Below are 121,665 nucleotides of genomic sequence, written 5' to 3' on the forward strand. Positions count from 1 at the left end.
TGGAACGCTCTGTCACAAGAGACTAGGGCCCTGCAAGACTTGACATCTTTCCGCAGGGCCTGTAAGACAGAGCTGTTCCACCAGGCCTTTGGTCAGGGTGCAGCCTGACACCCTCCTTTGGCAATCTTTACAAAACTTTAGTTATGGTTGCCATCAATTTTCAATTTGATCTTAATTAATTTTTTATAATGTTTTATAATGTTGCACTATTTTAGTGTTGTTAGCCGCCCTGAGCCCGGCTTCGGCTGGGGAGGGCGGGATATAAATAAAAATTATTATTATTATTATTAAGATGGTCTTACCTGATATCATTCTTATGATATCAGTTAGCAGACTAACAGGTGCTAATGCTGGATTCAATAACTGCTCATGGCAATACAGTGTGTTTCTATATTTCTGGGACCAGGAGCATGGCCACAGAACTAATAGGATTATGAGAGAAAAACTGAGACTAAATTATTGAGTAAATATATTTTCTAAGCTGTTTAACACTGGAAAACATAATTTTCTTGTTATGGATATGCTTCTTTATATGAACAGCTACAATGGAGTAGTTTTCAATTTTTGTCCAGCATCACAAAAATTATGTGCAGTTTGTCCAGACAGTCATTCAAAACTGCATGGCAACATTTGTCCGTAGACTGGAGATCTGTTTACTGAGGAGTTATAGGGTCTCATGGAAACTCTGCTATGGTGGTGGAACAGAAGATCTACCATTACAACACATATACCTAAGATATGCTGGTAGAACACTCTGTAGACAGATCTGTACTACAGCTGGAGATAGGGTAGCAGAATGGCTAAAACAGTCATGGGTGGTACACAGCACAAGGAAGGAGCAGACTTAAGCCATATCCTAAGCTGTATTGTGGTCGTGTGCAGTGCTTTAAAAAAAAGAAGGGGAAAAGGTGCTGGTACTCACCATGAAGCTGTTACAGTAAGTGTCACACTTTTACCATGGGGGGGGGGGTAAGGTGCCAATACTGTATACCCTTGAGCACCCCTACAAAAAAGTACTGGTTGTATTCCTGTATAAACTCCAACTGAGAAGAATTTCCCTCTCATTGGCTTCAGGGGGAAGGGAGAATATATTTTAAAAGGTGCCTCTGTGAAAATGAGCACACTGCCCATCTCACCATGACAGAGCATAGGATGTGGTGTAATCAATACACAATCACAGCACACCACCATCAGTATAGAATAGGCATAGGCAAACTCAGCCCTCCAGATGTTTTGGGACTACAGCTCCCATAATCCCTGATCACTGGTCCTGTTAGCTAGGTATGATGGGAGTTGTAGTTCCAAAACATCTGGAGGGCCATGTTTGCCTATGCCTGGTATAGAAACTCCACACAGGGCAACCCCAAATAAGGTGGCAGAGATGCAAAAGGTCACACACTCCTAGGAAAAACACTCTGGAGATGATAAACTACAATGGTACTTTGCAAAAAACCCAGCCTGGCCTCAGGGCACAGATCAGGAATTAAGCATATTGGTAGTACTTCTCTTGGTTGCAGACTCAGGACTCCAGACGCAAATACCTATCAGCAAACCCCACTCCACTCCTACTCCTACATAAAGAGAGAGAGAGACTGAGAGACGGAAAGAGAACAGGAGCTATGGGTTGTAATCTTGAACCTGTTGACAGTGACACACTGACTGCTTTGTTTCTTAAGAATTTAACAGTCTATAATGCAGAGCATGAGTTAGAGAGACAGTATGAAAGTGCATACTCAAAAACATCAGACCACTTTCCTTTGCAGCATCAGCGATTTCTATGAGGAAGAAACATGCAGGGTGCTGAGACAGAGAACTTTATTTACTTATTTATAAAAGTGATGTATCACCTTTCTCTCATTTTGGCATCCATGATGATGAATGAAATATTAATGAAACATAATGATAACAGTAATTAAAAATCACAAACCTTAATATAGGCAGGTGTTATATTTTTAAAAGACAGCAAAGAAGTGTAATTTAAAATACCAATGCACAGCAAATGAACATAGCTATCTTTTTCAAGCCCGATAGAAGAAGAGACTTTGCTTGTTGCTAAAAAAATAAGAGTGAAGGTGCTGGACAGATTGCCTAGCCCAGAGTTTCATAAATGAGGTGTAGCCAGAGAAAAGGCCCTCCTTGTTTGATACCTGCCTACCTTCCACAGGTGGTGACACTGGTCATCCAAGGTACTTGGGCAGGCTCATAGTGGGGTAAGTGGTCCTTCGGTTAAACAGGGGCTAAACTATTTAGGACAGGGATACTTAACACCCTCCAAATGTTTTCAGGCAGCCTCTATAATCTGTGACCATTGACCATGCTGGCAGGTCCTAATGGCAATAGGGATCCAATACTGGGAGGGAAACATGTTAGGACTCTTAATTGTGTCTAGAAACAAATCGGAAGTCACTGAAGCTCCTTATGTATTGGTATTAAATTATTATATTCTGTCCCAAATCTGGCTGCCTGGTTTTTAAAAAGGTGGGCTATAAATAAATCAATTGTTCAGGCTGATGGTGGGGGAAAGTCATTAAAGCCTATGTGAGGGATGTTTTTATAAAGATTTCTGATTTGGATCTTAGTAGTCAGTGGCTCCACAAAAAAACTTTAATAAAGTAATATTTTTCTAGAAGGGGAGAGGTGATGAGAGACTGGGCGACTCAGACTGAAATAAGGCTACAAACACATTAGAAAAGAGCTATAACTGTAATATGTGTTAACTAAATTAAAGTCTCTTCAGCTATTGGCCTGCCCAGTGAGTAGATAACAGTTTACATTTGCTTACTCGATTGTTCCAAACATTTACAGTGGTACCTTGGGTTAAGTACTTAATTGTTCCAGAGGTCTGTTCTTAACCTGAAACTGTTCTTAACCTGAAGCAGCACTTTAGCTAATGGGGCCTCCTGCTGCCACAGCGCTGCCGGAGCCTGATTTCTGTTCTTATCCTGAAGCAAAGTTCTTAACCTGAAGCACTATTTCTGGGTTTGCGGAGTCTGTAACCTGAAGCGTATGTAACCTGAAGCATATGTAACCCGAGGTACCACTGTATTTGACAACCCAATTCTGATCTTGTCCATCCAGGTACTTATATGCCCTCTGAAGAGAGTCTCCCCTGAACTGTTCAGCACAGCAGCAGCTGGCAGTAAGGCTGCAATGCGAACCATGCCTACTCAGAAGTCCCACTGAAGTAAATGGGGTTTACTCCCAAGTAACTGCGCGAAAACAGTATTCAGGGAGAGATGGGAGACAGAATCACCCACAGGATGTGCTGAGCTTCCGTATTTCACTCCTAGGAGCAGCATGAAATATGACCACGCCATGCAGTCAAGGAACTTAAGCCAGGGAGTCCTTGGTTACTTGACGTCGGCACGGGTCCCCCGCAAGGCACCGAAAAGAGCAACCTCAGCTTCTAATCCCCAGTCCGCAAACCACCTCTGCCTGGTGCAGCCTAGGACCGGAACGGACTTGCTGCTGGGATGTCTTACACACCCATCCTTTCGTGCGGTCTGCAGGCAGCACACGGCACTCCGGCTTCAGGAGATTGTGGCTTGTTGCGACAGCAAAGGCTGCGCCAGCAACTCAAAGCTGCCGCCGCTGCAGCAGCAGCAAGCAAGCAAGCAAGCAAGCAGCTCGCGGCTGCCTGGCGTTATTACCTCAGCACTTCACGAGCACAGACCCGCCGCCACGTTCGCGCTCACAGGCGGCGGCACAAGCAGAGAAGAAGAATCTAGACAGAAGAAGCCGGGGCGGGAGGGGGGGGGAGGAAAGAGAAGGGGTGGGGAGGAGGCGCGCGCGCACGCTCTCGGATGCCAAGTAAAGTCGCCGCGCGCTAGCTTTCCGCCCCCGTCGTCCGGCGCATGCGCTCCCCGCTTCGTTCCCCTCAGTCTGTTTGAACAGGAAGGCGGACATATTTGTGAGAGTCTGCCCTCCTTGACTAGCTGCTGAGGCAGCGGCGGGGCCTCGCCGTTCTTCTCCTCGCCTCCTTCGGTCCGGCTTCCCTCACGACTTGGGAGCAGCGGCTCCTCCTCCGCCGGTCGCAGCTGCGGAACGGGGGCGGCAGCAGCAGCAGGCTCGAGCGGAGTCGGGAGTCCAGCGGCCGCACCAGCTTCTCTCCCCCCCACCCCACCCCCATCGCCCGCCCGCCCCGCGAGAGAGAGACGTGAAGCCCGGCGGAGTGTGAGGAGCGCGGCTGCCGTCGGGAAAGAAAGAGCGGGGAGGAGGCGGAGAGAGAGAAAGAGCGGCGCAGAGGCGACGAGCGGCCGCGGAGGACCCGAGGAGGGGGGGAAAGGAGGCGCGGGAAGGGAAGATGCCTTAGCCGTTACGCGGCCGTTGCTGGAGCCGCGCGTGTCCAGAGGGCAAGGCGGAGGCGGCCGCCCTTCTCTTTCTCTCTCCCCACCCCCACCGCCGTGTCGCGGCCTATTCTGCAGCTGGCAGCCTCCCCCCGCTGCTGCAGCTCGGGCAAGGGAGGCCAAGCCGTGCCCTCCTCCTCCTCCCTCAGGCCCGCGTCTCCACGGAGAGAGGTGCCCCGCCGCCGGTGACGCTCTGCTGAGAAAGTTTCCTGTTTTCATGCTAGGCCTCTCCTCTCTCTTTTTTCCTCTTTCCTCCCCTTGTTTCAAAGAAGTTGCTGCTGGGTAGCTGGCATCGGAGAGGAGGAGGAGGAGGAACCGCTACGCTGGCTGCCAGGGCGGCTGGGAAAATGTGGCTGCAGAGGCACGGGGGCCCAGGCTGGAGGCGAGAGGAGACTGGCAGGGCTGTGGCTGCAGCCTAGGCGCAGAAGAAGAAGGGGCAGCGGGGAAGGACTGCTCCGCACCCCCCCAGCCCCCCTACGGGAAGGGGTAGCGCCTTCGCTCCCGTTTTCGGCTTTAGCTCTCTTTCGCGCGAGGATGTGTGGCAGGGAGAGCATGAGGGACAACCCCAGCGCATCCCCAGACCTCCTTTGAGAAAGGAGGACTAGGAGAGCAAGCTCAGGGAGCACTCCTGTTTGGTTTTTTTCTTTTCGTTTTTTTTCTGTGGATTAATAAAGCGATCACCTCTTCAGCACCATGTCGACGGGAGAAAGCTTTGACTCTCGGTTTGAGAAAATCGGAATGATGATAAAGGATCCCAAATCTGAAGTGAACTCGGACTGCTTATTGGTGAGTTGTATGTACTACTGTTTTTGATAAATGAACATTAGCTCGAACTCCTTCTTAAAGAAGAGAGCTTCCTCCTAGAGGTTTTATATATATATATAAAAGTCTACTGACGTTTGCCTTCTGATGAAGAGGAATAAATGTATTCTGGGTGCTATGTGATTTCTATTTTTCCAAGAGGCTGCTGCTCATCTCCTTATGCCTTTCTTTAAGCTGCTGCTTTGCTTTCACTATTTGATAGGCAGCAGTAGTATTCAAAGATTTGAGAGTTAATATGCTGCAATAAAAATGTTGTTAGGTGGAGATTTGCTTTTATGCTGCAGCTGTAACCCAGGAAATCCTGCTGTGTGAAGATTTGTACTTCTAAGGGACATGTTAAGAGTGACTTGTTTTTGTTCCCACCCACCATATTCTGGAAAATGTGGCTAATTTAACACTCATCTAATGTATTACCTACTGAATAATGCACAGTTAAACTGGGTTTCTAAATCTGAAAGTAAATCAAAATATTATTTCATTCTTACATGTGAAAGTAAACAAATACCTTAATTCAACATGGTAGAAAAGTGGTAGGAGTGGTGGCATCAAAACTAATCACAGAGTTGTACACACAATTTTTATTTGGCTTGTTCAGAGTACATTTAAGAGTATTTCAGCATGGTTCTATGCATGGCTACTCAAAAGTAAGCTCCAGTGAAGAGCTTAATTCCCATGTAAGCAAAGGCTTTGCTTTTGAATGAAAGATGAAACAAGTGAGTATCTTTGATTTAGTAGGCAGTTCCTTGTAAAATTTCTTCTCTGAAGCAGACAGTTTTTAAAGCATTTTGACAAAACTTTTTAATATTCTACCGAAGAAGAAGCAGTTTGACTTCTCCTTAGTGCATATAAATTTTCTAGTGACTTTTTTTGTTAAGATTTGCTTAGTGTTTCATTCGTCATTTAAGGGCTTCATTAAGGTAGAATACAACTTTATCATAGCTTCCCAGAGCCAACTAGTGTGGGAAGCTTATATGCACAGCAGTGGTTGTTGGGTGTATTGTATAGCTATATAAAGGACTCAGGGGATTTCAATATTGTGACTGACTTGGGTCCTAAATAAAGACAGGATTCCACTAGCGAGTTCTCTTAAATGAAAAAAATTGGCAACACATGTCAATCAGAGGGTTATAATATGTAAAAATTTAAGAGATCGAATGTTTTTTTGTCCATTATATGCATGACATACATTTTATAATGTATATAATTTATTATTTATAATAAACTGGAACAGAGGTAGGCAGGTATGTCAGCTGGTATTGAAACATAGTTCTCCAAGTAGAAGTTACACTATGTGGACTAAACACATACTGAAGTTGGCCTAAGAAATTTCTGTATAGACTCTAGAATCCAGTGGTTAATTTCCTGTTAGGGCCTATTGACATGATCCTTTCAGCCTATGGAATCAGCACCTTTGTATTGGTTCAGATTGCTACTTAGCTACATGAGCTGAGCCCAATAGTATAAACATCAGTGGCTATGTTTGTACATCTCTATAAGCCATGGTTTACCATGCATAAGCAAATTGTGCCAGCTTCACTCTTCCTGCTTTTGCCAAAAGGAAAAAGCCCATGCAGACATGACAATAGTGTGATGTATTGAACTTGGGATAGATCAGTTTGGGTACTTAATCATAACTGCAGCTTTTCAACTTAGGTTGTATGAACAGTTTCTGTTATAGTTCTAGAATATGTAGGCATGGGAATCTCAAGGCATGGTGAGGTATGTAATATTAAGGTGTAGTAGAGCATTTTCAATGTTTGTTTGAGATAAAGCTAGAACTGATGGAAACAGTGTAATTCACACTGAACCTTATCTATATTTTGTAGTCATCTTCTAACATTTGTGTAGTGATTATAGACCTAAAATTTAATTATAATAGACAAAGTGGGATCCATAATCTTTGAAAAAACATTAAGGGAATTCTGTAAGAAATAGTAGGTCAAATATTTAAGTAGAGTCCCTCCCTTCAGTGGCCCCCTCTTCCTTCCTTTTTAAATAAGGGCTCTGATAGCTGTGGATTAACCTCCAGTCATGGTGAGACCTCTTGTAAATGGGTGGGAGAGATTTGGAATCTGTTGCCTAATATTGGCCTTTGCTGTGCTACTTTTTCTGGTTAACTTTGAAGCAGCTACACAGCTGACTGTTGTTGCTAAGCAACAGTCCTACATATCTTCATATATTTTTTCTTTTCTTATAAGGCAGGGCACTTTTACATACCTCGTCCATGGTTGTTGCATGGGCAATTCATGTGGCAGTACGTGGCAACTAAATACCCATATTGCATGCTTGTGGATAAAGGCAATGAATGTTTTCATGTTTGTGATAAAAACATTTAAAACAGGCTTCCTCAACCTCGGCCCTCCATATGTTTTTGGCCTACAACTCCCATGATCCCTAGCTAGCAAGACCAGTGGTCAGCAATTATGGGAATTGTAGTCTCAAAGCATCTGGAGGGCCGAGGTTGAGGAAGCCTGATTTAAAACATTATTCTAAATCAAATAGATAGCCTTCATGGAAAAACATTTTCTAACATTAACCACAGATTGGTAATATGTAAACTAGGCCTAAGTATTTAATTTTTGGGCAATGGCAGGAAATGTGTATGGGACATAATGAATATAGGAAGTTGAGTCAAACTATTAGTCCATCTTATTTAGTATTGTCTACACTGACTTGACAGCCATTCTCTAGGGTTTCACACAGCAGCCTTCTTCAGCCGTACTGAGAGAAAACAAGGGATTGAATCTGGGAGCTTCTATATGCAAAATGTGTTCTACCCCTCCATTACGGTCCTGAGTGGGACAGGTATCTCCAAAGTCTGTGTTGGGGGTCTAATCTGGACCCTGTGGCAGTTTATTTCCTGGGGTTAGATTCTTAAAAAAACCCCTCAACAACTTCAACCTTAAAAAAAAGCTCAACAAATTCAACCCTAAAAAATGGTCAACAACTTTGGTTGGCCCTTTGATTGGCCCTCACGGCCCTTCACTTCATCAAATGTGGCCCTATTTGAAAAAAGTTTGGACACCACAGTACTCTCTTTCTTATTCGGGCCACCTTTTGTTCCCTTGTTTGCCTTCCCTTCCCGTTTTGACTCCTGCATCATCTTCCTTTTCCTGTAGGAAACCCCAGTGCATTAGTCTAATATACATAGGCAGTTCTATATTTTTCAAAAATGTTTTAATTAAGCTTCAGCTCTGCAACCTATCCTTAGTTCACAGAAAATAATTGATGTTTCTCTAGGTGTGTGTGAGTGTGTGTACTGTGATGTTAATTTCCTACTTAGCCAAATGCCAGATGTGAGGTGGCAAGGATAGTGATCTCACCCATTATTGTATCTAAGCCTGGTTAGGTAAACATCTACATTTATTCCTCGGCAAGTATGTAATGCTTCTGTGGACAGACCTGGATTTAACATTAGTCCAAGTAGGAAATCTTCAGCATCTACCTTTAGATACCATTCCCTTTGACAGTTTCCCTTTAAGATCAGGTCTGAAAGAATTTTGCTGAACAAACAATGTTCATTTGTATCTGTTCAGGAATGCAGATATATTTGTCCATGAATTTATATAATCTAGTACATTACTACAGGTCTGAGATACTAAATGAAGAAACCTATGGGCTTCATGTAGCCCTCAGCTACCTTGTGAAGTTAATGGTGTTGTCTTGAATTCCTATATTTATTTTTATCATCAAATCTTGTGGAACTTAAGATTGTAGAAAATATAATGATAAAAACCTAATTCATGGAAATTTAAAATAAACATGCCTTAATTTTATTAAAATATTTATGTTTATCCAGTGTTAGGGATGGATGTGCAAACTACTGAACTGTTAGGTACCCAAGTATATTATTTTTGCCAGTTGGAGAAAATAGAGGCAATATTTGGAAAGAAACAGTGTAATAAACAAAATTAAGGATTCAGTATTTTGGATATATGCATTGTCCATATTTCGTGTTATAGTGAAGCAGAGGTGGAGAACATGAGGCTCTCTAGGTGTTGCTGGAATACAACTCCATTTCCCCTGACCATTGGCCATGTTTGCTGGGGCAGCTGGGAATTAGCATCTAATAACATTTGGTGGGCCACATATTCCCTGCCCCTGTGGTAAACACAGTTAATGGTTTACTACGGACATAGAGATAATTTCCACTTGATCCTTACCAGTGGCTTAGCATTATATCCAAACCAGGAACAAAAAAGCCACCATCAGGAAGCCTTGGAACAAATCTTTCTTTCAAATCATGGTTTGCTAGGAGCCAAACAAGGTACTATCTTTGGTTTTGGTATAATTAAGCCAGGGATTGTGGTTTCAGTGTTCCCACAGGGAGGAGCAACGCAGAAACCATCTATGCATACATGATAAACTATAACCTGCAAACTGAGCAAATATGTAGATAATTCTTATGTAGAATTGTTATTCAGAAATGGGAGAAATTTAATTTATTACGATAAAGCTCATAAAATATCTCTAGAATGTAATAAAGTTATAGCAGTACATTTGGTGCTCAATTACTCCTGAATACTATTGGTTGAACATTTTATTCTGTACGGTGGTGTTTTATTAATTCATTTGATTTGGTTGTCACAGCAAACCATAACATGGCATGACAAGAATGAACCTCAGCCTTGCTTCCCCCCACCACATCCCAGATGCAAGGAATTCAGAAGTGTTCACCTCCCTTGTCATGCTGTCCAACCTACAAACTGCTTAATGTTACCATTAGCTATGGTTTGTTTGAAACATGCCAACTTTATGCCATGGGTACAAAGATAACTTGTTTCCTTCTGTGGTTCATGCTAACCACAATTTGCTTCTTACTTTGTCCAAAGCTTGAAGTGATGCAGAAGCAGACCTCTTCACTTCCATAACGACAGCTTATCATGTGCAGCGAAATCCAGCCAAAATTTGTGGTCCTCTGGCAGAATGCATCATCTATCTGTGTCTGTCAAAAGGCTCTAAAATAGTTGTGTGTACCTTGGCATTAGCTGACCTTGTATTTTACCCCCAGTTCTCTGCTGATTTGGGCCTAGATCCTCACACCCTCAATCAATTTGGAGTAAGCAAATGGCAACAAGAAGGTCCTGATTTGCCAGGCAGCATTCTCTCTCTCTCTCTCTCTCACACACACACACACTCACACACACACGTGTGTGTGTGTGTGTGTGTGTGTGTGATGATGATGATGATGATGATATGATGCTGTTGCTGTGGGGCTGCCTGGACAATTTGTTTTGGTGCCCACAACCCAGGTTTGAGGAGCCACATGGCTCCTAGCATTGCAATCTCAGTTTTTATCCCTGGTTCCTGCTTGTGCAATGGGGCTTTCCTCCTCTTTGCCCGACATGTACCCCTGAGATTGATTTGGGGGCTCAAGAGAACCTCCCAGAACACCATGCAGGGGGGAAGGGGGATTATATTGTCTGGCAAGCTGCTATGCTCATACAGATAGCACGTTTGTGATAGTGCAATTTAATTTCTGCACTGTGTACTTAAACTTCCAAAAATATTTAGATAAAACCACTTACCAATGATTTTTGTGTAAACATAGCAGTCATGGGATAAGAGAACAGGTCCTCTTATGCATCAGTTATTTGTTAAAGAACAGGAAGTGGAGAATAGAAATAAGTTCTTACAATGAAGAGGTGTAAGAAATGGGCACCTTCAAGGGGACCCATGCTTTAAAACTTGTTCTTGTAAATGACTTTGAGTTTGAGATGAGCAGTGAGGCTGCCAAGTTTTCTGATGACATTCAATTGTTCAGGCTAGTAAAGGCTATAAGAGTTTGCAAGGAGCTCCAAGAGGATCTCTAAACTGTAGGAACAAATGACTCTATATAAGCAAATGTGGTACAGTGTAAGTAAATGTAACATGATGCACAACAAATCCTAACCACTTACACATGGCTGAAGTGGCAGTGACTGACCAGGAAAGAAATCTTGAGGTTGTGATACACAGTAGTTAAGTGAAAATGTTGAATCAGTATGCTGCAACTCTGAATAATGGGAATTCCATGTTGGGGGTAATTAATAAAGAGACTGATAATAAAACTGTCGATATCATGACAGTTTTAAAAAACAAATGTAGTATGACCACATTTGGAATATTTTGTACAGTTCTGATCACTGCACCTCAAAACAAAACTATGGATTTCATTAACATAAGATACAGTTACAGCCACTAACTTGGGACAGCTTTAAAAGAGGTTAGACAAATTCACAGAGGAAAAGGCTATGGCTGCTAGCCATGACTGCAATATTTTATTTATTTAAACCATTTATACACGGCTTAATATTTTGAAAATCTCTAAGCAGTAATAAGAAAATAAGTGGTAGGATACCTTTGAATCCCAGTCAGTGGGGAACAATAGCAGGAGAGGGCTATTGTGTTCATATCCTACCTGTGGCCTTCCTATAGGCATCTGGTTAGTAATTGTGGGAACAGAGGTGCTAGATTAGATAGGCCCTTAGTCTGATTCAGTAGGCTTTTATGTTCTTATTTATAACAAAATTGCAGAACACCTAGGTAAACAACTAAGGAAAAAAGTATTCAGTTACTGCAGCTTTTGGTGTCTGTTTACGAACAGCTTTGTGTGCTGGAAGGAAGAATTGGATTTTACAGAAAGTTAAACTCATAATAGATTATCAGTGTTTATTGCAGTGTTGTAAACTGAATGTTCAGAATCTTAATGATGAATTGAAAAGGGAATTAGTGTTCTGTACAGCCTAATCAATGACAAGTTCCTTTTGAGAGAGAGAGAACAATGTTTAAGATTTAAAATTGAGATTGATTCAACAATAATGGATCTTTCAGGTATATGGGATTCCGCAGCACATTTATAGAAAGGAATTGGGCTGTTCAGGCAGATGCTGTCAGTGTAAAGATGATAATTCCTTTTGAGGCATAGGATGTGGGTTAGTCCTGTGGTGGTATATTTTTCATCAGAAATTGTAGTACTTTGTTTTGGAAAAAATCCTTGATATTTCCAAATGTTGTTGTGTTGTGGGGTTGAACTATAAGGACTTGCATTGTCCACAGGCAGACAGTCAATGGACCCTGCAAGTCATTAGTTTCAAACGGATATAAATGGATAAACATCTACCATCCATTGCTCAATGGGTTGAAAATCTTACATCACTTTCCAGTTTGAATTTTGGACATATGGACTTTCCCCCCGCTGGTTCAGAGAGCAAGGGTCCATCTAGGCCAGTCTCTTCCCTTTTTTTCTTTAGAAGTATTCTTTTCATGCACTGCAGGGGGTTGGACGAAATGACCCTCACAGTCCCTTCCAACTCTACAATTTTATTATTATGATTCTATATGTGTTTAAACTAGGATTGATGAATCATTCTTAATGTGGGCTGACATTTGTTTCATCATGTTTTTAAAAAGATAGCTGCAATAATTTACCATACCTGATCTTAAAACGTTCAGCTGAAAGAGTTCCCAGTCTCTAATATCAATTTTGTTCTTACATTTGATCTTTTATTAAAAATGAATACTGTTAATTTGAAGCAAACTCATTTGTGTGGATATATATTCTTGCAGACAGTGTCCTTAAGGAAAGAGTGCTCCCAACCTCTAATACTCAAAGAGAGTAAGAAACCTATTAACATGGATGCCAATTTTTAAATTTTATCTCCCTTGTAAATGTTGGAATGAAATGTTAGTTAAGATGAAAGTATGGCGACATCAGACATTGCTTTTGCAGACCATCAGAATAAAACTACTATTTTTTCTATTATGTACAATCACTTAATCCCATTTAAAATAGTGTGTCTGATCATGCATTTAAAGCCTGGGGGAAAATATTCTTCCACTTCAGTCTAATTGTGTCCACAAAAGTTTATAGTTAAAGTGTGTTTAGGGGAAAAAATAATCTGTGTTAAGTGATCTTGAGTGTACACTTTAGAGACAGCTGATGTGTGTTTGGTTTACTTCTTGGCAGGCTTCAGAAAGGGAGAGGAATACTATTTCTTTACACCCCCATAATAGTGAGGGAAGAAAATGGTATGTCAGCACAGTGAATTGATTTAGAAGAAAAGAGCAATTTAAATAATTTAAATGAAGTTTTCTAATGAAAATTGTTCATTTGTTTCCTAACATGACTACTAAACCATGTTAATTTACAACTAGATGGGGTATTACTTGAAATTTCATTCTACCAACCAGGTCTTGCATTTCTTTGTTGCACTTTGTCTTTAAAGTATTTCCATATAGGGTCTGCCTTACTACCAGCTTCTGACTGTTTATAATGTCAGCAGTGCAGCCCTATAAAACAAGGTGGGCAACTTTTCTTTTTCTTTTCAGGACTGCATTTTCTTGGGGAGTAATCTCTTGCAGGGGCAGAATGCCAGCAGTGGGTTGACCCAAAGCTGATGTTGGAGAATCAGAGAAAAATTGGGAGAATCAGAGCATTCTAGATCAGGGGTCTGCAACCTTTAAGACAAAAAGAGCCACTTGGACCCGTTTCCGAAGGAAAAAAAAAACTGGGAGCCGCAAAACCATTGCGACATTTAAAACAAATATATCTCCGGAGCCACGATCTGACAGCGGGCGGGAAGGTGACGTCGGGACGGTGCGTGACTAACGCACGCACTGCCCCCATGCGACGTCACAGCCAATACAGCGCGCGCCACAGTGGGGAGTGTCGGGGCACACAATGCACCTCCTCCCCTCGCTGGTATCCGCCCCGGAGCCACAGCAAAGGTGTAAAAGAGCCACATGCGGCTCCGGAGCCGCGGGTTGCAGACCCCTGTTCTAGATTAATTCATTAACACCACCTTGTTTCAGATTTCATCATAGCTACCTCAGATTCCCAATTCTATGCAGGTTTACTCAAAAGTAGTGCTCAAATAGGTATACAAAGAATTTTGTTTTTGTTGTTACATCAGACCAACACAGCCACTGTTCTTGAAAGAAAGTGAAAACAATTATTTTCTGATTAATTCTCTCTGCACACTCAAAACACATGTGGCAGAAACTACTAGTTTGTTGCTGCACAGCTGGTGCTATACAACTGTAGAAAAAGTTAATCATGTCAATTTTTGAAACAAAATATTGTGCTTCTATTATTTAAGACACTGTTTTTTCCTAGCTTTTTGAAGTTCGCTTTCCTTCTATGTAGTGTCATAACAAACAACAGTTAAGGAATTACAATGGGTTAGAGAAGTGGGATAGTTTCAGGAAGTATCTAGGAATGCATAAAGTGAGGCTTTGGTACCCAAGCTGTAGATTGTCCATTTATGCTGTAGTTTTATACTGAGAAATATGTCTCATTGACTCAGTGCGGCTTTCTCCCAGATAAGTTGGCATAGTATTGCAACTACATCATAAATATGGGAATATAGGAACCCATGCATTAGACATTTTTTTCTTGTCTTCTTTCTAATGTTGCAATCTTGTGCTTCGTTCTGTTCCATCCTCATAAAAAAGATAGGAAACAAAAACAAAATGCTTATGGCTGATAGCAAACAAGATCTGTTAGTTACTCAGCAGACTAGAGTTGTTTATATTTGTAAAGTGAAGATGTGAAGCCTATGTTTGGTAGGGAGAGTATAAATTGTCTTATTTGAGAAAAGATCAATTTTGTTCTTCACTTACATAGAAATATCACATTTATCTCATTGTACTGTATCTGGTAAAGGCACTGATGCAGTTTAGAGATCAATTAGTAGCAAGTTTATATATGGATTATTATTAACCCAAGAGAAAATACTTAGTTTTAAAAATCCAATTTAAATGTTAAAAAACCCAAAGCTTTAAAAGATGGATTTTTATTCACCCTGCATGTAGCCGATTGTCAGTATTATTTATTTTACTGCTAATTAACTCTCCCTCCCCCCCAAGCCCGCTAGGACCTTCTCTGGGTCTGGCTTCCCTAACTCCCTGATGTCCTTCCACTCCTCCTTGTTTGACCACCCTTTCCATGGGCCTCAAGACATGCATGTTCATGTGTACATCTGGGGAAGAGCCAACTATGCATTTTTACTCAGAAGAACCCCATTGTGTTCCTTAGAGCTTGCTCCTTAGTAAGCGTTTTTAGAGAAGCCTGTTTTGTGGTACAAATGACCCACCCAAGCAGTTCCATACATTGTGGGAAAGGGAGAAGTACCGTAAATAAATCCTCTTGCCTTCCTCTTCATCACTCAGGTTCAGGACTTGATGAGCAGTTCTCAATTTCAGTAGTGATACATAATGCCAATTGTGTAGTAGTGCTAGACTCCTGAGGTTCAGGATTAGGTGAGGGGGAAATTACTCCACTGAGCTCCAGCAGTCTTATAAATTATGGGGAGAATTTACCTGCTGTTCTCTCCCCTCTTGCCCACTGCTGTTTCCAGACCTTTAGCTTATTAGCTAAAAGAACCATTCACATTAAGAGGCAGTATGTTTCTGCATACCAAAACAGGAGAAGGCCATGCATTTAAGAACAAGAGCAGAACAAAGGCCCATCTAACCCAGCATCCTGTTCTCCTAGTTGCTGACCAGATGTCTACATTAAGAATACTAAAAAAGGCTATTGCTTTGCCTTTCTTGTCTGTTGTGTAAGCTTTCTGGAGGCATTTAGCTTTCCACTACTGAAAACAAAATGGTGTACTTGATTAACTTTTGGATTGATCTAACAGGGCTTTCCTTGTGTTATTATCACATTCCCATTTGTTCTCAGATATCTGGCTCCTTCCAATATCTGAGCTGTATATTTGCATAGTTTAGTCATGTCTTGATTTAATAGACAAAATATCTGGGACAAAGGACACTAAAACGATTAGACTTTCAAAACCAAATTTCACAAGCTGAGAAATAAAATAATTAATGAAAATTAGGCTTATGGGCAATCAAAATTATCAAGGAACTGGAGCAACTCCTCTGTGAGGAAAGAACACATTTTGGGCCTTAGTTTAAAGCAGGGGTGGGAAGTCTTTTTGGCTTCTTGGGCCAGATTCTTTATCAGGATCAGCCTTACGGATGAGTTCACCCATCTGTCAGTTGCTTGATATCACAGTGATGGCGAGTGATTTGGCACTTGAAAGTCCTGAAGTTGGGACTTCAAAGTGCATTGCAGGTAGCAAAGCGCTGCTAAAACAAAGGTGTTTTCATCCATTTACACAGTGGCGTAGCGTGGGTTGTCAGCACCCGGGGCAAGGCAAGTAATTTGCGCCCCCTAACCCGTGGATTTGCGCCTCCTAACCCTAACCCCCAGATGTTGCGCCCAGTGCGGCTGGCCCCCCCAGCACCCCCCACGCTACGCCACTGCATTTACATTTAGTCCTGCCAAGCTGGTAGGATTCAACTGCTGCTCATCAGTTGATGTATGGGGGTTAAATCCTGCTACATTATTGAGTGTTCTAGTTCCCTGCAGGATTGAACCCCACCTCTCTGCCAGAGAGTGACATCAGTTGGTTGACAGGGATGTGCCTTTTTGGGGAAATGGCTCTGTGAGCCAAAGTGGACCCACTGAGGGGGCCAAGATTTGCTGCCATCCATGGTTTAAAGAAGAGGCAAGTGAGAGGGCACATTATAAAGATTTGTGAAATTATGCATGGTGCAGAGAAATTGGATAGGGAAAAGTCTTTCTTTCCCTCTCATAACACTACAACTCACTGAATCCAATGAAGCTGAATGTTGGAAGATTCAGGGCAGATAAAACAATTTGCTCTTACAAGAGGTAGTGACAGCTACCAATCTGAAAGCCTTTAAAACAGTTGCTCCTAATTGGCTGGGGCAACCCAGCTCTTGCCCTACAAGTGCTTTTTCTCTCCTGGATTCAGAGTCAAACTCCTCTGCCCCATTTGTGACCAACTTTTTACTTTTTTATATATCTCATTTTGTAGACAATAATGTGATGAATTATTTACACTTCATGTATTCTTTAAACATTTTAAAGCCTGAGAAGTTGTATACAGTATAGCTAATACATACAAATTGTGTTCTAAAGAAAACATCACTTTTGTTCTTCAGGATGGATTAGATGCATTGGTGTACGATTTGGACTTTCCTGCCTTAAGAAAAAATAAAAACATAGACACCTTTTTAAACAAATGTAAGTATCTGTCTTTGTATATATATGTTTACAGGATTTCTGGTGTTGATAATGTTCCAATATACAGCTTTTTTATTTTAAAAAAAGGAATTTTATGTGGTTAGCAGTTTGCATGGAAATATCTTTTTCTCAACCATATATGCATTATCACAGTTGTTACTGCCATTAACATGGGCTAAAAATTAAAGCTGGGGAAAGAGAGGCAGATGTGGCAATTCATGCTGTGCATGTAATGAATAGGTCTGGGCAATGTATCAATTCATTGCCTGATAATGGTTTAAAGTTAAAATTGCAAGAGCAATTTCAGACTTTTGGAAGAGACAATGTATTGTGAATCCCCACTCACTCCCAGCTGCAGCCAGCGTTGTGCTCTTCAATCCAGAGAGCCCAGCCAGGCTGCCTGATGCTCAACCACTCCCTTCCTCCCTTCCTCCACAGCCCAGCTGCCAGCTTGCCACGAGAGTGGGGCTTGCCAGCCTGCACCTTAATTTGTTTCTCTGGCTGGGTGAGTGCCAGCAGGCTGTTTCCTCCCTCCCTTCCTTCTTGTGATGATCACTGAGCAGAATGGAGCCACCTCCCGTGACTTGTGTAGCACTCCAGAGGGTGGCTCCCAGTAGCTGTGGTTTCAGGGTGAGCCGTGGCTCGTGCCTGCGGGGAAGCTAGTGGCTTATCTGTGGCAGTTCCAAGGCTTTGGAAGGCCCTCTCTGTGGAAATCCACCTGGCTTCTTCTGTGTTGCCTATTTCTATAGAAATAGAAAATGATTTTAAACAAACTAACTTTAAATATGTTGTTATTTTTATTGCTGTTTTTCATAACTAAGTTTTTGTTCTGTGGCTATTCGTATTGTAGCAACATTGCATGTTTATTGTATGTTTATTTAGGATGTACTGCTGGATTGAATTGGCCATGTGTTGGATGTGTTGGGTTCTCAGTATAGAGGCATTGTGGAAAAATAAAATCCAGTGCACATATGCTCAGTGTGGGGATTTGTAGGACTTGAAAAATTGCATAGGGCTTTGATTTGAAATATTTCTAAAATTATTGCACTACAGAAATGCTGATATGCCTACTATCTGAATGGCTTAGAGTTTTTTTATATTAAACAGTCTATAAATTAATAAAAGAGAGATAAATAAAAACACTTTCCCACAATGCTTCTTAATGGAAATGATGACTTATTATGGCAATAAACCAGAGGACTCTTTCATATTTTCACATTTGCTTATCGTCCTAGTAAGCAACTTGGTAGTCTAATTGCTTAACTTTTTAAACATTATAATTTTGGATTTCCTCTTCATATATGCCAAAATATTTATCATTTTATGGTCTAGCCACTATCCCCACCCCCCATTTAAATGTCCTATCTGGGAGAATGATAGCATACAGTCAATTTAATGGATGATTGTAAAGATGATGTTTTTGCTGCATTAAGTTGTCTAAGTGTTACCTTATGTGTTTGAATAGTAAGAGATCAGAGGTTTCATACTTGCTAAGTTCATTCCTTTGGAACATAGGAAGTTGCCTTATACTGTACTGTGTTGGACCATTGGTCCATCTACCTCAGTATTTTCTACACTGATAGGCAACAGTTCTCCAGGGTTTCAGACAAGGTACATTCTGAGCCCCACCTGTACATGATTGTGATTGTACCTGGAACTTTTCCCATGCAAAGCAGGTGCTCTGCCACTGATCTACGACCCTTTTAGCTTCCCAGCACTAAAAATTTACAATCTGTGGCTTGGGGAGGCACACTCTATATGTATATCTTAATAAGGATTGTAATTGGTCAGTATTTTAGTATGTAAATATTGTTCCTTTGAACCTTTCATTAGAAAAGTCTGTTTCAGTTGCTGTGTTCTGCAAGCACAGAACTGAAATACTTTTTATATAATCTCATGCCAGTGTTGACCCATGTAGATTAAAATAGCATGTTACCAAATTTGGAGTTAGACTATTTGACCACTGGGAATTTAAATTATTGCAGTTTATTGGATGATGATTTTTAAAAATGCAGACTTCCTGCTTATATTTTCATGGTAAAGTTGTTTTTTAACATGAAAAAATAATAAAAAGGCCAAACACTGGAATCTTATTTTAGTATCTAATTCGTAACCTAAATAGCTGAGATGTTGTGATGAATGCAGATTTGTCTAGTCTAATTACTAGTTTCATATATTTGCGTATAAGTTGAATTAAAATTGAACTTCTCTCCTGACCTGTTCCTACAGTGAGTTGTTTTATTGTGCGTTTGGCATTTATATGTTGTCATAGGAATGAAAGTAACTTCGAAAGGAGATACTTGCAGTAAAGGAAAAAGATCTTAAAAAGAGCAAACTCTTGTCTTTAAACAATTTGTGTATTTAACAGGCAACAGATGTTGCAAGAAATTACCAGCAAATGAAATATGAATATAATGAGATGTTTACCCAGTACATTTTTCTTATATAAAGGTTTATTTTTAAGATTGTGTCTCATGGTGTAGTTTTTTTTAATTTATATTTTCATCACAGATAAAGACACAATAAATAAAATCAGAGATCTGCGTATGAAGGCTGAAGATTATGAAGTGGTGAAAGTGATTGGCAGAGGTGCATTTGGTGAAGTTCAGTTGGTAGGTTTACTTTTTGTGTATGAGTAAGGCTAGCATTTATAAAAGAGGAAGTTGCAATTGTAACAAAAAAACAACGCTTACATGTGCACAATATATTTGTGGTGATTCCCCACCTGCCCCCATGACACTTCATGCGTTTTTTAGAAGAGTTACTTGTAAGCAGTCGCAAAGCTGTTTTGATGAACAAGCTTAACAGGACCAAAACAGTAAAGAGTGGCCCTGATTTTAAAGACACCTATTAATCACTAATTGCTTTTGCGGGTGCAATGGTGCCTGCTAGTGCTGGGTTAGTGACACTACTGTGTTGTCTTCAACCAGGTGCACCAGACCAAGCACATTACAGTACCTTTCAATCATAAAATCATTCAGCATTTCCCATGCCATGACCTTGCTGCTTTTTCCAGGGTCACAGTGCTAAGGTTTTTCAGGTTTACAAATGCATTGACTATGCCCTGGAGAGCTTGAGAAGATCAGGGATGCTGTCTGTCTTTATGTGAAATGCAGAAGGACCTGTCATGCAATAATTGGGTATTGCATATTGATTGATGCAAGGCATGTGTATCATATTCATGTAGAATAGGCTTTGCCTTAAATTTTAATTTACGGTAACATTTTCTTCATCTTAAAATTTGTTTTTAAAGGTAAGACACAAGTCATCACGAAAGGTTTATGCCATGAAGCTTTTGAGCAAGTTTGAAATGATAAAAAGATCAGATTCTGCATTCTTTTGGGAAGAAAGAGATATCATGGCATTTGCGAATAGCCCTTGGGTTGTGCAGGTATATTGACTAATTTTTGATGTGTTTATACCATTAGTTTTGCTGAGTGAGGAAAAGTTCATTTTTCAATAAAAGTGCTATTTTACAGATTTTCGCAACTTTAAGTCTTAAGTATGTTTGCATTTGCTGTTCCAAGTTTTGCAGTGCATATAAATGTGATGATTACTAAAAATAGAAAACCTGGGTGAATAATTTTTAAGTATCTTGGGCAGAATCCAAAGATGCAGGAGTGGACTTGTGCTCATAATGCTTTGTTCTCATCTCCTTGCCCTGCAGCTTCCTGTGTGTCCCCAAAATCTGCTCCAGAGACTTCCCAATTCTTTACAGCAGATTTTGAGGGTGTGTGGAGGATTGCAGAGGAGAGGTAGTGAAGTCTGTTCCACTTGCCTGTGGACAGGGAAGATACAAACCCTTTTCTATCAATTCAATAGTAATGTATTTACTCACCTAGCATCTTTGTTTACCATTGGAAGTCTATCCCTACTCAGATCAAGGAAATGCAAATCTGGAGTGGTGGGAGTGAACCTGTTGGATTGGGCTTCAGTTTTGAGGTGGGGACTGAAGCCCAATTAAACAGTTTTACTAGCTCTACACAGATCTGCAGTTCAGGTAGGGACAATGTTGTTTCACACAGTAGGCTTCCAACTTTATTAGGAACTATGTGCACAAGTAGTCAATAAGAGGCTGTGCACACAATTCCTGTGTCTGAATCTGGAGGGACACTTGCCCCAGTTAGAATATGCATTACTTTGTCTTTGATATCACTTGTTCAGATGGATTGAACATACCTGCCTCTGAACCATTAGCTAGTAGTGTTGAGCTGGCAGCAGCAAATATTTGATTGAATGTACATAGGCAAGTACAGCAGTGTCCTGGTTAGCCCACTCTTGCACATTGTGAATATTTTATTTGTGGCTGATTTTTTCACTTGTCTTGCTGAAGCTCATATTTGTCTAAACACTATGTGTCATTGGTTTAGCAAGTTTTGTTGCTTTGGACATCTGAGCATTTTAAACTCAAACAATTGTGTGTATAATTGATGCAATGAAATAATTGAAGTCACTATTAACTTGAATGCAAGAACGTAATGACTAATGACTAGTTTTCCCCAATATAACAATTAAGTAATCTTTATAAAGAAGATTTCCTTATCTATAGTTTTTTCTTGAATGCTAATCATGCCTTTATGTTTTGAACACTGTTACTAAAAAGAGCAACATTTGACTATGTATGGCCTGGTTCTGTAGACCATTGCTTGGCTTACTGAACCAAGAAATGTAGTTTGAAATCCAATTTGAAAATGGGTTAATATCCTGTCCTGTTTATACTGAGGTTGGTAACCATCATTTCCTTGTTCAGATGAAACAAGGACGCTATGGTTAAGTAAATCCTCCCTGGTTTAATTGCAGCTTGCTGCAAGTGTATTTTCAGATAAATAAGGCATTGTACTGGTAAACTGGTTCTTCCTTTTGGTTGATACACATACTGAACAGCAATGAATTGCTAATACTTTAAATGTTAACAAATAATTCTAATTGAGTGAGAGGAAGGCAATAATGATGAACTGAACACACAGTAATCTTAGTTTTATTTCCTTTTACAGTTATTTTATGCATTCCAAGATGACCGCTACCTTTACATGGTGATGGAATACATGCCTGGTGGGGACCTAGTGAATTTAATGAGCAACTATGATGTTCCTGAGAAATGGGCAAGATTTTATACTGCAGAAGTTGTTCTTGCATTAGATGCAATTCACTCAATGGGCTTTATTCACAGGTGTATATGCTATTTTTCTTAATATCTGAATACCTCAGTATTCTATCTGGAGTGCATTACAGTATAATCAGTTGCATGTTTAAAATATTTTTTGAATATTTATTCTAAATAGCCAGAATTTGGCCACTTCCTTACATGTTTGGGCTGGTGAATCACAGCCATTTTGGGCAGAAACCATGAAAGGAAGGAGGAACGAAGGCAGGGAGAGAAATTGAACAAATCAAGAAGCAGGGATGATTGGACAGGCAGAAGCTTTTTCCTTTGTTTGTCTTTTTCTGGTTGGCTGCAGAAGTTTGTGGTGGAAACCAGGGAGGGAGAGATTTATGCCAGTATAGATGAGAAATTCCAAATTCTGCCAAATCCAAACTCTCCCCCCCCCCCCAGTGGATCTTGGATTTGGATTACACAAGTAGGCTTCTGATTATGTTGCCACTACTGTAAATAAGGCGAGGCTCTACCATATGCTGGGAGGGAGGGAGAGAGAGAGAGAAGTGGGGAAATTAAAATGTGTAGTTCTGCGATGTGCTTTGTGTTAAGAGATACAGAGGCAGCTTCATCACATTGAACGAAAGTCAAGTTTAAGAAATACTAAGGTGGCACTGGAAATTTAGCCTCTTCCTAAAGAAAATTTCTGTCCTCTGTCTCATTTTTAATGGTGATATGCTAATAGTAAATTATGCTGCCAGTGGACTTTTAAAGGGGTCAGGCAGCTGGTGATTGGAAAGACCTCTGCCTGAGACCCAGGAGAGCCACTCCCAGTTGTGTAAAGCAGTTTCATTTGTTCATGTGTTTAAATCACAGTTAGAGGAGGAATTTGCTCAAGGAAGAGGATAAACTATGACAACAGTAATGGCCAAAGGTTGGCTCTAAGTTTGTTAGGTGTTAGTTGTTAACCATCTTATGTGGCAAGACGGGTATGTGGCATAGATGGTTTTTTAAAACATAAATAAAACCTAATTGATTTGCTTTCTTTTCAGAGATGTAAAGCCTGATAATATGCTGCTAGATAAATCTGGTCATTTAAAACTAGCAGATTTTGGTACCTGTATGAAGATGAATAAGGTTGGTATGCTTTTTTTTTAAAAAAAAATCTGAATTAACTTCCATGCTTTGGGAAGTAATATTTTTATGGAAGAATGTTACTTGAATATCGATTTTGCCTAAATTTTAGCTACTTGGAATACTGATGTGGGGTTTTTTTTTAGTTTATTGCTTGTTTAATTTTTTTTGGCATGTTTTAAAGTGTTGCTTTAATTGTTTTTACCAGTAATTGTAGTGTTTTATTATTTTTGTAAACTAAATAAATTTTATGAAATAAAATTCTTAAGATTTAAATGAAGTTTAGCTTACACCTTTGACACATTTCCCCAAGGAAATCTAGGAAAATGTTTTGCTTCAAGATACTTTTCAGATCCTAGGTGAATTCTGCAGAGTGCCTGTTTTAAATAGCCCCTCTCTTTTCTTTATAGGAAGGCATGGTACGATGTGATACAGCTGTTGGAACACCAGACTATATATCCCCAGAAGTATTAAAATCTCAAGGTGGTGATGGTTACTATGGACGAGAATGTGACTGGTGGTCAGTTGGTGTCTTTTTGTATGAAATGCTTGTGGGTGAGCATCAAAATAATCAATGTTCTGCAAATGGCATTAACTGCATTTACTGTTGAATAGAAATGCCTTATATTTTAACTATTGCTTAAGGTTTACATGGAAGCAAGCCCCATGGAGTTCAGTGGCTGCCTTTTACAAAGGTTATAAGATTGTAGTCTTCTATACTTCAATGCTACATCCTTCCAGATCTTATGCTGTTGCTAAACATCAAGTCAGGGAGCAGAAAGACTTCAGCTATTCAGGGTTTGATCTCAGATGATCAGGCTGACCCTTGTGTTCAGTAGAGACCTAGCTAGACAATGGGAAAGCTTAATCTTATCCAACTCTTACTGAGGGATTGCATGTTGCCTTTCGATGTAGAGTTTAGGATTTCAGCCTCCTTTATTTAAGGCTCCCACCTGGTGCTCTCTTTATTGTCTCTGGATGTCACTTTCTTTATTTTATGAATTGACAATATTATACCATTAATTGTTACACCTGTCAAAACAGTTGCATATGTAAAAACTATCTTATCTATAACAAAAAACGTTTTAAAACAACACATACATAAAAACTATTCAAATCCAAGACACACACCAATGGAAAGGATAGATGCTGCTACACTAAATGTCTGATTTTGATGATGTTGATGGTTATGATGATGATAAAAATAATAATAGTAATAATAATTTATGTCTACCCCACCCATCTGCCATTCAGAACACTGCTGATTGGTTTTGTATGTAGAACACATTGTAGAGGTTTTTGGCACATAGATGACAATGGTCAGGCTATCCGAATCCAAAAATGGCCATAGTTGTCTTACCAGCTAAAACTAGTACAAGGCACTCCTAGCCACTAAACTTAGAATCATGTGATGTGAAAATGCTTCTACCACATACTTGTCAGAACATGAGCTTCTTAGATCTTTGGTACAACTGGAGTATTGCTTTCTAATTTGATTTTTATATTAAGTGACAAGGTGAATCCTGACTACTTAAAATCATGGCATGAGAAGTAGCAATCTTTTGCTTTCTACATCCAGTATTTAGCCTAGTTCTGACACAATGTTTCCTTGGAATTTTATTGTCTTCAGCTATTGTGTGACAGTTTTTCACTTTCGTTCTTTTTAATTTTAGGGGATACACCTTTTTATGCAGATTCTTTGGTTGGAACATACAGTAAAATTATGAACCATAAGAATTCTCTTAGCTTTCCTGACGATAATGATATTTCAAAAGATGCAAAACATCTTATTTGTGGCTTCTTAACTGACAGGTAAGATTTTACATCAAAATGAAAGTTTTTGGTTTAGAGGTTTTTCTGTAGTAAACTTCATCACCTGGTGATAAACCAGTGTTTATCAATTTTACATACATTTAAATAAACTCTTTAATCCTATTAGGTCTTGTCCTGATAATAAAATATAGTGTTGCTGCTGTAAAACCACTCTGTATACGAGAGCTTTTAAGTCAGTCTGACAATTCAAAAGCTTGAAATCAGTTTCCTAGTATTTTTATTTATTGAATAATAATCTTATGTTAAAGGGACCCGGGTGGTGCTGTGGGTTAAACCACAGAGCCTAGGACTTGCCAATCAGAAGGTCGGCGGTTCGAATCCCCGTGATGGGGTGAGCTCCCGTTGCTCGGTCCCTGCTCCTGCCAACCTAGCAGTTCGAAAGCACGTCAAAGTGCAAGTAGATAAATAGGTACCGCTCCAGCGGGAAGGTAAATGGCGTTTCCGTGCGCTGCTCTGGTTTGCCAGAAGCGGCTTAGTCATGCTGGCCACATGACCCGGAAGCTGTACGCCAGCTCCCTCGGCCAATAAAGCGAGATGAGCGCCGGAACCCCAGAGTCGGTCACGACTGGACTTAATGATCAGGGGTCCCTTTACCTTTACCTAATCTTATGTTAATAATTGGTTTAAAAATGTCTTTCTAAATGTTTAAGTACTTTAAGTTTATATACATTTTAAGCAGTGGCATTAATAGTATATGCAATCATACCCTGCAAAATATTTAAAGAAATTAGAATTAAACTGGCTTCAAGTTTGACTATCTTAACATTTGTACGAATTTTGAAATCTTTTACCTCATTCCTGTGTGTTCTTTTCTTGATGCAAGCAATCATTTCTTGGACAGTCAATATCCAAACAGTTATTAGCTGTACAGTGTGTTTCTTTTTCACTTTAGTGTGCATGAGTATACCTGTTTATTATTCTTAGGTTTCATAATTTAATGGAATTAAAAAAAATACCTTGCAATTTAAAATATTGGTAGGATTATAAATGCGGTTTCTTGAATACCCTAAACAGACTATAGATACACTTCTTCTTCAAAATAACATGTGTGAGATTGTGCTGCTGATATTTTCATAGACTTGGATCCAAAAGTATCCTTTCTGCAAGCAGAAAAACTCTTCTGCTCATAGAAGGGGTTTTTATGACTTACCAAAGAGCAGATGAGAAACTAACCTATAATGCGAACAATGTTCTTGAGTTTGTAAAAGCTCTTATAAAATCGTATGCGCAAGATTATTCAGTATTTTTTGCTCAGGAAAAAATACTTCAAACTGTTTATAGTGTTAATCCCTAATGTGGAATAATTTTGTGCATTAATGATTGGAGTGCACACTTGCAGTTCTCCAGAAATGCAAAGCAAGACCTATGTTTTGGACTTGCATTGCAACAGGGACTTGCGTGTGAATGGGCATGAATGTGCCTGATCATTTTGTGTACTTTGACATAACTCTAGATACATTGTTGTGCGAAAACTTTCCCTAGCACTTATACAGCAGCTTACAGAAACAGTGACAATTCAGTTCATAGCTTGTAGCAGTCCAGGAACATATATCAAAAGGGGGGGGGATGCTGCAGTGTGTTTTGTTGAGGAAAAACCCCACTTTGGGTGGGGGTAAAGTGGATGGGAGGAGTAGTTAATATTTTTTATACACATTATTTCAATCTACCCCATAGTTTCAAGACAATGTTATGAGGTAGCATGAGTTTGAACCACAGGAGGTGTGAAACTGCTCCCTCACCTCAGATTCGGAGTGGATAAGCAGTTGGTGATTTTCTTCTGAGCTCTTCTCAGCTCCTAATCACCCCTTTCTAATTTTCCATTTAAAAAGTGACTTATTGGGCTACTGTTGCATATGTTTGCATGCTTTATGTATTTTGATCTTCAGAGCTTGCATATTTACTTGTTTCAAAATATCCCTTCAACAGGGAAGTCAGATTAGGCCGAAATGGTGTGGAAGAAATCAAGCGACACCCTTTCTTCAAAAATGACCAGTGGTCTTGGGAAAACCTTAGAGACAGTAAGTATCTCTTTTGACCATGCATGAAGCTATCTGCATTGAGGCCCACATCACATCTTTTAAAAATCAGTAGTATAAATTGGTTTGGTGTCCAGACTTGTATATACACAAAGTTGCTTATGTATATATAGATCGGGAGCCTACTCCAGGCATAGAATTCACCACTTAGAATACTGCAGAAATTAAATAGCAATCAATTTTTAGTATTTGTGAAAATATATTGCTCAAGAGATCCCTATTTTATTGCTAATGTGAGGTCTCTTGAGTGACCAATGGGTGTGAGGTTTTTAAATTGGCAGCTGTCTGGGGACCTCAGGAGCAATCTGTTCTGTTTAGTAATTGCAACTATATTTAAGTTTTGAAGCTTTGATTTTTTAATAATAATATTTTTTTATTGCATGTGCTGCTCAATGTAGAATAAAGAGTTAAATCTTGCCATGTCTCCTTGTGATTCTTTCATTCCTCTTCCAATTGTAACATTTTAAATATATTAGTTTCAATAAACATTTTAGTAATCCTTTTTTTGTTTATATTGATAGCTGTAGCACCTGTTGTGCCTGATTTAAGTAGTGATATTGATACTAGTAACTTTGACGATTTGGAGGAAGATAAAGGAGAAGAAGAAACATTTCCTATACCAAAAGCATTTGTTGGCAACCAGCTGCCTTTTGTAGGATTTACTTACTACAGTAACCATCAGTAAGTATACATGTGCTACTGAAAATGCAGGCATGTGAGCTTAAGTTGGGAGAACAAATCCTATAAGATTTGAGAGCAATGTCACAAAAGCAACTTAATTCTGGGTTTAAATGACACTTTAAAAAATCTGTCTTGCCATATCATCCTAAAATGTGTAACACTTTTTATAGCAGTTTTGAACTTAAGGTACAGGCAGCAATTTTGCACATCTAATTTTGGTTCCTCTTGATGTGACATCATACTATGTCCCTGATTTTTGTGTTTTTCTCAAGCAATGTCAGAAGGCCGGGATTTTAAGTAATCATTACTTCCAGTGCATGCTTACCTGGGATAAAGTCTCATTGAACTCAGTGCGGTTTATTTCTGAGTAGCCGTTCATAGAATTCCACTGTTAAGGGTCAAATTATTCTATGTAGTCTGCTCATTAATATGCCCTTGGATTTGTTTGCTTACTAGCTATGGAGAACAGCAACATTGTCTAGTGAGCAAACAAGGAGACATCATGCAAGAGGTTGATCCACTTAATTATTCGCTAATATAATTTGCAAAGAGTTCATGGATTCTTACTAGGATTGCGAAAAACGTCAGATTTCTAGAGAAATTTTAACTCTTAAAGACCATTCAAAATATGATAGTAATACATCCTACAGGTTAGAAATACATAGTCAGATACGTATTTCACAATTACACAGCTAATTTCATGATTTTTGAGGAACTGTCCAGTGTTTGGAGCAGTAAAGCTTTTTACTACTGCAGACAGAGGTTGTCCAATCTTCCTTATAAGTTACGATTTTTCATCAGCTGCAAAACTGCAGAAAAAAATGTTGTAAAGCAAAACAGTATGTCATATTTGAAGGAAAGATGTCTAAATAGGGTGTTCATGTCGTGCCTTTTCAGAAGATGTGTGCTCTCACGTTCAAATTTTAGTTAACGGCAGAGACTCAAAAATGTGAAAATACACCTTTAAAATTGTATGCACCCAGCCTACTATATAATGTGGGCATTTAAGTTTCAGGTATATGGGTTGCAGAAATGTGCAAGCAAAGTGATCAGGGGGCTGGAGTACTTTCACTATGAGGAAAAGCTAAAATGTTGGGGCGGGTTAGATTTAGAAAGGGCAACTAAGGATAGAAATGAGAGAATTTCTAGTATGTAGAAAGTGGGGAGAAAAAAGTTGTTCTCTCATCATATTACTATAACTTATTGTGTGCTTACAGGTATTTATCTAGCTGTACAGCAAACTCTAATGACAACAGAGCAAGCACCAACGTAGATAAAAGTTTGGTATGTCTTTTTTTCTTCTTTTTTAATCCCCCCCTTTGTTAGGACCTCAAATAAGTGCTATTAGCTAATTAAATATTTTGTTGATGAATCCTTTGTATTGATAACTTGATTTGAATAAATGTAAATTACCAAGACATCCATATATATATATACAGGTCCCTCTTTCTGAACACAGTATATTCCCAGGAAATTGTTTGTTAGGCAATCATTTGCATAAAGAGCTGATGATTGCTATTAGTTCCTATGGGAACATTTTTCTGGCTCTCTTTCCATGCTTTCTGCCTGAGTCTGATGCAACCAATCAACAAAAGCAAGACAAAGGAAAAGCTGATTTGTCCAATCTCCTTTCTTCCCTCCCTTCTTCCCTCCATCCCTCCCACCCTCTCTCCATGCTTTCTGCCCAAAATGGCAACACCAATCAGCAAAGCACAAGTAGGGAAGTGGGTGAGCTCCAGCTCTTCCGATATGTGAATCAGCCCTTTGTGTAGTGAGAGTTGGGTATAATTCTTTGTATTTGGATAACTGAGATTTCATGTAACAAGCTGTCAGGGAACTGCCATCAGTACTGGAGAGGGAGCGCAAAAGCCAGAGGGATTCCAGAGAGCGTCCAGGGATCGGGAGAAGCAGTCCATCTTCTGGGGAAGAGAATCAGCGTAGCACCAGTGGAGAAGGGGGGCAGGTGGGGGAAGTGGCGAGGCGGTCCCATGACTCCTTGCTGGGGACCAGTGGGGAGAGTAGAGGTCCTCCGTTGCCCACGCCCTCCCTGCGCAGAAGGCTTTCACGCAGAGAGGGTAGGCGGAGACTAGGCGTCAAAGAGCTTCTTTGCTGGAAGAAGTTTAAGAAACGCCCACTCACGGATTCTGCCAGCGATTGAGTCAGCCACGGGTGAGTGGCTGTCCGGACCGAGGAGGTTCACTTTGGCAGCCCAGCCAGGTGTTTGCACCCAGCCAGGGAGATAGGCATCTGCTTACGAGCAACCCCTTAGAACCATTACACAAGCATTCCGATAGTGGGACCTGTCGGAAGATTTGTTTTCAAGATATTGAAGGCAGTGTAACGTAAAGATTAATAACCAATATTTGCACTCATGTAAGAATGAAAATGAGTCTACAGTTCTTTTTCTTTCTCATTATTGCAGCACAGCAGAGCTAAAATGTCACCAAAAATTAAATCAATTTTTAATTTACAATGTTTATATACTACTTGATTATAATAAGACCTCAAAGTGGTTTACAAATGTGTCTGAATTTCTGGTCCCATTTATAAGAATGTGCCCATGTTTATTAATCTGTTAAAGCAGTAATCTCCTAGCTGAAACTTGCTGTTCCAATTTTTAAAAATAAGATACTGAGAACCATTCAAAGCAAATTTAGATAGATGTTGTAAAAATCACTACAATTTAGATAGTCCCATAAGATCCTGTCAAGTATGACTTTTATTTTCATTCTGTATTTTATATTTAAAGCTGGAATCTCTGCAGAAAACTATCTATCAACTTGAAGAACAGCTACATAATGAAATGGAACTGAAAGATGAAATGGAACAAAAATTCAGGTGACTCAATTCATTCTTTGTTATCAGAACTTCAGAAACACATGTTTTATGAGTTTTATATTGGGGAATTATGATGGTATTAACGTTTTATATGTGTGGACCAAGAGGTTTGTGTGCCATCTCCAAAACTGAGTATCAGGGTCTTAGGAGCCGGTTAATGGCACCAATTCTGAAAGTGATATTTTTAAGAGTTGCTGGTAGCAACAAGGATGCTTTTGCTTGTTGGCATTACTAAGAGCAAGACTAAGCACTCTTAGGTGAATGTGCATCAGTTATCTTGGGAGTGAAGAATTTGAAAGGTAGGGATATAGTCACTTTGAATCTCCCATTTACCAGCTTTTTGGTTTAGTTTCCTTCCCTCTTAGAGCTCACCCTGGTTCTTCTCAGATTATGTTCTGGCTGCTATAAAATATTTCATATTCCTTAGTGGCAGCTTCAGATATTTGGAGCTAGTTTAAGATCTAAGGTGCTAGTTCTACACAGAAATAGTTAAGTAAAATTCTTAGGTTACTAGGATATCAGTGTTAGACATAATGCGTATTCAACATAGCACTAATTTGCTGGTTTCGTCAGCACAGGCATTTTTCCTTATGGATTGTTTCCCCCTCTGGAGCAGATTGGAGATGGCATGGAGCACTCACAGTGAAGGAGAGGGAGAAAAGTCCTGTTTTCCTAGTGCTATTTAGTTGAATACTTCCCACTCTCTATGACATTGGGCTATACCCATTAACAGGTTGGTGGTAGCCTATTCTGTACACCACTGTCAGCCTTTTGGTCACTTGGATGTAGATTACACAGCCATGATGATGTGGGTTATTACAGTGTAATTGAGTTAAATTGGATTGTTTGCAGAGCAGTTGTAGAGCAAAAACAAAAAAGTGTCACTAACGTAATTATATTTTTTTCTAGAACATCAAACATTAAATTAGACAAGATAATGAAGGAATTAGATGAAGAGGTAAGTGATTTTCTGTGTGTGGTTTTAGTGGAATTAGTTTCCCCCCATTTTTTAAAATGATGGTGTTAGAATTTTACTTGCATACATGTGATTTCTTTCTTCAATCATTTATTATTACAAATAAAACAAATCTCTCTCTGAAGGATTTCTTTCCTTTTGGGAGAATGAGGAAAGTAAAGACTTGCACCGTGGATTGCTTGTACAGAGAGACTTTTGCCAAGGTCTTGATTCATTTATTTTAATCTCTACTCTTGGAATGCTGTCTCTCTAGCCCAAGCATGGCCAAACTTGGCCCTCCAGATGTTTTGGGACTACAACTCCCATCATCTCCAGCTAACAGGACCAGTGGTCAGGGATGATGGGAACTGTAGTCCCAAAACATCTGGAGGACCAGGTTTGGCCATGCCTGCTCTAGCCTGTCAAGTTGATGGGCGTGTGGCTAGTGACTGTAAAAAAGCCAATATACAGATAACTCATATCAGTTTAATACAGTATTTTTAAAAAATCTAACACAATTATGATAATTATTGCTCTATTTTATTCTAAAACATGAGAATATTTTCTTTCAAAGATGGATTATGAATTTCCTAAATAAAATAATTTGGACCAGTTTCAACTAAATCGTTGTCTGAGTGGGAGCCATTGCAGTGAGTCCTTCTAGTGCAACAGGGTTTCCCCTCCTCTCCCTATGCACCCACTTAGTTCGGCTCCCAGAACAGTGGGCAGGGAGAGAGAGATTGTTCTGTCTGGCAAGCAGAAATGCTTATGCTGATCATATTAGCACAACGTTGAATTCCACTGACAGCTTCATTGAATGATTAGAAGTTAAATTTTCTACTAAATTTAAATGGTGAAAAATTAAATGGCAGTATCTATCTTGCAGGGCAGTCAGAGAAAAAATTTGGAATCAACAGTTACTCAGGTTGAAAAGGAAAATATGCTTCTGCAACATAGAATAAATGAATATCAAAGAAAAATTGAGCAGGAGAATGAGAAACGTCGAAATGTGGAAAATGAAGGTAAGCTGTATTTCCTTTCAGGAAGCACCTTTCAGGTAAGACTGATGGTCCCTTTTGTAGGATATTTTTTGAACTGCATAAATATCTTAGTATTCTTTTCAACTGGGGCATATTTGTGTTTGAATATGCCTCAGATCAGTGGTGGCTTGTTTTTTCCCCCCTTGCTGTATAGAAATATTAGAAAAAATACCTCCAAAATACATGCATGTTTATTTACATTTAACATTTCCCCTTTGCATCTAGTGTCAACGCTAAAAGATCAGTTGGAAGACTTAAAAAAAATCAGTCAACATTCACATATTACAAATGAAAAAATAACGCAGTTGCAAAAGCAAGTAAGCAATTTTCTATGCCTATATCTGCTTTCCCTCCAAAATATATCAATTTAGGGTAAATGCAACAGAGCTGGATGTATTTGTTGTATGATACCCACTGCTACCTTTTCTTAACTCCCCCTTCCCCTCCCAACAGCTTGAAGAGGCCAATGATTTACTGAGGACAGAGTCAGATACCGCAGCAAGGTTGAGAAAGAGTCACACAGAAATGAGCAAGTCAGTAAGTCAGTTTGAAGCCCTAAACAGAGAACTGCAAGAGAGATGCAGAATCCTGGAAAGCACAAAATTACAAGTGGAAAAAGACTATTATCAACTTCAAGCTGCGCTGGAAGTGGAAAGAAGGGATAGGAGTCATGGATCAGAAATTATTGGAGAGCTACAAGGTAATAATTTAAGCCAAAGTAAATCTAATACAGTGGTACCTTGGTTTAAGAATTTAATCCGTTCTGGAAGTCCGTTCTTAAACCAAAGCAATCTTAAACCAAGGCGTGCTTTTCCATGGCAGCAGGGGACTCAGTTTACAAATGGAAGACACTCAACAGGAAGTGAAACATGTTCTTATTCCAAGGCAAAGTTCACAAACCAAAACACCTACTTCCAGGTTTGCAGCTTTCTTAATCTAAGTTGTTCATAAACTAAGCTGTTCTTAAACCAAGGTACCACTGTAGTGCCTTCATTTTTGTTTTGATCAAATATGTGTATGAATTCAGTGTGCTTTCAATACAGTGGTACCTCGGTTTACAAACTTAATCCGTTCTGGAAGTCTGTTCTTTAACCAAAGCTGTTCTTAAACCGACGTTCGCATTCCCTAATGAGGCCTCCCGCCGCCGGTGCCCTTCCACTGTTCGGCTTCCGTTCGTAGACTGAGGTGAAGGTAAAGTTCCCTAACCGGAACACTACTTCCGGTTTTGTGGAGTTCGTATACCGAATAGTTCGTAAACAGGACTGTTCTTAAACCGAGGTACCACTGTACTGAATTGTAATCCAAGTTGAGAGCGTAACACTAACATTAGAAACACTGTCTCTTTTTTTAATTAACCAACGACCTCTGATATATGTTAGGAGCTTTATGTGGGTAAATCATAGTTTCGGTTTTGTGTGCAAGTACTGTGGCAGATTATACTATTTAATTGTTTATGTAGCTCGGGTTACATCTTTACAAGAAGAAATCAAAGGTTTAAAGAACAATCTTGAAAGAGTGGAAGAAGAAAGAAAGCAGGCCCAGGACATGCTTAATCATTCTGAAAAGGTAAGATCATTAAAACAATGAGGTATAAATTTCTTGTTCCTTGGAATACAGATGCATATTTCTACAAATCTATAAAAAGCAGCATGCAAATGTGATTGATAGGATGATTTTATAAGATATAAATTAAGCCACTGTGTTTGAATTTAAGTTTAATTCAGTTGATGTGAGTGGGAATACGTTGGCTCATTTTTTACATAGTTGTGGATCAAGCTTTTAAGGGTGATAGAAATGTGGCGTTAATACCAATGCATCTATTGTTGTTTTTATTACTATGATACCATCAATGTATATATATTTTCACCAAGTATTATAGGGGAAAAGGACAGACTGTTACCCTAAGGACTTTAAGTCTGTATCTTGATAGCTAGAGGTAGGGAAAAGCGAATGTTTGATTCATTTATGGGGGAGGATTAAAGGATTAAACCAAAAGCTTTATGCAAAAAGTGCAGTTAGATAAGAGATGTTAGAGCAAGAGTTTTTGGGTCTCTAGGCATAGCAGAATTGAAGAGGCAAAGTCCTAGGAGTAAAATTACTTGGGATGCATCTTGAATCAGTGCTTGTGGTTGTCAATATATATTTTAACCAAATTCAGATGCAGTGAGCCCAATTCCTATCAGAACTTGTAATATAGGTGGTTTAACCCCTCCTCCATTGCCATCATTGCCCTGAAAAATCACCCCACCAAAGCTTCTAGGGACAAAGGAGGTTTAGTGGAGAAACGGTGCCTGGGGAAAGGGTAATACATCCTTTCATGAGCTGTGGTCCCCAGATGGGTTGTGGGAAGCCCATGGCTACATTGTGGGGGAGGATAATACAGAGAAACTGAAGCATGCCATTCAAAAATACATTTACAAATAACTTGTGACTTAACCCCAGATAAAGAGACACCAGCGCAGGGCAGAGCTGTTAATCATTTGTGAAATTCTAAGCGTCCTCAATCATAAATATTTGTGGATTGTGTGTGCTAAAAGAAGTATGTGTGTGCATCACTTTGTCGCTCGCTTGCAATGTAGCAGTTCATTATCATATTTTCAGTTAAAAAAAAAGAAAGCTGAGGCAGATGGGATTACAAAAAGCTATTGAGTGTCATGAAATCTGAATGTTTTTTTTTAGATTAAGGATGGTATGGTGTTCTTAACCTAACTTCAGCTTATAAAAATATCTTACAGGAAAAGAATAATTTAGAAATTGATCTAAACTACAAACTCAAAATATTACAGCAGCGTTTAGAGCAAGAAGTAAATGAGCATAATATAAATAAAGCTCGTTTAACTGACAAGCACCAATCAATAGAAGAGGCCAAGTCAGTTGCAATGTGTGGTAAGTTTTTATAACGTTTGTTTGTTCATATAGCATTTATATACTGTCTTCCAAGGCGTGTTTACAGTTTTAAAATACTAAAACAAATAAGTAACTAGAGTCCAACTGGAGCAGGCAATGGTGTTGACTTTACCTGCCTCCTTCACTCTTTTCCTTCTCACGGGGAAGATCATGTCCAAGGTTAAAGTACTGTTAATTGTTTGTATATTTTTCCTTTGGATAATTACAGGATAAACATGCCAGTTACGTATATAATAAAGAAATGACAGCTGCAATGTTACTTGTAAGTCAGTAGGAGAAAGGCACAAATTGGATTTGTGTGCCTTCAAATGTCTTTTTCCTATCCAATCATTAAACAAAATGCTGCCTGTGGAAGCAGTCCTAGTGAAATTCTCAATAAAACAGTGCTGAAATGGAAAGTATGTTTCTAACAGTATTAGCACACAAGTATTACTTGTTTATTCCTCACAGTCATCACTAGTTTTATCATTATACAAATTACACACACATACACACACACACACACACACACACGTGTATATATAGAGAGAGAGAGACAAACAAATTGTATTACACAAACATAATAAAATAATAAAAATAAAGTATCTACTTAAGGCTCCTTTGAATAGATAAAGAACACTATGAATGAGACATACAATGATTTTTTAAATTTTTTTTAAAAGATGTACTATCTTTCGTCCTTTAGAAATTGAAAAAAAGGTGAAAGAAGAGCGATCAGCAAGAGAGAAGGCAGAAAATCGAATAGTCCAGATTGAAAAGCAATGTTCCATGCTAGACTTTGACTTGAAGCAATCTCAACAGAAGCTGGAGCACCTTAGTGAACAGAAAGAGAGACTAGAAGATGAGGTAATAAAAAGTGCATAAGTTAGTTGCTATAAGTTTGAGGTACTTAAGAAAACTTAACTTTCTTCATATCCCTTTAAGCAGAAAACTCCTCAAACCTCCGCTTTTGCATGTGGATTCAAATCCAGTTTCTGAATTCATTTCCCCCCAATTTAGTGTTGTAATTGGAAATGTTTTCTCAGTTCATACAATTTGGATTCTACGTGCCATGTATTTTGCACTACAAAGCTTTGCTACAAAATATGCTAATGAAATTGGAAATACATAGAGAAATGATTATTATAAAATTAGTAGGCCTTTCTTTTGCTGTATTGTGGGGGAAATCATGGGGTGTTTCCCCCCCCCCAAAATTTAGAATTGAGGAAGATGGGCTGCTTTGTAAAGAAATTCTGTATGTTGCTGTACATTCTGTTGTACATGGACATAAAGGCAGCTTAGGCAACCACACAACTTATTTTGCATGCTCAAGGCAGTTTGTGTGTGTGTGTGCAGAGGCTTCTGTAGTGTTCAAGTCTTGTGTGTGTGATGGCAAACTGCTTTCAAACCTGAACACACTTTCAAAAGTAGCATTTGATACTGCATTGAATGCTGCTGTATAAAGAAAAAAAATGTTTAAATACTGGCAGTAACTTATTTATGAAATATTACTACTTTTAAAGAAACCAGAAAGCCTTTTATATTTGCTAAAATATTTTATTGTGTGGTTAGGTTAAGAATATCACACTTCAGCTGGAGCATGAGATTAATAAGAGAGTGATGACACAGAATGACCTGAAGATTCATGCTATAGAGGCAGATAACTTAAAAAGTTCTGAGAAGCAGCTAAAACAGGAGATCAACACGTTGTTGGAAGCAAAGAGATTAGCAGAATTTGAGTTGGCTCAGCTGGCAAAGTAAGTAAACTCAATTTAGAATCAGCTGCTTTACCCCATAATGTTACAACTGTTACTGAGTGCTTTTCTGTATTCAAATATGCATTCATTTCAGTACATGAATATCTTTGTTTAGTAATATCTGTTTATATGATCACAGGAGCATCATGTTCATATGCAGAGCTCTTTCTGTGTGATAGGGTCTGATTAAAGTACATTCTGTACAGGTTAATGCTATAAAAGTAGATGCCACAGGGATTGTTTGTCTTTTAGGCAGAAGTGCACTGCTTATTTTCTAGTTGTCTTACAAATGAACTAATCAAAACGAAGCACTTGTTCCAGTTTGAAGTTTCAGCTGAAATTGATTTGAGGGAACGTATAACCTTAAATTAAAACCTTGGAGTAAGACGAACCCCTTCAGAAGTTTAAGCTGTCTAAAGGCTTATTTCCTACTTCATGCACAACTTGGATGTTTAGTTACTTGATTAACCAGCACTTGATGACTGATAGTTTATTGTATAAACTCTTTCAGTTGAGAAGTATTTTATTTGAATGTGTATTAGGGATTTGAATGTAATGTCAAAAATGAGAGATTTTTTTAATTTGGTGGTGGTGAGCAGAAGTCTGCTGATTGACTAGCGAATGTGGGGATGGGATAGAGAGGGTTGTGTGGGTTAAAATTTACCAGCTAATATGTTGCCAGCAGGTCTTTGGTTAATATGTACAATGCTCTTAATTATTTTTCTCCTCTCAAAGGCAGTACAGAGGGAATGAAGGCCAGATGCGTGAACTGCAAGATCAACTAGAAGCCGAACAGTACTTTTCTGTAAGCTGTCCACTTGTACATATTATTGAGCATAATTGGTTAGACATATTATTGAGCATAATATGATAGATTTGGGTGTGATTTTTTAATTTGCAGACTCTATACAAAACTCAGGTTAAAGAACTTAAAGAAGAAATTGAGGAGAAGAATAAAGAAACTCAGAAAAAAATACAGGAATTACAAAATGAAAAGTAAGTAAATGTTAGAAGCACAATCTCTCCATTATTAAGCACCTGTTTATTTTAATTAGAAAGTGAAGCATGCACTCAGCCCCTCTAATTGTGGAGACATTTCTGCTTCATGTTTCTCATGAGAATGCATACAGTGTGTTTTTAATTTTGCCTAGAAATAAAATGTTATCTTCATAAAATAGTAGGACATTACATATGCTAGAAGTGTAGGTATACAAGGTTGTACTTGAGTAAAAACTGTACATTTTTATTTGTTTTTACTCTCAAGTTAGGACAGAGCAGAACAGCATATTCTAGAATACTGTGGACACAGTATATGTTGACACAAATTTTAGTTCTGCAAGCAAATAAAAAATACAAGTATCTAATGATTGTAACATACAGAGGGACATGAGAAAAAGACCTTGCTCTTTCCCCCTGCAATAGGACCTATGTTGTCTGGAACAGACTTTTTGTTTTATTGTGTTTTATTAAAAAGACAACATGGCTCATATTTTGTTTGGAAAAAGTATGTATAATTTATATGCTACATTTATTTCATACCTTTCCATCAAGGAGCTCAGGGTAGCAAATATAATTCCACCCCATTTTGTTTTCACAACAACTCTATGAGATAGGTTAGCCTGAGAGATAGTGACTGGTTCTCTGCAGTCTTAGTCTTTAAACACTACACATTACTACTTTGGAAAAAATATTAACTTTTTGTTGTAGAGAAACTCTTGCTGCACAGTTAGATCTGGCTGAAACAAAAGCTGAATCTGAGCAGTTGGCCCGAGCTCTCCTTGAGGAGCAGTATTTTGAATTGACTCAGGAGAGCAAGAAAGCCGCATCACGAAACAGACAAGAAATTGCCGACAAGGATAATATTGTAAGCCGGGTAAGTTACTGTGCAATAAACACATTACAACACATCTTGCTATCTTGTATCAAAAACATATTTGATTCCTCTATTTTATACTGCTTTAAAATTTTATTCCAGAGGTATGTATTGCTCTGATGTGCACTAGAAGTTCTGTTTTCCGTAGTGGAGAATGGAGAACACATAACAGGGTTAACTCCCTTCCAGCCAGCCAGTAGTGCTTTTCAAGTTTTGACCCTGCCTCAGAGAGAGTTAACCCCTTCATGTGTGATTCCATTTCCCACTGAACAGAAGGGTACTTTATGGTAAGGCTAACTTTCTGATTTCAGTAAAGGGAGCGGAGGCATACATACAAAGGGCTACATATGCAAACTGGTTCCTTCCTTGAAATTATAGGAAAAGCCATTCCATGGTTTACATATGTGTCCGAGCTGTCAGGGGTGTTCCTCAGCCAAAAAAAGTACCGTATTTTTCCATCTATAAGACACCCCCATGTATAAGACACCCCCTATTTTTTTGGGGGGGGGGGAAGGACACGATGACTCCTATTTAAGGAAATGGGAGGAGATTGCCTCTGTGTATAAGACGCCCCCATATTTTTGACATTAGGTTTCCCCCCCCTTAACAATAGTCTTACACATGGAAAAATACAGTACATGCCACACCTGTTTCGTGTCTAGGCAGCTATTCCCAGGTCTGTGCTCTGTGGAGCAGTTGCAGCAAGAGGGACCATGCCTCTTCCACCAGCTTATTTATCTTCCCCAACAGGCTATGCACACGCTACTGGATACTATACCTGTGTGTGAGCTGCCTCTGCTCTTCCTGCTTCAATTCTCTCCTGGTTCTGGGAGACATTGGTGCAGAAGAGGGTGGGAAGCACCCAGCCCTTCACTTGCCTGACCTGTCTTTTCTTCCTCTCCCTCTAGCTCTGAAGCTTCCTCTGCCTTTGACTCTTGCTTTCTGGTTGGTACAGGTCCCCACAAATAACTTTCCCCTAGTCAGACTCCATCCACTCCCCCCTCCCCCGCCCAGTGCACACTCATCAGCATCTGGTACCTCGGTTTTCGACCATCTCCGTTGACTAAAATTTCGTAACTCAAACACTGTAAACCCAGAAGTAAATGCTTCTGTTTTCCAACACACCTCGGAAGTCGAACCGGAAATGCGGCTTCTGTCTTGAGTTTTCTGTTTTGAGGCTTCCATTTTCGTATGGTCTTCCAGAACGGATTAGGTTCGAAAACCAAGGTACCACTGTATTTGAATCAGTGTTAAGTTTTCTAAAGTTTCTTTACATAGCAAAGCACTGTATGTGATCTTTTCACACATCACAAAATATGTCTAGTAGAGAAAATATCTGCAGAAACTAGTCCAGATTTTTACAAGGATAAATTATGAGATGACAAATTGTTACCAGTCAAGTGTTTGTAATGTGCTTATTGATGTCAGTGATTTAACAAAGCCTTTCCCCCGTCTTGCTTAGCTTGAAGAAACAAATAATACATTAACCAAGGATGTGGCATTTCTAACAAAAGAAAATTCTGAACTAAATGAGAAGATTAAGAAACTGGAGGAAGGTATGTGATAATTTCCATATCAATGGCCATAAAAGATTAATTTTGAAATATATCAAAGCCTTTTATACATGGAGAGCAGTTCTTTTTTCAGTGGGTTAGGTCCAAACATCTCTTTCCACAAACAGAAGGGCTCCTAGTGTCTGAAGGCAGGAAATGCACCAAGTTGAGGAAGTACTGTAAGTGACTTGAAGTCCTCAACTCAGTCTATTTCCTGCCTTTGTCCAAGGTGGTCTTTGGTGTTAGCCAGGGGTTGGCAAGGTTTACCTCACCTGGGCCAGTTCACTCCAGTGGAGATCCCTCTGTGGGCTGGATCGCGCACACACATGAGAGCGCGCCCTTGATTTTTGGCGCCTGCGTCTGTGCAGATGTGATTCCGGTGCTGCGGAAGCGAGTCCTTGCGGCTCGGTTCAGGGGCAGCTTGTGGTCCGGTTAAATGTCCCCCGTGGGCCGCTTATGGCCCATGGGCCTTAGGTTGCTGACCCCTGGTGTTAGCTGTTGCTCTTGATCTTTGTAAGATGGTTGTATTCTGTTCTTTGTGTCCCTTTTTGCTAATGGACTTCTTCTGTAGGCAAGCCTAGAACTGGCCTGGTATGTCCTCTGCAGTAAAGGGTATAGTTTAACAATCTCTGTTCTGCTAGAACATGAGCTAAAAGTTGGAAATCTAACTGTTAGAGTTTGTGGTATGGAGGAGCCATGCTCTTTATTATAAATGACGATGTTTAAGAAGAATTATTGGCAGTATCATTTAAATCAGGGGTAGCTAACCTTTTGCCCTCCAAGTATTGCTGGACTAAAACTCCCATCAGCCCCTGTCAGCATGGGTAACATTCAGGAGGTTACAGGTGACCCACCCCTGATCTAAATTGTTTCTATTAAAAAGATTATGAGTTATGAAAAAAGTGTACTTAAATTTCTCAATTACCATCCTAGATGGTAATTTTTTGAGGACTTAGTTTTTATCTAATATCTAGAATAGTTTCTTTTAATTTCATTTAGGCACCATACCAATCCGTAATTTGTGTTCTGCCTTTTTGAAATTGAAATTTGTTTTTTTGATTGATTGCTTTGTTTTTATGTGACTTGTCTTAGTGGAAAGGTGGGATATAAAGCTTCTCATAAAGTATCTGACTAAATCATCCTAAGAGTACAAATATTGAATCATTCCAGAATGAATATGCACTGGCATAACCATTTGCTTACATTAATAAAAATTAAATAATGATTGATGGGGGAGGGAACCAAGTAAGGTGCAGTTATTTGATGTCATAAAAGGCTTTGCTTAACCTTAATTCTTAATATTGCCAACAGATTATATATTGAAGAAAGAAGAAGAAATAAATACCATTAAAATGCAGTATGAAAAGAACTTGAACACTGAAAGAACCCTTAAAACACAGGTATTTGTCTTTTCTTTTGATGCTGTGTTAAACTATATTCTGAAAGATTTTATTAGCCCTTCATGTATTCTGCTGTTTTCACTACAAACAAGGATGAAAGGTTTCAGTTATGATTATACACCCACAGCATTTCCCCATTCATCTTAGCTGTGGTCCTACAAAATGTGTTATCAAGGTTAAACTTTGTCCAAAATATAAAAATCGTAAGCAATCATCACAATAAGACAATTACATAAAATATCAAATAAATGAACAATTTTAACAACCAGTATGAAAAGTAACAATCGGAAGCAGAGTTCCTCAGTCCTATATCCTTTTCTTTATATTGAAAATGTAAAATGGAGCTTAGGCAAATCTCCCTGGGCATCATAATAAACCACAAGGCTGGCTGCTTTGTGGCATTGTAAAGCATAGACTTCAGTTCTCTGTTCCTGCAGGACTGAACTGGTTAAAGGGTTTCTGGTAGCAGAGCTGAGAAGTGCTGTTGCTAGAGTAGACAGTGTTGGACTAAATGGACCAATGGGCTAGTTCAGCATAAGGCAACCGCTTATGTTTATAGGGTCATGCTATGGTAGTATTTCCCTACATAGCTCGAGGAGAATAATGGGTTAAATGGCTTAGACCCATAGAACTATATGAGATCCATATATTTATTTCACTAATTGATAATGCTTTGTAAAATGTTTAATTTGTGAGCAAGACTCAAATCTTATCATTGGTTAGAATAATTCCAAGAGGTTGGGGACCATATATGTGCTTATATTTTTTATGTCTATTCAAATTTGTGCATATTTGTTTGATACATAACAGGCTGTCAACAAACTGGCTGAAATTATGAATCGCAAAGATTTTAAGCTAGATAGAAAGAAAGTAAACATGCAAGACTACAAGAAAAAAGAGAAGGAAAATCGGAAGTTACAATTGGAACTTAACCAAGAAAAAGAGAAATTTAATCAGATGGTAATAAAATACCAGAAGGAGCTTAATGAAATTCAAGCGGTAAGACCTTTTGCCTTTTTTCATTTGGTTTTATATAGTCCTGTCAAATACATTCACTGATGGTTTTCTGCTTAAAAGCTAACATATATGAGAATAAAATGGTGTTCAGGACTCAGCTTGTCTGTCTAAACTCTACTGTGGAGTACATTGTTCAACTAAAGAGTTTTCAAATGATTACTGTCATGCAGGAGGAAGTAGCAGGACAAAGTTAATCTAACAGAGCAACCAAGCCAGTTTCTGTGCCCAAACTGGTGTTAAACCTGACCAAAAACTGGAAAATCTCTCATTTAAGAGACTGAAACTGGCCAGTGATGATATTGTATACTAGTAAATAATTTTGTTTCTGCAAGGTTGTGATGATAGCTCTGCAAATAATGAACATTTTGTTTGGCTCAGTTTGAATTTTAATACCTCATGTATTAATTAGTTCATACAAATAATATTCCCCACATTTTCTACTGAATACAGCAAATTGCGGAAGAGTCTGCACATAAGAACGAACTTCAGATGCAGTTGGATAGCAAGGAAAGTGATATAGAACAACTGCGCAGTAAAATTAATGACTTACAACTAGGCATGGACTCAACTAGTGTTGCCAGCCTTCCACCAGATGACACTGATGGGAATGTTATAGGTAAGAGGCATAGATGTTTCGCTTACTATTTATGCATCTTGTTCACCAGGCTTTTCTTCTCTATAAAGATAAGCTATCACCTTTTTTAAAAAAACAACAACAACCTTTGGCTTTATTATTTTACATTTTGTAGATAGAGGATAATATTGTTTAAAGGCAGGATGCAAAATTCTCTGCATACTTCTCTATAGAGAAAATTTAAAAGCTTGAATTCCCATTTAGATAATTCCTTAGTATGCAGCTTGCAAGTTGTCATTTTTTTATACAGTAGCTGTAGATGTGATATCTGCATTTACCATCATTGTTTAGTTAGAGTAGATTTACTGTGAATTATATTTCATTTCAAGTGGGACGCGGGTGGCGCTGTGGGTAAAACCTCAGCACCTAGGACTTGCAGATCGCATGGTCGGCGGTTCGAATCCCCGCGGCGGGGTGCGCTCCCGTCATTCGGTCCCAGCGCCTGCCAACCTAGCAGTTCGAAAGCACCTCCGGGTGCAAGTAGATAAATAGGGACCGCTTACCAGCGGGAAGGTAAACGGCGTTCCGTGTGCTGCGCTGGCTCGCCAGATGCAGCTTGTCACGCTGGCCACGTGACCCGGAAGTGTCTGCAGACAGCTCTGGCTCCCGGCCTTTAGAGTGAGATGAGCGCACAACCCTAGAGTCTGGCAAGACTGGCCCGTATGGGCAGGGGTACCTTTACCTTTACCTTTATATTTCATTGCACAAATAATTAACAAGTCCACTTCCCTACATGTACTGTTGCAGTAGAAGAAAAAGTAGCTACAGGTCTGTTAATACTATGTTTTGTGATATGGATTTTTAAAAAAAATCTGAATTATATTTATATGTATGATCTAACTACTGCAAAGAATAAAGCCCCTGACAATTGTAAAGCACCTGTTTCTTAGCTCCCCTTCTACAATTACTGTATATCAAAATAACTGAGACATCAAGATTGAATTGTTTTCTGATTCTTGATAACAAAATTAAGTGGGGTCATTTCAGTTTATATTATTTATGCTTTTAAAATTAATGTGTTGCCACCTGTATTTTACCTGATCGTTTAAATTAATTAATTAAATTAAGTCTGCATCGCAATAGCAGACTTCCACTCATTTTCATTTCTCTTCTTGCCCTGCATGTCCCCAAAATCTGCTCTGGAGGATCCCCCAACTCTCTGGAGCAGACTTTGAGGGTGTACATAGGGCTGCAGGGTGGAGAACAGAAAAGTGAAGTCACATTGCAAGTCCTTTCTGCTCACTCACAGACAAAAAAAAAAAAAGAATATTAAAAATGAAACCTCTTAATTAATAGTGGACAGAATGGCCAAGGGATTAATTGCCTAATTATTTTTTACTTGGTTGACAGTTCTATTTAAAAAGTATTACCGTAAATTCCGGCATATAAGACGACTTTTTAACCCTGGAAAATCCTCTAAAAAGTTGGGGGTCGTCTTATACGCCGGGTATGGGTTCGCTGGGCAGCGGCAGTGGGCATGCCCAGTCGCCTAATACGCCGGAATCTACGGTAGATGGGAAAACCTATATAACAGGAACCTGGAGGTAAGGAAAGATAGGAAAAACAATATATAAATTATAATTTCACATCAAAATCTGTAATTTGAACAGTTCAGGTTTTAAAATGTAACAGTTATTCTGCTCATTTACATGTGATTCACCCCATCTGGCCAGATTCTATATCTCTAGTCTCCAGTGAAGTGCATTTAGGATTGGATTCCTAGAGACTGAACACTACAGTTATCTTTTCTGACTCCTCCACCAGATTGTTTATCTTCTTTAGCCTTATTCAGAAGTTAGACATGTGAGGTGCTTTATTTGAAAAAAAGAGTTGCCAGTACACCCACCCCTCACGCCTTTGCCTGCCTCCTCCTCATCCACCACTGCTTCCCACCCACCGCCACCCCCAGAGGAATTTTGGCGTGACCTACCAAAGCAGGTCTACCACAAAATGGTGCGGCTAGAGCGGCCCACAGAGCAAGGAAGGGAGGAAAAAGAAGTGTCGTTGTTCTAGCCACACCACTGTGTAGTGGAGCACACCAGTCCTCCTCTACCACAAAGTGGCGTGCCTGGAGCGGCCCACTAGTCAAAGAATGGAGGGGTAAGAAAATCGGCCGCTCTTGCCGCGCCACTTTGTGGTAGATCCACTTTGGTCCAAAATGGCTGTGGGGAAGCGGTGGAGGAGGAGGCGGAAAAGAGGTGGCGGTACAATGTATTGCCACATACCGCCTAAAAAAAACAACCTTGACATGTGAATGGGAAGCAAGGTTGTGCTGAATATCTGAAAAGCTCATGCACCAACTTTGTGTATGCTGAGTATTCCTGCCTCCTGGTGTCTGAGCATACAGTGCAAATATATGTTGAGACAAAGCCTTTGTGTGTACAGTTGTACATGCAAAGAATTCAGCACAATCTTGAACCTCAGTTATGAGGGGTTCCAGATCACATGGAAGTCAGTTGTGTGCACAAAGGCTCCATCCGCACAGATATTTGTGCTGTATGTGTAGATGCCAGAGGGCAGGGCTAGTTGGTGCACATGATGTTGGGGGCAAGGCTACTTGGCACAGCCTTGCTCATGCGGTTTCATGTGTGAGCAGAATTTATGAACAGTGTTATGTATTGTATTCTTTAATGGACTTCATATTGAAAAGCAGCAGCTTTCATTCCTAACTGCGGCTTGCTATCTCTTCCTGTCTTCCTATCGTGATATATAAGCGTCTTTCCAGATAGTGGTTCTGCATACGAAGAATTAATTCTGATTGGAATTGGTGTTCATTTTTTGTTTATAATGTGTTGAGAGTTTCAGTGGGGAGTACAGCTGAAAGTAAAGAACCTCAGCCTGGGCTTAAAAGTCCCACCTAGACTCACTGTGTAATCAGAGGTCAGCCCAAGTACCCTGTCATTAAACTTGCATCCAGTAAAAAATGATTTTTTTACTGCTAGGAGCCAGGTGAAAACATTCTTCTTTAACCAGGCCTTTGGCTGTTAAAAAATCTATGGACTTTTAAATGTGTTTGCCTGTGTGAAGATGATGATGATGATGATGAATAGTATTTTGTGTTTTTATGTTGTTAACCACCCTATAACCTTTGGATGAAGGGCGGAATATAAATTTAATAGTAATAATATTTTTCAGTCAACACTTGGTTCTGAAACAGTCCCTGAATTTGGGATACGTGTGGCAGGGTTCTCTCTCTTTGCCCCAGGTTAGAATATCACCAGCTGGCAGTTACTTGTAATGAAATTTGGTGTTACAAACATCAGTCCTTTTTATAAGCATTTAGAGAACCTTTAGCCTTTTATATGATTATGTAGGAATCTTACCACAGACTAAAAATTGTTGTATGAAAACTAAATAAACTGCTTCTCTCTTATTCTTTATATCTAGCTGATTCTTCCTGCATTCCTTATTTATTTCTCTTCTATTCTTACCTTCTGTGAGTAATGGGACAAGTGGGTACTTTGTGTTTTGCTCTCCTGCTTTTTTTGTTGATTGTGAACTGTGGCTTTCAGTTACTATACCTTTATGCTTAGTATTTCATCTTCCCTTTCCTAGTGTTACATTATATTTATGTTACAAATTTTAATAATACTATGATTCATGCTATACCACCATTTTCAGACCAAAGTCTGGTCTGGCTGTTTCAAAACTTTGCCATTGAAACAGTATTTGATGTTACCCTTGTAAACCCTTTTGCTGCTTATCCTGCAATAGGTTTATTGCCATGGAAAATGAATTTGTGACTAAGCATGAAAAATGCTTCAATTCTGTTTTTTATTTAGCTGTGGCTTTTATTCCTGCTTCAGCAGTCTATTTGGTAATTGCTAATGGCTGCATGAAATTTATTTTCTTATAGTTCTCTGTTATTAAAGTGTTGCCTAATATGTCCCCCAATAGAGTCAAGAATGGAGGGCTGGCTTTCAATACCAAACAAAGGAAATATAAAACGTCATGGATGGAAGAAGCAGGTATACAAGAATTCTCTTTTCTTTTGAAGCATAAGCCAAATCAGATATTAAATTATACAGCTTACATCCAACACATGGGTAGAAAATGTTTGATGCTTACTAAGACACACACACATGCTGAAAAATAATTGGTTATGTAAAACCATTTATGCTGTACAAAAAACAACAACCCAGGCCATCTAGTTATCATTTCTTCTATCTGCATATTTTTGAAAACAATTTAAACTGAGTAAGAATCAGTATATATGCATCATTGGTTTTTATCCTAATTTATTAGTGATTAACTAATGTTGTCTCTGGGGTTGTTCACATGTCACCCCCAATTTCAGGCTTGTGCACTCCATGCTCCCTATCTTTCATCCTTCCCTTCCTTGTGTTATCCGAGTTTGAGTGAGATATGGCAACTTATCCTTTGCCCTAACTAGGATCAGAAGTCAAGCTATGATTTTGCATTACACTTGAACAGACTCTCTTTTTATCCAGAGAAATGACGAGGTGGATAGAATTGCCTTTTATGTATTAACAGTCTTTTTCCTTTCCCTCTTTTTCAGTATGTTGTGGTCAGCAGCAGAAAGATTTTGTTCTATAACGACGAACAGGACAGAGAACATTCTAATCCATCCATGGTATTAGATATAGAGTACGTACCTCTAATATCAGTTTGAGATAACAAAATTTTTTCTAATTTAAAAGGTTTAATTTTTATGGGTCTTTAGATACAGAGATACATTTTAGTTTTTGTCAGACTGGATAGGCTCAACTATTCAGAAGAATGGTTCACTTGAGCATGTTGAATCCTTTAGTGAATAGAGTGGCTCCATCATTTCTACAACTTTTATATGTTCACATGTCACACCAGATTTTCATGCAGTAAATATGTTTGTGTGAACGTCAGATGAACGCCCATTAACACCACTGGATACACTTCTATGATCCCTGATCCAGCTGCATCTTCCTGTTACATATACTCTGTTACATATACACACACTTCTCAATAATTCTTTATTTTGTAGGAAAGGCAGTAACGTTATGTACTTGTAGCAAAATGAATATTGATGTTAAACAGCAGGGAAATTAGTTTTGATCTAATTATCTGCTTAGTTGTGATATAATTATTAAAACAGTGCATTGTTTATTTGATTTCAGAAAATTGTTCCATGTGCGACCAGTAACACAGGGAGATGTCTATAGAGCGGAAACTGAGGAAATTCCTAAAATATTCCAGGTAACGGCAACTGCCATATATTGATTTGAACATAGTTTCTTTAAAAAACTTTGTCAACTTTGAAGAAAAATGTATGAAATACTACTATATGCCTTTCTTGTTTTGCTCAGATTCTATATGCCAATGAGGGCGAGTGCCGAAAAGATTTGGAAGCAGAACCAGTTCAGCCACCAGAGAAAACAACCTTTCTGAATCATAAAGGTCATGAATTCATCCCAACATTATACCACTTTCCAGCCAACTGTGAGGCTTGTGCCAAGCCCCTCTGGCATGTATTTAAGCCACCACCTGCAGTAGAATGTAGGCGATGCCATGTTAAGTGCCATAGAGATCACTTGGATAAAAAGGAAGAATTAATTGCACCATGTAAAGGTAAGGTGACTATATTTATATTTGAATCATAGAATCATAGAGTTGGAAGAGACCACAAGGGCCATCGAATCCAACCCCCTTGAATTCAGTGCAGTTCTATCACAGGGGCAATCCAAACTAGGTTGATTAGATTATGGGTTGTATCTGGTACTCTTCATGTGTAATTCCACTGGCTGAATGGGACTTCCATTTTTTCTCCTCTTCTTGTGCCCCCACCCTCAAATCTGTCCTGGAGGGTCCCCCAAACCCCCACAGCTGATTTTGAAGGACATCCAAGTGCTTGTGTTTATATGTAGTTTTATTAAAGGTAATTTGAAAATATATTGAAATATGCTGAGTGACTTTGTAACTGTTAAATCAGTAATCTGCTTTAAATTGATTAACCAATTAAGCAACTAAGTAAAGGTAAAGGGACCCCCGACTGTTAAGTCCAGTCGCGGATGACTCTGGGGTTGCGGTGCTTATCTCGCTTTACTGGCCGAGGGAGCAGGCATTTGTCCACAGACAGTTTTTCCGGGTCATGTGGCCAGCATGACTAAGTTGCTTCTGGCGAAGCAGAGCAGCACATGGCAAAGCAGAGCAGCACATGGAAACGCCATTTACCTTCCTGCCGGAGCGGTACCTATTTATCTACTTGCACTTTGACGGGCTTTCGAACTGCTAGATTGGCAGGAGCTGGAACCGAGCAACGGGAGCTCACCCCGTTGCAGGGATTCGAACCGCCAACCTTCTGATCGGCAAGCCCTGGGCTCTGTGGTTTAGACCACAGCGCCACCCACATCCCTAAGCAACTAAGTAGTGCAGTTTTAATTTTGAAAGATCTGAATTTCTTTGCTGTAAAGTATGTACCTAAGTGCTACCAACCATAATACATTATTTTAAAATCATATAATTGTAGAATTGGAACGAACCCGGAGGGTCATCTAGTCCAACCCCCTGCAATGCAGGAATATCAACTAAAGTATCCATGACAAATCACTACCTAATCTCTTCTTAAAAACCTCCAGGGAATGAGAGGTGTTTGTTCAATACTTTCATTAGCCAACCAGTGGTGATAATGTTTATTTTATTATATGTTGGTTTTATTTAACAGTATTCTTTTTTTCTCATTAATAGTGAGTTATGATGTAACTTCAGCAAGAGATATGTTGTTGTTAGCCCCCTGTCAAGAAGATCAAAAGAAATGGGTTTCTCATTTAGTAAAGAAGATCCCCAAGACACCACCATCCAGTTTTGTTCGTGCTTCCCCCAGAACTCTTTCCACAAGGTCCTCAGCAAATCAGTCATTCAGAAAAGTTAAGAATGCGTCTGGAAAAGCTAGGTGAGATGTGAATGGACTAAGTTTAAGTCTGTCTTTCTTTTTTAAGAAGGAGGGTCTGCATATGAAATAACTCACCTATCCAAAGATTACTGTGTTGACTAGATTCACCTCTTAGAAATCTGATTAAATCTGGTTCCTAGTTAAGGGCATTTACTAACGAGATATTGTCTTTTTAAATGCAGCTAATCTTACTTTACTTTTCATTTAACAAGCAGCAGGAATTCATATCGATGTAAAATGAATTATTAAAGTCATTTGAAAATTCTAATGCCTTTTGAGCAAATTGTTCTATGATGGGATTTAATTTTAAAAATAAACATTCAGTTTGTGAACATAACATACTTATAATTTTTATATTTGTAAATATTATGAATATAAAAAATTCAGCACACTAAACCAATTTTAAGTCTTTAAAATAGACATACCAAATCTACCTTACCCTTCCATCTATGCCTTTCTAGCTGATTGTAACTTGCTGTCACATCAACAAAGGAACTGGTGGAAGTTGGGGAGGTTCAGAGTTTTATATAAGCATTTATTTTTCAGTATAATCAACTGGAATTCTTCATGTACCTATGGTGATGTTCATTTTTACACAAACTTCTCTTAAAAAGAGGAATGCACATGTTAGTAGTACCCTTAACATGCATTGCACCAGGTTTTTGCTTTATTGTTGCCTTATATTTTGCCTTGTATTTGGTTACTTATGGAAGTTTAATCTTCAGTATTATATATCTGTGCCCCTCTTTGCTGCATTATTCCACATTCTGGTCAAAGTTCTCAGCAAAGTATCCTGATAAGTCATATCATTGATGTTGGTAAATATTCCTCCATGTAATCCTTAATACACTGTGTTTTATTTCTAGCATGCACAAGCCATTTATTTAGCCCTTTGTGAGAAAGTGCTTTCCAATCTTTAATACTTTGCTCTTTTTTATGGCAAAAAAAATATTTTATGTAAATTTTTAAAACCATAGGTACATGCTTTAAATTGACAAATGTAAAAACTCAGAAATTCAATAGTAGAAAAATCAGCCTTCTCTCAAAAGAAAGTAATCCACCCCACTGTGATTTAACTGACAAGAAATCTTTGCTTCTCCTTGGAGTATTCAAATGGAATGACTTCCCAGGAAAAATAACACAGTAGAAACTAATTACACTGTAGAAGGCAACACATTTAAATGGGGATAATATTGGGGATGTGCACTGACCAGAGGATTTGTTCAGACCCTGATTCAGCACTTCAGAAAACGTCCACCTAAGTCCAAAGTACTTTGGAGGGTGCCCAAGTTGTGTCAGTTCCAAGTCTGCGCCAGAAAAAAAGGCTTCATCATCTCTCCCATTTGCTATTGAGAACTCAGAAAAGAGCTCTAAATTGGGCAGAATTTGATCAAGGTTTTAGGTGTGCATGCCTAAAATCCTGTGGCAGAAACAATCCTGCAAAATCTTGTGAGGATAACTGCAGTGGTTTTCCTACAGGTGGAATAATTACATTTTTAAGGTGGTGTAAGAAAGCGATTACATTAGTATTCCCTACTGTGGTGGACAATCAGGGGTGTATTTATCAATCCTTTTGGGATTGATTTTGGAGTGGGGGTAGGGACTACAGGGGATTTCCTTTCCTCCCTGTGGTTTTGTTTGTGGGCACTACTTCACTGCACACAGAGCTGGAATCAAAATGTTTTGCTTGTGTGCCTGCCCAGTATGCTGGGATATTGTACTTTCCACACCCCAAGCCCTCCATTGTTGCCTCCTAAGCTGCTATTGTGTATCTTCTTCCAGCAAGAGGAACGGGAGCTGTCTGGTGTAATGCCCTTGAAACTTGCCCCCACTCAGCTTTTTTTTGCAGTACAGGCAGATGGCATAGCTGGGATCCACCGTCATCTCAAAATTATCCCAGATTATGCTCTGCTACTTTCTCCTTCTTATGGTTCTGCCAGCCTTGGAGAGGGTGGGGGAGAATTTGCATCTGCTGTGTATGTTGTCACTGCTCCTGCCTGCAAAAGTTTCAGCTTCGTGGGAGAATAATTCTTCTAGGCAGCACTGCCTCTACCTCTTCCATTGCCTCAGTGGGAATCACCATGTGGTTTTCTGCCAGCACCAAGTACGTGCCTGCTGATCAGACATGTAAGGGTGTGGCTATGTTGAATGTGTCCATTGTTCTGCTGCTTTGCTACCTGTACCCTTTAGCCCAGTAACACACAACAGTATGTATGTAGAAAAGAAGCACATAAAAATGGAAAGCACAGAGTGAATTGAATCCAACTAAATCGTTAAATCCATTGAAATAAATGGACATGAATGATGTAAATCCATTTATTTGAATGAATTGGTTGGATATGGCTTGTGGTGATACAGTGTGTGCTTCTGGAAATCACTAGTACGTATGATGAAAACAGGCTCAAAAGGACAGGAAGCAACCATAAACAAATATGGAAAAACGGGCAAAATCACTTGAGGATGGGCACATACGGGGGGAGGGGGGGAGAGAGGTACTTAAATTAAATTAATGTGACTTAAAAGGAACTGCTTTTCTCATCTTTTGAGTGACTGAAAGTGTTCAAGTGGGTTTGGCCCCCCCTACTGCTCAAAGGCAGGGAACATTGAACTTTAGAGGAAGTAGATGGTTTTCTCCTTAGGCTTCAGTTTGCTTCATGTGCAAGCTTAAACCCCCCCCACACACACACAAATTATACAGTAACACAGAAACCACTGCACGAGAAAACGCTCACTAACTGAGTACACAGCACAGCATAAGGCCAACCTTAGGACAAATACCTTTCAGGTGGGTATTTAAGGTCTTCAAGTAGGATGTTGCTGTTCATGCCCTTTGACCACAAGGTGGCACTAAACTCTCAGACCTGCCATTCAGGTAGGAACCATGAATTCTCTCTCATTCCATCTCTTTTATCTTTGTGTTACAGCAGCTTTGCTTCATGAGTGCCTTATGCAGGCAGTAAGTTGTGATTGTTGTAACTCATCTGCTCATTTTGCTGCCTAAACCTTAGAAATCATATGATCTCAGTTAAGTTTAATTACGAGTTTCAATGTTAACTTTTTCATTTAAGTTTCAAGCCTACTTTCTTCTAGGACCAAATATGTTTGCCCTACTCATTTGTCTCCCTCATTTCTGACACTTTCTTATATACATCTTCATTTGTGCTTCCCTACATTGTACTAGAGGTTTTGTATTCTTTAGCTAAGCTCCTATATGTGAATGGCATGCCTGGGAGCATGTATGATTTATATATGATTACATTAATGCTGGAAAATATAGCTTATTTCAATATAAAATATATCATATAAGTTTTCTGATTTCTGGGAGAGAAAAAACAATAAAGATGTGATTTGGAAGCAAAAATATATCAGCTAAATATACTGCTGAGTCAACCACTGGAGTATATAAACATAGATACTAAGCTGTGCCAGGATCAATGCTGGCATTCTGTATAATTTTTGCACATTCATTCTAGTTTTACATCTTTTCTTCATTATGTACCCTGAATACTGATCTTCATCTTTCTATATGTACCTGTGAGTGCATATATGTCTTATATACATCATTTAGCCAGATAAAAAGCTACGCAGCTTCACTTTGTCAATTCATATTCATAGCTGTTTCTCCCTTACCACCATTGTCTTTGGAGGAAATTCAGAATGTTGATTCATTTTAACTAGAGAACTTTGTGTTGTCCTCACCATTTCTTTATAAGTATTTCTTGTCCTATTTCACTGGGATTCACAGTCTTTCTAGTCATGGACAAGGGTCTTCAAGCCTGAAATCATCTGGCACTGACCCTAGTGATAGGATTAGCTTGCTTGTTTCATCTCTTAACTCTGATTGCTATTAAACTAGCTTTAACTGTAGTAGAAATTTTCAGAAAGGGCAGAAATATAATTGAAGTTTAGAGACCATTTTCATGTTTTCTCATTCCGTTAGGTTGTTATTTATCAACATCCATTCAGACAACTTGAAACATTCAGAAAATCACTAGTAGAAGAAATTGAACAGAAATGCTCTGATCTTGCTCCACGAGCAATTCAGTATTGCTGAAGTCAGCAAGATAGATTTAAATGCATATTTGTTTGGAACTAGGGACTAAGATACACAAATACTGGATGGAAATATGAGGCTGTATATTAATTTTAAAAGTAAGACCCCTAAAACATTTTTCTTGCTGGTTGCTCCTATTGAACATCCCAGAATATACTAGGCTGTGGATGGGGTTTATTTTATTAGCATTGTGTTATGATGCTTCTGGTTGTACAATTTTGCTATGGCTGCCTGAAGTTTAGGCTATCTTGAGCATTTTGAGAGCAGGGGAAGAAATAAATACATGTTTAGAGCTAGTTAATACATTTTAGTTTTGTAAAATTAATTTCATTCTTCCTGGAGCTATTTTAATATCTGTTTATTTCCTTGTCAGTGATTTTTATTTTCTGATGGATATTTCATTCCTTATTTCATTTATTTAGAATGATGTTATAATTTGTTTATAAATACTAAATATGTGAACAGTAAGAAAAGATACACTGTATATCATTTATCAGAAATGCATATATTTAAATAGAAGTTATGCAGTGAACAGTTGACTCAGACAGAAAATAATATCTCTTTCTTCAAAAACAACCATGATCTATAGTTTTAGAAATGCCAGTTCTTTTAAAGATTTTCTTTTATTGCAAAGTAACTTGGCTATACTTTTTGAGCCTTCATCTGTGAATTTCATTGCTTTGGTCCTGAACATTTAGAAATTAGAGTCTCTTTAATCCTTAATTGAGAGGCATAAAATTTCCATTTAAGTAGAAAAAAGGGGAATTTTCTTCTTGTTAAAGCAATTCATTTCCCCCCTCTTTCTTTCCACTGTTTTATTAGAAACTTTGGTCTAGGTCTTCCCTTTTATTTGCTATTAGCATTCAGATCACTTCTCCTAGTGCTCCATTTTTCGTATAGAGTGCACAGTGAGCCCTCAGCACATCGAAATAGTCGTGAAATGTTCATTTCTAAATTTCAATAGGTCAAAGGAGTATGGATCTGTGGGGGACATTACCCATTCAGAAAACTCAAGTTACTGGTGAGTAGCCTTTGCTTTTGAACCCACTGCTACTTGTCATGTGACAGTAGTAAGGAAGCAGAATTGCTTTCTTCTAGTAATGAAGAAGGAGCTTTCTTAGAATGAGAAAACTATATTATTTCTCAGATTGTCATTTTGGAGATGTCTGTGGCTTTCTTTCTTTGATCTTGGATATCATTTGCTCGGATTCTTTGTCAGCTCTACGCTTTCTGGTCTTGATACTGTTGGTAACAAAACAGTATGCATATCCTCATAACACAATTATGTTGTGTAGAATATGCCATGGTGGTGGAATCCATTCTTGGAATAAGTACATTTCCCTCATGTGCTCTCTAACACTTCTCTATTCTGATGGTGAAGGTGTAGACTTTATTATCCACAACAGCCTAATTTGAGAAAAGTCTGTGTTAACTTTGGACAGTGCTAAATATATTCATTTCCTAGGTAACCAAAAATCTTCAAAACAAGGGATTGGTGAAAATATTCTCATTTGATGGCAGTTTCACAAGATTTCTTTTAATTTTACTGCCCTAATATATTTCCTAGAGAGAACAAGTAAAAAGTATATTCTGCTACATCTTTCTTTATTATTTGTTAGTCAGATTTAGCCTGCTTTTCTTAAGGAAGTCCAGAGCAACTTACATGGGGTTCCTAAGCATTCTCCCATCCAAGTACTAGACTTGTGCATCCTCATGTCACTTGTTGGATCCAATATTTTATAACCATAGATGTCCTTGACATGTATTTCACATTCTTGATGTTAAGTAAGTTTGCATTATAACTACTGCTCTACAAATCAGGCCATCCCCAATTCAAATCTTATCCCAGTAGCAATAGAGGTAATTCAGTTGGTAGAGGATGAGACTCTTAATCTCGGAGCCCCACATTGGGCAAAAGATTCCTGCATTGCAGGGTTTGGATCTAAATGGCCCTTTGGTCCCTTCCAACTCTACAATTCTATGGTTCTATGGATCTTCCATGAATTCACTAGGTGGCTGAAGCAAGATACTCTTGAGTCTTATTGCAGGGCTGTTGTAAGGATTAGAAATGATAAGTAAGCAGGCACTGTAACTCTTCCAACGGTTTGGCTTCAACCCCAAAGGAGCACTCCTCCATTGTCTCCTGATAAGACAGAAATTCAACAACCAGCAAAATTATAAGTATTGTTACTTGCCTTCTGCTAGCTGGGTTATGGCTTCTGGTCAAGGCAGGAACAAAAGCTTTGGAAATAGGCTTTTGCTGCCGTGATTCTATACTCCAGTTTGTTTCCTGCCTTCCTCGAGTTCAATACGGTTTGTTGTTGCTCCCGCTTATCCTTCTCAGGCTAGTGTCTGTGTTTTCCCCCTTCTTACTGCCCTTTCCCATCAGCCTCTGTTTTCCAAGATCTTTCCCTCTCTCCCATCAGCTTTGTTTCTGGTGGCTTAACATCTATGAAGCTGCTGTGGTCATCAGGGGATTTGGAGAGAAGTGTCTCTTTTTCTGTAACATCTGAATCAGGAGTGACTGTAGAGGCTCTGGACCACTGTTTGGGTGCAGTAGGGGACTGGATGAGGGCCAATAATAATGTGTGAGAGTGGTTTCTGTGTCTGGGTTTCCTTTTCTGGATGGGATTGCACTTCTGAAGGAACAGGTATGTAGTTTGAGGGTACTCCTGGATCTTTCTGTGTTGCTTGAGGCACCAGGTGGCTTCAATGGTAAGACATATGCACCCGTTTCCAGACCTAGATAGCTTGGCAACTGTGATCTTGGCATTGGTAATCTCAGATTATTGGAATGTGCTCTGAGGTTTCTCTTGGGCTTAGTCTGGAAGCTGCAACTAGTGAATGCAGCGACTAGGTTGTTGACTGGGGCACACCACCAACCCAATAGAACATATATGCTGAGGGAGATGCACTGGCTGCCAGTATCCTACAAACTGAAGTTCCAAGGTTTTGCTTTTAGTATTTAAAGCCCTAAACAGTGTGGGACCAGATTACTTAAGGGACTGCCTTGCCCTATATATCCCTGCCTGGTAACTGGGTTCCTGAAATGGAGCACTCCTGAGAATACTGCATGCCCCAGAAATGTGCGTAGTGTGTACCAAGAACTGGGCTTTTGGTGTTGCAGCTCTAGCCCTCTGTAATGAGTTACAAACAGAAATTAGACAAGCACCTACCACCTTGATATCTATTCATATATTTTGATTTAATAAGGCTTTCCTTGAAGTGTGACCCAGTCAGTTTACGGAATATTGATTGTATAATTGTAGAAATGGTTTAAATTGCTTTTAGTTTAACAATGCCATATGTTCTATTTTATCTTACTGTACACCATTTTAGTAGCTTTTCATTTTAAAGCAGTATAGAAATGCTATTTAAAAAAACAACCCCAAACAAACTTAGATTAGGCACAGCTTTCTGAGTTGTACTAATGAATAAAGCATATATAAACATATTCAGGATTCTGTATTATTTCATTTATGTTGTGATATTAGCAGAAATACTGAATCTACGGAGTGTATAGTGAGGTTTGGGCATAGTTCTTTACATTCAGATAAGTGAATTTTCACATAGTAAGTGGGTGGATAGTGGGACCTGTGTGTGGTTTGCAATTGATAGCAAGGTTTATATTTTTGCCATCATACCGTGGGAATCTGCTGCCAGTTGCAGCTTCTAAACACAAATGCACACAGTAAAGAAAACAAAAACATAACCCCCCCCCCAAAAAAATGTTCAGTATGTACATAGGATAATCTCCACTAATGTTCCATTGTATGCAGAACATCAAATGTAACACTGCCCTAACATGCCTCTGGTACATTAACTCCTGAACAATATTTTAAATATTGTTGACCTGTTAAACTAAACCACATAATGAAAAATGAGGTAATTCTAATGGTGTCTTTTTCTTTTTTTCTTTCCAGTTAACAATATATGCCGCACTCCATGGAATCTGGCTGAGTCTGAGAAAGCTGTGCTTTTTTCCACCATACAGGGCAGTGCAGACTGGTTGTTTGTTACAATGCAATTATCACAGGCTTCAGGGCTAAGACTGCTATTACTCTCTCCTCCTTGCTTTGGCACAAAAAGCACGCTGAGGGTGTCTTATTGCGGGTTTGCCTTAAGATAGATTAGATTAATTATTACTATGTAATGCAAGTAAAAGCAAATAAAGCTTAGCTAGAAATAAGTTTAAACTGCTGCCTTTTTGGATTTCTAAAAAATAAAACCGCCAGCTAATCATGATGGAATGCAGTGAGCTTTTCTTGTATCAATGAGAATAAGAGGACTATTTACCCTGTGGGAAGGATATTTATATCAAGATAAGCACACAAATATGAGTATAGAAAGAAGGTATCTCAAACTGAGAAGGACTGAATTTTCTTTGAAGACTCGAAGTTGTGCAGAAAACAGCAAAATTTGCTTGAAAACAAATATAATCACTTGTGCCTTTTCTGCATTGTTGTTAATGCTAATAATTCATCATGACAGCTCAAGGTGTTAAATATTTTGCTTTACAAAATACTGATTCTGCATATTTGTAAAGGGGGAGAAAATGAGTAATTGCATGTAATCTATGCATTGTTGCCAAGCCATACAGAATTTTACTTCTAGAGGCATTAGAAACTAAGTTAAAACAACCAAGTTTGGAAGCATATTTTGGTACATACTTTTTTCTATAATTTGTATAACATATTGCATTAACAATTTGAAGTGCTAATTATAGCAAATACACACACCCCACAAAATGTATGCACTGTTTGAAATGTAAATTATTGTTAGAACACTTTTAATGGATGTTGCCCTTTTAGTGCCTTAATCTGTTTTACTGCCATGTCAAATAAGTGTAGAAATCTCAAATACCTATTATGTGTCAGTGGTTTTATTGATCAAAGTATTGTAGAAGCTAGTTCCATTTTCATGTGTACAATTTTAAATGAAATTGCCTGTTACCAAGAGAGATTTTAATCATAAGTACAAAAAGTAACAAATGCTTGTACCACGAATTTGAAACACCTAGAACACTTTAAAATTCCAGATAATACAGGAATTGAGTACATTTTAAGCTCTTGCTTTGTAGCAGGAATATTATTGTGGTATGAACAGTATGGCTTATTTTATTTTTTAACCAAATACCTCTTCAGTAACTTATAACAGCTTTGCAGTTGTGTATTAAATAAGAAGCACTGGAAAACTGATTCGTCTACATGACGATTTGCATGTTTAAAGTGGTATTAAAAGCCACACTAATAGATATGTAATAAGCATATCTGTTATTACTATGGTAATGACTCGTGCTCATTTAATACAAAATAAAACTAATTTATGGAAGAACTATTTTGAAAATGACTGTGGTATTTTTCTCCAGAATACACTTCTTAGGAAGTTTGGGAAATTATGATGCTTTACAAACAGATAACTGTCAACATATTTAAATCTGATACAAACTTGATAAATTTTTTTAATTACATTTTTATAATGTCATACTACATTTTAATACAGGGTAAAGTAGAAAAAAATTCATAGGACTTTGAAGAATTTATTTTGATATGTGAATTGTTAAATCCCATTTAGTAAGCACATAATGACTTTCATCAAAAGGAAATTATACCAGGTACACAGCTCTTAAAAGAGAATATTTACATATATTTTAATTTATAATTAAGTCATGATTAGTAGTAAAAACCTGTCAAGCTTATTCTGCACTCTTTGGAAGTCAGTGATCCTGTGCTATCCCTAAACAGAAGTAGCACGGACTCTTAATTAGTTGATGAGATGGGGATGGCCAGAGAAGACTGACAACAAATTAAGTGTTGGGTTGTAGCAGGGGAGACCATGAGGAAGGTCAGAATTGTTCAGGAACAGATTTTCTTAAATCGGGCCTTGAGGAAGGAGAGAAAAATGGTTTGAGGAAGGGAAAGGAAAGACGGAATGGAGGGCAGCATGGCATAAGCTGCCAAAAGCAGCAACTGGGAGGGAGAGACAAAGGAGAGAAGGCAATAGATGAGCTTGTGACAGCCACGGAGTAAGAATTGGTGTGAGAGGGAACATGCAAGAAGAGGTGGAGCAGAGAGGTTGACCACTGTAAGTTCTTAAAACTGAACAGGGAAGCAACACTGGAAATAAGTGGGGGCTGATATGGCCAAAGTGAAGAAAGGATGAACCCACCTTAAGGAGAGGAAAATGGAGAAGGCCAGCAAGTGATTTGGGCAGATAGTGATTTTGGTGCTTGCTTCCCCTGGTTCAAAAGGTGCGGGTTTTTTATTCTGTTTTCTTGATTAAAGTTGTATAATTGTACACTGTTTCCATGAAGATGGATAGAAAAGAAATGTTTATTTACAGATGGGTATAAGCATTACCTGTAAATGTGCAATTTACAGCCTTTTTGCCAGATTAAAAATTTTGGTAGAGGGGATGAGGGGTGCCTAGGAGGGAGGATAAGAGAGTACTCACAACCATATATACATATGGTAGCTTAATAGCAACAGAACTAACATAGAATTTGATAGGAGAGGGAGAAGGGTATTGATGCAGAACAATACTGATCCTTGCTGAAAGCTATGTGGTGACATTTCATGAGGGTTCACCTGTTACATTCTGGAGAATTATGCCTAAGCCCCAAATTTAGGGTGCCCAATTGGTTTCATCTCCAGGGCATATTGTTATATTCAGGAATCAATTCCTATGGTGGGTAGGTGAACCTGTTAAAATATTGATTCCTGCCCAGTTCTGAATTTGGTATCAAGCCTCTCCACCACGCAATGTCATTATATTGTGAGTTAATGTTCCCATTTAAGTTATGTATTGTATCAAGATCTGATATATTTTCTCAGTATTGTTTGTTTTCACTGTGCTGTTTTGTTCTCTGGTGTTCCTCAACCCATATGTATATATCTTCTACCTTATCAGTCCACTTCATGAATCATTTGGAGTAGCTGTTGCCTGTAAAACATTATGCTGCAATAAACCAATGAGTCTGTAAAATGTCATACAAGTTCATTATCATTTCTTTGGAATGCTATGGCTACTATTGTGAATGAAGTGTGTTCTCAATAATCAGAACAATAAACATCTGCTACGTATACGGTAATTCTTAGAATATAAATTTTGTAGGGGAAAAGAAAGTATGGAATTAAGAGAACAATTGGAAAAATCACCTATTGATAAATATTCATTGGGCCTAAGAGACAGAAGGAAGAGATGGACTAGAGGAAATTCTTATATTGAGAGAAGGCTGTTGGAAGATTTAAAGCTGGCAGTTCAGTGACTCCAAGACTTACTGTGCTACCTACTCACAGTCAGGTGCATGAGGTGGTCACAGGATTACTCAGTGCTTTTTTTCTGGGGGGTACACGGAGGTATGCATACCCCTAAACATTTTGTGAATCTTTGTACTTTTGTCCATTTACTGTATTTATTTTCCCCAATTTGAACTATAAAATGGTGATTTTCAAATGAGAGTACCCCTAAACTTTTTTTTTTTAATAGAAAAAAAGCACTGGGGTTACTGCCAATAGACTAGAATCCCTCTTCCAATATGTGGCATGCAAATAATTTGACACTGTAGAGCAGGCCAATGTGATGCCCTCTAGATGTTGGACTACAGTTCTGATCTTCACTGACCATTGGCTATGCTGGTTGGGGTCGGAAGTTGCATTCTAACAATATCTAGGAGGATACCATGTCGACTTTCCCCTGCTGTAAAGGATCTGGATTCTTCTCTGTGGGAGGCAAATCTGGGCGCTGACTGTATTGAAGTTTATAATGAGGCAGGTCTCTAGGAAGCATTTCCTTACATTCAGATCTGATGGGAATTCAAGCCCAGCCAGTTATTGGCATGGTTCAAGTCCCTAATGGCAAGGGAAGTAAAGAGAGTGATGCCTGAGTTGTCCCAAGTGTAAGTTGCTCTCTGTCAAGCCACACAAAAGCAAAAGGGGCCCAAGCCCTAGAGCAGCAATGAGGAGGAGGCTGCAGCCCAAAGCCTGCTCTAAACCGAGTAGCCACTGAAGGAGTGGTTGGGTTACATGGCCTTATGTTCTCATAGGGCTGACAAATTGGACCAGACTCTTCATTTTGAATGGCACATTTGGGTTGTGCTTTATTTGATGTGGCTCCTCAACTCTGAAAGTTTAGACAATGAGTTTCTGCTGACAAAACATTTCCATTAGGCACTGGGAGTACATTACTGATTGCTCTGGTGTAACAGTTCTCATGCTGCTCTATTAATTGGGCTTAAAAAGAATAACAGTTATGCATTGCATTCTGTGTACTGTTGGAAATTGCACTAGAATCAGATTGACCTGATGAGTAGTCTACAAATTGGAGGAATATTAAATCACAGATCAAGCACTATAGACAGAACCACCACATTGCCTCAAAGACAATGATTTTTCATCAAAGCTGTGAATATATACAGCTCTTATTTAATAAGGATGCCCTTAAATCAACCTAGAATTCAGGAGCCTTGGTAATGAGGGAGCTTAGTGTAAAAATATTTCCACTTCTGGATGCAGATTGCAGGTGGAAGTCATATAGGTATGGAAATTTGCAGATGAGCTGGGAGATGCACTTTCACACAACTCAAGTGAAGTGTGACACTTTTCAAAACAATCCTAGAATGCAGCACCTCTAAGCAATTTATCAAAGAAACCAGATATGTATCTTTAATGATCAGGGCTAATAATTTGTTGGATAAAAGACTAACACTTCATGCCACAATCATAATTTCCTTAGTAAATTGGGTACTTGACTACCTAACTGTTTGCAAGCAAAATGGGGCCAGACAAATATAAAGCAGTAATTTCTAATTACTTGGGAGATTCCTTAGGTATGCAGGTATATAAATGTATAAATTAGAAACACGTCTTTTTTAAAAAAACAAAATCGTCCAACGAAGTTGTGTTGTCAAATCTATGGCTGAGCAGTTGCGACAGAGAACATCAATTAAAGTATCCTTTGAGATACAGGAGAGGTGGGGGGAGAGAAACGAAAGGAAAGAATGCATGCAGAGTGCGATATCAAACGCAGTAAGCAGGACACACTGGGAACATGCCCCTCCCTCCACCGGCCAGGATCCTTTTGCACGAGCACTTGCCGGGCAAATCCTGAGCAACTAACATCTGAGTAACTACCGGGACATACCGGGTCCGGTCACGAGGCTAACCAGGCGGAAGCAGAGCGACTGGCGGAGAAGCTTCCTCACGCGGCTCCCTTCCGAAGCCGCCGCCGCCGCGCGCCGCGGCCACTGGGGGCAGCAGCGAGGCGGCCTTTCCGGAGTTGCGCGCGCACCCGTCCGCGCTTGCAGCGTCATCCTGAGGGGCCGGTTTGAATGAGACCCCGAGGAAAGGAAGCGCCGCGCCGCCAGAGCTCCTTCTCGCTTCCTCTGCGCGCCCTGAGCTGCCGCTGCCGCCGCTCCTTCCGCCTTCTTCCTGCAGGCTGCTCTCGCTCGCCGCCATGCCGCTGTTCACAGGTGAGCCTGCTCCGCCTCCCGCCAGCAGCGCCGCGCAGGGGCCTAGTGCGGCTTCTCCTTCGTAGGCCTTGCTGGGGTCCTCCCGCTCGCCGGGCCGGGGCTCGCTTGCACGGGACTGCGTGGGCTGCCTTCTCCGAAGGGCCTTCCTGCCCACCAGAGACAGGGGGAAGGAGGGAAGGCGGTTTTTATCAGGTGCGAAGTTGGCTTGGCATTATGGAGACACCTGGCCTGGTGAGGGAGGAAGAACTAGGGGCTCGCTTACTGTTTGCAAGGGTCCCCTTCCTGTCCAGGAAAATGGGGTTGCTACACAGTAAGCCTTCCTCTTGTCTTATGCACTGCGTAAGCCACCCGTCCTGGATGATTTCGAGTGGCAGTCTTCAACCGTGTCAGAATCTGGGCCCCTTTTGTTCACAACATGGAATACGGGACCTTATTCATTAGTTACTTTTATGCACACACACACATCTTCCTTTTCCCCAGTGGTGATATATGCTGCAAAGGAGAATATAGTGGGCTCCTGTGTGGGAGTGTGAGAATTTTGTTGAATGCTGCTAGTCATGCAGTAGTGACTGGAGCTTTCCCTCTAGAAATCACCTTTGCATACAGCTGTTAAGACTGAGTCCTTGTTCTCCTTTTCATCTAGTAGCTTTCTGTCTAGCCTTCTTTCTTGTCTTTTAACGTGAACAACAAAATGATGGTTGGTGTTGATGCCATTGGTGTGATCCATAAAGATCAGGACGTGATGCATTGGGAGGTACTGAGGACTTTGGGGTCTTCTGAAGACCAATGGTTACATGATGAATAACACTGTGGTGTCTCAGCTTGCACATGTGAAATCTTTGGTGGAAGTTCAAATAATGACCCAGTTTGCAAGTAATGCTAAGCCAACCCATGGCTAAGCAAGAACCATATAAGATTCATTATTCTGCAAAGTTCTTGACTGCGGAATCCTTTGTGCTTGAATAGTGAATCTTTCCATTAAATTTGTGCTTTACAATATTTCATTGTAAAATGAAATATAAACCTCTATAAACTTTTTCAGTGTATACAGCATGTAAGAACTGCACACCACTGTACCATAACTTGACGGTCCTATTTTTCTTTCCTCCCCCTTGCAGTTAACGTAAAGTGGGGCAAGGAGAAATTTGATGGAGTGGAGCTGAATACAGATGAACCTCCAATGGTATTCAAAGCGCAGCTTTTTGCTTTGACTGGAGTTCAGCCTGACAGACAAAAAGTGATGGTGAAAGGTGGAACTTTAAAGGTAGATTTTGAGAATAATTTTGCCATACTTTTGTCATTGTGTGTTTTATAAATTTAGTGGATTGTTGCCGTTCTTAGCAGGAGAAAACATATTGAGTTTGGCTTGTGGGATACAGGTAGAGAAGCACCAAAAAATTAAACAAAGCAGATAACCATAAAGTGGTGCTTCCCTTTAGGTACTTATGTTTTGGGTATGGTAAGCTACATGACTGAAAGGAATTCTACTTCCTGTGTGTAATGTGATAACTAAAACTAGCATATTGATGCAAACCAAAGAGTGCTGGTCTGCTTTTGTGATGTTTTAGAGAATGTGTGTGTATACCAGTTCACCAAAATGGGTGCAACCCACCAAGCATTGCTTCCAGATGTGCCCTGTTTAAATGAACTAGAGCTCAGTAGTGCTTGGTAGGTTGCAAGAGGTCTATGCATGCAAATACATAGATACACATAGACACTTGTTGCTTTCCTTTTAGTTTGAGGCAGTGAGCTGATATGGTAAAAACTATTAAATCACTGGAACTTTAAGCTTTGGCAATTTGATGCCATGAGTACTGCAGGAAAATAAAGTCCTGTGTCTAGGTCATTGAAAAACTATAATGTGTCCTAAATAGGGCAGCCATTGAGGAATGGTTGAAAAGCCTGGGTATATTCTGCTTGGAGAAGATTAAGACATGACGTGAGAGCTGATATCTGAAGTACTGTTACTTGTTGAAGATGGAGCAGACTTATTGCCTCTTGCTTCAGAGGGCAAGACTAAAAGTGATGCTTGGAATTGCAAAGAAAGAGATTTTGGCTAAAATTATGTGAATACAGTGGTACCTCTGGTTATGAACATAATTCATTCCAGAGGTCCGTTCTTAACCCAAAACCATCCTTAACATGAGGCACGCTTTCACTAATGGGGTCTCCCGCTGCCACTGCACGACTTCCACTTGCATCCTGGGGCAAAGTTCGCAACAAGGAGCATCTACTTCTGGGCTAGTGGAGCTCGTTACCCGAAGCGTTCGTAAGGAGGACGGTACGTAACCCGAGGTTCCACTGTACTTCCTAATGCGTGAACTGTTCAGCAGTTCTTGTAGGACATGCCCATGTCTTCTTTGCTAGAGGTAGTTAAACAGAAGAGGGATCTGTCAAATATTGAGAAGAATAAACTTTGAGAAAGCAACATGCACATACCTGTCTCTAATATGTAAACACTTTTCTAGCTGCCTTAGGAAGTAGTAGCTGTCGGTAAATAATTCCTTCCCGGCTAACTTAAGAACTTGCTTATTTTTGCAGGCAAATAACATGAAACCCCTGCTATTTTATGGCAACTTATGCTTGTATATAGTTGGGAATATTTTCATATATAATTGGAAAACCTATAAAACATGAAGCAGTCTTAGATATTACACTGCTTATTGTATTGTTAATGGCTTGCACAAAGAATGGCATTAACAAATACAGTGGTACCTCGGTTTACGAACTTAAGCCGTTCCGGAAGTCTGTTCTTAAACCGAAACCGTTCTTAAACCAAGGCACACTTTCCCTAATGAGGCCTCTTGCCACCAGTGCCCTTTCACAGTTTGGATTCCGTTCTTAGATCGAGGTACCACTGTATTCATAATCTTCTGAGTCTGTGGCTTGGACTCTAGCTTCCATCCTTTGAATGAAAAAGTACTCCATTTGTGGGATTAGACTTCCCACCTCTTCTTTTCCTTAGTGGCCCTCTGCCTTCACATAATTTTGAAGGTTAGGGGACCATTGGGAATTGAATGCAGCAGCAAGAAGCAATTGCTGAAAATCAGGGGGCCCACCTTGTGAGAGTGGAAGTGCTCATACAACACTTTGGGGAACAAGCCCATGTTTGCAGTTCATAGTGGCTGCAAGTGTACTTCCCATCCATTATACTGCACATTTTCAGTCTGTTCTGTGATAAAGGAATGCTCTGTGTGCACACAGGGTTTCCCTGTTTCATGTATTAAGTCTTTCTAATGGATGAGAGTGAGAGCTTTTACATAGGTGGGGCTCTATGTGTGTTCTTGAAGCTACTGCACTGCAGTTCATATTGGTGCAATCTGCATAAAGTTATTCATGTTTTTGTTCTGTTGGAATGAATAGCACTTAACTACGTCTTTCTGGGGATTGTGCCTTGGGTTTTGCAGCTACTAGATCTGCTGATTCATCTTAATATTATTGCAGGCACTTAAATTTGTTTTGTTTTGCTCAATAGGATGATGATTGGGGCAACATCAAAATAAAAAATGTAAGTATTGCTCAGTGACTATATTGGGCTGGATGTTTTGGATCCTAATTTTTCTTCAGTGAATGGGGCAGAGTTCACAGAATGAGACTTTTCTGCCTCCCCCTTCTCTCTACACTTTTGTGCCCCTGCCTTCTGTGCTTCTTTGGGGTTGGAGACCCTTGGTAATGGGGTGGGATATGGTGTGAAAGCTGCAGGTGGAGGGGGGTTGGGACGAAATCCCCCCTTTTATGTGAATTGTTAAAACCTTGTTCTGTATTTGCTACAATTATTCAGCTGTGAGTGTGGTAGTCGGGGTTTTTGTTTGCTTGTTGTTTAAAGAAGAAGCAAGCATAAAGGTAGTAACGGAGAGTCAGACTTAATGGCTGATACCATTACTTAGTAACCTTGGTAAAAAATTTCCTGAATGTTTAGTAAATAAAAGCATCACTGTAAAGAAGAGAGGCAAGGTTAATTAAGAATATGACAACGCCTACATTTTAAAAAAATGAACTGGAATATACTAATAGTGCTCAAATATTATTTTTGAAAGATATTCCCTAATGTGCACAAGTAAGCAAAGTGTTAAAGGGTCTAAACCACCATGCATTTCTTAATTGTCTAATTATAGTCATTGTTCCTTTTTTGAACAGGGCATGACCTTATTAATGATGGGTTCTGCTGAGGCGCTTCCTGAAGAACCAATTGCTCGGCCTGTCTTTGTGGAAGATATGACAGAAGAACAGTTAGCCTCAGCTGTGAGCATATTTTTTTCATCCCTTTGTAGAAATCTGAATGTACTTCCTCATATTGCCACAAATTTAACTTAATAATGTGTTGTGAACTTGCTTCGTTTTCAGAGAGAAGTTGAGATGTATAAGAGCTGCAAATCTAGTTTTGTATGACTGAGAAGGGTGTTTGAGAAAGTCTAACAGTCAACTGTTTATTGCCTATTAAGCTAGGAAAATTTCAAAAGCAGTTTGTGACATGGTGGTGGGGTAGCTGTTTAAAGGAAAAAAATTGGATTCATTGGAGTACAGCAAGCCTTTGCATGAGTCTTAAGGTTGCAATACTATACTTGCTAGACATCAGCTCCATTGAACTCAACGGAACTGTTGAGTAGACTTGTATAGAATTGCACTTTGGATCCATAGTTAAAAGTGTAAAAGCTGTTCTTTTTCTGTTTGTTTGAACAAACCACTTAATTTTGTCCACAGAAAAGTAATAGCTGTTCATGTACTAGCCTTAGCTGTGCAAAAGTGCTATAGAACTAAATGTTGAGAGTGCTTTCCTGGAAATCGCTCAGGAAAAACTGCTGTAAAATACTCAAGCACTCTTATATTTTTGTGGTAGATGGAGTTACCATGCGGCTTAACAAATCTTGGGAATACGTGTTATATGAATGCTACAGTTCAGTGTATTCGCTCTGTGCCAGAACTGAAAGAGGCCCTTAAGAGGTAGGTTTCATATTTTATTCAATGATGTTCAAAATTATTATTAAATAGAGATTGTGGCTTTGGGGGATGGGTTTCAGTATGAGCACCTTATTGTTTTTAACATTCAACTTCTCTTCTTAATGGGTACTAAATATATTGATGCTTACAATTTGGTGGTAGAATTCAGATCCAGTTAGTGATCTGCTTTTCTGCAAGTAGACTTAAACACTATTATGAATTATTTTAAAATTTGATTTCTATTCCTATCCAATTTATTCCAGAATTTTTTCTCTGTCTTGTTTGCCTAGTGTAGCATATTCAGTATAATAGCTTCTATGTTGGCTTTTAAGAATACTTCTCAGGTTGCCAAATCCTAGAGTACTGTGATTTGAGATGTGATTAAGACTGATATATTAATGCTTTCATATTAAGTAGTTGGTGCAAAATTAATTTACCGTGCCTTTAAAATAGTGTTTTCATGCTTAATGTTACTTCTGTGTGTTCTTTACTGCCACTTTGCTCCCGCTCTTTGTGAATTCATCAAGAAGCAGAATAGGCAAAGGTTAGTCTTGTTAGCACTTTGGGAGGTAGGAATCAAATGAATGACTTGTATAACTTGCATATAAAACAGAGATTAATAGAAGTCATAACATTCTGAAGCATTCCAGACGGGTTAACAGTTCAGCTAAGCAACTCTTTATGGACTTTTTGCCCTTTTAAGGCCTTTATTTGGATCTAAAGGTGTTCTTGTGCAATTGAAAGGTGGCTTTCTGTACTTTCTCCCTTTTCTGCTCCTTTGCTGCAGTCCCCTGTGCCACACTCCCATGTTCTCCTAGAGGGTTCCTTAACCCTTGGGTGTAGCTTGTCAGTGGGCATAGGAGACTGGTAGGGAGAGGAAGGGATCGGAAAGCCGTATTGTACAAGTGAAGTTCTGATTGTTTATATTTGGGCCCAAGTGCTTGGCTTTTAAACAGTAACTTCATTTTTAGTATATCCTGAGATGGTAATGATAAATATGGAAGCCATGGTAGGTGATGGTTGTGCCGTAACTCAGTGAACTCAATGTGTATAGAAATGCAGTTATTGGAAAGCAGAATCTCTGGAACCCTGCAGAATAGAGAACTGGTTTTATCTTGTGTAGTTGGGGAGATTCTGCTTTGGAGTAAATTTGTGGCCTCAGTTCATTTCTGTGTACAGTGAAAGGAGCAAGACAAGGAGCCTAACGCTGTCCCAATGTCAGTGGGAGTAGAATTTCTGGGGTGGGATGGAGGAACAAATAAAGAGTAATCCAGACTTGGGGACACAAGGATCCTGGAAGCCTTGTCCTTTCCTCTGCACACGTGTGCTCACTGTTCTGCAGACACTAGAGGACACGTTTTCATTATTATTTTAAATGGAAGCTGACTCTCAATTTCTACACTTTCATTAGATAAGTTTTGCTCCAAGTAACACAGTCCTGATAAAAGTCCACCTCAGCATTATTTTTGTGGGGGCTGCATTGATTCCAAGGCCAAATTAAATAACATGTTTTAAACATCTCTTTAGATATGCTGGTGCCTTAAGAGCTTCAGGAGAAATGGCCTCTGCTCAGTACATCACAGCAGGTTTGTATTTGATCATCAATGTAGAGCTTTCTGCTGCTTACAAAACCACCCCTCTTTGTAACAGAATTTTAAGGATTCTATTTACTAGATTATAACTGAGGGAAAACCAAAGGCAAGCGGTCTCTTAACAGGCAAAGAAACACATCTCACTGTCTTATTTTTTGTACTTTTGAAATGTCTAGGGTTGTCCCCACCCCAAATCAACTACTGTCGTTTTGTTGAAACTGATGGGTCCCTTACAAATCTCCAATTCTATAATTCTATCAACAGTTAATAATGTTTCTTGAATTTTCAAAGAATCTGAAATATAACTGATGATTTCCAAGTGTGAAGTTCTATTATTGTGTTTAAAGAGCAAAAATATCCTTATTCAGAGGTGCTCTTGAGGAGCTTCTGATAAATTTCGTAGTAACAATTGGCTTTGGGTGCTGTCAGATGGTGTGGTGGTTGCTTGTGAGTAACCAGGCAGGACTCCGACCTGTCTTTTACAGGTTTTCTTGTGCAAACTGTTTACAGTGCAGAGCCATAAAGTTCATGTCCGACTTGGTCACTTGCAGAATCCGGGAGTGGCCCCTTCCAGCTTCTCCCCCAACATAAGAACTTCGGCACCCCAAGCCTCCGCTTCCCCTCCTTGCGTTTCACCCCTCTGAGCAAGGTGGGCGACGGAAGTGGCGTGCTTCCCTCCTGGCTAGGTGAGGCGCTGGAGCTCTCCGCAGCATCCTCAAGCCCTTTCCTCGCTTGGCTGGCCCCTTCACTCTCTTCTCCACTGGAGGTGTGGCTTCCCCCACCTCTGGAAGAGGAACTGCTCCTCAGGGTTTTTGGAGGTTCTCTGCATCCCAGCGGCCCCCCTGCCTCCCTGCCTTGTTCCGATGGCAGTCCCCTGACGTGCCATTCAGGATTCTCACACACTGAATCTCCACATGCAGCAGTTTAGTCTGTTACAAGGGTGTGATGTGTTTAGTCCTGTTTTGCAGGTAGATTGTTGGGGCATATGATGTAAAAAATTAAGTAGCCCTACTCTAAAAGCAATACTACGGTATACAATAAAAAGGGAAATATTTATTTGAACTATATTGTGTTTCTTGTATCTATCCTTTAGTACTTAACAGTTTAATGTTTATTCACTTTTAAAAACAACTCTGTTTTATTTTTAAGCTCTTAGAGATTTATTTGATTCCATGGATAAAACCTCCTCTAGTATCCCTCCCATCATTCTCCTCCAGTTTTTACATATGGCCTTTCCCCAGTTTGCGGAGAAGGGGGATCAAGGCCAATATCTTCAACAGGTAAATCCTTTTATTTTACTTTCTAATATTCAGGCAGCATATGTCTCCCCAAAAACACATCTATTGTTCAACGAGTTTCGTATGTTTCAGTTGTGAGGCAATAATTAAGTACATACCTACATACAGTAGGTATGTGTAAACTTGTTTGCGTAAACAGTTTGTGTAAACTTGAATTTAATAATTGTATTTATATGATTCTGTAGCAGCTATGAAGAAAAACACTTTTGAAATAATGTTAATACTTCAGATTTATGATGTTTGTAGTAAACTCAAATTAGTATATTTATTGCAACTTCTTTTGTCAAACGCGAGCTATCACTGTGCCAAACATTTGCTTCTTTCATAGGATGCCAATGAATGCTGGGTTCAGATGATGCGAGTCCTGCAGCAGAAGTTAGAAGGAATCGAAGATGACACAGTTATGGAAGTAAGTGGTCTTAGTCTTACAGTCCTGGAGAAAATGGCATTAACTCTGTGCTCAGCCAAAAACAGCAACAACTTTTGATTTTGACACACACAAAAAACCATGTGCTGTGTGTAAGTTTTGGGGTAAACCTTAAGGACTGTGACCTTTAGTACATGATACTTTAATATGTTTATTATACTACTGCATAGCTTCATTTCCAGAGGCTTGCCAAATGTGTGTCTCTCTCTCTCCCCCCCCCCAATACTTGAACAACTGACTGTAGTGGCAACAGAAAACTGTCCATACTTTTTACTTAGAATTGAAGTCTCAAATATTAGCACTGTGTAGAAAAAACCTTGAGTAGCAACTACAGAAATAAGAAACTCAAGATGTTGAATACGCCACCATCGATAAAAAGTTGCTTTGATGGAGTATATCTGAGGTACATATACATAGAGATTTCAGAGAGCACAACTGTCCTCCTTTATCCAGTGTTAAGGAACAGCTTTAAGCTCACACAGTGGGTTTGTCCATGCAGAGCTCTCCTTCATATTGAAAAGGATGGGGGAGCATTAGAGCTCTCCTGTTCACTAAGAGCTCCTGGCCAAGCTAATGTAGATTCTGAATGTGCTGGAAGCTGTCAGTCAGTGGCTTCCACATGTGGAGTACCCACTCAACCTGGTCTCACTTCCACTCCCTGCCTTCCTCCTTCCATGTCCTGCAGCTGCTTTAAGCAATTTCACATAGGGAGAGGAAGTGTTCCACTTTTCAACAGCTGTCAAAGCTCAGGTCTGTACCCAGTCTTAATAAGCACAGTAATACGGAAGGTCAGGCATAACATTGTAAGAGTAAAGGAACTGGGAAGGTGTAATGTGGCTTAAAGAAGCTCAGAATGAGAAGTGTGTTTCAGAGCACAGTTCAAAGTTGTTGGTATTGACCTTTTAAGCCCTAAATAGCTTCGGCCCTGTATACCTGCAGGAGCGTCTCCACTTCCATTGTTCAGCTTGGACACAGATCCAGCTCCGAGGGTCTTCTGACAGTTCTCTCACTGCGAGAAGTGAAGTTATAGGGAACCAGGCAGAGGGCCTTCTCGGTAGTGGCACCCGCCCTGTGGAATGCCCTCCCATCAGATGTCAATGAAATGAACAACTATATGACTTTTAGAAGACATCTGAAGACAGCCCTGTATAGGGAAGTTTTTTATGTGTGATGTGTTACCGTGGTTTTACATTTTGCCGGAATCAAATGGGCGGCATATAAATAATAAATTGTATTATTATATTACTTCTTTTCTTTTACAGACTGACTCTGGAGCTTCAGGAGCAGCAGCAGCACCTCCTAAAAAGAAGAGCTTAATTGACCAGTTTTTCAGTATTGAGTTTGAAACTGTGTATCCTAAACGTTACTGGCAATACATGGGGGATGATGTTCATGGTAATAGCAACATGGGCAGGGTTGGGATTTTACTGACACAAGAGGAAACATTTTTTTTTTCTAGGATGGGTGATTGTTAACATAGAATAGAAATAAGGAATGGCAAGTGGATAGAGGGAAATAAAAATCTAAGTTTGGGAAATCTCCCAAAGTGGGAGCTACACAAACTTTGTGTGTTAGTTAGTGAATCTGGGGCAGGGGTGAGGAATCTGGGGCCTTCCAGATGTTGGACTTCAAGACTCCTCCACCCCAGGCAGCATGGCCAGTGGTCACAGGCGATGGGAGTTATAGTCCAGCAGTCTCTGGATGGTCACAGGTTCCTCATCCTTGATGTGATGTAGCAAGGTTGCAAATCAAATAAAAACACAGCCAGCTGTTTTTGTTAAACAGTTCCAAAGTTGCAAGGGGCGGGTGGCAGGTGAAGTCCATGCCAGGATGCGCAAATGTGTCCTGTACTGTTTGTTAGCAAAAGAATTGGTCACTGCTATCAAAACAGCTTTCCTTGAAATAAGCACCATTGTTACACAGCCAATTAAAACATACTGAAATGAAAAGTAAGTATTGACTGGCACTCATTTTAACTGTTTCATTAAGCTCAGCAGTGTTTAAATAGAGCAGCAGTTCAAGTCTTTGCATAAATATATATTTGTCCTTAACATTACGCAAAGCATGAAATGCACAGAAGCAGAAGAGGAGGATGTCACAAAAGGAAGAGAGAATCAACTCCAACTTAGTTGTTTTATCAATCAAGAAGTAAAATATCTTTTCACGGGTCTTAAACTGGTGAGCAACTTCACTTCATTGTCTCTGGAAGTTGCTTTCTTTCTGTAGCACAGTGCTTGAAAGACCTTGCTTACTTTTGGCTGGCTTGAAAACAAGCCACAAAAAGTTGGTGGGGCTAGGGAGAAAAAATTGTTGTGTGGGTTGTTTGGACACGAAATGCAGATTTGTGTCCTGAATATGCACTCCCAACTTTCAGGTGTCTTAATCTGTAAAGCGGAATTGCATTGCAAGTTATGTTTTGCATTTTGCCTTCTCTATACCATCCAATTGCTATGTATAAACCATATCTTTAGTAGCTTAATTTTTTCTATGCTAATAAAGCAAAGAATTCAAGAGGACTCTCCTCCTTCTTGGTCTCCTTCAAGACTGATGTAGGTGTTAAGGTAGAAGGCTGAACGTGAAATGTAGACAAGTATCCTACGTTTCCCTGTTTAGGGAAGTTTTTAATATTTAATGCTGTACTATTTTTAACATTTGATTGGGAGCCGCCCAGATTGGCTAGGGAAACTCAGCCAGATGGGTGGGGTATAAATAATAAATTATTATTATTATTATTTATTACTAAGTGTGACCGCAGGATTAAGAACGCAGAACAGATGGGGAGACTGTCCAGAGTAGATTGGGTTGTATGAACAGATGTCTGATTGTAGTGTGGAATGTCACCCTTTGCTTTTTAGTTCAACCTTTAAAATGCAAACTCAAAATAGGCTCCATTGTCACCAGGTGATAGGCATTTCAAAGACATCTCCATCTGTTCCATATCCCCCTATTCTTGGTGATTGCTTGAAAGTGCTCCAGAGATTACTGCATTTAAGACCCATCCATTGGTATAGGCTATATCTTATTTTGGCAGAAACCAAAATAAAAGCAGGGAGAGGGCAAGTTAAGACACCAAAGCAGGGGTTTTGGAATGATTTTGTATGATGTGATGTAGTATTATGTTTCTGTTTCAGCGTCTTCAAGAAGAAATTACCAAGCTGTCTCCAACATTGCAAAGAAATGCACTCTACATAAAATCTGTGAGTAAAATTTGTAGCTATTTGTAGACATTTTAGAGGCATGGAGAGTAATAAAGTTCAAAGACCCTACAATATGAATAGACTGGATTTTGTTGTGCTGCATAAATTGGAGAAGTACACAGTATTAAGTATTATAATTGGATACCCCATTCGAATACTGTAACAAGCAGCTTATGGGAGTAACTGTATCACCTGCACAATGTGCATGTACCTTGCTGGGAGTGGGGGCAGTGTGGGGCTGGGTAAATAGCGCAAACCAAATATGGGAACCTGATACTACTTGTTCCAAAAGGTGTGTATTTTGTTTGTGGATTTTGCACATAATCCAGTTATATGGAATTCAGTGTTCTTATTTTCAGTGAAATTTCTTCTTGTAATCCAGGCTCGTACAGGATATAAAGTTTAAAATGAATGCATACTTCATTTGCTTCCACTTGCAGCTAAGTAGTTACTGCTGTGAATATTTTGCTTGTTTTAGTCCAAGATAAGTCGCTTGCCTGCCTACCTGACTATTCAAATGGTTCGTTTCTTTTACAAAGAGAAAGAATCTGTGAATGCCAAAGTTCTCAAGGTAGGTGTTTTATACATTATTATTATAATTATTTAAATTTGCATATAGTTCTTTATCCAGAAGATCCCAGGGCGGTTCAAAACACCACTACAGTTCTGCTTTTTGATCCACCTGGTGGTCAACAAGCTGCTAAGTGAACTTGGGTGCTTCCATGTCAATTTAAACTGTTGTGATAGAAGTGAAAGCTGAACCAGCATAGCCCATTTGATTAGGAGCATGATTTTTCTGCTAGAAAATGTTTCAGACCATGGGATAGTATGAAAGCTGTAAGATGACAGAACATTCTGCAGACATTCACAGAATATATTTTTATATGTGAAGGCTAGGCTATGGAAAGGGCTATTAGCTCCAGCATATACTTTATGTGCAAAAAGTTCCAGATTCAGTAACTAGAATCTCCAGGTAGAAACTTGGGAGTTGCTGCCAGTCAGGAGTCAGTTCTGAACTAGATGGCCTGACTCTGTACAAGGCGGCTTGCTATGTTCATAAGTGTTTTTTGTTTTGTTTTTTAAGTAAATCCTGAGTTTTGAGTGAATGTGTTAACTGCATTTAAGGCTGTCCTGGGAAATGGTGTCTGTGGTGGTCAGTTAGCATCATATGATGCTTTACAGAGATGTTAAGCAAACCTCTCTTCTAACTGCTCCTAGGATGTTAAATTCCCTCTTATGTTGGATGTATTTGAGCTATGTACATCAGAACTGCAAGAAAAGATGACCCCGTATCGATCAAAATTCAAGGAACTAGAAGACAAAAAAGCGAATCAGCAGCCAAAGAACGTAGGTGACCTATTAAGATTGGTTTAGCAGTGTACCTAATTTACTTTTATACGCAAGCCTTAAATAAGAGCCAGCATTGGGCAAGTGAACCATTATGACCCAAACATCATTTAGATGCTTTATAATAATGCTGTATTTTCAAAAATTTAAGACTTGAGTATCAACATTTGATGTTGAATTTCATTAATTCCTAGACCTAGTAATTGTATTAGCGTATGCAGCTGCCATTTCCCTTTAATTTTATTAATGGGAAAATTAATGGATAATCCCACTTGTTGAAAGCAGAGTGGCTAGTTCTTCATTGGTTGTGCTTCTTACTCTGGCTGTGATACTTTTGGAATTTCTGTAATGCCTTGACACACCATGTACCGTATTTTTCGCCCTATAGGACGCACTTTTTCCCCTCCAAAAATGAAGGGGAAATCTGGGTGCGTCCTATGGGGCGAATGCAGGCTTCGCGGACCTCTCCGCAAACAGCAGGAGCGCTCCCGCTGCTGGCGGAGAGGTGCCTGCATGCCGAAGCCTGCGCGCGCTGAGCTCAGCGCGCCCAGGCTTCGCGGACCTCTCCGCTAGCAGCGGGAGCGCTCCCGCTGCTGGCGGAGAGGTGCCTGCATGCCGAAGCCTGCGCGCGCTGAGTTCAGCGCGCCCAGGCTTCGCGGACCTCTCCGCTAGCAGCGGGAGCGCTCCCGCTGCTGGCGGAGAGGTGCCTGCATGCCGAAGCCTGCGCGCGCTGAGCTCAGCGCGCCCAGGCTTCGCGGACCTCTCCGCTAGCAGCGGGAGCGCTCCCGCTGCTGGCGGAGACGTGCCTGCATGCCGAAGCCTGCGCGCGCTGAGCTCAGCGCACCCAGGCTTCGCGGACCTCTCCGCTAGCAGCGGGAGCGCTCCCGCTGCTGGCGGAGACGTGCCTGCATGCCGAAGCCTGCGCGCGCTGAGCTCAGCGCGTCCAGGCTTCGCGGACCTCTCCGCTAGCAGCGGGAGCCAGCACTGGGCTCCCACGGCTTGCAGAGAGCTGCCTGTTTGGGGGCTGGGGTCTGGGGAAGCTCGGGCTTCCCCAACCCCGCGCCTGGGGGGGAAATAATTTTTTTCCTTTATTTCCCCCCCAAAAAACTAGGTGCGCCTTATGGGACGGTGCGTCCTATAGGGCGAAAAATACGGTAATTTGCTCCAAAGACTTAACTTTTATTTAGAAATTGTTTCTCATTGATAAAGGTGATCAGTGATCATTTATTAGGATGATATAAGTTATTTTATTTTTAATGTATTTCTCTTTTGCCTTATATGAACATAACTCATGTAAACGATAAACATGTTTATTTTTTCAGTCTAGTAAAGGTGATGGGGCACAGAAGGAAGTTAAATTTGAGCCATTTTCCTTTGCTGATGGTAAGTGGAAATTGAAAGGATATTGGATACATTTAAAACTCTACTGGTTTTTTTCACCTTAGATTACCATAAGGCATTTAGGTATTGAAAATGGACAAAACACATAAGCATTTTTATTATTTCCTTGTCTGAATATCTGAAGATATATTTGACCAAGTGAGTGAAGGGTGTAAGTGGTGTCTGATAAATTGCAGAGCTTAATATTTGAATAGTACTTGATTGCAGTATCTATGGTACAAAAACTAAAGCTCACAACTGCTATAGAAATATAACAGGAAAGAGATCAGGTGAGATCATGTCTTTGTACCAGACAAGCATTTGATCTTCTACACTCTTTTTTGTTGTTAAAGTAGATAATTTTTAAATTTTATTTTGGCTTGCACTTGTTAAAATGGAACTGTGTGGTTTTTCTACGCATGTTGTTTGTAGTCTGCCACAGATAACAAGTCTGGGCAAAACTAACACACAGGTAGCAAGGCTGATTCCTTCCCAAAGCCTGTTACATGTAGTTCTGCAATTTGCTCTGTGTGTCTACAAATTTCCTTAACCCCAGACACTGCTTAATTTTGCAGGCAGTCTCTTCCTTCACATGCTTAATTTGGTGTCCTTGGGTGTGTGCTTGTGTGGAGAGAATGCATTCATGAATAAAACTTCGTTGAACCCAACTTTAATCCAAATGGTTTAAAATATATTTTGTATTAAATGGCTTAGTTGCATTTCCCCAGAGCAGGGATGGGGAATCCGTGGTCCTTCAAATGGATTAAGGATCATAGGAGTTGTAATCTAGCAGCATCTGGAGGGCTATAGGTTTCCCATCCCTACCCTAAAGCTCTAAAGCAGGGGTTGGGAGCCTTTTTGACCCAGTGGGCAAGCCAGTTATCAGTTCCAATTCTCATGGGTCAACTTTGGCAGGTAGACCTCTTGTCAAAGTCGCTTACACAGTGCTGGGTGTCAAGTATTTTTGCAGCACTGGGTGGTAAAGCTGCTTTCTGCAGGAATCCACTGTGCAATCAAGTACCCATGAGGAACTCAAGCTGCACAGCTGATTTAGCTGCTTCAGTATCTGCCCGACACTTGACACCACATGGGCAAGGTTTGGGGAAAGTAGGCTTGTGGGCCAAATTTGTGGGATGGAAGTTCCCCATGCCTGCTGTAAAGATTCCTGTGACAATCACAAAGAGACATGTGTTAAGTGTGCGGATTGTTTACTGTAGTGTTACATTATGATCTTTCTCCCCCAGATATTGGCTCCAACAACTGTGGATATTATGACCTACAGGCAGTGCTAACACATCAGGGAAGATCTAGTTCTTCTGGACATTACGTATCTTGGGTTAAAAGAAAACAAGGTACTGAGGCAATTTTAGACACTAGCAAAATAATAGTACATGAGGGTTGGCTGCTTTTATTGAATGATAAATTGGAAATCCTAGCTCTGAATAGTTCATGTAATATGTGGTATTAATTTACCTTTTCTTTTTCTTCACAGATGAGTGGATTAAATTTGATGACGACAAAGTCAGCATTGTTACACCTGAAGATATTTTGAGGCTATCAGGCGGCGGAGACTGGCATATAGCTTACGTTCTACTTTATGGGCCACGCAGAATCGAAGTAGTGGAAGCGGAAGCAGAAGCTGATCAATAGACTTCATTTTTACCATTTCTGCCTAGGTGTGAAATAAATTTCTTAACTCCAGAGCTTCACAGAGGCTGCAAAATTGGTTCCTTCAGTCTACTGTCATTTGGAGCGGTAAGGAAGCAAATCAGGTTTTGAAACTGACCTCTGCACTAAAGTCACTACTACAGTCACTCAATAGTTGTTATATTTGAAATTGATTTTAGTTTTCGGGTTGCAAAAAAGACAATTTTAAAACAACTAAATTTTAACAAAATTAAGCAGGCCTCCTGCCCTTTCCTCTAACGTTATCAGCAAGATATTTATTACACACCTATTCATGCATCATTTTGTTGTTAATTCTTGCATGGTTTCTACCAGTTCAGTAGCTGTCGATCCTTTCTATTGTGTCTTGACAGCTTTGTCAAGTGGAATATCAATTGTTGCCTCAACATGTAGCACAGTGCTGCTGCCCATAGCCTATGGAAATATGGCTACAATCACGTATTTGTCCAGCCTGATGTGCCAACCTGGTCTGTTCTGTTGCTGGCATTCCACGACTTTGAATAAATGGTGATCAGTAATGATGGTGCTTCTTACATAAATGTTTGGTATTTTGTCTTCTTGCTAGAGCTTAATCGTATACCTCTTGGTTTGTATCCAGTTGCAGGGCTAAGTAAGCATCCCATCCAGCTTCGACAGGAAACCAAAGAATACAGTTTAGCAGAACTGTGATTGAGTGGTTTAAATTGAGGTAATGGGGAGGAAGTGGTAACAGTTTTGGGAAATGGTTATTAAAAACTTATTTGAAGAGGAGCAATCTACCTTCTTATAGTGCATGTTGATGTTTTATGCTTTCAAATGGGTTTAAATACTATGATGGGTTTCTGTAAGTTGGTGCTCTGTATAGAAGTTAATGTGTAAGCGGTCACTTCTGTTCCGCCATATTCTTATTCTTTCATCCTGTTTCTCCTAGAAATCTTACAGGCTTAATAGTTGGTGAACAGTAAGGGATCTCCAGGAAGCCACCAATTTAAAGCAGGCAGTATTGGTCTGTTTGTGTGTAGCTGGCTTCCTGTTTGATCATGGTGAGGCCCAAATTTGATTAGCTACAGCAATGGCACTGTATTGGTCAGGTATATAAGCATACCTAGGGAATGATGTGAAAGCAAATATATTCCTTATAAGAAAGCAGACTTTATAATTTATCCACAGATAGGCGCTATGATACTTAGAGTAATATGAACATATTAAGTGTGGTATTTCACAACTTCAGCAGGGCAAGAGCAAGCATTTTCTGGGAAAGTGCATCGACTTTATCCATAGGAACATTTCATGCTTAAATCCCGGAAGTTCTTCCATAGCTCAGCTCATCTTTTCACATTGCATCACAAAACGCAGGACAAAATGATCTGCTAAAGCACTAATTTGGTAAGCTTAAAGGGGAATCCTAATCAGCCTCTTCATATTGTGATCCTTTCTGGGCATATTTTAATTTTTGTTGCAGTGACAAGGCCGAGTTGCTCTGAAGTCAGAATATCTACAGCTGGAAAAGAAACTAACAAAATGCCAGTTACCAGGAATTGACAAACCTTAAATGAGCCAGACGCGTAAACATATGTATTGCCCTTCACTGTAAATCTATACTGTATCCTATATCCCACAGTGACTTTGTAGGAGCTAGCACTCTAAAACAGCACTACAAAAGCCCAAGCCAAAACTGAACATCTAGTTATAACACTATCAACTGAAGAGACTTCCACTACAATGAAGTACCTTAGAATGATCAGACACTTGCTGTATATAAACGGTCATAATTTCATGCATAACTACAAGCATAGAATGATCATTCATTAATATTATTCAAAAGGTATTTCCATGCCTTTAATAAGTAACCAGAGTAATTCAGCATGCTGCTCTCCTAATGTTTTGGCTTACGCTTATCAAGCCCAGCCAACAAAGCTCTCAAGAGGTAGTGAGAATTTTAGTCTACACATCTGAAGGGCACCAGGTTTGCAAAGAATGATCTAGAGGCAGCTTTCTCTTGTGCATCATTTCCATACAGAACTAGGGGCAAGGGCAAGGTGAGAGACCAGGAAGATACCATTCTATCAGTATTCTATTGGGACCACTTTGTAACAGCAGTACAGTTCTGTTCAGTGGTTTCCCATTTGCTATAATACTAACACAAGTTTACTGAACAGGCACCTGATTTTCACTAAAGGACCTTACAACATTTTTAGCCACATGTACATTGGGGAGGAATCCCTAACCAAGAGCAATCGTTCTCCAATCTTCATAGAATTTGAGTACTTAAGGCATCTCAAATTATGTAAGAACTATTTGTGTACTATGTCCCTTCAACACCCATTTCCATGGAAAAAGTTAGTAACCTTCCTATCTGCTTTTGAACAGCTCTAACAATTCATTTATTCCTGGAATTTCTAGACAGGAGGTTACTTTAAAATGTTTTATTGCTTACCAAATTAAACTGATCTATCAAATGGTGGGTTGTTACTTAGCAACAACAGCTTCCTTTTCCTTGTTTAACGCCTATTTTAGCTATTGTTTTCGCTCTCATTTGTTAGGCTTTCTGCAAGGTCATTTAATCCAGCTTTGTTCAATGCAGTAATCAGATTTTCCATTGTAGCGTGGATCCCTTCTTGGTCTTGCCAAGTAACAAGCAGCTGCTTAGCTCTCATCTTCACATCTTCACTATCTGATTCAATTTGCCTTATATCAGAGTCTTTCATTTCCAAATATGGGGCCAGAACATTCCAGTATTCCCCAAGCTTATTAGCAAGCAACTCTATTTGTTCTCCAGTTACAAGTTTATCCCGTTGAGCATCTGGACCTAAAATGAAACATAAAAAAGACTATTTAGATAATAGCATTGTATAATGCAGCACTCAACAAACTGTTTCTGGAAACTAACAACTTGTTAGCATTGTCCACTTTCAGTAAAGAGTTATCCTTTTACATTCATGCTTCCAAGTTTTATTTAAATTCTACTATCTTAAAATCATATTACAGAAGGTGCATTTGTGACTATAGACAGATCACTTGTTAGGCTACTTTTATACTCCCTGAAAGTGCACACCTCAACCATTACGTTTAAGTCAATCCGTGATTTTAGACAGCTGTCTTCATTTGCAAAACACTGAAATTGCCCAGCTGATTTGCATTTGTTTTGCAAGTTCAAAAGGAATCCCTAACTGCTCCAAAAGAAAGCTGCCTCTTCCCCAGTGTTAAGGACTATTGTTTATTGGTCACGTTCATTTACAATATATTTCAGAAACAGTCCTCAAAGAAATGAAAACTGGATGGCCAAGGAGCAGGGAAAAGTTCACATGTAGCTGGTAAAAAACAGTCAGGAAGTGGGTATCTGAACTTTAAAAACAAGTAGGAGTGAGATACAGCAAAGGGAAAGGCAGATTTCTGCTTAAATAGAGAGGATGGGAAGTAAAATTAGTAAACAAAAGGAGAACAAAAGCTACCAAAATGAGAGAATGCAATAGAGCGGGTAAGTACATAAGCAGGAGTCCACTGAGGGAACTAAAGCAAGACTGGCTTTTCAGTACTATTGTGGAGGGTGGGGAGGCACTGATGAATAAGCATAGAAGACTTGCATGAAATTATAGCATGAATCAGAGAGCAAACTGGATATGAAGTGATCGCATGAGGAAGGAAGACATCATGCAAATGAATTTAATCAGAACACAAAAAATAAGCAGACCAAAAGGTATGGAAAGGAACGATCAAGGATATGCCAAGCTTAGGGACAGACACTGATTCACAAATTGTGAGGCGGGAGATGGAACTGGAAGGATGGTCTTTGAAAACTAGCTTTCGAAGAAGAGGACAAATTATCAAACTGACTTGCTTCAGGTGGAAATATATACCAATAGTTTTCATAGAACATAGCTGATGAGCAAGTTGAGCAACTGTTGACAAGGTGATGCTGTCTTGGAAGAACAGAGTTTGCACAAAGGAGCTATGATAGATGCGGGGGGGGGGGGGGACGGGACTCGAGGAGAGACAGTACTCTCAAGGTCTACTCATTTAACAAGCACAGACTAGCCATCAAGAAGGCCAGGGTCCAATAAAGTATAAAGGATTAGGAGGCCCTGGTTTTGGGCCTTTGTGTGGCTCCTCTTTCTGAACATGGGACTGCTATTCAGAAGCAGCAGACAGGATGAACTTGGGGAGAACCTGGGTCTGCTCACATACTCCTTTTACAACATGTTTTGAGGAAAATGGGAAAACCCCAAGAACAGAGTCTTACTTTCATTGTTTTCCTTTAACAAAGCATCATTATCTTCCTCATCTTCATCCTCTCCTGTTTTAATTTCTTCAGATGGAGGCTATAATGAAAGAACTGAATATCACCGAATGGATTTGTACGTAAAAAGAATTTGCTACATGGTGATTCCTGACCTACATGTAGCAGAACAGAGTTTAGAAAGAGACATTTGGAATTTATAAAAAAACCATACCTTGTTTTTATACAGATGTCTATTCTAAAACTACTACTAATCTTAATATTCTTTTAAGATACTGTAAATCAATGTTTCTATGAATTCCCATGCAAAACTGCTAAGAAGACAGAAATTACATTCCATTGCAATAAAATGAATTCTTAGTAACTGGTTCCAAAAAATAATCACTTGCTCAAATTGACTTCCCAGAACTAACTAAAAGCTTCATTGTCAAGACAAATTCCTATTCTCTTATTTTTTCCTGCATATTAAAAGGCCAAGAGAATGTCCAGCCCACAAGGAAGATACTGAGCCAAAATAAAAGTAAAAGGATCCTTTAAACCCAAAAATTCATGTCTCCTGATTTCTTTTCACAAATACTAAACATTACAAAGACAAAATACACAAACACTAAATCGTCTGCTTGCAGTTTAAGGACAGAGAGTTATAGGCATTTAAAGAGATAATCAAAGGTATTTTACTACTTACAGGTAGTTCTTTAGCTAATTTGATGACCATGTTTTCGAGGTATTCTGGTAAACTCTTGAATTGCTGATTGGTTGGCTGGAAGAAGTGGGGGCTTCTACGTGCCAATAGCCGTAGTGCTCTCCAGCCGTAGTTAGAATTATTCACAACCCTGCCATCAAAGTCAGAATTAGTCTGCCATTTGGCATCTAGGGAAAAGGAGCTTCTTTTCTCAGCTTTGTTGTGCAAGCCAAACTATGTTTGAAGCAGATGAACAAATCAGTGCAACATGGATGAGAAATGTAAACGGCAATGAAAAATGATCTGCAGTACATACTTAAACTCTTTATCAACCATGTTTTCGGGATCTGCCTGTTCAATAGCCTCTTCAAAGAACTCTTCCAAGGTTGGCATATATTCTCTAGAAAATAAAAGTCAGATTTAGTGTTTAACTTTCTAGACTGCCTTCATGTTTCCACGTCTTAGTTGCAATTCCTTCAATATAAGAGTGGTCAACAATGAAATGAGAAAAAAATACTATTCTTTCTACTGTCATCTGCATTTATGATGTAGGTTCTATTGTGGTTGAACAGCTCAGTGAATTAAAGACTGTTCCTTTTATATAGCATATCAGAATCTGTGTAACATGCAAAAAAGTAGTCCATCCATATCAAAGCATCAAGAAATACTACTATTTGGATTAAATCCATATTTGCAATTATAGGAACAAACATTATAGGTGAAATATCTAGCAGATGTCCTTTGTGATACCTCATGCCCTAATACCGGTAAGAAACTTACTGCAAGTCTCTTGATTATCTGCTCTCCCTCTCTACATTAATTCATTCAAATCACTTCATGGTCTTCTGGCTTTGAGCTTTTAAAAACTGTTTTGAGATTTGTTTGTTTTACAATTAAGTGGTATATAAATTATATGAAATAAAATATGAAAGAAAGAACTAATACAGCTTTCTCCAAGAAGCAGCTCCCATATGGGCAAGCCACCTTGAAAAACTGAAAGGCACAGTAAATAAAGTCAATTGACCTGACTAGGACTTGACAAAAAAATTTTTTTTTAAAGAAGCAATGCTCCTTTTACAATATATATACATTAACAGTCCCAGGTTATAATCTGAAGGCACATAAGGCCACCATCTGACTGAAGCTAAGCAGGTCTGGTTCAGGTCTGGTTAGTGCCTGGATGGATGACCTAGAAACTACCTTGGGTTCCATGGTGAACAAAACAGAATATAAATGTAATAAAATAAAGTGAGCAAACAAACATTATTATAAAAACTGCCATATTACTTCAGGATGTACCACTGGCCACAAGAGTTCCAACTGGTTTTATTATGGACCACTCTGCCATATTCTTTTCGTACGACTTACCGGGTCTCAGATTTACAAGCTTCCATGTTGTCAGGGCATAAATTCCAGAGTCGAGTCAACTCTTCACTAAAATGAGAATGAAAAAGCAGGTCACTGCATTGTTATGAAGTGTGTTTTGATGAGCCAGATATTTTGCAAAGAGGGGCTTCTTCAAAGTGGAAAAAAATGCAAATTGTCTAAAACACACATACACACACATTACTGTACCAAACTTCTCATGTAAAAGATCAGATCTAACACCTTTAAATTCCTATGTAGGGAACTTCAATACACACTGTTCTGCTGTTTCTGAAATGAACACAGGCTCAGCACGAAAGAGGCCCAAGTCTTAAGAAAAACTAAAATAGAGATAAAATGAACAGGAGATACTGCCAACAATTATGCCATGCAGCTGGGCCTTGTTCTGTCAGTAGTCTTGGTCTGCTATAAAAGCTGTGGCCCTTTGGCCCTCCAGATATTGCTGAACTACATCTCCCATCAACCCCAGCAAGCACGGCCAATGGCTGAGGACGATGAGAGTTGCAGATCAGCAACATCTGGAAGGCCAAAGGTTTCCCACACCAGCACTATACGGTGACACTAGAGCAGGCATAGGAAAACTGGGTCCTTCAGATGTTTTGGGACTACAACTCCCATCATCCCTAGTTAACAGGACCAGTGGTCAGGGATGATAGGAGTTGTAGTCCCAAAACATCTGGAGGGCCAAGTTTGACTATGCCTGCACTAGAGAGTCTTCTTTATTGCAGGCCACAGCTGTGGAATGCCCTTCCCCTGGAAATACAGATGGCAGAGATATTGATGGGGTTCCACTAGCATGTAAAAATGTGTGGTACAATGGGTCAATGGCTGTTAACCAGAGGGTTGGTAGTTTGAGCCCAACCAGGCGTAGCTGTGCTCAGAATTCCTGCATTGCAGGGGTTAGACTCGACCCAACTCTACAGTTCCATGATTCTATGATTCCATTTCTACAAGCATTCAAATTAAATGAGTAAGACTGCCCCCTTCCCCCTGGGCATTTTCATACTGCTGCACTCATTAACAGTTGAATTACTTGGTTTGTTTAATCATTGTGTTTTCTGTTTTGCTGGGATCTTTTTAATGTGATGAACGGCAGCCTAAAAATGTCAGAAATAAATTTATTTATTGACATTCATAACTTAACCAAACCTCAAAATAACCGTTTTCATATCATTAAGTTATCTATAAAAGATTACAGATATATAGATGATGAAATATAAAGGTTTAACATACTTCCCCATCAGAATTTTTCTGTTAGGTCCTTTCCCCAGGAAATCTTCAGGAACGGGTCTCTTGCGCACAAAGAGTCTTATTGGCTTGGGATCACTTGGTCTACAGAACAGATATGCCAAGGTTAACAAGCTAAATGGTGCAAAGATATACAGCTATTACCTGTTCTACCTTGGGCAAATACTTGTGTTTCTTTTTTATGTTAAAATGCCACCCCAAGCGCCTTAGACATTTTCCTTAGCTGTTCTTGAAAATCTCAAAGTAGAGGTCCTTAAAATGATGAGAACCTACCAAGATTATGTATCATGGGTAGGCAAACTAAGGTCCAGGGGCCAGATCCGGTCCAATCGCCTTCTAAATCTGGCCTGCGGACGGTCCGGGAATCAGCGTGTTTTTACATGAGTAGAATGTGTCGTTTTATTTAAAATGCATCTCTGGGTTATTTGTGGGGCATGGAATTCATTCATTATTTTTTAAAAAAATATAGTCCGGCCCCCCACAAGGTCTAAGGGTCAGTGGACCGGCCCCCTGCTGAAAATGTTTGCCGACTCCTGTTATGTATCCAAGGGGGGTGGGGGGAGCTCCCTGATATGAATTTGTTTCTAAATAGTTTAATATAATACAGCACAACCTGTTTATTAGCTTGAAAATGTTATATATAAACACAGGTATAAGATGAAGCCTTGAACCTGAATGTTGATCCTATATAATACAATCTCTAAACAACGTTTTTGAACTTACCTTTCCTTCACAAAACTTGGGCAACCTTCGTTTTTCCATGCATTCCAGTTCTCTTCAGTGTTTAATATGTGCTATAAAAGCAAAAACATATGAATGTGTCAGTGTGAGTTACAGTCACCTTCAGTATCAGCATTTTTCATTTAAAGAAATCTGCACTATGAATGTATCAGGTATCTAGGGTAGAGGTCAGAGGAGAAATACAATCTCTGTGTTTACTTCAGACAGTGGGAAAAGGTAATCTTTTTTTAATATGGGTTGGATTCAGAATTCTGCTCTATTCACAGGGCACTCTTGCTAGAGGAAGAGTGTGGGAAGAAAAAAATTGCCAATTCCCCCTTCAGGCTCCTTAGTTCAGCAAAAATCTGCTCTAGTTGAGGGAAGAGGGTTGCTGGTGGTACAGGGGCTGCCAGCCCTCGCTTGATCACACTGCATTTCATAAATGGAAAGAGCCTTCCATTCGTAGAAGGGCATCTCTGTACCCAACCCCACACATATTTGTGCAACTCTGTCACAGTCCCATGGAGAATATCTTCTGGTTAGAGGGCTAAGTGCCAGCAGACATTATCAGTAAGCAAGCATTAGGTATAGCACTTGAAACTGTCATTTCACTGTTTTGACGCAAACCCCATTTAAGTGGATGGTACTCATCTAAAATTTTATTCAGTTCTATTTACTCACCTCTACCATTTTTGAGAATCTCTCTCCATCGGGAGGATTTTCTGAAAGAAGCTGTTACCAGATGTCAAAGAGTTAGCCAAAGGTTGCAGCATCCAAAGTTAGGACTGCAGCTTCAGAAATATCATAAATACAAAGTAATATATTTTGGTTTCTAATTATCCAAATTGTGCTTCACAATCTAAATAGCTTAACCAAACTTGATTTTTCAAATGTAACAAAACAAAACCAAAACCAAAACCGACCAACTTGTACATATATTGCCCGCAGTCTATATCACTGACCTGGTAAACTAATTTTGTAGTATCTTCAATCCACAGAGACTGCTCATCTGTCAAAATGTAGTTTGAACTAGAAAGCAAGCCATCACATATGTCAAGAAGACTGAAGTTCCGCATATTTAAGTTAATAATTTGAGTATTAATGATTCCCACCCCCGTGGTCCCTGAAGAGCTGTTCTGGAAGGTTCATGGACCCACCAGAAATGGAAGTGAAGGACTGCTGGAGGCTGCAAGGGAAAGGAAGTTTTGGTGAAAATGCCCACCTCCTAGGTCACAGTTCCCTCTTCCATAATGGGGAACAACAAAAAAAGTTTCTCTAGGGATTTTATACGGGTAAAAATAAAGCATTTAAAAAACGAATTAGTTCAAATTTAACAATACTAACCTACCTTTTAAATTTCACCTGTCCCTTTAGATACTGAAATAATATTAAATACTGCAATAGGATATGTCGGCGGAAGTTGCTGTCACTCAGCTGTAAATCCATTAACTGAAAGAGAAGACGCATAGATGGATAGAAAACTTCCTGCAATGTATTTTACAACGTAGAACAGAAATACAGAGCAGGAAAAGTTAACCATAGACCCAACAATGCAGGATGGGTTGTATCCTATATCAGTTCTACTCAAAGCAGGCCCACTGAAATTAATGATAATTTCAACAGGTCTACTATGAACAAATCTTAGTTGAAGGCCACCCAATATTCCAACTAATTATTTCCCATTGGAATGATAACTAGCTTTTGTGGGCAAAGGAGTGTTTTCATGCAAGTTAAGAACAACAAACACAATACCTTCTCACTTGTGAGGAATTTAGCAAAGTAAACATGCTCCCCGCCAGCTTTCAGCTCTTCCAATTTCTTTCTCGACGCTTGGGTGTCATCTAACTTGTAGCTCTTAAAGACAGCCAATACTTCTTCAGAGTACTTGTTAAAATTGAAAGAAAAAAATGCAATATTTAAGGACAATCACAGCCACAAATCAGACCTGAAATTTGATATGCAAAATGCTGATCTACTGATGCTCCTTTGCAGAGTCCAACTTTAACATTTATCTACTCTGTCAAACACTATTACACAGCCTGGCGTCAGTTCATTTATCAAGGACCTACACGTCCTCCAACGATATATGCCACCATCTGTCAATACCGTTGTTTACACAGGTCAAACAGGGCTGTTACACAGCAAATAAGTGTGCACAAAACAGACCTTAGAGAAGAAATAGAGTCACAAAGCATTACCTTCAGAAACGTTTTCCATGAAACCTTTTCGTAACACTGCACTGGATTCCGAAAGTAATCTTGAAGTGACCAGAACTTTCTATACAGGTTGTAATCTATTGGAATGGAACTAACAAAATATTTAACATATAAACTCTCACACACTTCTGCTTATTCCTGAAGATACATTCATTTATCATTTAAATTTATACCCCACATGAGGTGCCCCATTAAAATGAACACACGAATGCAGGCAGGAAACTTGCCCAAGTTCGTGCCCAATTTCCCTCTTCAACTCATAGAATTAATGTGAAAGCCGTTAATGGTAAATGCCTCTCTGTCAAGCATCCCCTTTTAGAAAATGCTGTACATAACTAAATAATAAATAATAATAAATAAATAATGGCTGTGGAATGTCTCTAGTGAACGATGACATTTTAATTAAGAAGCTACAATGTTATGAATTTTCTATTTTAAAAAAATCCTGCACACCTGAAGGAAAGCATTATCTGCCTCTGCTATGCTTACTAGTTCTATCCACACTTCTCATTTGGTTCCTTAGACATGCCAGCAAAGACCTGATAATCCAAAACAGTGGCAGAGGACACTCTTGCAACCATTTAAGTCAAAGCTAGCTAATCAAATTAACAGCTTTATGTGTATCACTAGCCACCCAGAAATATTTTCCACTCCAATACAAGTAAGTTGGATGAAACTGTTTATAAACTTTATCCTGAATATTATCATCATGGATAAGAGGACATGGAATCTGTGGCCCTCCAGATGTTTCCGGACTACAACTGGGACTTATGGGAGCTAAAGGTAAAGGTAAAGGTACCCCTGCCCGTACGGGTCAGTCGTGACAGACTCTGGGGTTGCTCGCCGGGGGCCAGCGCTGTCCGCAGTCACTTCCGGGTCACGTGGCCAGCGTGACGAAGCTGCTCTGGCGAGCCAGCACCAGCGCCGCACACGGAAACGCCGTTTACCTTCCCGCTATAAAGCGGTACCTATTTATCTACTCGCACTTAAGGGTGCTTTCGAACTGCTAGGTGGGCAGGTGCTGGGACCGAACGACAGGAGCTCACCCCGCTGCGGAGATTTGAACCGCCGACCATACGATCGGCAAGTCCTAGGCGCTGAGGTTTTACCCACAGCGCCACCCGCGTCCCTTATGGGAGCTATAGTTCCTCAATAACTGGAGGACCAGGGGCTCCCCACCCCTGCTCTAGCCACAGAAGATATTTCATGCATCCCCCCCCCCCACCATTTTAGAATAAACCAATGGCTTAAAGTGGTCTAAGAGCTTACCAACTTGTAGGAGCTTCATCATCTCCCATCTCACCTTCCTCTACATCACGGGTGTCAAACACAAGGCCCGCGGGCCGAATCCGGCCCGCCAGACCTCATCATGTGGCCCGTGTAGCCGCCGTTCTCGCTGCTGTTCTCGCCCATCCAGTGCACCATCGCCTGGTTGTGCACCGCGTCACCTTTCAGCACGAAGGAGGTGGTGAGCAGAGAGGCTGCCTCCGGAGGTCCCCCGCCGGCGCGACCCCACAGGCCGCCCGCCTCGTCCCGCGAGCTGCCGTGTCTCTGGTGGCCGCTCCGGTCCAGCGGGCCTGCTGCCCAGGAGGCGCCCAGCGTGAGCAGCAGCAGCAAACGGAGCAGAGCTGCCCGGCCGGACGCTCCTCCGCGCACCCCGGCAGCCGCTGCGCCACCGCCGCCACCGGGCAGGGATGCGAGTCTGGCAGGCGAGGCGCGGAGGACGGGAGGGAGCGAGCAGAGATGTAGGCGGGAGCGCGGCGCGGACGCGCGGCATGGGAAACAACGTGCCAGCAACGTCCCCCTCAGCCTCGGCTTGCCACGGAGGGCAAGGGGAGGCGGCTGCCTCAGGCAGCAGGATCCACAGGGGCAGCTCGGCCCGTTGTGGAAATGTGCTTCCTCCACCATCACCAGATTTGGGGCCGTGCGGGCGCCTCACCTGCCCCGAGCCAAGGGAGCACAAGATAACGATGCCTATTTATTCTATTAGGGGGGGCACCAAATTTTGTCCTCACTCAGGGTGGGTGCCATATTACCAAAGTCCGCCCCTGCCCCCCCCCAATGGGATTTGAAATCCAGGGATTTGAAATCCAATAAATTCCTAGGAGTGCCCCTGTCCGTACTGAGTAAGCCCCTCAGCCCCTAAAAACAGACGATACCAACTTTTCGACATTGTGATAGTGATGTTGTGATACGGTAGCAATATATTGCAGTGTTGAAAAGCAGAGGGAGGAACAAGCAGCATTGGCCCCTGTCAGAAACTGGGGTGCAACCGGCACATCTCCCCCCCCCCCCCGCCAGCGCCTGGCACAGGGAGGAGGCAGCAACAGGCGGAGAAGGAAGAGAAGGCGCAGACAAGCCCCAGCCACAAGACGCAGTCCAGTAAAGATGCCCTCAGACTGGGCCTGCACAATGTTATGATACATCACCACAGGGGCAGACTTTAGTAATCTCTCATAACAGGGGTGTCAGCCTGAATAAAATATTGAGGGGGGGGCAGGTAGGCCCCACCTCACATCATGATCATCATCATAATTTATTACTGGTCAAAGACCAGCTCGAACCTCACATAATTTATCACATGCCACACACACCCCATTTAAATGTCAAAGCCCATCAACTTCGGGGGTCTCAGCCTGCTCAAATATTTTAGGCCGATACAACCGGCCCTTTGAGGGTGACCAAACTGCTGATGCGGCCCCCGATGAATTTGAGTTTGACACCCCTGCTCTACATCCATCCCTTCTTCTCTCTCCTCAACATGCTGAAGAGAAAGAGGGCATTTAGAATTAATAATGCTGAAAAAGGCTTTGCACCAGAAAATTAGGAGATGCAGATTAAATATTAAAATATTCTTTATCACTGGAATTCTAAGTAATTAGTAAACTACGCAAAGAGCTCACATAGGATACAGCAATTTCCTCCACCTTGTGCCTTCTCCCCTTAAGACTCCAGTTTAGAAAAGTGCTAAAATTTAAAACCGATACTTACAATTATCTTCACATGTATATTAGTAAGAATGTTTTTAATTGTTTGCCCTCTTTAGAGAGTTGCATGTGTATTTGTTCAGTATATAGAAAGCAGAGTGCTATTTTATGCCTTGTTTCCCACAGAATGGAAAATATAATAGAAAATATAATATAATAGAAAACAAAAAGAAGATGATCCACCTTCTGTCCAAGGGTGCTGTCTTGCTCACTGGTATTATAAACTGTGATATTTTCCAAATTAAATTGACTTTGCAAATTAAGCCCTGTAGAAAAAAGGATGCACATTAAAAGCTAAGAAAAACAGAGGAAATAATTATACCCAAAACCCAATAAGACATTTGTAACTCGCATATGTCAATTTACAGAATATAAGATATGTTTCCCAACAGCAGTATAAAAAACAATCATTGTACTTTAGCTACAATTAAGCAGAGAGTTCCTTGGCTAAGGCAGGCTACATAACTAAACAGATTACAAGCATAATAAAATTAGAAAAGAACTTCCATTTTTCTATTTGAGTATGTTTATGTCATTATACACTAACAAATCTCACCTGATTTTTCTGAAAGTGGGAATAATCTAGCCAGGAATAGCTGGATTCTTCCACAGAATACTGTATTCTGGGATTTAGACAATCGTCTCAGGAGGTCTAAACAGAGATAAATAAGGAGAATATGTTTTTTATCTTATCATGGCTCCAGAATTGGTACGTTAAGGAGCTGATAAATGTCCTACAGGCAACCAACTTTTTCACTTCCCTCGTATGGCTAACTAATACAAACAGTGGAACGTGACTTCCCAGCCAGGGCAGGAGCGCCCAGGCATGCCCAGGGGCAGGGCTTGGGAGCGCAATGTGAGGAGGATGCAGCAGGGGAGTGGCCCCACTACACCACTGGCTGAGACTGCAGTCCTAACCGCAGTGAGAAGGCCCAAACAAACTAGGAACTACAGTGGTACCTCGGGTTACATACACTTCAGGTTACACACTCCGCTAACCCAGAAATAGTGCTTCAGGTTAAGAACAGTTTCAGGTTAAGAACGGACCTCCGGAACAAATTAAGTACTTAACCCGAGGTACCACTGTACTTCTGAGTAATCATGCAGTAATTCTCTGAACTTCGAATACACACACAATACTAATACCCTGTTTCAAAGAGTTCAAACTGAAGCACATGTCTGGCTGCAACATGAAACAGCTTTTTATCTTTAATTGTGTAATAATAATAATAATAATAATAATTATACCCCGCCCATCTGGCGAGGATTTCCCCAGCCACAGCATATCTAAAAAATTGTAGTACATCAGACATTAAAAATTTCCCGATACAGTGCTGCCTTGTCTTCTAAAAGTCAGATACAGTGGTGCCTCGCAAGACGAAATTAATTCATTCCGCGAGTCTCTTCGTCTAGCGGTTTTTTCGTCTTGCGAAGCAACCCTATTAGCGGCTTAGCGGATTAGCGGTATTAGCGGTTTAGCGGCTATGAGCGGCTATTAAAGGCTTAAGGGATTAGCGGCTAAAAGGCTATTAGCGGTTTAGCGGCTTAGAAAAAGGGGGTGGGGAGCGAAAAAAAATCTCAAGACTCGCAATACATTTTCGTCTTGTGAAGCAAGCCCATAGGGAAATTCGTCCTGCGAAGCGCATCGAAAAACGGAAAACCCTTTCGTCTAGCGGGTTTTCTGTCTTGCGAGGCATTCGTCTTGCGGGGTACCACTGTAGTTGTTTATTTCCTTGACATCTGATGGGAGGGCGTTCCACAGAGCAGGTGCCACTACCAGGAAAGCCCTCTGCCTAGTTCCCTGTAACCTCGCTTCTTGCAGTGAGGGAACTGCCAGAAAGCCCTCGGAGGTGGACCTCAGTGTCTGGACTGTTCAAATGTAGTTGGCTTGGAGACGAGTGAAGTTTTGATGAACTGAACTGAAAGTTGTGCAAACTGGGGATAAAGTAGAGAAACAAGACTACTCACCGTTGCACATTCTCAGCAAGTAATTCTTTCCTGCTGAATAAAACGTGTTCTAAAAATAAAGTACCAACAGGCTGGAATCAGTTAACATTTTAAGTAAGACGGTTGGAGGTTACACTGATACTGTAAATAAATCCACTTAACTGTAGAAGAAGAACAGTCCCTTTATATCAGGCCAAGGCCAGAGAATGCTTGTGGACAACTTGCCCACAGCAAGATTATGGGTAACAATCAATTATGTACATCCACTTGTGCAACAAAAAATCCACTTGGGTCACAGGACATCCTGTTTCTCTTAAACATGTCTCCAGCTCTTTGTGTGCCCCCAGAGTCTGCTACAGAGGGTTCCTCAACTCTCCAGACCAGATTTTGGTGGTATATGGGGGCCACAGAGTAGAGGAAAGGAAAGGAGAAGCCCTGTGAATTCCCATTATATATTAATTAATATATCAATTATTTCCAAGCAGTCAGTCAGAAATGTTCTTAAAGAAAAAACACAATGTAGCAAAACAAAATTAATTTAAAGTGTTTCGATTCAAAATTACACCAAACATGCAACTTCAGAACAGCAGACTTTAAACAGCACCTCACAGGTCACATCCCACACAGGGCGCAACAGTAGTCCCCAGCACCACCTTCTAGGATCATCCTTCCAGAAAGGAAGAGTTATTGTTTCTTTCTTTTCTTTCTTGCAACTAATGGCTTGACAAAGCTATATATCACAGGTATATATTGGAAAGCAATACAGAAACCCAAAAGTCTTCTAATCAACAAATCTATCCTGGAACAATAATACTTACAGATTTCCATGTAGTTACATTCTTTTCCACAAAGGTGAAAATTTTATCACATTGATCCAAAGGAAGGCAATCCAAAACATCTCCCAAGAGGACAAAAGGGGTTGATGCAGTGCAGATACCTTCAATGAATACGTGTATAAATTAGCTTCAGGAATTTTTAAGAGACTTGCAATTTGTTTATGTTGAAAGACTTTTCAATTCAATGTACAATCTAATCAAAATATGTTTTACTCAATTTATAGGTGAATTCTTTAAATCTAGTCTTACAGCCCAATTCTATCTCTCTCTATATAAGTAAGACCCACTGTCTTCAGTAATGCTTACTTCCTAGCATATGTAGCACTGCAGCCTTAGAAAACAGTAGACTTTTAAAAGCAATTTCAGTTCAGTTGTTGTCAAATAAGAATGAAAAGCTAGTAGTAATTACTAATAGAAAAACCTGGTATCAAGCCACTCAGTGCCCCTCCTCACAGAAAAAAACCCCAATTGGCTGCACGGTGCCAGAACGTTACAAAATATTATTTAAGGAGTATTTAAAGCAGGGTTTTTAATTATTTTATTCTATTTTATTTATTGTAAGCCACCTGTAAATTTTATAAACCACACTCACCTTCTGTGACCCCAGTAATAACAAGTGATATGATAGCCAGGACATTTTCACAGGAAGCTTGGTTTATCTGAACAAATATAGTACAAAGTAAACATTACTTTACAGGTGAAAATCCACTAAAAACCAACAGCCACACCAGCACATTGTCAAGAAACAACATTAAACTGCTACAATGGCTTAGAGCAGTCTTTCCAAATGTGTTACCCTCTAGATGCTTTGGAGCACAACTGCCATTAGTCCCAGCCAGCATGGCCAATGGTAAAGGATGATGCAAGCTGATGTTCAGAAGATCTGAAGGGTAACACATCTGGAAAGGCTGACTTAGACAAAAGCAAGTGAAGCAGGACTTAAAGCTAACTAGTAACAATGCAGGTTTCTCCAAGACATTTATAGTCTGCTTAATTATTTGCATTTCTAAGCGGCATACATAAAAACAATTTTAAAAATCATAAAACTGAACACTACTTTAAAATGCCTCCTTAGTCGTGTGCCTGATGTTCAGCAAGGAGAGAATTTCACAGGCTTGGTCCACTACACTGAATGTACAACTTCTAGTAGTTACAAGCGATGCTTCTGACCCATGAGGAACCACCAACAGAGACTCCCCACCCCCCAAAATCTCAGTGACTGGGCCAGGATAGGGGGGGATCAAGCATTTCTTAAGATATCCTGAAGCCATGTTGTAAAGGGCCTTGTAAATGAATTCAAGAACCTTGAACAAGGGTAACATATGAGTAACCTGAGCAAGCTTTTAAGCACCACTGTTATGCACTGGTAGTAGTCTTTCCCTATCACTAGTATAGCTGCAGCACATTGCACCAGCTGAAGCTTCTAGACCAGATAAAAGAGCCAGCTGCACATAGGCTACACTGCAATAATCATGTCTTGTGGGTCCTGCAACATTGAAGAGGGACCTCAGGAGTGACTGTATCAACAGCTGTCTTCATCTGCCCATTCCACAACAAGACCAGGGCCTCAACAGGGTCCCCAGCTCCAACCCATGTGAAATCCCCCAGAGCAGTCAGGAACCTATCTGGTGTTTTCTATTTGCAGTTTAGTTGCGCTGCAGAAAGCTTGCTGGGGAGACCACGCATTACAAGGAACTCAAAAATAATTTTAACAGGGTTTTAATAACAAAAACAAAAACTCTTTTTACACTAAATATATCAACAAGCATGTCCCAACCACCAACCCATGCCCCAGGGTACTGAGAGTGCTAGTTGCTGCTCTTTATATACTATACACAATTGCTGACACAGCTTAATTAACACAACTTAGCAGCACCTGCTATACTGTTTCACAGCTGTAAAACTGGGTCTCATTTGCTCTGGCCCTTAAAGACATACACATCTTGTGGAACAATAATGAGCCTTCACATTTAAAGAGACTATTCAACATCTGGTTCCATCATCTCTTGGTGCAGACCATCTGAATGGTTTCCTCACTCCCTCAGAGTGGGGCTACCATAACTCCAAACTTCACCAGGAAGTGTTCCAAACCTCACAATGGGGTTATGACCACCCCTCTCCCCACTAGGGACAAGGACCAAATCAAGGGTATGCCCTGCTCTGTGTGTTGAGTTGGTGACTACTTGGGACAGTCCTGTGGTTGCCATGGAAATCATGTGATATTGAGCTAGCCCTGAAGCAACCTCAACATGGATGCTGCAGTTGTCCAGGACCACAGTCCAGGCAGTCCAGGTTTCCTCCAACACAACACCAAGAAATTATAGTTTTTGTTCTTCAAAAAGATGAATCAAAGCGTTGAAGGTTCAACTGATTTGGTGACTTCCCTTGGTGGTCATATTTTTCCTGACGTATCAGAAGTAATAGGTATTATACATTTTTTACTTCGAAAGGAACCATACACTTTCTTACTCATAGCTGTCAACTTACAGATTTGAAAATAAGGGACCAACAGCCTCGAAAACAAGGGATCAGCAGCCAAAATAAGGGATTTTAGTCAACCAGCAGCCAAACAAAGCCTCGAGTGGTTCCCATAGTGCAGCAACCCGACAAAGGGGATGCAGCAAGGAAAACCACCGTCACCTCTCCGCTGGGAAGCGCTGAGCAAAGGCGAGTCCCCAGGCAACGTGGCCAATTTGATCAGCACAAGGCATGCAAGTTCCACCCGCCAGTCGTTCTTAGACTCCTTATTGGGTGAGCAACGCAGCCAAGCAACATAGTTGGAGCCTCCTTCCTCCCTGGCCGGCAGGGAGGGAGGGAGGGAGAGGAGCTGCTTCCTTTGAAACCCGGGAAATTTAAGGGACATCATCAATAAGGGACAGCAGCTGGACATGGTGCTGGGATAAGGGACTGTCCCACCAAATAAGGGACGCTTGACAGCTATGTTTCTACTGACAGTGATATGTAGTAAATAACAAGTAGTAAATAACAACTAGTAAATAACAAGTAGTACTCACAATTTCTTCTTCCAAGGCAACTCTGAAAGCTTGATCCAGGGTAAACTTTTTTTCATTTTCACTACCAGAGGAGAAAAGCGTTAAGACTATTTTGCCAAAGCCTTCCGTATCAACATAATTAAATACATGTTATGAAACAAAAAGCAAACTAAAGGTTACCTTCCAGGTATCTGGCTGAAGGCACTCAATAAAGGTTTAATAGTTTTGTTCTTAAGTGCATCTCGAGTTGAGTTCTGAGAAGAAAAGGCAAGTGGGGAAGATTAGGTTTTTTAAGTAGTATTTCTATTCAATACTATGTGTAAATCTATATCAAAATTAATTTATAACCCACCTTTCTTGCATGATGGTATTTAAGATGGGTAACATATGGTTCCCAGGCACAAATCAGAACTGCTTCACTTTAGCAAATTTTATGCATTGGGGCCTTCTCACCACAACCATGGATAATAGGGATTTTAAAGTTCCATATTTACTTAGAATTTAATTGCTCTAGTACTTTAAGTCCAAGACTTTACTCATATGAAAACATGCTATAACTCATAGCACAGCCTAAACCAAAACTAGACTTGTCTAACCTGACTGACTTTATATGATTAGCATACAAGTTCAAATTATAATTGAATATCTTCATTACAAGGAAAGGATTCATGACTTATCTACACTCAGACCATAAAATCTTCTTGGGTCATTCCAAATCAAGTGATCAAACTTTTAATGGTTTTTTTTTTTTTACCTCGTGTCATTTTCTTAACATTTTGTACACTTGTTGAATGATCAAAACCAAGTTTAAATCTAAAATTTAAACTGTTTATCCTATCCCCTTTTTGAGACAATCAGAAATAATAAATGTAAGCATAAAATGTGCCTCAAGGTTTGTGTATTCTATACTTAAAGCTTTTAAACGCTGCAAAAATGCATGCCCTTAGCCATGCAGTTTTGAAAACAGATATGGAAATGTAACATGGGTAAAAGTAAAGGTAAAAGACCCCTGGACAGTTAAGTCCAGTCAAAGGTGACTATGGGATGCGGTGCTACCATAAGCACAATCCAAACCATAGTTTCTCTGAAGAAAGCACTACATATTTAAGTATTATTTACTCTCAACTAAGTAGACTTAGCAGTGCATCCATTCACCTCTGCAAATAACAAACAAATGTGTTTTGGGTTGAATTAGGACCAATTCACATGATTAAACTGGAATGTTTGGAATACAGACTGAGTAAGTCCAAACAAAATCAGGCTACAATGAAATACTCATGTGACTACATTTTACCAGTGTTTTAACTCAATCTAAGCAAACCACCTGAAAGCGGGCTGAGTTCCATTTTAGAATTAGAGATGAGATAATGAATTACAGTGATTATACCAAATGTTAAACTTGTTAAACATATATTACATTCAGCTGTTATACACATCCCTCACTAGTTGTCTGTAGCGCGAAACAGTGATTTCTATGAATGAACATCACCACAGGTCTAGCAAGCTACTTCAATGAACACTCCTTTCTCCACACACCAATCAAAGGTGCAGAAACCCTCTCCCCTTGGGCATCTGGCCCCCCTACTGGAAGCAAAATTTCGGCATTTTCTCAAGGAGGACAATGTCACCCTGTGGTAGGTTATCAGCAAACAGCTGTTATTGCTGTTCCTTATATCCCACCATTCATTTCCACAATAAAGGTACGGGCATTGAAAACGAAGCTTAAAAACACAATTCAAAAGTGCAGAAGATATCAGCGTTGAAATGTGGTCGATACAAATGCAAGTGATGTCCCTCTTATTAATACTCAATGGGCTGTTTGAACAAACAGGTCTGAAGCCTATGACTTTAGGGGTGGGGGTGGGAAACGGTCAGGTAGAGAGGAAGCTCCGTAATAAATAATAATAATAATAATAATAATAGTAATAATAATAAATCTTATTATAATAATAATCTTATTAATACTCAACGGCCTGTTAGAACAAACAGGTCTGAAGCCTATGGCTTTGGGGGTGGGTGGGAAACGGTCAGGTAGAAAGGGAGCTCCGTAATAATAATAATAATAAAATTTATTTATACCCCACCCTCCCCAGCCCACGGCGCCGCCACCGAGGGAAGCCACGTCCACCGAAAATGCTATTTTTCTAAACACATTTATTGGGCAGGAAACGCCACGGAATAAGAACGGGTGCGAGTGTGTCGTTTTTTTCGGGGGGGGGGCATGCAGAAAGCAGCGTGGGCTTCTCTCCCCGCGCCCCCAACCCAGTTCGTCCCCATCCATTCCGGATACAAGCGGGGATGAAAAGGGAGCTCAAGCGAAAAGGAAAGGCGCTCGGGAAGCCCCAGCTCTCCGGAGTCGCCAGCGGCGGCATTCGCGCCCCAGCCCGCCTCCCTGCTCACCGTGAAACGCAGCCGCGCCTCAGGCAAGCTGAAGAGCGGCGGCGGCGACATAGCACCTCCTGGAAGACTCGGCGAACAACCGGCGGCCCGCTCTGGTGACGCCATCCCTTTGCGACTGCGGAAGTCCGAAGGCAGCCGCCAGCGCCCCCTCCTGCCCCGGAGGAGCCTTTTTAGCGCCGAGGAGGAGCTTCGAGGATTCTGAACCACGTGACTGCTCTCTGCCCATTTAACTCTCGCGTCGTCCCACCTCGTTTTATTCTCAGTTCGTTTTGTGGAAGTATGGCTCGCTCACTCTCCACCTTAGTTTGATCTTTCCTATCAGTTCCTTCTAAGAAGAGTTAGCTTTCTTATTTTCCTAAACCCGCAGTCCCAGCATGATTGTATCCAGGGGTGAAGTGTGCTCCTTCAACAGGGATTCTATATTCAGTTCAGCTTCTGCTGAAGTGAATGTTTAGCTTTAAAAGAAAGCATGTTTTCATGTGTGCAATATCACACACAGGTGTGCAATATCAAGCCCCAAATGGTGTGATTTAGAATGAGTGTGGGCTGCGGCACACTTGCACAACAAAACAAAGGAGGACATGAACCATGTCACCCAAGGTCACAATTTAAATCAACTGGAAGAAAAGAAATTGATAAAGATGGAGCGGGAATAGTGTACAAAAGATCACTAGCACCAGTTGGCTCTGTCCACATAATAAGGTTATTTCTTTAATTTGTATTCTACCTTTTAAAGAAATGCTGGGTAAGTTAAGGTAAAATAATGTATTTGCAAATCCTAACACCATGTTGGCAGAAACATGGGATTAAATGCAATCTTTCCACCTACAGTTCTACACACATTTTATTGTAATAATTTATTGTGGTAAAAATGTTCATTGAGTTCTGGAGACTTTTTGATATAGTAACTCAACGACCTAATTTTCCTGCTGCGTCTTCAACAGATGTTATAAATGTGTGTTTTTAGCAGACATTGGTGCACAGTGAGTCCCAGTCTGATACAGTACTAATGTAGAGGCAATCTCTCTTACAGTGAAGAACTCTGGCGTGTTATATTTTGTATGAGCAACAATGCCTAGGTGTCACTTTGATTGATTCTGTGCAAATTTGTAAGAAAACCAAATAGGAAATTGTTCTTTTAGTGATACTACTGCATAGCTAGATGTTTTCATTTCCTTAATTCTCTGGAGACTGAACACTTCTTCTCACCAGCTTATAAAACAGTGCAGATTCACCTTTAGGTAAGATCATTCTACACTGTTTGTTTATTAAAACACATGGCACAACACAGTTGCCAGTGTGGTGGGGGTGGGGATAGGGGTGGGGGAGAGACTCACAAAACCTCTTTATTCCAGATTGTTTTTATGGTCTATTGGGAAGACTAAATGAAATGTTCCTTATTTTTGTTGACATTGCTATCCTCAGTGGTGCATGAAAAAATGGTAAAGGCCACTCTTTCATAACAACCCTATTTCTCCTTTTAACTCCCACTGCTCTTAAAAGAGCAGTGTTATGATTACTGTATGTTATGAGTAACAAATAGAGTTTGTTAGCCTGATATGACCCGGTGGAGGGGGGGAGGGAACGCACAAATGGGAACATCCCTTTTGGCTGATCTGCGAATGCCCATTATTGCCAATTTTTATTTATTTACTCACTATATTTATATAAATGCACCCAATAACATTGTTCTCTAGGTGAATTGCAACATAAAAATGATACAGCACAATTGAGCACAAAATAATAAAAACAATCCCAGCTGGTGGGGGAGGGTGTGGCTTGCCAGTGAGCAAGATGAATACTTGGATTGTTTCCTCAGCAGAGAAAGAGACCTGGTGCCTTTCTTATTCAGTGGCTTAAAACTGTTGATCCAGAACTAGAGATATCCCCCAGGAAAAATAACAAGTGCTTAGAGCTCTGGGGCCACACAGCTAAGATGGTGGCACTACTAGAGAAGTACCGTATTTTTCGTCCCATAGGATGCTCCGTCCCATAGGACGCACCTAGTTTTTTGGGGGGGAAATAAAGGGGTTTCCCCCCCTTTATTTCCCCCCCAAAACCAGGTCGGGGAACAGCGGTATGGCGGCGCTGCACCTCCCCGCTGTCCCCCGAGCTTGTGGGGCTGGCCGATGTCTGCCCAGCGCGCTGGGCGCTCTGCTTCAGGGTCCCCTGCGCGCCAGGTGGCAGGCTGCTATCCGCAGCCTAGGGAGCCCTGCGGGAACTCCCGCGGGCTCCCCAGGCTTGCGGATAGCTTCCTGAAGCCTGGAGAGTGAGAGGGGTCGGTGCGCACCGACCCCTCTCGCTCTCCAAGCTTCAGCGAAAGCCTGTATTCGCCCCATAGGATGCACACAGATTTCCCCTTCATTTTTGGAGGGGAAAAAGTGCGTCCTATAGGGCGAAAAATACGGTAATTATACACTTTGGCAGGTACTTACTGAAGGAGCAAATTTTACCTGTACTTCACTTGTACTTTACCTGTACTTTATTTCAAGTACTTTATCTGTACTTGAAATACAATGAAGAGCAAGTTCAAGTTTATTAAAAAGTAGACCCTAACAGTTTGAAGAGAAAGCACTGATTTAAACCAATCACAAGAAATATGAACTCAAAGAGGAAAATGGGCAATGTCACAAGAACATCAGTATTCTAATGTTTGTTGAAGTTGTTACAGTTCACTGTAAGAGAGAATAAAAATACTTTTCCAAAAAGAGAAGAAATCCATCAAAAAATGAATATAATATTTATTTTCAAATAGCAAGACTGTTCATGTTGAATTAAGATAATTAGAAAACAAAGTGTTATGTACTGAAGTTCTCACCCTGGGCCAGCAGGGGGATACTGTAGATAGGTCAGGTCCACATATGCAAATAAGGGATTGAAAGTGACATTCAGTGATTGGATAGTTACAGAAAATGGTTACTGTTGCGTTCTAGTGGAGCTCTATATAAGCAGGCTGGCTGAACCCTTCAGTTCAGTTCTGTTCTGGCCTGTGAATAAACAAGAGCTGTTTGAAGAATCGCTGTGTCGTCTGATATGTTCACCCACAATTTAACACAAAGTATACATTTTCCCCATGTGAATGAACCTGCCTGGGCTGTAAGATCAGCATAAGAGGTGCTTATCTCTGGCTCATCATTAGCAAGGAGCCCAGAAGAAGAAACAGTCTCAGTGGTGGCACTGCAAGTTGTGGGATTTTTTTTTCTCATCAGTTTGGACTAAAAAGCTTAATCCCTTTTCATTCTTAGATTGCAAGAAAAAAAAAAAAACAATTAATTACTTTATACAAGAAAAGAAATATCTCAAAGTGACCTAAAAAAAAGATACAGTTTAAAAATACAAAAGATAGAATTCTGAAAATACTAGAAGTTTCAGCATTTGCAAAACAGCATTAGGATTATGACGTATTGAATTTGTATACTGCCCTTCATCCGTAGATCTCAGAGCGATTCACACGACTGGTTTGTAAAGATGCAAAGTTTATCTACATAGCTGAGGTAATATCCTGAATAAATTTAATTGAAAACTTGACCTTCCTCCCAAATAATTTTCCTCTGGGCATTCCTCTAAGGCTTCAGTGGTTAACTATAAGAAAAAACAATACCATATAAAAACGCTAATCAGGAAGAATTAAAAACCACAGAGTGAAAGTAACAATCCAGAGTTCCGAATTAAAAGAGTTTCTGGCAGAATTAAAACACTAAAATGTTTTATGAGGGGGCAAAGAGAAATTTCCTTGGCGGGGCATTCCAGAACCTATTGGCAGGAACTGTGAAAGGCTTCTCCCTGCTGCCAATGAGGCCTATTGTGAGTCACTGGGACACCAAGAGGCCCCCATCCGATAACAGTCTGTACAAGCGGGCAAGTTCATTCATCCATTTTGGTTTCTTCTTGATCGAATACCTCTGGGGAGGAAAACAAAACAATCAACCATTCCTTCGTAGATCAGAACTTGGTAGTGGCACCTGACCTGTAGAACGCCCTCCCAGCAGATGTCAAGGCAATAAACAACTATTTTACTTTTAAAAGACAACTGAAGGCAGCCCTGTTTAGGGACATTTTAAATGTCTGACGCTGTATTGTTTTTAATATTTGGTTGGAAGCCGCCCATAGTAGCTGGGGAAACCCAGCCAGATGGGCGGGGTATAAATAATATATTATTATTATTATTATTATTATTATTATTATTATTATTATTATTATTTATTATTATTATTATTATTAGCTCCAATAGGGTTGCCTTATTTCAGAAAGTAAAAACCAGGACACCCTCAAAATTGTTGAGTTTTTTTAGACAAACGCCAAAGTTGCTGAGCCAAACAATTGTCCTAAGATCCAGAACAATACGCCACCTTTTGGAATGACCCCCTCCCTGAATGTCAATTCCACCTTTGAAATCCCGGTAATGTCCACGAAAATCCGGATGTATAGCAGCCCTATCCCCACATAAATTGAGAAAATAGGACACTTGGGAAGGTCTGTGATTATTTTTTCTTTCTGCAGTACAATTGGAACCGTGCCCCCCAACTAGGAGCTTTCGGGAAAAGTCCACAAAGGCCACAAATTAAGTTTTAGAAGCATATGCACTATTGAGCTCTGCAACACACACCTAGGAGCTGTGCCAATTTCTTTTGCTATGAAAGGCAGGCAAGTAAAAAGGGTAAGATTTGGGAAATGAAACAGGCCAGAATCATGGAAAGCAATATTGACAAAAGGTCCTGTCACAAGGCAATTATCTCCCCTCCCCCACTTGACTGGGAACTGTGCTGTGATGATTTGCAGGAGGCTTGCTCAAAGGAAAAAAATGCGCTTGGACTTGACTGAGTCACTTGTTTTTATGCATACCAATAAACCTTGTTGTTGTTATTCCAGTTGGCTAGCTGAAAAAATAGTGTATGTTTATTTTTAAAAAACGGAATGAATGGATCAAAGAAATACTATTCCTTTGGATAACTGTACATCAAAGATGTTCTGTTTTTATTTACTTTTCCACTTCCTGGCATAAGAACAGTTTGTTAAGTGTACTTATTTGTAACAGCATTGCTGCAACTGGTTATTGTGCCAGTAGGTGTCAGAACAGACCCAGAAAACAAGCATGTACTGTTTGGCTTCTGTTTTCCAGCTTGGCCTTGATGTGCTAGAAACTTGCAAGGCATTTTGACTGCATCAGTGATCCAAAGTAGGGGTCACGTTGGTTCTGTTTCAGCACAGCTGGTACATTTTCAAATTAGTAAAGGGCATGTTTTATTTGGAAGTATTTTTCTGTACTTACTAATCCTAGGGAATGTCCTAAGCAAGCTCAGTTGAAAAGGTGTTTGCTTCCCTATCCCTCTCATGCTTTATAAAGAAGCTACTTCTCCTTCTACTGTTCTTATTCCACTCTGACAAAGTATGTTTGCTGTTCCGCTGAAGTAAGAATCTAATTCAGTTAAAGCAAGCTAGCCTAGCCATTCCTAGTTTTTCATGAGTCATTTCCTGCATTGGTCCACCCACCTTACGATAAACAGGAAATAATTTTTCTTGGATAGCAAGTGTGCTTTAAACTCGAAGGCATCACCGTAGTAGAATATGCCTAAATTAAAAACCTTAATGTGTAAAACCACAACTTTGAAAATCAGAAGGAATCCACGTTACATGAAACCATGGATACCGTGTAACCAAAGTCACTTAAGAGCGGCTTCTTTTAAAAAGCCTAATGTTTAGTTTGGCTAAAGGCAGATAGGATGGCAGTGCCAGCAAATAAAAATTATTAAAACTGTATAATAGGTGATTCTTTCCAAGAAGAGTCCAAAATATCTTCAAAACAGAAATATTTAATTGTACTGAAAACAAGTATGGTACAAAAGCCAACACAGAGAGGGCTTGGGGCTTTCATTGGCTGTAACGAGAGTGCATTTTATCAGTTACACCTAATATGCCAGTTGTACTCTTCCAGGAAAATGAGGGTTGACCCATGCTTCTGTTAACCTGAACAATGACAGCCCTACACAAGCTTGTGGTCTACCAAGCCCAATCCATATACAGTGGCCCACTAAGGTCTTGTATTTTGTTGCCTGCTTAAATAAATCAAAGGAAAAATGAAAGTGTGCCAAAACTGGCCAAATGCATTAAAAAGGGGCCAATCCTTTGAAATTTTTTGTTTCAGTACTTGTATAATAGTGACTTCCCATTTGCTTTTTCTGCTGAAGCTCAAAGTAGGCTGGCTGTTAAAAACAATAACAACAACAACACATGTTTTATTTCAGCCTGTCCCCCTTCCCCATTATACAATAGAGGTTTTTAGGAATCCATTGTATGTACATTCATAGGCTGGGATTACTTCATGGATATCAAAGAAAATCCAGTTTCCTTAGTTTTGCTTGGCATACACACTACACAGTTAATTATGGACCTTGGCCCATAGATATTCTTTTAACCCTTTATGAGGCTTTCATTTAGGCATCCTTTTCTATTTATATTTTTACATTTCTTCCCCTTAGAAAATGACATAGAACATTTGTTTTCCAAACTCTCTTGTCCCACACTGACTCACAATTCTACTACCTCATTCTGCTTTGACTGGATTATGCATAAGAGATCACCTGATTAGTTTAAGCAGCTTACTCAGTATTTCCAAAGTGGTCATGCGAGAATAGTGCAAAGGAAAGCCGTTTATCTTTAAAGACAATAAGAATACTTGACAAGCCACACTATAGTAACCTGATTTCTAGTTAGCATGAATATGTCTTATGCTTTGATTTACACCATGTACTGTAGTTAATATCTTGTTATGAGAAAAAGCCATATTACCATAAAAAAAATTTTTTTGAACAAAAAAGACCTGTCCCTTTAGGCTTATCATCATGTGTTCCACAGATTATTATCTGCTATGCAACATTGTAAATAGCATTTTATTACTTCTATTGTTATTTTCAAATGGGTTTAAATAAATAATCAATCTGATTACAGTTCCCCCTGCCCATTCTGTACCTACTCTACCCCTGTTCCTAAAACAAAATGGGTAGGGTGCAAAGAAAAGAGGAAATACAGATATAAGAAAAGACAGAAGAGAGGAGAGGTTTATTTTCTAAATCAGGAGCTAAGACCAACAAGTTATCAAATTTAGTTTTTCCAAACTCCCTTCTCGCTGTACAGTGGTACTTCGGGTTACATACGCTTCAGGTTACAGACTCCGCTAACCCAGAAATAGTACCTCAGGTTAAGAACTTTGCTTCAGGATGAGAACAGAAATTGCACAGTGGCAGCACAGCCCCATTAGCTAAAGTGGTACCTCAGGTTAAGAACACATTCAGGTTAAGAACGGACCTCCATAACAAATTAAGTTCTTAACCTGAGGTACCACTGTATTCAGACCTTGTTTTAAAGTGCCACTTCCCCCCTCAGTACCACCCCCTGCTTGCTCTACTCAAACTTCTGCCAGTGTTTAAAATAGGCACCTTTTGCCTGGCGTGCTCTGGTCCATGGGGTCACGAAGAGTCGGACACGACTGAACGACTAAACAACACAACTCAGTTACCATCCATCCTTGCTTCATTCAAGTCCCTGCCTTTGTATAAAACTGCCATTTCCCCTCTCCATTTCCTCCATCCGTGCATTACTCTAACTTCTGTTGCTTTAAACCAGTTCCCCCCCTCTTTGTGTGCCTCCTTGCTTTGATTCAATGGCCACTGCTGCTATGCAACCTGCCTTTACTTTTGCTCCCTTATCCTGCCCTGCAAACCCAAGACTGTGATGTGGTGCCACAAATCCTTCAATGGGGAGAACTTCACAATGACATTCGTACATTTTTATTACATAAAGAGAAATGGAAGATTTTTTAATGGCAAATGAAGGGATCCAGTTTTTAAAAAGCCTCGTCTTCCAAGTAATTTGACACTCTAATTAATTGTGAAATGACTGACAGATTTTTGTAGTTCTTGAAGTAATTTCCTTCTGGTTTCTAGCAAGAGTTACAAAAACACACATTCTTTAGCATAAGGCATTTACAGCCTTATTAATACTGAATTCCAATTGGTACATAAACAAAACAAAACAAAACAGTCTTCAGTAACTTTACTGTGGAATTTCTGCATTTCATTGTGTATTTTAGGCTGATTGCATACTTTGACCTTGCTCTCAAGGAGTATAAACTTTTAAGTTTTTCAGCTTTGTTAATGTGATCACATCAGTGAAATCATCCAAAATACTGTAATGTATTTGGTTCATACAGACACAAGGTGAACCAAAACACACAGAGCCAAATGCAATTAGGAGAACCTGGAGACATTGATAGCTCTTTGGGGACAGAGAAAGCATAAAGTTGTTTCTCCAAAATAATTTGTCTGTACCCTACTCTACAGTAAGGCCAAGGTATTGTAATCATTACATGGAGATGTTTGCAATTATCATCATACTTATAGGGATACTATAATAACATGTTGTTGTTGTAAGAAAAACACCGGGGCCTAATTTGAATAGTAGAGTGCTTGGTATCTGGTGGGTGGGGCTTGTGTTTTGCTCCAGAATAAGCCCCTCCCTTCAGTGTGTGTTCAGTTATGAATGTCAGTTAAGAGGAATCAACTGCCTCTTCTCATTTCTTGCCTCAGACCTGCCCCATGATGTTGTTTTAGTTTCTCTCATTATGTTATTTTGTTACGAGTTTTCTCTCAGTTTATTATTAAAGCTTGAAACAAAATTTAAAAAATCCTTCCAGTAGCACCTTAGAGACCAACTGAGTCTGTTATTGGTATCTGAAGAAGTGTGCATGCACACAAAAGTTCATACCAATAACAAACTTAGTTGGTCTCTAAGGTGCTACTGGAAGGAATTTTTTTATTTTGTTTCGACTACGGCAGACCAACATGGCTACCTACCTGTTATTAAAGCTTGTTTACATTTATGTGAGCCACTTATTTTTCTCAAAGAAAAAGAAACTCTGCTGAATAATGGTGGAAAATCCTAAACTTGGATGAGTGAGGGGATAATTCCAGTTTGCCAGGAGGATTGATTTTGTTAATCATCTCCCCACTTCCACAACAATTCTCTCTCTCTCTCTCTCTCACACACACACACATATGATGCTGGTTGCAGCTTGCTGAAAAATTTACTGATGTACACTTGAAAGAGGAAGAACATGTTTGTGAATACTAAAGAGGTGTTCCAAAGTGCTCCAAATTTACCTGTTTTCTCAGCAAATGGGAGCCATATTCAATCAGTAACTCCATGATAGCTCCAAGTCCTACTGCCTATGTGCTCACCTGGATTGACACCGTGCATCAATCTTTTATGCCATCTCCACTGGATTTGAGTGAGTGGGATATGATATAAAAAGGTGGTGCTTGTGTGACACGGTCATTCACACAACAAAAAGTGGGGCAATGAAACTGGAGGCTAGAACTGTCTGACAGTACTGCAGTCCCCATTTATTGAGAATAGGGGAATAGGGGGAATAGGCTCTCATGTGAATAATTAGTGTGTTGAAAAGGGTGGAGTTGGCCTTTATAAAGTATGGCAGAGGCCAAAGGGCTTCTGTTTGTACCTAGCTTGCATTCTGTATTATGGCCTCAGTATGTAGCTACCTTGCATTCATTTGACATTTCCCATGGTACCACAAATCTGCTAAAATCGTACATTGAGCACATGATCACTTCAGCATGTGCTCAACTAATGCAGTGTCAGCTCAACTCATATGGCCCTGTGTGAATTGTCTGCAGATTTATCAGCTGCATCATACAGAACTGGTCAGATCTGTGTGGGAACAGATGGCACCAATCTCTAAGAAACAGTAACTGCAGGCTTGACTGAAGGAACAATTCCTCAGAGAAAGGGCCTCTTGCAAGCTGTTCTGAACTCCCTTCTACTCCTAAATATCTTCCTTGAAATATTTTAAAAAACGAATAGTGTAAATATTTTGTGAGCCCTGTGACTTGTCATGATGTCCCATAATTAATCAGGCACAGCAAGACCTGGCAGAACAGTGGTCAGGTAGGAGACTGAAAGATAGGTATGGTGCAGTAAGTGATTTTTAGAATGATTAGTCTTGTGTGCTATGCCATGAATATTGAATTTACTCTAGAATTGTTTGTGTAAAGAAGCCAAAGCATTCTGGTATTCTGGTTTCACAGTTGCACATTGTTTTTCATTGTTTATCTTGGTTGGCATGATTACAGAGTGCAGAATGTAATAGCTTCCCAAATGAATGGAAAAAGGACCATTACAAGGAATGGTTGGAGACTTATTCTGGCTAGAGACTCCTTCTGGAACGAGCCATGTCTTCTGTCCTCCTCCTTTGTCTAGATATGATGTCAAACTTGTGGTCTGCATTTGCTTCTGCACATGATCAGTTTGCTTGCTGCATGACAAAAGGAATCCCTTTTAGGTGCTGTGAACTTTCAACAGAAGTAATCACAAGCCATTCCTAGCAAATCTAAACACACACAAACAGTTGGATGGTGCCGTCCATGCACAAACCTCACGTAACTCTCATGAAGGTCAAAATGTGCAACATGTCATTTATTTTGAGCACAAAATTTACTTGAAGCAAAATTCATTCCTGAACATTATGCTTGCACAGGAAGTCTTAATGCCAGTATTTGTGCCAGCTGAGGACCAAACTAGAAGCAGATGCATATAAGTTCTCTTCAGTGTCTTTAAAAAACAACAGCACTCAAACCCCTTTTGGGATGGTTGTCAAGTAGCAGAGGAGCAGCACTGGGAAAGAAGGCACTTAATCTACAGTGGTGCCTCGCAAGACGAAAAGAATCCGTTCCGGGAGTCTTTTCGTCTTGCGGTTTTTTCGTCTTGCGAAGCAAGCCCATTGGCGGAGTAGCGCTATTAGCGCTATTGGCTAAAAAAGGGCTAAAAACTGCTTTTTTAGGGGGGGGATTAGCGGTTTTGCTGCTAAAATGCTTTTAGCAGCCTAGCGATTCAGAATAAGGGGTTTTGGAGCAAAAAAAAATAAATCAATTTTTTCGTCATTTTTCGTCTTGCGAAGCAAGCCCATAGGGAAATTCGTCTTGCGAAGTGCCTCTGCAGACGGAAAACCCTTTCGTCTTGTGGGTTTTCCGTCTTGCGAGGCATTTGTCTTGCGGGGCACCACTGTATCCCGTAAGACGCCATTCTTCTCTGCCGAGAAAAGAGATGCAGTTTGGAGGAACTGAATGGAGCGGAAACATGGCTAAAAAGGAAAGGGTACTGTTGTTCCATTGCCCATTAGCTCCTCTCAAATATTTTTGGGGTAAGCAAACCAACCAACCAACCAACCAACCAACCAACCCAAAAGACATTGAGGACAAGTTACACACATTGAACTGCATGAACTGTCTAGTTTGGCCTTGCGTTTCCATTTGTCTGTATTACAGTTGAGTTCTTGGCAACAGAAACCTTCTAGATAGGAAGGAGATAATAGGAATGTAGGAATCTGCCTTAAAACAGTTGAGACTATTTGTCCATCTGGCCCAGAATAAGTAGTTGTCCATGGTCTTTAGCAGAGGTCATCCCCATCACTATCTACTGATCCTTTGAATTGGAAATACTAGAGACTAAGCCTGAGACCTTCTGCATGCAAAGAATCTGCTCCGCTACTGAGTTCTGGCCTCTGCACTCATTGGTGACCCCACTTCTTTGAAGACAGGATCGTAGCAGTTGTTAGGCTCCCATCCGTACATGGTTTACTCTGCATATCTTGCAGTCATTCCATCACATGAAATGGAACCAAATCAGAAAAATGGTATTAGACAACCGCATCATATCTATCTTTGGGATCACAACTTGTTCTATGCCGGGCTTAGCCAATGCGGTAGAATCCAGATGTTTTGCACTAGAATCCCCATCAGTCCCAGCCAGCACTGCTGTGCCCCCAAACATGTGAAGGGCACCAGATTGGAGATGACTGCTAAAATATGGCAAATGCCACCTACAGTCAACTTCAAAAGTTATTAAACTAGGGTAATTTATCTGGCATATATATTTATCTATAAAACGAAACTGTGTTTTAAACTGATGAGACTTATACCTGACAATCATTTCTAGTGAATTATAAGTAGTATCACTGCTGTTTTCTTTGGTTTCTGTGTACTATATTTATATAAAAAGGCAGTTAAAAAGACCATTGTAGTAAGCAAATGTTTTGTACAAAAATACAAAAATTTTAAAAGTATATTCTATATTACTGATCAGAATTGGCCTATATATATTTATATATAAAATTTATATATATTTATAAATGTATATTTATATAATTTGCCAGTATTTGGGATTTTAGCAAGTGGCTATTGTGTTTACACAGTAGGTTTGTATTCTTTTTTTTCTTCCTGTGGAAAAGTCATGATTTGTAGTCATCTTGGCATAGTCCATTGTTTTATAAATCTTCAGCATCTGTATGTTTTGTGGTTGAAGAGGATCTATAGCTGGTTTAGTCCAATTGTATTTCCAATTGACGCATTTGTGCAACGTTGTAAAGCCCCTGAAAAATTAGAAGATAAGGCGGACGAATTGTGCTGATGACTTTTTTCATCAATGTTCTCAGTGCTCCCCCTTTTGGTTGGGTGATGGTTCTGTCCCAGAGGATACTTCATCATTCAGGAAATCTCACTCATTTGTGTCTCTTATAAGGTTCACAGCCTATTACAATCCCAGAGCTTCAGCTAAAGCAGGAAAGGAAAAGCAATGCATTAAAGTGCTATAAACATAATATCTGTTTTTTGTTTTTTTTTAAATAAGAACAGAATTCATCACCTCAGAAGAGGCTAACGGCATGCAAATTTGATCCAATTCTGCCCAAAAGTTACAAAAAAATTAACATTTGTTTATTGTACAATGCAAACATATAAAGATGCCCAACACAAAAACAAAACACAAAACCTGGAAAAAATGCAATTCATTGGACTTTATCTATTCAGGAGAGGCTATTATGTATGAAAATTTCATCTAATTCTTTCCAAAGGATAAAAAGTTACAACTATTTTTAATTTTTTCAGTAATAGTGAATGGGAAAGACAATTCAGTTTACTGAACTGGGATTTGGACTGAACTGAACAACCTTCAAAGCACTTTATACTGAATCTGTGCCTTCTGGTATTGAAACTGAATCTTGTGGACGGTATATACCCCAGGTTGTTGTGGCTAAAGCTATGCTTGTATTTCTGAATCCTGAACATGCATCAAGGTGTCCTTACGTGGTAACTTGGAAACAGAAATCTATTGTATAGATTTTGCTTCATGAAGAGGTGGGTATATTTTTGGACACGAACTGTGCAAAATACATGGAGCTCATATTTCCAAAGTGTGGGAGGGGGACTAGAGGGGCTGTATAGTCTCTGGATTCCTGCCAGCACCTTAAAACTTCAATGGCTTGAACAATAGAAACTGAACTAGAAATAAGCTTTGATCTGTACATGACTGGGTTGAACTGCAATCCTCTTCTAAGGGCTTCCAACCAACTAGTCATACCCATAGAGGACTGGGTCCCCTCTTTTTCCAGCTGTTTAAACTTGGCTTGGGGTTTGGCCCTTGTAGCAAATGAGAATTGATCCTAGTCAAGGTTCTAGCATACCTTTGTCCATCTCCTGCTCACAAATAAAACTGTTAACATCTTCACAGTGAAAGTCGTTCCAAAGCCCAGCATGGATTAACCCAGCACAATCTTCCCCAGGTCCATGGCCGTGTTTCCAGTTATCGGGTTGTCCAGCGCTCCAGTTTCTTTCAACAAAACAGAAAATAGATCATTCCGCAAAACAAATAGCAAACCATCATGTGATACTGGGACAGATGAGAATAATAAAAACAAAAACAAAATACTGACAGTCTGTTCTGAGCAGAAAACACACTCCTTATAACAAACAATGCATGACTCTTTCCTGGAAATGGAAAACATCTGGGCTGCAGAGAAGAGAATCAATTCAACAAGCTGCCGAAGCTCAGAGACCTAAAATTAGTCCAATGAACTTTGTTCTGATTTGGGGATGGGCAAGGATGCGTAAGAAGTGGGTGGAGTAGTCTTGGGGCAGCATTTAGCTGCTTCCTCTGCAGCTGCAGATAAGCTACTGTGACATAAGGATGTCTTCCTGCTGGATTTGCATATGCATCCCCAAGTCAAAGCAAACTGGTAGTTTCTTGTTATCCAATACATGGAAAGAAGCAGAAAATAAGAGTTTTAAAATACCACAAACCCAAGGCATATTCACAGTTAACCAGCCAACACTTTGGCAAAGATGGCTTTTCTGCCTATGTTTCTTCAACCCTCTGTTGCACCTTTGGAAGAAAAATATACTGTTTGCGTAGCAAATTACATTTCAGATTGGAAATGAACAAAAAATCCTAACAAGTCCTTTAGCCTTTACAGAGTAAGTTAGTATTCTGCTGGAAATTTTACATGATGGGCCCAAAATCACTTGATTTATTAAATGGAATGTGCTGCCAATCTCAGGATTTTAAAGGATCATCTGTGTTGAAGAAACAGCTTATTAAGTGCAGGGCTGTGGCTGCTGGCTGAAGTGGATGGCACAGCACCCAAAGCTAAATAATATAAGGATTCAAGAACATGTTTGTCGAGCTCATGGAGTCTGAGTGACATTTTAGGAAGGCACCAAGTTTTCTAGAAAAAAACCAATTACATTTAGCTGAAGTGACTGTTGGTCTTTAGATCACAAAGGAACATGCAAAACACAACATAAGATAAACACCGGAAAAAGTTCAGAGGTGCTGCATAAAAAGTCACATGTGTCTATGCCTTCTGTGTTTGAAAGAGAGAGAAATAAAATGGCAATTTGGATTCAGATAAAATCAGACCCTCCCAGATTTCAGATGATAAACAGCAAGTGTACTTCCATAAATTGCACTCTATACTAAAAATGAAGACAGTTTCAATCTCAAAAGAAAGTAGGAACAGCTCTGCGTGCCTGGCTTTCTGCCTGTTAAACTGCAAGTTAGGTACGGCTTCAAACTTCTCATATTTAAACTTCTTTCATATTTTGTTTTTATGTGACTTGGGCTGTATTATCATGTCCACTTCTTTACCTCCCATGCAATATGCAAACAAACTCCCACTATACAGCCCTATATATTTTATCCCCACATACTATGGCAGCTTCTCAAAAATGTGAGCCCTTTGTATTAGAATCAAGCACAGCATATTTATAATTTATAAACTAAAATATACTTTCCTCTGCCCTTCTACCCAGATATGGCACACTTCAAGAATAGCTCACTGATTTATAGATGTTAATATTCTATTGAAGGATAATTTAACTGCTTCTAAAGGCACTCATGGTGGATAAATGTCTAATGCTTCAATACTGGAAGCAGCAGTCTGTTCCACCTGCCCCCCTCCCCATCATACTGTGGACAGAGGACATGACTCAACTGGCAGCAGATGAGAAGGTGACTTTCCATAAACACAATAAAGATAGGAAGTTCCCTAATATATAGGCTCTTCATACAAATCTATTTGCTTGGATGTCTAACCACTGATTTGGTCTGGACTTGATTTATTCTAATTTAGTTTGTATTATTTGACTGTTTTTGTTTCTTTTATGAAAATTCAATAAAAAGCCTGCTAACCTGACGGGGTTAAAGAGAAGTGGAAGGATACTATGTTCTAATATTTATATACACATAGGATTCATAGAAAGATACGAAGGGATCAGGATGTGTTGAGAGAGACAGAATGTGAATTTAGAGGTATCACCTTTGTTGACTTCACTTGGTCATTTGCTCTCAAAGATTGAACACTAAATCTTCAAAGATCTAGAACACTGAGAATTCAAAGATTTAACTTCATGTTGAGTTATGCTTGTTTTAGGAAGGTGATTTCAGTTAAGTAACTGGGGATTTCATCAAGATAAGACAGCACTAGCCAAGTTTGTGTTACATCCTTAACAAAGTGCCAAATGTTAGACAGATTGTGTCTGAAGGAGACAGGCATTATTTCACTTGGTGGGAATAACAGATTTCAGTTTCTGTGATCCAACTTTGGCCCTAAATGAAACATTGAACACCCTGATTACAGTTTAAAAGGAGCTTGCTCAGTTTGATCTTCTAGTAAGTTTCAATGAAAATAATAGAGAATATTTTCCTGTAACATTATGGCCTCTCTTTATGGGCAGTTGTAATACAAATTATTAAAAAATGAAGAATGAGTCCAAGATAAAAAATATCTGTGATTACTCTATCCCCAGTTCACAATAAAATTCCTTAACAAACTTGACTTATTATGGCTCCGTGATTCTTTTACTCAATGATCCATCTTCTTTTTTGGCAAGAAAATAAAACCTTGTGAATACAAGAGAGAGAAAGCCTGAATATAGAAGAGCAAAAGATAACAACATTTTATGGCAAAGCATTTCTTCAGAGAGTTGCAGCAATCTTTCCCATCTGCAGCATCCCGTCTGCATGGTGACAAATAAAAAATCCAACAGCAAGAACAGTAGCAGAAACAAAGAACAATTCATATCCTTCCTACACGTACATATATTCTGGTAAGGTTCCATCCAGCCATCGCCATTCATCTTCTTTCACTGAGTCCGTGAGGCCAATCCAGAAGCTGCCTTTTGCAACAACCTGTTTTTTTAGCCATTGCTGTGTACAGAAGAAAGTACTGGTTGCGTTATTCCATATCTCAAAACATGTAAAGTCTTTGGGCATAAAAGTCCCTCGAGTCCCTTTTATTCTAAGTTGACTACTCGTGGTTTTGAGTTCCATTGCTTATAACCTATTATCAAATTATAGTTAACGTAAATGTTAATTAAGCAGTGACCACTTTTGCTTCAGACAATTGCCTATTAGCAAGCACCCTTATAGAGTCGAGCTACATGCCTTGCGAGATCCATGGGTGAGTCCCACCTCTCCTCCATTTCTTTTTAGTGAAATATAGCCATGAGGAAGAGGTCTGCCAATTGGTAAAAAGCAGTAGGAGGGAAAGGGTAGGGAATGTTCAACACATTTTCTGTGTGCTGTTTTTCCAATCAACATCAACCTCCACACCCTCAGTCAAGCTAGTAGAGGGGTCACCAACTTTTTTGTGCCCATGGGCACATTTGCAAACTGGATGACCTATTGTGAGCACCATGCACACACTGGAACCATACTCGCATGCAGGCACACACCACAGCCACACACGTGAATACCCACTCTCCCCTTCACCAGCAGTTAGGCTGGATAAAAAGCCTTCAATTAGCTACAAAAGAATTACCGTATTTTTCGCTCTATAAGATGCACCAGACCATAAGATGCACCTAGTTTTTGGAGGAGGAAAACAAGAAAAAAAAAGTATTCTGAATCTCAGAAGCCAGAACAGCAAGAGGGATCACTGTGCAGTGAAAGCAGCAATCCCTCTTGCTGTTCTGGCTTCTGGGATAGCTGCGCAGCCTGCATTCGCTCCATAAGACGCACACACATTTCCCCTTACTTTTTAGGAGGGAAGAAGTGAGTCTTATAGAGCAAAAAATACGGTATCTTTTCAAGTCTAATTTGAAAGGTGGTAGGTTTGGGGGGGAGCAGCACTGTGTGGGCACCAGAGAGGATCTTTGGGCGCATATCACACAACTGTCACACTGACAATCAACTGTCTAGAAAGCAAAAGGTATTATTTTCCCCTGTGGGGCCAATAATGCCATGGATAGGGCAGAATTTTGACTGGGAAAAATAGTATGACGGGAAAGAGTGATACTTCCTCACTCACTGATGCTGCTTTGAACAATTGGCAAGGTCTAATCAATTCAGTAAAAGAAAAATTCAGGAGATGAAGCACAGCTCCATGTAGCTTGGCCCTAAAAATAAACATTGTCAACACTTTTTAAGGAAGTTACTAGTACTCTTTATCAGCAACAGCCACAAAATTCCCTGTGTCGCTCTTTTGTGCAAATAGGCCCTTACTGAGTTTGGAGTTGGAACTGTTGGAAAACTGAAACTATGTAATAACCCCTGCTGTCCCCCGCCAATATTTTGATATCCATGTTGCTGAGGTTCCACCTCTAGTCAGAGTATCAGATGTGGGTTATACCTGCTCCTCTTTACTGTTTATAAAAACCAAATGTGATGATTTTTCTTCACAGAAAGCCTTTGCGTCTTCAAAAATGGCTCTTTCCGATGAAAAGTAGTAACAATTGCCCGAAAAATTCTTCCAGTAAACAGGACAACCTGAAACATGGAACACTTTTGTTCAGCCAGTGAGCGATAGAAAATTGGGCCCCCATAAATACCTGAATTGATGTGATCAGTTTCTAAATGTCTGGACACCACTGTATTGTAGTACAGTGACATTCCACAATTTAGAATCCAATCAATTTGACAAACAATAACGACTCCAGAATATAATTTGAATGGCATTTCCATTCATAGAGCTGCAGTCATATCTTTCTAACAATCCGGCCTTTAAATCTATTTTCTGACAAGTATAAAGGGCAAATCAGGTACAATTTGACTAGAAGTCACTTTGAGACACAGACAGACTGGTAGAGATGTATGTGAGCAAAGAGCTTACCATTAGCCTCGCTTTGTAGTGCCACCGGTATTCCTGGACCTGGTGGGCCAGGAGGTCCAGGTTGGCCCTGTAGTCCACGCATTCCAGGTGCACCAGGCAGACCAGGCAACCCACGTGGACCAGGTATTCCTGGCTCCCCAACAATTCCTTGTAGACCTTGAGGTCCAGGGGGGCCCTGTGGGCCAGGGGGGCCATCTTTGCCAGGTGGTCCAGGTAGTCCTGGTTCTCCACTAGGTCCTGGCAGACCAGTCTTCCCCGTTGAACCTCTCTGGCCTTTGGATCCAGGTGAACCTCTGGAACCTTTCCCGCCTTTTTCACCAGGTGGTCCAGCTGGTCCAATCGGTCCCTTTTCACCTTGAGGTCCTGGTGGTCCTGGTTCACCTTTTTCTCCTTTTTGTCCTTTGGGCCCAGTAAGGCCGGTAGGACCTTGGGGCCCTCTGTCCCCCTTGGGACCTCTCGGGCCTGGAGGTCCTGAAATAATTTGAACATGAGGGGAAAGTTAATATGGCAGTTCTATATATTACAATTAAATTACAGTAAAAACACTGGATTGCTGCATCACAGTACCAAGGACTGTGTATATGTATGTGGGCAAAGAGACTGGAACAGGTTTAGGAGCATAAGAAAAGCCCTGCTGGTAAGACCGAAGGCCTATCTAGTCTAGGGTCCTGTTCTCACAGTGGCCTGGGACATGATTCCCAGGAACTGGTATTTAGAGACAGATTGCCTCTGATACTGGAGGTAGCATATAGCCATCATGACTATGAGCCATTAAATAGTCTCATCCTCAATGGATTTGTCTAATCCCCCTTTGAAGCCATCTAAGTTGGTTTCCTTCAAGTACATCATGTAGCAATGAATTCTCTAATTCTATGCCGTGTGAAGATGTACTTCCTTTTGTCAGTCCTGAATCTCCCACCTTTCCGCTGCATTGGATAATCCCCAGTTCCATTACTAAAGAAGGAGTATAAAACCTACCTCTGTTAGCTTGGGGCATATTTTTTTGTGTTTAATGTCTTTCTATGGTATAATAGCACACATACTGCATGTCGGGAAGTATGCCTGAGTTAACAAAAGGATACATAGTCGATACCTATCAAATTCTTGATAATCAGAACAAATTTTTGATCATCAGAACAAAGGGAAGCCTCTAAATGCCCATTTTTTCCTGCTCTCCAGCACTCTCTCCGACTCATGGGAACAGCTCCCCCCCCCCAATCAAGTAAAACAATAGAAATACTTAACTGACCAAACACGTCAGTTCTGCTCCCCCCCCCCCCAACAAAAGTCCTGCCAATCCCCCCAACAAAAATCTTGGCCATGCACATGCTCCTGCTCTCTCTTCAACTAGAGTTGAAGCTCTGAG

At 40.0% G+C, this 121,665-nt stretch overlaps 4 protein-coding genes across 7 annotated transcripts in view; 2 read left to right on the forward strand and 2 right to left on the reverse strand.

The window, feature by feature from the left end:
* The first annotated feature begins 3,802 nt into the window (after positions 1-3,802).
* ROCK1 (Rho associated coiled-coil containing protein kinase 1) lies at positions 3,803-61,874 on the forward strand. 3 transcript variants are annotated; one of them, XM_083449942.1, is made up of 34 exons: positions 3,803-5,132; positions 17,127-17,208; positions 19,720-19,820; positions 20,462-20,599; positions 22,203-22,378; positions 23,356-23,440; positions 23,848-23,992; positions 25,111-25,249; positions 27,197-27,288; positions 27,828-27,987; positions 29,205-29,271; positions 30,737-30,825; positions 31,735-31,783; positions 32,667-32,802; positions 33,046-33,137; positions 33,274-33,520; positions 34,280-34,386; positions 35,556-35,706; positions 36,413-36,573; positions 37,279-37,463; positions 38,199-38,268; positions 38,365-38,459; positions 39,171-39,336; positions 40,799-40,892; positions 42,201-42,289; positions 43,100-43,288; positions 43,757-43,922; positions 47,838-47,908; positions 48,460-48,548; positions 49,055-49,133; positions 49,244-49,505; positions 50,622-50,826; positions 55,845-55,901; positions 58,804-61,874. In XM_083449942.1, exons 1-34 carry the CDS (start codon positions 5,040-5,042, stop codon positions 58,805-58,807), a joined length of 4,131 nt encoding a protein of 1,376 aa, XP_083306068.1. In that variant the 5' UTR covers positions 3,803-5,039; the 3' UTR covers positions 58,808-61,874. The 3 variants fall into 3 exon arrangements, with proteins under 3 accessions (XP_083306068.1, XP_083306069.1, XP_083306070.1); XM_083449943.1 differs by lacking the exon at positions 55,845-55,901; XM_083449944.1 differs by lacking the exons at positions 47,838-47,908; positions 48,460-48,548; positions 49,055-49,133; ... (2 more) ...; positions 55,845-55,901; positions 58,804-61,874 and adding an exon at positions 47,328-47,395.
* Positions 61,875-64,104: 2,230 nt separating this feature from the next.
* On the forward strand, positions 64,105-80,753 carry USP14 (ubiquitin specific peptidase 14). Its single transcript, XM_083449808.1, has 16 exons — positions 64,105-64,349; positions 65,468-65,613; positions 67,825-67,857; positions 68,487-68,591; positions 69,187-69,290; positions 70,815-70,873; positions 72,029-72,159; positions 72,506-72,586; positions 73,867-73,955; positions 74,668-74,782; positions 75,736-75,801; positions 76,280-76,372; positions 77,020-77,148; positions 78,471-78,531; positions 79,773-79,880; positions 80,021-80,753. Exons 1-16 carry the CDS (start codon positions 64,334-64,336, stop codon positions 80,176-80,178), a joined length of 1,494 nt encoding a protein of 497 aa, XP_083305934.1. The 5' UTR covers positions 64,105-64,333; the 3' UTR covers positions 80,179-80,753.
* Positions 80,754-81,329: 576 nt separating this feature from the next.
* Positions 81,330-102,004, reverse strand: THOC1 (THO complex subunit 1). Of its 2 annotated transcripts, XM_083449806.1 has the most exons (22): positions 101,846-102,004; positions 99,626-99,699; positions 99,467-99,527; positions 97,045-97,111; positions 96,435-96,553; positions 95,638-95,686; positions 94,226-94,321; positions 93,853-93,935; positions 93,411-93,446; positions 91,952-91,989; positions 90,665-90,773; positions 90,219-90,350; positions 89,815-89,915; positions 89,429-89,495; positions 89,148-89,198; positions 88,470-88,540; positions 87,732-87,830; positions 86,481-86,546; positions 85,429-85,512; positions 85,116-85,263; positions 84,434-84,512; positions 81,330-83,002 (listed from the first exon to the last, which is right to left on the reverse strand). In XM_083449806.1, the coding sequence occupies exons 1-22, from the start codon at positions 101,948-101,950 to the stop codon at positions 82,707-82,709; spliced, it is 2,031 nt and encodes a 676-aa protein (XP_083305932.1). In that variant the 5' UTR covers positions 101,951-102,004; the 3' UTR covers positions 81,330-82,706. The 2 variants fall into 2 exon arrangements, with proteins under 2 accessions (XP_083305932.1, XP_083305933.1); XM_083449807.1 differs by lacking the exon at positions 84,434-84,512.
* Positions 102,005-113,930: 11,926 nt separating this feature from the next.
* Positions 113,931-121,665, reverse strand: part of COLEC12 (collectin subfamily member 12) — an 87,282-nt gene continuing 79,547 nt past the window's right edge. Inside the window, exons 9-10 of the mRNA XM_083450255.1 lie at positions 115,374-115,519; positions 113,931-114,465 (exon numbers count right to left, since the gene is read on the reverse strand). Of these exons, the coding sequence (XP_083306381.1) occupies positions 114,446-114,465; positions 115,374-115,519 (166 nt within the window). The 3' untranslated portion in view covers positions 113,931-114,445. The remainder of the gene's footprint in view (positions 114,466-115,373; positions 115,520-121,665) is intronic.

This window comes from Podarcis tiliguerta (genome assembly GCF_965153285.1).
Source record: "Podarcis tiliguerta genome assembly, chromosome: 7".
NCBI lineage: Eukaryota > Metazoa > Chordata > Lepidosauria > Squamata > Lacertidae > Podarcis > Podarcis tiliguerta.

Excerpts from the sequence above, each read along its gene's own strand:
- ROCK1 (XM_083449942.1), top strand. The coding sequence starts at position 5,040 with ATGTCGACGGGAGAAAGCTTTGACTCTCGGTTTGAGAAAATCGGAATG. Across the intron at positions 22,379-23,355 it reads TCAATGGGCTTTATTCACAG|AGATGTAAAGCCTGATAATA; the intron begins GTGTATATGCTA and ends CTTTCTTTTCAG. Across the intron at positions 33,521-34,279 it reads AATTATTGGAGAGCTACAAG|CTCGGGTTACATCTTTACAA; the intron begins GTAATAATTTAA and ends TTGTTTATGTAG.
- USP14 (XM_083449808.1), top strand. Across the intron at positions 74,783-75,735 it reads TTTTCACGGGTCTTAAACTG|CGTCTTCAAGAAGAAATTAC; the intron begins GTGAGCAACTTC and ends TTTCTGTTTCAG. Across the intron at positions 76,373-77,019 it reads TGAATGCCAAAGTTCTCAAG|GATGTTAAATTCCCTCTTAT; the intron begins GTAGGTGTTTTA and ends AACTGCTCCTAG.
- THOC1 (XM_083449806.1), bottom strand. The coding sequence starts at position 101,950 with ATGGCGTCACCAGAGCGGGCCGCCGGTTGTTCGCCGAGTCTTCCAGGA. Across the intron at positions 94,322-95,637 it reads CTTGCTGAGAATGTGCAACG|ACCTCCTGAGACGATTGTCT; the intron begins GTGAGTAGTCTT and ends ATCTCTGTTTAG. Across the intron at positions 90,351-90,664 it reads CATGGAAAACGTTTCTGAAG|TACTCTGAAGAAGTATTGGC; the intron begins GTAATGCTTTGT and ends AATTTTAACAAG.